Genomic DNA, 113,724 nt, shown 5'->3' with positions numbered 1-113,724 from the left:
AATGTCCCCTATAAACGGGAACAGGGTGCTTACTTTAGACTAGGGTGCAAAGGGCTCTGGTCAAAAGTAGTGCACTATATGTATACAGGGAATAGGGTTCCATTTGCGACGCACCCTAAGTCATTTTGTCCGTAACTCTATCATTGTGTCCTTAATTGTGTATCACAGGGTTTGGTTCAATTCCATTTGAATTCAGTAAAAAGTCAAGAATTTAAAAAGTTTCATTTATTTTTGGTGTGAATTTCACTTCACTTGATGGGAATGGAAATCCACCGTGATGTATAATGAGATTGTGTGTTTGAAAAAGTGAGCAGTAGTTTCTCTGAGTTTTAGATGTTGCTTTTCAGTGTGTGTATGGGCTCTGGTCAGAAGTAGTGCACTATATAGGGAATAGGGTGACATTTGGGATGCACAACATTGAACCCACAGTGCAGATCTGGGGGAGAGTAATAGGCCACGTGCAGTGGTGAACATCTGAGCCCATAGTGGGAGATTGTTTTGAAGGGTCATTGATCCACCCGATACCCAAATATCACCTCAGTGGGACCTCAGCCTCTGTTCCCTAAAATACCTTTCACCTTATCTTAATTCAACTTACTTATTCCATAGCCCACCAGGGAAACAGACAACTGGTGTTAAACACCTGAATAGAACAAGTAGATAGAAACACAAACTAGACTCGAACAACAGAGGATACAAAATACCATTCAACAACACAGCAGACACATCAACAAAGACTGAAAGTTCAAGTCGAGCATCACAGAAACAGTAAGTAAATTGGTTTACTTTTCCATTTCTTTGTTTGAGAGGTTGGTTTATACAGTATACTCATCTGGATGGTGTAACATAGTCTTAGCAAATCATTTAATTCCTTGGGATCAGATTAATCTAAACATTTAGATGGATTGTGTTTAATTGATTAACGTAATATGCGATTGGCAAAGGACATTTTGTATTGAACTGTTTGTTTGGTATGATTTGCTAAAGTGAAAATGTTCAATGTTCCTTCCATTCGATCACTTTACAACAGATGGATAAGTTCGTGACTTACAAAAACATTTCCCCTGAAGCACTGTTAGGTACGCACCAGGGAAGAAAGGCTCATAAGAATGTCTGGACTGGAGCGAATGGAATGGCATCAAACACATGGACACCATGTGTTTTTATTTGATACCATTCCACTTATACAACTCTAGCCACTACCATGAGCCCGTCCTCCCCAATTAAGGTGCCACCAACCTCCTGTGTACCACACTACCCACCTCGGGGGGAAAATGTCCCCATGACATCCTTTTATGTTGTAAACTGGTTTTCTGATTGAGAAGACAATCCGTTTACAACCATCTGATGTCTGTTACAACCAGGTAAATATACATTTTTCATGGCCAGATCAAGGCGTCATGGGAAGGACATGCAGTGCCTTCAGGAAGTATTTATACCCCTTGACTTATTCCACATTTTGTTGTGTTACAGCCTGAATTCACAATGGATTAAATAGATGTTTGTTCTCAACCATCTACACACAATATCCCATAATGACAAAGTGAAAACATGAAATAAATAAATATCTAATTTACATAAGTATTCACATCCTTCTACTATGACAACACAAATTGAGCTCAGGTTCATCCAATTTGCTTTGATCATCCTTGAGATGTCACTACAACTTGGAGTCCACCTGTGGCCAATTCTATTGTTTGGACATGATTTAGAAAGAAACACACCTGTCTATATAGGTCCCACAGTTGACAGTGCATGTATGAGCAGGAACTATATAATTTGTATTGTATTTATTATGGATCCCCATTAGCTGCTAACAAGGCAGCAGCTACTCTACCTGGGGACCAGGCAAAGTTAAGGCAGTTATACCATTTTAGAAACATTACAATACATTCACAACACACTACCCTCAGGCCCCTACTCCACTACCACATATCTACTACACAAAATCCATGTGTACGTGTGTGTATAGTGCGTATGTTATCATATGTGTGTATGCATGTGTCTGTGCCTTTGTGTTGCTTCCCCGCCCTAAATATTCAGATATTACACATTTCAAATTTTGTCAAAAAGTAATTTTTCTTTTTAAATTCAAGCGTACTGTTAGCTAGCTAGCTAACGTTACATGTATGATCTGTGTGGTAATATTATTTGTGTCAGAGCCATTTGCATTGCTAGTTATAGCCTAATGTTAGTTAGCTAACATTGAACCTGGTTGGTTAGCTACCTGCAGATTCATGTAGGGTAACGTTATAAATTGGGATTATGGTTATTTAGCTAGCTAGCGACATATCTAAACAAAAGATTCCACTATGCAAGTAACCATTTCAATTGAATGTTTATGATGTCACTGCGACAACTGTTGACAGACGTAGCTGGTAAATTTGCTCTGGCTATCTACTCCAATTTCGGAGCACACTCGAGCGAGTGTGACAAATTTACGAACGCTCAACACTCGTTGAATATGGCCAGTGTCAGTAAATGTTGGCAAAATAAGCATTATTACATTGTTGCCAGCAGCACAGTTGCAGTCACCAACGCTCTGGATAACATAAAAACAGCCTAACCAGCTCTGCTAGGGTAAGTAAAATGAGCTGTTCTCTCATTTGTGCCTGAAAGTAGCTAGCAAGCTAGCCAACGTTAGCCAGTTAGCTTGTGTGCTTGACGGCTGTTTTTTAGTTCAGAACGCTTTGATCAACCCTACTCCTCGGCCAGAGCGTCCAGTGTGCGCTCCGAATTTACAAATGGACAATCTGGCAACGTTCTGAGTTTTCGAACGCCCAGAGCACACACAGGCACTCCAGATTAAATTGATGAACACACCCGTAGTATAAGCCAGCCTTTAGTCTTGAAATCTTTGGTTGTTTCGTACATAGCCTGACATGTGAATCCTTAAAGACATGGGTGGGGCTAAAGCTTAAGAGGGTGTGAACGATGCTGAATGGGTGTAGACAAAAAAGAGCTCTCCGGGTACCAAAACATTCAAGGGCCATTTTCTCAAAAGTGAGGTTACAAGTTTATCAACTTTCAAAGCAGAATTACTTTCCCATTGTTCCTCAACTGTAGTGCAGGAGTCTCTACTTTTATTCAATGTAAAACATTTTTAAAAAACACAATTTTAAATGTTGCTACATGAAACCGAATCGAGCCGGTAGGTCACAAATAGCATTGTATCTGGTCAAACACAATTTTCTCCAAAAGTTTAAGGGTTGGTAGCAGGCTGATTGGTCGGCTATTTGAGCCAGTGAAGGGGGCTTTACTATTCTTAGGCAGCGGAATTACTTTTGCTTCCCTTCAGGCCTGAGGGCACACACTCTCTAGTAGGTTTATATTGAAGAAATGGCAAATAGGATTATAGGGGACAATATTTCCACTCCTAAGTAATTTTCCGTTCAAGTTGTCAGACCATGAAGTCCAAGGAACTGTCTGTAGATCTACGAGATAGAATTGTGATGACACATACAGTATATCTGGGGAAGGGTATAAAACAATTTCTAGAGTGTTGAAAGTTTCCAAGAGCACAGTTGGCTCCATCATTGGGAAATGGGAAAAATATGGAACTACCTAGACTCTGCCTAGAGCTGGCCGTCCGACCAAACTGAGCAACCAGGCAAGAAGAACCTTGGTCTGGGAGGTGACCAAGAACCCAATGACTACTCTGCCGAGTTCCTTGGTTGAGATGAGAGAACCTGCCAGAAGGACAACAGTCTCTACAGCACTTCACCAATCTGGGCTTTATGAGAGAGTGGCCAGCCACTCCTGAGAAAAAAGCACATGACAGCACGCCTGGAGTTTGCAAAAAGGCACGTGAAAGACTGAGATCATAATGCAAAAGATGAGATAAAAAGTGCACTCTTTGGACTGAATAGGGTATTGTATGTAGGGTGAGAAAAAAATCTATTTAATCTCTTTTTAATTCAGACTGCAACACAACAAAATGTGGAATAAGTCAAAGGGTACAGGCACTGTATGTCAGTAGTTCAGATAAAGTATTTTCCTGGTTGCTAAAACCACGTTAACAAAACATCTTTGTACAACCATCATACAACCTGACCATGATGACATAAAATACATCATATTGACGACAGTGCAACCAGTTTTGCCTACTGGGATATAGCTAACACTACATTGTTTGTAGGTTAATAACTACTACATAACAAAAACATTTTCTTTTTCCTCTCTTCCAAGTAAATCAGGCAGCAGGACAGACCACCATGCTTTGAGCCTTCCAGGTCCTGGGTCTGTCTTTAGGGGTGACTGGCTGGTGTCTGGAGAACAGCTGCACTAGTTCCCATTCCTGGAGGGTACGCAGCCATTCTGGGGCTGTCACAACCAACAACTGGCAGTTCGAGGGCCTGTGGATGACCTGTACAGCCACGTCTCTGGGCTCTGTGCAGTGCCAGAGATACAAGACTGTACTGGGGCTACCAGGTGAGAGACACATGCAGGGCTCAGTGCAATACTCACATGCAGTATTAAAGGGGCAATTTGTAGTTTAAACAAAAACAAAATAGTTTTGGTAAACAGCTGAGGAATGGTGTTGGAGAAATGTAACCACTTTCAAATTCAAAGAGAGCCATGGATGCAAGGACTGACCATCCAAACTATAGTTTTAACCATGTTCGAAAAAATCCTCAGCAATCTATACAGAATACCCCATAATGACAAAGCGAAAACGGTTTTATTTTATTTACATCAGTATTCAGACCCTTTGCTATGAGACTCGAAATTGAGCTCTGCTGCATCCGGTTTCCTACTGATCATCCTTGATTTCTACAACTTGATTGGAGTCCAACTGTGGTAAATTCAATTGATTGGACATGATTTGGAAAGGCACACACCTGTCTATATAAGGTCCAACAGTTGACAGTGCATGTCAGAGTAAAAACCAAGCCATGAGGTCGAAGGAATTGTCCGTAGAGTTCAGAGACAGGATTGTGTCGAGGAACAGATCTGGGGAAGGGTACCAAAACATTTCTGTAGCATTGAAGGTCCCCAAGAACACAGTGGCCTCCATCATTCTTAAATGGAACAAGTTTGGAACCACCAAGACCCTTCTAGAGCTGGCCGCCCAGCCAAACTGAGCAATCGGGGGAGAAAGGCCTTGGTCAGGGAGGTGACCAAGAACCCGATAGTCACTCTAATAGAGCTCTAGAGTTCCTCTGTGGAGATGGGAGAACCTACCGGAAGCACAGCCATCTCTGCAACACTCCACCAATCAGGCCTTTATGGTAGAGTGGCCAGACGGAAGCCACTCCTCAGTAAAAGGAACATGGCAGCATGCATTGAGTTTGCCTAAAGATTCTCTGGTCTGATGAAACCAAGATTGAACTCTTTGGCCTGAATGCCAAGTGTCACCTCTGGAGGAAACCTGGCACCATCCCTACGGTGAAGCATGGTGGTGGCAGAATCATGCTGTGGGGATGTTTTTCAGTGGCAGAGACTGGGAGACTAGTCAGGATCGAGGCAAAGATGAACAGAACAAAGTATATAGAGATCGTTGATGCAAACCTGCTCCAGAGCGTTGATGCAAACCTGCTCCAAACCTGCTCCTGCTCCAGAGCGCTCAGGACCTTAGACTGGGGTGAAGGTTCACCTTCCAACAGAACAACGTCCCTAAGCACACAGCCAAGGCAACGCAGGAGTGACCTGGGACAAATTTCTGAATGTCCTTTAGTGTGACTTGAACCCGATCGAACATGACTGGAGAGACCTGAAAATAGCTGATCAGCAACACTCCCCATTCATCCTGACAGAGCTTGCGAGGATCTGCAGAGAGGAATGGGAGAAACTCCCCAAATACAGTTGTGCCAAGCTTGTAGCGTCATAACCAAGGAGATTGTAGGCTGTAATCGCTGCCAAAGGTGCTTCAATTAAGTATTGAGTAAAGGGTCTGAATAGTTATGTAAATGTATTTTAACGTTTTTTTTAAATATAAATTAGCAAACATTTCCCAAAAACTTTTTTTGCTTTGTCATTATGGGGTATTGTTTGTATATTGATGAGGGGGGGAAACTATTTTATCAACTTTAGAATAAGGCTGTAACCTAACAAAATGTGTAAAATGTCAAGGTGTATGAATACTTTCTGAAGGCACTGTCGTGACTTTACTTTCATTAATATAATGACTGTTATTTATTTAATCAACCAACTATGTTTAATTGTTACCCGATTAAATTAGTCATGTAACAATTAACCCATTAGCATTTGAAGCACCACGGAAGAGGTTGTTTAAAGAGTTATCATCTTGAATTAAACTTTAAATGTCTTTACCTATCACATCAATAAACAGTCATCTTAATAATCATTATCTCTTATCATATCATCATTCTGAACAGTTTTAATCTCATCCATCTGCAAAAACCCTAGCCTTACTCATGATTCAGTACTAATAATAATAATAACAGGATAACATACACACTTAATACATGAGACAAAGGTCCCTAGTGGACGTTTACAATACGATGGCTTTTTACACAACAACATGGAGAGGGAGAGAGAGAGAAAAGGACACTCGTCTGTACTTTTCAGAACTATTCTCACATTTATCATATAGTTTGCACACAAACCGCTGCCCATTTGGAATAAGGAATCATGCGTACTACGGTGATTTGACAAGAGTAGTAGGATGATTTGAAGTGTTTGAGATATTTGACTCAGGACAGCTAATCAGCTGTATCAGTGATTGTCTGAGAGGGGAGTTTGTTTTACCCCTCGTGTTGGTATTCAGGATTCAGACCACGATGGACATGAGCTGCAGCTCGCCGTCTCTCTGGTCTAAAAGAAGGTGAGTTTATTTCTTCACCTCATGTTGAGGTTTAAAGTTCCAACCATTTCAAACATGTAGCTCTCGCCTCACGTTTCCTGGTCTCTGAGATTCAGCGTTTAAACCACTTTAGACTTGGGCTGCAACTCCCCATCTTTCCTGGTCTACTGTTCATTTCTGTGGGCAATCCTTTTATGCACTCTCGTCAAAAGGGGACGGTTCCGTCAGTCTGACATGCCCTCTGACCTCATTCAGGGCGTAGCTACTTACTATGAACAGTATATAGGAGATTCTCTTATCCCTCCTAAAATCACATTCATATCTTAACAAAAATACTTTAATAATTTTCCATATTATATGCACAACATTGGATGGAAACTTGACAGATAAAGGGGATATACTTTCAAGTTACAGTATTTATTTTATACCAGTTTTAATGACATCACAAAATAAAAAACAATATGACATTAGTTTTCTATAGCTCCCCACTGACCATTCCCCACATTCTTATGTTAGAAATATTGATCCAGTATTCAGTTTTGGACGTGTTAGAGTTTCGGTGGGAAAAGCTGTCTGTTAACAAAGACATGCCTTTGGTTGATACTAAAGGCGGAGAAATAGCCCCCCTTCTCCTGTAATTTACAACAGGGTATAAACTGTCAAATATCTTCCTCGGATACCACATAGACATACTTCCTTCCCTGGTAGATGCCTCCAAGTTCCAAAATGAGGAGTGTGTATGCACGGATATTAGTTTGTGGGCAAAAGCACTGTATAAACATTACGATGTTTATACAGTTTATACAGCCTTACGATGAATAAATTCCAGCCAACAGTGTGACCCTAGCAGTTAGATTAAAGTCCTTAGACTCTTGATGTAGTTTTACCTTTGTAAGGTGAATGTGCTGCTTTGACAAGTGTCCATTCAGCACAAATTAATTAAGAAACTGAGCAAAGATCTAAAGAAGTATTTGCGTTACAAAAGTATTGTGTAGTTGCGGCTGACATACTGTATCTGTTAAATAAATTGTAGTATGCCTGTAGTTGGGCTTCTATATTAGGACAGCCTCAGCAGGACTTTTTGAAGCTGTTCTCATAATGGACACTGTAGTACGGTAGTCTTTTTTAATTCCTTTCCAATGTGACTGACACTTTCAACTGGCTACCTCCGGACTGAAGCATGCATGCCATATGGTCTCAGTTTCAGGCCATGAAGGTAATAGGGGATGTAACTCGCACAAGTATGTATCATTGTATCATCGCTCAGTCAATCATTGACAGTCACACTGACCTTGGTTTCCTTTCAGTATGTGTGTGTGTTCCTCTATGACACTGCAACAGACTCCTAGATAACCACATGTTCATAAGAATGAAGAACTGTAGTCAGAACCATAGTCACCTCACCACCAAAGGTCGGAGTACTTTCACTGTTACAGAGAGAGATTAAAAGAGTTTTGTCTAACCTGTAAATATAGTGAGCATATTCTAAGGAGATAACAATGGCAAACTCCAATGGACGGTATCTATTGTGAAAAACCTGATTTAATAGTTGAGAAAGTCACAGTGTCATTGCTTTCGATTAACCAATCTGTCATATTGTTTATCTCCTTAGACTACCCCTAAGCTCAAAACCCTTGTCACCGTCACCTTATAGACTTAAGATCCCTGCGTTTGAAACAAGACAACAGACACCCAGCACATTGGACACCAAGCAGGAACATACGACAACTTACATATCTCGTGAGGCCATTTTCAATCATCCTGTGTGTCTGAGGGTTTCAACCTCAAGACTTTGGAAGCCTTTTCCTACACCTGCGTGTGTGGGCTCTGGGTCATCATGTCGACGGCGGTGGAACTAACTGGGTAAAGGTCAGTCAATTACTTACAACAACCTTAACTAGTCCGCTTTGTTAGATTCCTGATGTTGCCAAATATTTTAAGAATAAGAGGAACACAATCTGTCTTCATATTTTCAGTGGAGTGTCTCTTCAGCAAACATGAATGATCCATGTATTGGTACAGTTCTGTATCTTAGACACATCCTACATCTGATTTAACGCCATTTGTTTGTGTGTTCTGTAGTTGACATACAGGAAGTTGATATAGGCATTTAGCGGTGTCTAACAATGAGAAAAGGCCACCAGTACTTGCTTGATAGCAGCAATTGAAGTCTGTTTATTTTCTTTAGGCAACATCTCCCACTAGCACACCCTGCAAAAGTTTCTGTTATGCCTTCTTTAGTGTGTGTGTGTGTTGTGAGACACGCAAGGGGATAGAGTTGAGCACATTTCCCTCCCCTTACCTTTAGTATTGACTCCAAGGCCCAGTCTGCTCAGGCCCTCTATCGATCCAATGTCTGTTGTTGACTGGAACTCTGTTTCTTCCTGTGTTCAGGTTACATACATGTCGAGGCCTGATGATCATCGCTCTGCTCCTGGGTTTAGCGTCCATCATTGTGTCAGTGCTGGGGCTGAAATGCACAAAGATCGGCAGCACTTCTGAACAGGCAAAATCACTCTGACCGGCGGCAGCTTGTTCATCTTATCAGGTGTGTCCCCAACTGCCAGCATCCTCACCTGAGTACCAATCTCTCTCTCTCGCTTGCTCTCCCGCCCATCTCCCTCACCCCACCGTCTCTCTTTCTTCTGCCGTTTATCAACCATTTCAATTTCCCTCTCCTACAGGTCTTTCCACCTTGACTGCTGTGTCATGGTACACTGCACGGGTGGTGCAGGAGTTCCATGATCCATTTTTTGCAGGAGTAATGTGAATACACATCCCAAAAGCTGAAGGTACTGCCTGGGAATTGGCATTCTAATTAGAGCCAGGACTTTTTTCCGGTCAGGTCACATCACTCAACCAATCAATTAAAACCTTGTTCATAAAAACCTTTTATTTAAGGAATCATTCTGATTTGGGTGCACGCACGCGCACGCCCGCACACACACACACACGTAAAGTTGATTCATTCTCTGTCCTTGTAGGTTTGAGCTGGGTACAGGTCTATACATGGGCTGGGGAGCTGCCTGTCTGGCCATTCTAGGTGGGGTCATGCTCTGCTGTTATGGAAGAGAGGTCCATCAGCACCACCAACAGGGTGAGTAATTGCGCCCACAAAGTTGTCCCAAATTGCACATTAATCCCTATATAGTGCAGTATAGGGCTCTGATCAAAAGTGGTGCACTATATAGCCATTTGGGATGCAGCCAAAGACACTTCCTACTCCAAAAGCTTAACGCGCAAGCTAACCATTATCCTACCAAAACCATGGTCTTGGTTGGGCAAAGAGAGGACAACGCTATCTCAGGTCTCCAGGCAGGCGATGGGCTAGCCAACACTAGTTAGCGAACGATTTCCCATCTGTTACATGAACTAGTCAAAGAAATCATTGTTGTCCAATCTATTGTACCCTGCTTGTCTTACAGGGGATATTCATACAACTACTCCAAAACAAGCCGTGTACAACAGATCTACAGGGCAGCACCTGTGTCAGAGTTCAAAAGCTTATGTTTAAAGCAGTTTCAAATGTTTGTTTTTAAAAAATCTCATTGTTTGTTTGTATGTTTCCATTTGTTACTTCGGTAAAGTGTCATTTTACTGGTTTGCATTTGCTGTTATATTTTTGTTGTTTTGTTTTTGTTGTCTTCTTGAGTTGCGTGAGTCACTGTGAATATTAATGTAATGTTTATAACTTTGAAGTGTATTGAAAATAAAACTATTTCTCTATTGATGATTATTGTTCTATTGATATTGGATATCCAAATTAATAGAAAATACAAGCTACGCCACAACTCCAAATTAATGGACAAGATACCCACTGGCCACAGACTTCTAATTCACATTGGTTCAACGTAATTTCATTGAAATGACGTGGAAACAACATTGATTCAATCAGTGTGTGCCCAGTGGGTAAGTAGTGAATCCTTTGATTCTAAACTGACTATAGCCATATGTTCAAGTAATGTCTTGTGATTGCTCAGCTCCAGGCTTGACATTTAATGCATTTTTGGGGGGATATTCTGATCTTTAACATTTCATCTGATATGTCTACAATGTGACTAATTTAGATACTTTGGTCAGAATCTGTTGTACAAATCTACGGTTGGACTGCTTCAAACAGGGCAAAATACAGTAATTGGTTCATATAACCGGCGTCACTTTGCTAGATTATTTGTTTCACTTTCTCCCTCCACTTGCCACTGACTGGGCTAGAACCACACACGTAGAAAAAAAAAGGTTCTTTAGGTTTCTATATAGAACTTTTGGAGTATTTGGTCAAAAGGTTAACTTTTTTTAGAAAAATGTTCAATCCTCTGAAGCTAGAAAGTCAGCCTGCAGGCTGAATGGTGTTTCCTCCGATACATTGGTGCGGCTGGCTTCCAGGTTAAGCGAGCAGTGTGTCAAGAAGAAGTGCGCCTTGGCAGGGTCGTGTTTCAGAGGACTCATGGCTCTCAACCTTCGCCTCTCTCGAGTCCGTAGCGGAGTTACAGCGATGGGACAAGACTGTAAAACAACCAAATAAAAAAAAAGAATAGATAAGGTTCTTTCAGAATTTGAGTACTAAGCTACTGTTTTTAGCTAGCTAGCCAGGCCTAGGAAAAAGCCACTTAGAGACTTTACAAGCAAGTTAATAAATGTTCATTTTAATTATTGGCTAAATAGGCTGCATTTAGACAGGAAGCCCAATTCTGTCTTTTGACCAATCAGATCAGCTCTGACAATGATCTGATGGGAATTGGGCTGCCTGTCTAAATGTAGCCTTAGAGCTACAGACCCAGCCTGACATTGGCAATTAGCGAATTGTTATTGCAGTGTGGAGTCAGATGGGGGACTATGTTACATGACGGTGTAAGAAGAGGGAACTGAGTGCTGATAATGTTAACAAAATGAAAGAGCTGATCGTGGACTTCAGGAGACAGTAGAGGGAGCACGCCATCCACATCGATGGGGCTGCAGTGGAGAAGGTATAAAGCTTCAAATTCCTCGGTGTACACATCACTGACAATCTGAAATGATCCACCCACACAGACAGTGTAGCGAAGAAGGCGCGATAGCGCCTCTTCAACGTCAGGAAACTGAAGAAATTCAGCTTGACCCCTAAGGCCAAAAGATCATCAAGGACCTCAGCCACCCGACCCCCGGTCTGTTCACCCCATTACCATCCAGAAGGCAAGGTCAGTACAGGTGCATTAAAGCTGGGACCGAGAGACTGAAAAACAGCTTCTATCTCAAGGCCATCAGACTGTTAAATAGTCACCACAAATCGGTCTCCGCCCACTACGTCTCCCTGAACTTTAGTCACTAGCCGGCTACCACCCGGTTACTCAACCCTGCACCTTAGATGCTGCTACCTATGTACATAGACATGGAACACTGTAGTTTTGAACACTGTCACTTAGAGTCAGAAGTTTACATACGCTTAGGTTGGAGTCATTAAAACTCATTTTTCAACCACTCAACACATTTTTTGTTAACACACTATAGCTTTGGCAAGTCGGTTAGGACATCTACTTTGTGTATGACACAAGAAATTTTTCCAACAATTGTTTACAGACAGATTATTTCACTTATAATACACTGCATCACAATTCCAGTGGGTCAGAAGTTTACATACTGTAACGGTCGTCTGTTGAAGGTGACCAAAGCGCAGCGTGGTAAGTGTTCATGATTTATTAATAATACTGAACACTGAATAACAAAACCAACAAAGAGCACGACCGAAACAGTTCTGTCTGGTGCAGGCACAAAAAACAGAAAACAACTACCCACAAAACACAGGTGGGAAAAGGCTACCTAAGTATGGTTCTCAATCAGAGACAACGATAGACAGCTGCCTCTGATTGAGAACCACACCCGGCCAAACACACAGAAATATAAAACATAGAACACAAAACATAGAATGCCCACCCCAACTCACGCCCTGACCAAACCAAAATAGAGACATAAAAAGGATCTCTAAGGTCAGGGCGTGACACATACACTAAGTTGACTGTGCCTTTAAACAGCTTGGAAAAGTCCAGAAAATTATGTCATGGCTTTTGAAGCTTCTGATGGGCTAATTGACATCATTTGAGTCAATTGGAGGTGTACCTGTGGATGTATTTCAAGGCCTACCTTCAAACTCAGTGCCTCTTTGCTTGACATCATGGGAAAATCAAAAGAAATGGACTATGGAGGGTTTTACTTGTGCGCGAGAACATGGGAACTCACTCAAACACTGTCCAAAGTACCCACAGATTACAATAGGTAACCTAGCTAGCGAGCTTGATAAAATTTTAACATACAATATGTACAATATAAATATTTAACAACTTACGCATCCATAACAGCACATTGTGTAACATTACCATGGTTTTATATTGAAAAATAGCGGAGCCAAGGACAACCTACCTCGCTAACTGAGGGTCAGGCAAGCGAGAACAATAGGAGGATATGGTAGCACAGATACCCCATGACGGACCAAACCAAAATATACAAAACTTTTACAATCAAGTGTATTTACAATATAGATATGAAAAAGTGTTTGCACAAAAAATAACATTAGCTATGCAGCTGTAATGAAATAAAAAGCACACTGAATTATTATTATTATTATCAAATTATTAACATCCCCTCTTGATCTGGCCTATTTGAACTGCTTCTTGTGTGCAACTTGGTGCATAATCTAGTGGACAAAATATCACACTACTACATTTGCATGATTAAGGATCGGCGTTCCGTCAACGGGACAGTTGTAAATCATGGAGCTCGTTATTATCAAGATTGCAGATTTTAGAGTAACAACAAATGTCGGTACATAGAAGTGTTTTATATCAGCTGAAAGATACAATTATTGTTAATATAACCACACTGCCCAATTTACAGTAGCTACTACTGCAAAAAAATACCATGCTATTGTTTGAGGAGAGCTCCTAACAACAAAACACTTTTTTCAACGCGATAGGTTTGACAAATTCACCTCTGAAGGTGAAATGTGTACTTACATTCTGAAATATTGCTCTGATTTATCATCCAAAGGGTCCCAGAGATAACATGAAGTGTCGTTTTGTCAGATAAAGTCATTTTTCATATCCTAAAAAGATCCATATAGCACCCGCGATCGATTTTGTATTTCCACTCATTCAATTTGCAAACAAAGGAATCTGAAAATCTCACCCTAAACGTTGTTTGAACGAGTCAAATCACATTCGTATGTATTCCTCAGAGATCCTAGAAGGTAACAAGACTTCACTATTTCATTAGGGGTGTAGTATATTTTATAGGACACCATATTTGGTCAGAGAGCGACTCCTTCATGGCACGCAGATGACGTGGGCAACCATCAGTTGAAGGACTGTATCTTTGTCAAATAAGCACCAATCGGGGTCAAATAAAGCTAGCTAGATAGCTAATGAGCTGGGCTTTACGGGAGTATCCGGAAACCCCGCCTCGGTCGCAAAATGTAGGCGCTAACCTTTTGCGACAGCATGCCTTTTCCTTTTGGACACAACGTCTAAGAATATTCAGAGTTATGAAGTTATGAAAACTGGTTGTTTTGCAAATGTTGAACTTGTAACATGGCTACTAATACTTGGAAAGCTAAATCAAAGTCCAAGTATACAAATTTGACGATATTCTTGCAGAAAAATGTAATATGAATGCGAATGTCTTCTTCACGATTTGCCCAAATGTACCTGGGGACTTGACACTAAAAGTCTTGTTGTTCACTCATTTTTCAAGTTATCCATCAGAAACTTTGCGCATACACTGATGCCATCTTGTGGACACTATCGGAATTACAACCAGAGTGATGGCTATAACTATGACCTTTCTCTTACATTTCAAAGATGGTGGTAGAAAAAGACTGGTTGGTTTTTTTCTTAGTATTTTCTTCTACCAGATCTATTGTGTTATATTCTCCTACATTCAATTCACATTTCCACAAACTTCAAAGTGTTTCCTTTCAAATGGTACCAAGAATATGCATATCGTTGCTTCAGGGCTTGAGTTACAGGCAGTTAGATTTGGGTTTGTCATTTAGGCAAAAATTGAAAAAAAGGGGGCTGTCCCTAAGAAGTTTTTAATGCCTAAGCAAATTCATTTCCATGTGTCCTATCTGTGGCTAGAGTTTGCCAAATTTAACCCAAGCTAGCAGTGTTATTAAAAGTCTTATTGAAACATGTTTTAAGAACATTATTTAATTACCTTCAAATAACCTAGAATTTCCATTCTTAGAATGTTAATAAAACCCTTCAGGAAAACTTTCAGGGAACTATAGTAAAATGTTCTCAGAACCTCCTCGCAACCAAAAAATGTACTTTCCCAGAATAGGCTAAATGTTAACTTCCATTATCAGAACGTTTAAACCCTTTCTTGCCTGGCGCAATGTTACATTTTTTTGTGGACCGTGACCTCGGTGTGCATAAATTAGAGAGATTTGCTGGTGTCAAACCTTATATGAAAACAGTAAATATATTTTAAAATCTGAGAAACATACAATAGCACCACATCAATCAAATTGTAATCAGTCAAGAAAAAACACTTGTGAAAATGTGTATCTTATTCGAAAATCAATGCTTTTCTCCCCAAAAAACTGCCATTTACAAAACGTTCTAATGATGAGAGAGAAAAACTGAGCATTTTGAGTCTTCCTTATTTTGTAAGCATTGATCATCTGAAATCAGACTACCTTTTTTTCTCAACTTCAATGGAATGTTTTGTGGTCACATACTTTATTTGAATTGTATATTAAATACGCACCTCCACTAACATAAATTACAAATAGCATTTAGTCTTACATATGATAAGGAAAGACATAAACAAGTGATATAATATTAATAAAACAATAACTTTATTGTAAGAACAATTTTAGGGGAATACATTGTCTCATTCAAACCTGAAAATGAAGACATTGAAATCGCTATCATAACCATAACATTATGTAACATTCATTTCAGGGTTACTTTCATCAAAATCGAACGGGAATTACAAAACAAATAAGACATATAACAACAATTATTAGCTTTTACAACTTCCATTTCTACATTCAACTAGCATATACAGTATTAGTCAAAAGTTTGGAAACACCTACTCATTCAAGGTTTTTTTATTTTTTTAAATTGTTTTCTACATTGTATAATAATAGTGAAGACATCAGAACTATGAAATAACACATATGGAATCATGTAATAAACAAAAAAAGTGTTTTATATCTTAGATTCTTGATCACAGCTTTGCACACTCTTGGCATCAACTAGCTTCACCTGGAATGCTTTTACAACAGTCTTGCAGGAGTTCCCACATATGCTGAGCACTTGTTGGCTGCTTTTCCTTCACTCTGCGGTCCAACTCATCCCAAACCATCTCAATTAGGTTGAGCTCGGGTTATTATGGAGGCCACGTCATCCGATGCAGCACTCCATCACTCTCCTTCTTGGTCAAATAGACCTTACACAGCCTGGAGGTGTGTTGGGTCATTGTCCTGTTGAAAAACAAGCGCAAACCAGATGGGATGGTATATCGCTGCAGAATGTTGTGGTAGCTATGCTGGTTAAGTGTGCCTTGAATTCTAAATAAATCCCTGTGTCACCAGCCAAGCACCCCCACATCATCACACCTTCACGGTGGGAACCACACATGCAGAGATCATCTGTTCACAAACTCTGCGTCTCACAAAGACACAGCGATTGGAACCAAAAATCTCACATTTGGACTCATCAGACCAAAGGATAGATTTACACTGGCCTAATGTCCATTGCTCATGTTTCTTGGCACAAGCAAGTCTCTTCTTATTATTGGTGTCCTTTAATAGTGGTTTCTTTGCAGCAATTCAACTATGAAGGCCTGATTCATCCATTCTCCTTTGAAGAGTTGATGTTGATGTGTCTGTTACTTGAACTCTGTGAAGCATTTATTTAGACTGCAATTTCTGAGGCTGGTAACTCTAATGAACTTATCCTCTGCAGCAGAGGTAACTATGGGTAATCTTTTCCTGTGGCGGTTCTTATGAGAGCCAGTTTCATCATAGCACTTGAAGAAACTTTCAAAGTTCTTGCCATTTTTTGGATTGACTGACCTTCATGTTTAAAAGTAATGACGGACTGTTGTTTCTCTTTGCTTATTTGAGCTGTTCTTGCCATAATATGGACTTGGTATTTTACCAAATAGGGTTATCTTCTGTATACCACCCCTACCTTGTCACCTCACAACTGATTGGCTCAAACGCATTAAGGACAGAAATTCCTCAAATTAACTTTTAACAAGGCACACCTGTTAATTGAAAAGCATTCCAGGTGACTACCACATGAAGCTGATTGAGAGAAGGCCAAGAGTGTGCAAAGCAGTCATCAATGCAAAGGGTGGATACTTTGAAGAATCTAAAATATGAATCTCAAATATGTTTAACACTTTTTTTTACTACATGATTCCATATGTGTTATTTCATAGTTTTGATGTCTTCAATATTATTCTACAATTTAGAAAATACTCAAAATAAAGAAAACCCTTGAATGAATAGGTGTGTCCAAACTTTTGACTGGTACTGTATATTACACAAAGAGTCAGAACGGGAACAATTCCAAAAGCACAACATTATTTTACAGTCATTACAATTGACAAGTCCTTTACATCCCCAAGGTCATTAGAGTCATCAATGAAACGAAGAGAGGCCGGCATGCAGTCTTGGATAAGAAAGGGAAAACATGCAAGGTAGAGAAGACATGCAGGAGAACGGGTACATGCAGGAAAGGGAAACATGGAGAGAGGCAAAATTAGAATGTATCCCTTTGGACTATAGTGTTGGCAGTTGCACTTGAAGAAGGTTCTTACTGTGGAATGCAAGGTTTGGTTTTCGCCAGGCATAATGGACCCATGTTGTCCAAAATGTTGACTCAAGTTTGCCAAAAAGCACCTAGAAGAATGTTCTATGGACAGATGATTCAAAAGTATAACTTTATTTGACATGTTTTAGTGTTAAGATGTCCCTTCACTGGAACTAAGGGCCCTAGCCTGAACCATGAAAAACAGCCCCAGACCATTATTCCTCCTCCACCAAACTTTACAGCTGGCACTATGCATTGGGGAAGGTAGCATTCTCCTGGCATCCGCCAAATCCAGATTCATCCGTTGGACTGCCAGATGGTGATACATGAGTCATCACTCCAGAGAACACGTTTCCACTGCTCCAGAGTCCAATGGCCGCAAGCTTTACAACACTCCAACTGACGCTTGGCATTGCGCATGGCGATCTTAGGCTTGTGTGCGGCTGCTCGGCCATGGAAACCTATTTCATGAAGCTGGCAACAAACAGTTATTGTGCTGATGTTGCTTCCAGAGGCAGTTTGGTACTCGGTTTCAGCACTTGGCGGTCCTGTTCTTTGAGCTTGTGTGACCTACCACTTCGCGGCTAAGCCATTGTTGCACCGACACATTTCCACTTCGCAATAACAGCACTTACATTTGACCGGGGCAGCTCTAGCAGTGCATAAACTTGACAAACTGACTTGCTGGAAAGGTGGCCTCCTATGATGGTGCCATGTTGGAAGTCTCTGAGCTCTTCAGTAAGGCCATTCTACTGCCAATGTTTGTCTATGGTGATTGTATAGCTGTGTGCTCGACCTACTAAGGAGCATCGGTACATTGTGGGAAAGATGGCGGAAGCGGACATTGAAGTGGATTGTGAATCTAATGACGCTAGAATCAAGGAGAATTGGAGTATTGTCCAAAATAATGGAAAATGGAGCACAGTGCTGAAAATTTCCCTTCGTATCTTGTACGAGTATGGTTTGTTAATGAGGAGCAGCTGATCGAAATACTAATCTTGAAGAATCCATTTGAGCTATCCAAACTGGTGGAGAGTGTAATGGGTGAAGTGAAGGCTGTGAGGATCACGAGAGGCGGGCTGATTTGATTTTTGTACTTCTGCGGAACAGAAGGAACATGTGTTGCGTCTCACCCGATTTGATAAGTTTGACGTATCGTATGTGTCTCTTCGGAACAGGTCACCCCTCAAGGGGTTATTAATATCTGGAGTCTCATGAGAAGTCGATGTTGAAGAAATTTAAAATATTAATTCCGGGAGTGATTGATGCACGTTGGATGAATCGTGTGGTGAATGATGAAAAAGTGAAGAGTTTATCTGTTCTTTAGTTTTTTTAAATGGAGTCTCTCCCTACTCAAGTGCAGTTTGGGTATATCAACTACAGAGTCAGAGCATTTATCCCACGACCAATGTGTAACAGTATAACTTTAGTACGTCCCCTCGCCCCGACACGGGCGCGAACCAGGGACCCTCTGCACACATCAACAACAGTCACCCACAAAGCGTCGTTACCCATCGCTCCACAAAAGCCACGGCCCTTGCAGAGCAAGGTGCAACACTACTTCTAGGTTTCAGAGCAAGTGACGTAACTGATTGAAACGCTAGTAGCGCGTACCCGCTAACTAGCTAGCCATTTCACATCCGTTACACTCACCCCCCTTTCAACCTCCTCCTTTTCCGCAGCAACCAGTGATCCGGGTCAACAGCATCAATGTAACAGTATAACTTTAAACCGTCCCCTCGCCCCGACCCGGGCGCGAACCAGGGACCCTCTGCACACATCAACAACTGACATCCATCGAAGCATCGTTACCCATCGCTCCACAAAGGCCACGGCCCTTGCAGAGCAAGGTGCAACACTACTTCTAGGTTTCAGAGCAAGTGACGTAACTGATTGAAACGCTAGTAGCGCGTACCCGCTAACTAGCTAGCCATTTCACATCCGTTACAAATGCAGTGTGATCATTGTAAAGCTTTTGGTCATGTTGCAAGTGTTTGCAGAAGGGAGAAACTGAGATGTACAAATTGTGGAAAAGATCATATCATGTGTTATAAAAGTGATGAAAATGTAACATGTTGCAATTGTGATGGGAACCATGAAACCACGTCTTTTGAATGCCCGACAAGGGTGAAAGAAAATTATGTAGCCAAAGTTAAGGTTGTCCAGAGCATTTCATATGCAGCAGCTGTTAAAAGGGTTGAGGGTTTGAATGGTGCTCCTGATATGTCCATGGTGGTGGATAGGCCTTCATTGCAGGCTGCAGGCAGTGGTGGATTTAGGTAGAGGCAACATTGGCAGCCGCCCAGGGCGGCAACTTGCCGGGGGCGGCACAGGGCGCCCGCACAAAAAAAATCGTATTGGTGACATTTGCGTGATCGGTTTTCTATCGCTCATTTGTACGTCACGTCAATGATATCATGTCACCATGTGGGACTGTGGGTCAATTAACCTTGTCAGAGTGGGCGCCCTGATTCTAGTTTGTGGGCTAGACAGGCTACTACAGCCTGAGAAGGGAGATATGGAGATTTGAAAGAAGGACGAAGTGGGAGTTTTGTTTTGGTCAATTTACAATTTTTATTTGGGTGGATTAAGTTCGTTTCTCTATCACGTATGGATCAGATTTTTTCCCCCTTTCTTTTTTTAAACCCGTCCAGTTGGTGGCGCCAATACATATATTTGGGATGTAGTCCGCCATAAAACTCACAGAAGAAGAAGTTGTACCTACACCTGGTTTATTGTGACCAAAATGTGCAATCCGAGATGATTTTCTGTTTGTTTTATAAATAGTTTTGGCTCGTCTCGGCTGATGTATATCGACTGTCTTAATTCGCTACCGTTTGCTAGCTGGCTGTTAGGTATCACAAGCTAGCTATGTGGTTTAAATAGGAAAACTTTTTTCAAAACATCAACTAACGCCAATTTAGCACAAGTAAGCAGCTGAAAACGACTAAATGTCATGATCTGAGTGGATGTGGAACTACCTACGCTAGCTAGCGAACGTAAGTTAACATTTTACATTCCTCTTGATGCTATCTATCACGCTAGCTATTGACTGCGTGTTTGAAAACATAGCCACATAGCTTGCAAGCTAGCTAGCGTTAGCAGATAGACTGCTAGCTAGCTTGTCGTGCTATAGACGAAACGTACAACTTTGTAAAATTAAAACTATACATATGCATCGTTAGCTAGCAAACATTAGCTACATAAACTAACGTTATGTATTTTTAACTAGCTGGCTAATAGCTAGTTAATGTAGGAGGCATTTGGCGTAATTTTAGCTAGTAAACGTTAGCTTGCTAACAATATCCTAGTTAGACCAGAGCGGGCTACCATAATCTTCAAAGTTGACAGGTTAATTAGCTGTTTATGATTGTGTATAGTGCTTGTTTGCGCAGTCAATCGGAAGGTTATGCTTTTCACAAACACCACATGACGTTGTTACTGCTCTGGCAAATTATTTAGCAAGCCGAGTTCCCTGCCATCCAGGACCTCTAATTTACCAGGCTGTGTTAGAGGAAGGCCCAACATTTTTTTCAGACTCAAGTCACCCAAGCCATAGACTGTTTTCTGCTACCTCATGGCAATTGGAACCAACAGTACCCTAACAGCTTCTACCCCCAAGCCATGAGACTGCTAAACAAGACTGCTAAATAGCGAATCAAATTGCTACCCTGACTGCCTGCATATACCCTTTTTTTGCACTATTATACATACTCTATGCACACACACTGGACTCTACCAACACGCTCGCACATACTGACACCCCACCACACACACTACATGAGCCTGCACACATGCATATTGATGCCTCACACTTTAACACACGCTGCTGCTACTGTCTTATCTATGCTGTTGCGTAGTCACTTTACCCCTACCTAAACTCAGCAAAAAAAGAAACGCCCTCTCACTGTCAACTTTATTTTCAGCAAACTTAACATGTGTAAATATTTGTATGAAGGTATGATTCAACAACTGAGACATAAACTGAACAAGTTCCATAGACATGTGACTAACAAATGGAATGTGTCCCTGAACAAAGGGGGGGGGGGGGGGGTCAAAATCTAAAGTAAGTCAGTATCTGCATTAAGTACTGCAGTGCATCTCCTCCTGATGGACTGCACCACATTTGCCTGTTCTTGCTGTGAGATGTTACCCCACTCTTCCACCAAGGCACCTGCAAGTTCCTGGACATTCCTGGGGGGAATGGCCCTAGCCCTCACCCTCCGATCTGACAGGTCCCAGACGTGCTCAATGGGATTGAGATCCGGGCTCTTCGCGGGCATAGGAGAACACTGACATTCCGGTCTTGCTGGAAGTCACACACAGAACAAGCAGTATGGCTGGTGGCATTGGAGGGTCATGTCAGGATGAGGCTGCAGGAAGGGTACCACATGAGGGAGGAGGATGTCTTCCCTGTAACGCTCAGCGTTGAGATTGCCTGCAATGACAACAAGCTCAGTCCGATGATGCTGTGACACACCGCCCCAGACCATGACGGACCCTCCACCTCCAAGTCGATCCCGCTCCAGAGTACAGGCCTCGGTGTACCGCTCATTCCTTCTACGATAAACCCAAATCCGACCGTCACCCCTGTTGAGACAAAACCGCGACTCGTCAGTGAAGAGCACTTTTTGCCAGTCCTGTCTGGTCCAGCGACTTTGTACTAATCCTTTGCAGGTGTTGTTACTAGAGGTCGATCGATTTTATAATTTTTCAACGCCAAAACCAATTTATTGGAGGACCAAAAAAAGATAATACCGATTAATCGGCCGATATTTTTTATTTATATATAGGCAATGATGACAATTACAACGATACTGAATGAACAATGAACACTTATTTTAACTTTTAATATAATACATACATAAAAATCAATTTAGTCTCAAATAAATAATGAAACATGTCAAATTTGGTTTAAATAATGCAAAAACAGTGTTGGAGGAGAAAGTAAAAGTGCAATATGTGCCATGTAAAAAAACGAATGTATAAGTTCCTTGTTCAGAACATGAGAACATATGAAAGCTGGTGGTTCCTTTTAACATGAGTCTTCAATATTCCCAGTTAAGAGGTTTTAGGTTGTAGTTATTAGGACTGTTTCTCTCTATACCATTTGTATTTCATATAATTTTGACTATTGGATGCTCTTATAGGCACTTCAGTATTGCCAGCCTAATCTTGGGAGTTGATAGGCTTAGTTATAAACAGCACTGTGCTTCAAGCATTGCTAAGAGCTGCTGGCAAATGCAGTAAAGTGCTGTTTGAATGAATGCTTACGAGCCTGCTGCTGCCTACCACCGCTCAGTCAGTCTGCTCTATCAAATCATATACTTAATTATAATAAACACACAGAAATACGAGCCCTTGGTATAACATTGTAAAATCCGGAAACTATAATTTCGAGAGAAAAAAAGTTTATCCTTTCAGTGAAATACGGAACCGTTCTGTATTTTATCTAACAACTTTGCAACCCTAAGTCTAAATATTTCTGTTTCATTGCACAACCTTCAATGTTTGCCAGAATTTTACATAATTATGGCAAAGGAATTACGGTCTTTGTTAGGAAGAAATGGTCTTCACACAGTTCGCAATGAGCCAGGCTGCCCAAACTGCTGCATGTACCCTGACTCTGCTTGCACTGAACGCAAGCGAAGTGACAATTTTTTCCCCCTTAGTTAATATTGCCTGCTGACATGAATTTCTTAACTACTATGAGCAGGGACTCTGACACTTCTTTTGGGGGGTTTCAGAGTCAGTAGAAAGGCCTCTTTAGTGTCCTTTAAGTTTTCATATCTGTGACCTTAATTGCCTACCGTCTGTAAGCTGTTTGTTTCTTAACGACCTTTCCACAGGTGCATGTTAATTAATTGTTTATGGTTCAATGAAGACCTGTGAAGTTATTTGGATTTTTACGAATTATCTTTGAAAGACAGGGTCCTGAAAAAGGGACGATTATTTTTTTTGTAGTCCCTTGTTGTTCACTGTGTAATTATTCCCCGTGTCACTTTTTTTTTTTTTGTCTATTTTGAACTGTTGGACAAGGACCTGTAAGTTACCATTTCTATGTTAGTCTACACCCGTTGTTTACGAAGCATATGACGACTTATATTTGTGTTTTTTATTGTGCCTTCCAACCAAAGCAGTTTGTGGTTATGAGAGATACAGGCTTTGAATTCAACCTTTGACCGTGGTAATATAGCAAATATGATCTATTATATTGTCAAGATGGTCAAGTGACCGCTCTAACATTAGAAATGCATGTTCTCAAAGATGGGCGGCGAGATCAGGTGGGACCATTCTAGACATTGAGAGGGCAGATACAGTTGAAGTCGGAAGTTTACATACACCTTAGCCAAATAGATTTATACTCAGTTTTTCACAATTCCTGACATTGAATCATAGTAAAAATTCCCTTTCTTAGGTCAGTTAGGATCACCACTTTATTTTAAGTGTGAAATGTCCAAATAATAATAGATTTCTGCTTTAATTTATTTTTATCACATTCCCAGTGGGTTAGAAGTTTACATACACTCAATTAGTATTTGGTAGCATTGCCTTTAAATTGTTTAACATGGGTCAAATGTTTCGGGTAGCTTCCCACAATAAGTTGGGTGAATTTTGGCCCATTCCTCCTGACAGAGCTGCTGTAACTGAGTCGGGGCTTTTTCAGATCTGCCCACACATTTTCTATAGGATTGAGGTCAGGGCTTTGATAGCCACTCCAATACCTTGACTTTGTTGTCCTTAAGCCATTTTGCCACAACTTTGGAAGTATGCTTGGTCATTGTCCATTTGGAAGACCCATTTACAACCAACCTTTAACTTCCTGACTGATGGCTTGATGTTGCTTCAATATATCCGAAGAATTTTCCTGCCTCATGATGCCATCTATTTTGTGAAGTGCACCAGTCCCTCCTGCAGAAAAGCACCCCCACAACATAATGCTGCCACCCCTGTGCTTCACAGTTGGGATGGGGTTCTTTGGCTTGCAAAAATCCCCCTTTTACCTCAACATATCAATGGTCATTATGGCCAAACGGTTCTATTTTTGTTTCATCAGACCAGAGGACATTTCTCCAAAAAGTATAATCTTTGTCCCCATGTGCAGTTGCAAACCGTAGTCTGGCTTTTTTATGGCGGTTTTGGAGCAGTGGCTTCTTCCTTGCTGAGCGGTCTTTCAGGTTATGTTGATATAGGACTCGTTTTACTGTGGATATTAGAGGTCGACCGTTTATGATTTTTCAATGCCGATACCGATTATTGGAGGACCAAAAAAGGCCCATACCGATTAATCGGCAGATTTTGTATTTTTTTATTTGTAATAGTGACAATTACAACAATACTGAATGAACACTTATTTTAACTTAATATAATACATCAATAAAATCAATTTAGCCTCAAATAAATAATGAAACATGTTCAACTTGGTCAATACCCATACCGTATCCGGGATCACTTTCCTAAACAACCGCTGAATTGCAGGAGCGCCAAATTCAAAAATATCCTAAAACTATTTATAATCATGCAATCACAAGTGAAATATAGCAAAACACAGCTTAGCTTGTTGTTAATCCACCTATCGTGTCAGAATTTGAAAATGTATTTTACAGCGAAAGAAATCCAAGCTTTTGTGAGTGTAGCTTTTAATGCTAAATCAGCTAATCCCAAATCAGCATGTCACGAAAGAGTGAAAAGCAATAAAATGTATGGCTTACCTTAGATAATCTTCAGACGTGTCCACTCACGAGACTCCCAGTTACACAACAAATCTTCTTTTTGTCCGATAAATATTACTTTTATCACAAAAAAACGCCATTTGGGTTGTGCGTCATGAAGAAAAAAAGTGTGCCTCATTCAGGTCCTGAACGGAAGAGAGAAATTTCCAAACGTATCAGATTAAAAAATATTCCTTAAACTATTTATAATCATGCAATCACAAGTGAAATCTAGCAAAACACAGCTTAGCTTGTTGTTAATCCACCCATCGTGTCAGATTTTGAAAATATATTTTACAGCGAAAGAAATCCAAGCTTTTGTGAGTGTAGCATTCTATGCTACATTAGCTTAGCCTTATATTAGCTTGCTTGGCTTGGCCACGAAAGTTATAAAAGCAATCAAATTAATCGCTTACCTTTGATAATCTTCGGGTGGTTCCACTCACGAAACTTCCAGTTACACAACAAATGTTCTTTATGTTTGATAAATATTACTTTTATATCCAAATACCTCCCGTTCGTTATGCGCCAAAATCCACCATAAAGAGCATTCGCCAAAACGCATACGAAAATGCCAATTAATATCCATAAATTCCACAGAAACATGTCAAACGTTTTTTATCATGAATCCTAAGGTTGTTTTTCAAATATCTATTCGATAATATATCAACCGAGAGTGTTGCTTATTCATTGCGAATGGGAGGAACAATGGCCGCATTTCTCTGTTACGCAGAGCTCACTCTGAGAGCCCCCACCTATCCACTTACGCAATGTTGCCCCTTCACGCTCATTTTTCAAAATAAAAGCCTGAAACTTTGTCTAATGACTGTTGACACCCTAGGGAAGCCATAGAAAAAGAGATCTGGTTGATATCCCTTTAAATGCTCGTTAGACAGGCCTCAGAACTGAGGTTTCAAAAAAAATACACTTCCGGTTTAGATTTTCGTCCGGTTTTCGCTTGCAATATCAGTTCTGTTTAACTCACGGACAATATTAAGACAGTTTTGGAAACTTTAGAGTTTTCTATCCTAATCTGATAATTATATGCATATTCTAGTTTTGGGGGCTGAGAAATAGGCAGTTTCAAATGGGTACGTTTTTTAGCCAAAAACGAAAATGTCGCCCCCTATTTTCAAGAAGTTAAATATGACAAAAACTAAGTGTTGGAGAAGAAAGTAAGTGCAATATGTGCCATGTAAGAAAGCTAACGTTTAAGTTCCTTGCTCAGAACATGAGAACATATGAAAGCTGGTGGTTCCTTTTAACATGAGACTTCAATATTCCCAGGTAAGAAGTTTTAGGTTGTAGTTATTATAGGAATTATAGGACTATTTCTCCCTCTACGATTTGTATTTCATATACCTTTGACTATTGGATGTTCTTGTAGGCACTTTAGTATTGCCAGTTTAACAGTATAGATTCCATCCCTCTCCTCGCCGCTACCTGGGCTTGAACCAGGAACACATCGACAACAGCCACCCTCGAAGCAGCGTTACCCATGCAGAGCAAGGGGAACAACTGCTCCAAGTCTCAGAGCGAGTGATGTTTGAAACGTTATTAGCGCGCACCCCGCTAACTAGCTAGCCATTTCACATCGGTTACACCAGCCTAATCTCGGGAGTTGATAGGCTTGAATTCATAAACAGCAGAGCTGCTGGCAAAACGCACAAAAGTGCTGTTTGAATGAATGCTTACGAGCCTGCTGGTGCCCACCAACGCTCAGTCAGACTGCTCTATCAAATCATAGACTTAATTATAACATAACACACAGAAATACGAGCCTTAGGTCATTAATATGTTCGAATCCGGAAACTATCATCTCGAAAACAAAATGTTTATTATTTCAGTGAAATACGGAACCGTTCCGTATTTTATCTAACGGGTGGCATCCGTAAGTCTAAATATTCCTGTTACATTGTACAACCTTCAATGTTATGTCATTATTTTGTAAAATTCTGTCAAATTAGTTCGCAACCAGCCAGGCTGCCCAAACTATTGCATATACCCTGACTCTGCGTGCAATGAACGCAAGAGAAGTGACACAATTTCACCTGGTTAATAATATTGCCTGCTAACCTGGATTTCTTTTAGCTAAATATGCAGGTTAAAAATATATACGTCTGTGTATTGATTTTAAGAAAGGCATTGATGTTTATGGTTAGGTACACGATGGAGCAACGACAGTCCTTTTTTCGCGAATGCGCACTGCATCGATTATATGCAACGCAGGACACGCTAGATAAACTAGTAATATCATCAACCATGTGTAGTTATAACTAGTGATTATGATTGATTGTTTTTTGCAAGATAAGTTTAATGCTAGCAAGCAACTTACCTTGGCTTCTTACTGCATTCGCGTAACAGGCGGGCTCCTCGTGAGGCATGTGGTTAGAGCGTTGGACTAGTTAACCGTAAGGTTGCAAGATTGAATCCCTGAGCTGACAAGGTAAAAATCTGTCGTTCTGCCCCTGAACGAGGCAGTTAACCCACCGTTCCTAGGCCGTCATTGAAAATAAGAATGTGTTCTTAACTGACTTGCCTAGTTAAATAAAGGTGTAAAAAACAAAACAAAAAAATTTAATTCGGCAATATCGGCGTCTAAAATTACCGATTTCCGATTGTTATGAAAACTTGCAATTGGCCCTGATTAATCGGTCGACCTCTAGTGGATATAGATACTTTTGTACCGGTTTCTTCCATCTTCACAAGGTCATTTTGCTGTTCTGGGATTGATTTTCACTTTTCACACAAGTGCGTTCATCTCTTGGAAACAAAGCATCTCCTTCCTGAGCGGTATGACGGCTGCGTGGTCCCATGGTGTTTGTACAGATGAACGTGGCACCTTCAGACGTTTGGAAATTGGATGATCCAGACTTGTGGAGGTCTACGTTTTATTTTTCTGAGGTCTTAGCTGATTTCTTTTGATTTTCCCATGATGTCAAGCAAAGAGGTACTGAGTTTGAAGGTAGGCCTTGAAATACATCAACGGGTACACTTCCAATTGACTCAAATTATGTCAATTAGCCTATCAGAAGCTTCTAAAGCCATGACATAATTTTCAGGAATTTTCCAAGCTGTTTAAAGGCACAGTCAACTTAGTGTATGTAAACTTCTGACCCACTGGAATTGTGATACAGTGAAATAATCTGTCTGTAAACAATTGTTGGACTAATTACTTGTCATGCACAAAGTAGATGTCCTAACCGACTTGCCAAAACTATAGTTTGTTAACAAGACATTTGTGTGGTTGAAAAGCGAGTTTTAATGACTCCAACCTAAGTGTATGTAAACTTCCGACTTCAACTGTCCCAGTTTGAACAACAGGCACAACTCTGATAAGTACATTTTATTCCGTTGACGAAATGCCACATGCGTCCACATCAGTGCATTCTTAACAACCTAACCATTTCAAAACTTCTATTTGATCAAATAGCAAATTGGCATTTCCATTTTGTCGACTTAATTTGACTCTCATTGACCGCCATACAAAACTCCTCAGTTCGTGGTCTTATTTTCGTGGACAGATTTTTGGGCTTAGTAAACCCTGTCGCTTCACCTCTTTCTCTCTGGCTCCAGTCTGTTTATTTTTTTGTATTGATATTCCACCTAACATGCTGACCAGACCGGACACGTCACTTGCGCGAGCGTTGAATTAAATGCATGTGTGCATTTATTTTGCAGTCATTGCACCCACGCTACTCGCGGGCATCAGCGGCCCGACGCTAAAATAGAAATCTGTTCTTTTTGTGACGCGCAACGCGCTGCATGTCCGGCCTCTCCCATCTCCTCATTGGTTTTTAGGAGCATATACCCTCGTGGGTCATTTCTGGACCGCCATCCCCCTCTAATGCAAACAACGTTTCTTATAACACCAATGCCCACTTCTAAATTAACCTCTATCCCCTGGGCACTTGAGTAGATCTGAAAGGATTGGAGTGGATAGGTATAAGCAAAAGATGACGGTCCATACTCCGGTAGGTTGTAGTAATGCTTTAGTTTGCCAACCGCCGTATTAAGTCCAAAATAAGAAGCCTGAAGGAGGAGAGATGACGAGAAACGAAATCGGTTTACCGTTTTATCTGTGGATTAATTGTCGGAGTTGAGGACCTTGTGCACCCAATGTTTATATCCCAGGACAAATTAGCTAGCAACAGCAAGCTAGTTAACTACTCTGGGATATGTGGGATGCTAACGTCCCACTTGGCCAAAAGCCAGTAAAAATGCAGAGTGCCAAATTCAAATAAAATACTATAAAAACCCAACTCATGAAATCACACATTAAAGCTACGCTGGTTGTGAATCCAGCCAATATGTCAGAATTCAAATAGGCTTTTCGGCGAAAGCAAACAATGCTATTATCTGAGTTAGCACCATTGTAAACAAAGAGATAAGCATATTTCAACCCTGCAGGCGCAACACAAAACGCAGAAATAAAGATATAATTCATGCCTTTGACGAGCTTCTTCTGTTGGCACTCCAATATGTCCCATAAACATCACAAATGGTCCTTTTGTTTGATTAATTCCGTCTATATATATATATATATATATCCATCCAAAATGTCAATTTATTTGGCGCGTTTGATCCAGAAAAACACTGGTTCCAACTCGTGAAACATGACTACAAAATATTTCAAAAGTTACCTGTGAACTTTGCCAAGAAATTTCAAACTACTTTTGTAATACAACTTTAGGTATTTTTTAACGTAAATAATAGATAAAATTGAAGACGGGATGATCTGTGTTCAATAGAGGATTAAAACAATCTGTAGCATGCTTTCTGGTCACGCGCCTCTATCTAACAGGACACTTCAAGTGACCCTGATTCAAAATGGCGGTACTTCTTCATTACACAAAGGAAAAACCCTCAACTAATTTCTAAAGACTGTTGACATCCAGTGGAAGCGGTAGGAACTACAAGAAGGTCAATTAGAAATCTGTATTCCCAATGAAAATCCATTGAAAAGAGTGACATAAAAAAAAAAATCTGAATGGTTTGTCCTCGGGTTTCGCCTGTTAAATAAGTTCTGTTATACTCACAGACATGATTCAAACCGTTTTAGAAACTTCAGTGTTTTCTATCCAAATCTACTAATAATATGCATATCTTATCTTCTGGGGATGAGTAGCTGGCAGTTTAATTTGGGAATGCGTTTCATCCAAAATTCCGAATGCTGCCCCCTACCCTAGAGAAGTTAACTAAATTGCCATACATCTTTAATGCTTTTTGACCTGTCCCCAAATTAATATAATTCCGTTTGTTTTGATATTTCAACCTGCATGTCCTGATCGTGTGTGGGGTTACGAAATCAAAATGCGTGTGAGCGGTTTGGTCAGCATGTATGGCATTTTGAAAGATTTCAGAATCAAATGGGACATGAATTTATTTATTCAATCAAGGATGAAGCAGCAGTACCCGCCTTGCCCATTTATTCTTATTAGACTTGGCTTTACTTGATATAATATTACTTAATATTGGAAGCCGTGGTGTGCCTAGATGCTTTTGCCTAGATGCTTTCTCTTGAAATGGGTTCACGAGACAGGGTGTGACGGTTGTATTAACTTCTTGGTGGGTGTGTGTGCAGGTGGTGATGGCAGAACGTCGTGTGGAGTGTTCATGGAAGAGGCACGTCGGAGAGCAGCTGAAGCAGAGGGACCGTGTGCAGAGGCAGGCCTTCGAGGAGATCATCCACCAATGTTAGAGCCACATACCATGTCTCAGTGCTCAAGATGCTATTGATTGACTGGTTTTTAGTTCTGCTGCCTGTGCAGTTATCCCAGAAAGTGTGTTTTTAAAGTACCTTTTTGTGTTTGTCTCAGATAACCGTCTCTTGGAGAAGTCCGATCTACAGGCTGTTCTTTCAGAGAGATACCAGTCGGACAAATATGACTTTCAGAACAGACATGACGGCAGGTAGGCATCCCCAGGATTTGACCTTTGAACTTGTTTGTGTGTGTTGCGAAGTCAAGCTACTACCATATTGCTTATACCTATCCACTCCAGTCCTTTTAGATCTACTCGAGTGCCTAGGGGATAGAGGTTAATTTAGAAGTGTTATATGAACCGTTGTTTGCATTAGAGGGGATGGTGTTCCAGAAATCCCTTGCTTGTGAGAAAGTCTAAATGGGATCCTTGGGACATCCAAATCTTAGTCACCACATTGACGTTGAAACGGTTAGGTAAGGGTTATGGTCGGGTTAGGGTAGGGATTTCCCAAGAATCCCAGATCGCACTAACCTTGCTTGTGACCTTGTCTAACCATTTGTGTTTGGTTCCTCAGCCCGGGGGCGGACTCGAGTCGTAGTGACAACCTACAGCAGGAGATGGCCCAGATGCGAATCAGGCACCAGGAGGAGCTGACAGAGCTTCATAAGAAACGGGGCGAGGTTAGCGTGTTTATTGTTCCTGCCCGTCCAACGTCCAGGCCAAATCTTCCTCTGGAGAACTACACTGTAGGCTTTCGCGCCGACCCTAAACTGGCTCAGCTAATTGAGGTTCCGGGGAGCAGCTAAATAGTAGAATTTGGTGTGCTAGATTAGGGTTGGGGTGAAATCTGGAGGGTAGATCTCCAGAATGAGGGTTGGTCACCCCTTGGCTGTGTCTGAAAATGTTACTAGATGCCAAATCCTTGCTTCCTCATTTCCTCTCAAAACGAACTGGCCCCGGTTTGAGGCAAAAATAGAACAGGTTTAAATTAACAAACCACTTCATACACAGAACAAAAATATAAACTCAATCAACAATTTCAAAGATTTTACTGAGTTAAAGTTCATTATAAGGAATTCAGTAAATTTGAATTAAATTCATTAGGCCCTAATCTATGGATTTCACGTGACTGGGAATACAGATGGTTTCAGAAAATAAAAAGTAGGAGCGTGGATCAGAAAACCACTATCTGGAGTGACCACAATTTGCTTCATGCAGCGTGACACATCTTCGCATAGAGTTGATCAGGCTGTTGATTGTGGAATGTTGTCCCACTCCTCTTCAAAGGCTGTGCGAAGTAGCAGGATATTGGCGGGAACTGGAACACGCTAGTGTACACGTCGCTCCAGATCATGCCAAACATGCTCGGTGGGTGACATGTCAGGTGAGTATGCAGGCCATGGAAGAACTGGGACATTTTCAGCTTCCAGGAATTGTGTAGAGATCCTTGCGACATGGGTCTGTGCATGATCTTGCTGAAACATGGTGATGGTGGAGGATGAATGGCACGACAACGGGCCTCAGATCTTGTCACGATATCTCTGCATTCAAATTGCCATCGATAAAATGCAATTTTGTTCGTAGCTAATGCCTGCAAATATCATAACACCACCGCCACCATGGGGTACTCGTTGACGTCAGCAAACCGCTTGCCCACACGATGCCATACATGCTGTCTGCCACCTGCCCGGTACAGTTAAAACCCGGATTCATCTGTGAAGAGCACACTTCGCCAGCGTCGGTGAGCATTTGCCCACTGATGTTGGTTACGACCTGCAGACAGGTCAAGACCCTGGTGATGACGACGATCACTCAGATCTTCCCTGACACGGTTTCTGACAGTTTGTGCAGAAATTCTTTGTTTGTGCCAGATGTGGAGGTCCTGGGCAGGCATGGTTACACGTGATCTGCGGTTGTGAAGCCAGTTTGACATACTGCCAAATTCAAATTATTTTTATACATAAATATTTATTTTTGTTGGACATGAAAATAAATACAAATTAACAGAACATCCTTTTATCCTCATATACACCTCCCTTCCCTTAACAACAAAAGCAACATGCATATAAAATTAAAATATACAATTGGAAATAATATATAAATATACATATGTACATATACAGTACCAGTCAAAAGTTTGGACACCTACTCATTCAAGGGGTTCTTTTTTAAAACTATTTTCTACATTGTAGAATTAAAGTGAAGATGTCAACTATGACATAACACATGTAACCAAAAAGTGTTAAAAAAAATCTAAATATAATTGATTTTCAGAGTAGTCACCCTTTGCCTTTATGACAGCTTTGCACACTCTTGGCAATCTCTCAACCAGCAGTCTTGAAGGAGTTCCCACATGTTATTTTATTTAACCTTCACTTAACTAGGCACCTCCGCTAAGAACAAATTCTTATTTACAATGACTGCCTATGGGACTTGCTGCCTTGTGGGAATCCCAATCACGTCCGGATGTGAAACATCCTGGATATATGCTGAGCACTTGTTGGCTGCTTTTCCTTCACTCTGCAGTCCAACTTATCCCAAACCATATCAATTGGGTTGAGGTCAGGGGATTGTGGAGGCCAGGTCATCTGATGCAGCACTCCATCACTCTCCATCTTGGTCAAATAGCCCTTACACAGCCTGGAAGTGTGTTGGGTCATTGTCCTGTTGAAAAACTAATGATAGTCCCACTAAGCCCAAACCAGATGGGATGGTGTATCGCTGCAGAGTGCTGTGGTAGCCATGCTGGTTAAGTTTGCCTTGAATTCTAAGTAATTCACTGACCGTGTCAGTAGCAAAGCACCCCATCACCATCACACCACCTCCATGCTTCACGGTGGGAACCACACATGCAGAGATCATCTGTTCACCTACTCTGCGTCTCACAAAGACACGGCGGTTGGAACCAAAAATCTCACATTTGGACTCATCAGATCAAAGTACAGATTCCCACCGGTCCAATTTCCTTTGCTCGTGTTTCTTTGAAACATACCAAACCTCTCTCTCGCCACAAAACAAACCTGGTCGAGTTTGGAGGATAAAAATAGGTGTCTGTTACAAATAGGGCTGAAAGTCTAAAATGTTGACAATTGTCTCCAGATCTTCAAAGTAGCGAGCACAATGGGGTTTCCAGTATAATTTGAAGGAAACCAGGACAGTGGGGCACAAGTAAGAGCAGGAAGGGAGGATAATTGGCAGAAGTGTGCTTCTGAGCGCCAGTTGGTACTTGGCGCATTACACCAGACAATTTTGTGTATTGGCTGCCCAAAAGTAAAGCAGTAAATTCTTTGAAGTATTGCTCTACGTATCCTAGGTGATTTGCCTGACCAGATAAAAATGACTGAACCTATCCAACTTGGTGTAAAATTATTCCGGCAGAATGATTGGAAGACATTGAAAAAGGTATAGAAACCTAGGTAAAATGTTGTAGATTGGAGTCTGCCAGCTAAGGAGCGAGGCAGAGTCTGCTTTAACTTGTGTGACTAGACTTGCAAAGTCAGTTTTATGGAGGATAGCCAGAGAATGTGTTGTATTCACACATAAATAGGAAAAACCAGAGGGTGACAGACAAAGGCAGTGTTCCAGGGGGAATTTGCTTGGCAGCGGGGTTGACCGAAAACGTTCAATTTGTAACCTGAGAGTGATCCAAATGTGTTTAAAATATGCTGTATGTTATTGACCGTTCACAGGGTTAGTGATTTATAATAGTAGATAATCTGCATACAGTGACACTTTTTTTTCTTCATTAGCTTGGTTTATTCCAGTGAATGATGAGGATTTTAAGGCCAAGGAAAGCGGTTCTATCGCAAGTGCAAACAGGAGCGGGGACGTAAGGAACCCTTGACGGGTCCCTCTGGAGAGGGAATTATTTTCAATGTTGAGTCAGTGTGTACGCTAGCCGTAGGAGTAGAATAGAGCAGTTGTCGGCCTTTGATGAAACCCGTTTGATCATCAGATATGACATCCTGAAGGCAGGGTTCCAGCCGGCATGCTAGAACCTTAGCTAATAGTTTAACATCCGCAATCAAAAGTGAAATGAGCCGATATCCACCACATTCCACCGGATCTTTATCTTGAGTATTAGTGAGATGGAGGCTTGAATTGGCATCGGGGGGGCCCTGTGCTATTGAGTCGGTGAACATATCTAATAGTAATGGGGCAAGTTGATCGGATAATAAAACGTAAGGGCAAGCCATCAGGGCCTGCGGCCTTGCCACTTTGCGTTAACTTTAGACCCTTATCTCATCTAGATGCCGAGGGTTATCCAGAACTTTACTCATGTCCATAACTTAGCTATCAATGGATGGAATATCTAAAGAGTTGTCCATAGCTGTATTATCTGATGGTGGTTTGGATTTGTGGAGGTTGGAATAAAATTACAAGTTATATTAATATTAGAGGGATCACTTGCAATATTATGGGAAGAGTCATATACCTGAGAAATAAGATGAGATTTTAAGCGTTAGTTGGTGTGCCAAAAGGCGGTTGGCCTTGTCACCATATTCGAAGTACGTCCCCTTTGTTTGTTGCAACAGAAACTCTGCTTTATCAGTGGAAAGTAGGTTAAATTGAGTTTGAAGTTTTAGCGCCTCTGCGTATAATTCAGGGAATAGGGAAGTTGCATATTGGTGGTCTATTGCCAGGATTAAGTCCAGTAGTTCTTGAAGTTTCAGTTCTTTGTTTCACCATAATGAGCATTGTAAGAAATTCTTTCCCCGTAATACACCTTTGGCACTCTCCCAAAGAAGAGAGGGAGAGGTGTCGTCATGAATACATCTGTTGGTTGAAATAGTCACAGAATTCTTTGTTAGACAATATGGTCCTGTTAAATCTCCAATTCTACTATTTTCTTCTGTTCGGAGTAAGAGCTTAGGCATAATGTGGGGGGAATGGTCCGAAATTACTATAGCAGAATATTCTGTAGTCTTAACTGAGGGGAGACAGGTTTTATCTAAAAAGTAGAGGCGGTGGGTGTTAAGATTAGGGAGTGAGGCTAAAATATGTCATAAATCTAGTAAAAGTGATCATCACCAACTAAGGCCAACCAATCATGGTAGTTCAGAATCTCCATTAAAAAAATATATACATCAAGCAGACCCCAAATTTAAAAATGTGCATTCGGAAAGTATTCAGACCCCTTTTTCCAAATTTTGTTACTTTACAGCCTTATTCTAGAATGGATTAAATCGTTTTTTCCCCTCATCAATCTACACACACTACCCAATAATGACAAGGCAAAAACAGGTTTTTAGAACTGAAATATCACATTTACATAAATATTCTGACCGTTTACTCAGTACTTTGTTGAATCACCTTTGGCAGTGATTACACCCTTGAGTCCTGGGTATGGCGCTACAGTCTTGGCACACCTGTATTTTTGGAGTTTCTCCCGCTGTTATCTGCAGATCCTCAAGCTCTGTCAGGTTGGATGTGGAGCGTCACTGCACAGCTATTTTCAGGTCTCTTCAGAGATGTTCGATCGGGTTCATGTCCGGGCTCTGGCTGGGTCACTCAAGGACTTTCAGAGACTTGTCCCGAAGCCACTCCTGCGTTGTCATGGCTGTGTGCTTAGGGTCGTTGTCCTGTTGGAAGGTGAACCTTCGCCCCAGTCTAAAGTCCAGAGCGCTCTGGAGCAGGTTTTCATCAAGGATTTCTCTGTACTTTGCTCCGTTCATCTTTGCCTTGACCCTGACTGGTCTCCCAGTCCCTGTGGCTGAAAAACATCCCCGCAGCATCATGATGCCACCGCCATACTTCACCGTGCCAGGTTTCCTCAAGACGTGACGCTTGGCATTCAGGCCAAAGAGTTCAATCTTGGTTTCATCAGACCAGAGAATCTTGTTTCTCATGGTCTGAGTGTCTAGGTGCTTTTTGCCAAACTTCGAACAGGCTGTCATGTTCCTTTTACTGAGTGGCTTCCGTCTGGCCACTCTACCATAAAGGCCTGATTGGTGGAGTTGTGTATTTATCTTCAAAATATTCTTACAATGTAGAGGACTAAAGGTCAAGAGGACTAAAATTCAAGCGTACTAACGATCAATGGAAATAGTGGTTTGTCTGTAACAGGGGATTAATGATCAATGGGTCAGAGACATGGGAGAAATTTCAGTCCTGGACTCCTAGCTACATGGCAAGTTCTCATTGGTCTGAATTGTTTATACATTGAACCTGAAATAGGATACTTGTTATTTAGCCATTGGCAAGGAATTCAAATTGGTCAATTACAGGCTAGGGCTGGGTTATAAAACTACATCCTGTCCCTTTGTTCTGTGGAGAGAATCACAGGAGCGAAGCACAGGGGAGAATGAACATCTACCTCCCCGCATGATTTGTTCTCTTTGAATAAACCTATTTTCCTCCCCCTGATTTGCTTTGGGGTCTGTGTTATTGAAGAGTAACATCAACTGCTAAGAGTGCTTCGGAGTGACCATCGGGTTCTTGGTCACCTCCCTGACCAAGGCGCTTCTACACCTATTGCTCAGTTTGGCCGGGTGGCCAGCTCTAGGAAGAGTCTTGGTGGTTCCAACTTGTTCCATTTAAGAATGGAGGCCACTGTGTTCTTTGGGACCTTCAATGCTGCAGACATTTTTTTTTTTTTTTTGGTAACCTTCCCCAGATCTGTGCCTCAACACAATCCTGCTTTACGGACAGTTCCTTTGACCTCGTGGCTTGGTTTTTGCTCTGACATGCACTATCAACCCTGGGACCTTATATACACAGGTGTGTGCCTTACCAAATCATGTCCAATCAATTGAATTTACCACAGGTGGACTCCAAGTTGTAGAAACATCTCAAAGATGATCAATGGAAACAGGATGCACAGGATCTAAATTGAGTCTCATAGGAAAGGGTCTGAATACTTAAGGTTTTTCTGTTTATTTCAGCTAATTTAGTAAAAATAGTCTAAATTTGTTTTTGCTTTGCAATTATGGGGTATTGTGTGTAGAATGCTTTTTTAAATTTAATCTGTTTTAGAGTAATGCTGTAACGTAGCAATGTGGAAGAAGTCAAGGCATCTGAATACTTTCCTAAAGGACCATTATCATGCACATGTCTTGAAACTGGGGCAGCGGGGGAAAATGCATGTCTATGCGCTTACAGTGAATGGAGGACGCTTTTCCCGTGGTTCATTTTCATGCCAGCCAGGTAGGCTATACTCCTGTTAAGATTAACAATGTGCTTTAATATTAGGAAAGTTGAGAAATAAATACAGTAGGGCTAGCCTATAGAAAGCTGATGGGATCCTCCTTTTTAGTAGAGGCCATCACTCTTTTATTCTCACGCTATTGCCTATAGAAATGTGGTGCAAAATGAGCTCAGGCTCTCAAGAAGTGTTTGATTTTCGAACACATTTGTATTGACGTCAATGATTGGAGTGAAAATAAAGTGCTGAGTACCAGGCAGTTAGCAAGTTTGGTAGGCTACTAATGACCATCAGCTTGGAGAAGCCTAATTACCGTGATTAAACGTTCACGTGGAATTTGACTGCCTTCATGGCTCGTGACCTCTAGTGTGGTGGTAATATGGTCGCCGCAGCAGCCAGTGTGTGGTATTCCATGAGGCTTTTGAAAAAAAACATGCTGGGCTTGACATTAACCTGTTTATGCACTTGTCCTTCAGACAAGGTGACTGAAAATGTTGTGGTTGTTTGATGCAAGAAACCACTTAACAAAGTAAAATGCATTTTTATTCCCATAACATTATTACAGAGAATCAGACATCTTATGCTACCCTCTGCCTATTGACTACTTAGCTTATTCAAGCCTGTCTCAAAATACATCACTGCATCACTCATCACTCGCTTTTCAAAGATGTTTAGAAATGTACACATTTTGTGCTCTTGTAGGAAGCATTCACTCCCCTATTGTTGACTACAAATTATCTATAACTGGGCTAATAACTTGCAAAGGATATTAACAAAATGTTCACACGTGGCTACATGCAGCTCTCGCTTTGATCTCAAAACAAGCGCATCTGCTCACGACCACTCATGCTGTAAACAGTCCACCATGAAAAAATCTACCAGCCGCTTATTTTTTAACAGCCAAAATATGTTTTGCCCCCGCAATAAAAAAAAACTGATGGCCATGCTTTTGTAATGTTTAAAAAATATATGTATTAGATGTAATGTGGTATATTGCGACCTAACATGCTGACCAGACCGCGTCACTGCTCGAGAATAAATGTATACATGTTATTCAATCATTGCACCCACACTCCTTGCGAGCGTCTGTGTAGCCAGGTGTTAAAATAGAACTTGGTTCTATTTGTGACTCAACGCGCTGCAAGTCCTGCCTCTCCCATCTCCTCATTTGGTTTTTAGGAGCATACACCTACAGAGGTGATTGAAAGAACTCAGGTGCAGAATCCAGTCGGTTGTGATAACGCACCTTAAAGTTGGTTGCCAAACGCCAAATAAAGTCTGAAGAAGCTTGAAGGAAGAAGGAGAGATTGACTAGAAACAAATTCGGATTACCGTTTAATCTGTGTATAAATTGTCAGCGTAGAGGACTTTGCATTTCAGGTAAACTAACAACTAATATTCCAGGACAAATTAGCTAGCAACAGCAAGCTAGCTAGCTAAATTGCCATAAATGTTTAATGCTTTTTGACATTTCCCCTAATTAATATAATGGGTTCAGACTTTTTGATATTTCAACCTGTGTCCTGATCGTGTCTGGTGTGGGTGGGCCAGACTGCGCCATGCATGTAAGTCTTTTAACCAAAATATCAGCTTTACAGGGACTATGGTGGTCTGTAATACAGACTTGGTCAGGGAGAGGTTGAAAATGTCAGTGAAGACACTTGCCAGTTGGTCTGTGCATGCTTTGAGTTCACGTCCCGGTAATCTGTCTGGCACCGAGGCTTTGTGAATGTTGACCTGTTTAAAGGTCTTGCTCACATCGGCTATGGAGAGTGATCACACAGTCGTCCAGAAAGCTGGTGCTCTCATGCATGCTTCAGTGTTGCTTGCCTCGAAGCGAGCACAAGACTTTTCGCTCGTCTGGTAGGCTCGTGTCACTGGGCAGCTCACGGCTGGCTTTCCCTTTTGTAGTCAGTAATATTTTTCAAGGCCTCCCACATCACATGAGCGTCAGAGCTGGTGTAGTAGGAGTCCTATATTGACCCTGCCTGTTTGATGGTTCGTCTGAGGGCATAGCAGGATTTATTTTAAGCGTCCGGATTAGTATTCCGCTCCTTGAAAGCGGCAGCTGTAGCCTTTAGCTCGATGCGAATGTTGCCTGTAATCCATAGCTTCTGGTTGGGTAATGTACGTACAATCACTGTGGGGATGACGTAGTCGATGCACTTATTGATGAAGCCGATGACTGACTGAGGTGGTATACTCAATGTCATTGGATGAATCCTGGTACATATTTCGATCTTTGCTAGCAAAACATTCAAGTAGCATCCGCTCCATCTGACCACTTCCGTATTGAGCATGTCACTGGTACCTCCTGCTTTAGTTGGTGCTTGTAAGCAGGAATCGGGAGGATAGAATTAGGGTCAGAATTGTCAAATGGAGGGTGAATGAGAGCTCTGTGTGTGGGGTAAAGGTGTTCTAGAGTTTTATATGTATTTTTTTCTCTTTTCCTCTAGTTGCACGTGACATGCTGGTAGAAATTAGGTAAAACGGATTTAAGTTTCCCTGCATTAAAGTCCCCGGCGGCTAGGAGCGCTGCTTCTGCATGAGCATTTTCTTGTTTGCTTATGGCCTTGTACAGCTCGCTGAGTGATCTTAGCATCGGTTTGTGGTGTTTAATTGATGGCTACGAATAATATAGATGAGAACTCTCTTGGTAAATTGTTATGAGGTATTCTACCTCAGGCAAGCAGTACCTCAAGACTTCTTCAGTATTAACCTTTCTAGGACAGACATTCCGCTAGCAAATGAAAGATAAACATCTTGTGAATCCAGCCAACATGTCCGATTTTTAAAATGTTTTACAGCGAAAACACTATGTATTTATGTTAGCTCACCACCAATTCCAAAAAACACAGCCATTTTTCCCAGCAAAGATAGCTTTCACAAAACCCAGAAATAGAGATAAAATTAATCACTAACCTTTGAACATCTTCATCAGATGACACTCATATGACATGTTACACAATACATTTATGTTTTGTTCGATAATGTGCATATTTATAGCCACAAATCTTGGTTTACATTGGCTCCATGTTCAGAAATGGCTCAAATATCCGGAGAAATTTTAGAGCCCCGTCATCTAACATAAATACTCATCATAAACTTTGAGATACATGTTTTACATATAATTAAAGATACGCTGGTTCTTAATGCAACCGCTGTCGGATTTAAAAAAAACTTTAGTAAAAAGCACACCATGCATTAATCTGAGACGGCGCTCAAATATAAATAACATTTCTCCGCCATGTTGGAGTAAACAGAAATACAAAATTACATCATAAATATTCCCTTTGAATATCTTCATCAGAATGCAATGCCAGGAATCCTATTTCCACAATAAATCGTTTTTTTTGTTCGACGTTCATTACTTATGTCATATTAGCAACTTTATCTAGCATGTGTAGTACACGTGTCCAAACACCGGCGCATTGAAGGCAAACGTCGGATGAAATCTTCAAAAAGTTATATTACAAGTCGAATAAACTGGTCAAAATTAGTAGAGAATCAATCTTTAGGATGTTATCATATATATCCAATAACATCCCAACCGGAGCATTTCTTCATGTCTATATAACTCATGGCACACATGGACATCACATGGCTAGCGTGCGTGGCCAGGAACTGGAACTCTGCCAGACCAGTCACTCAAATAGCTCCTATCTGGCCCCACATCACACTAGAGGCTTCATTCCACGTTCTACCGACTGTTGACATCTAGTGGAAGGTGTATGAAGTGCATACAGATCCATAAATGACAGATTTGAATAGGCGATGACTTTCACATCGACCCATTCAGATTTTTCACTTCCTGTTTGGAGGTTTGCCTGCCAAATGAGTTCTGTTATACACACACACACACACAGACATAATTCAAACAGTTTTAGAAACTTCAGAGTTTTCTATCCAATAGTAATAATAATATGCATATATTATGATCTGGGACAGAGTAGGAGGCCGTTCAATTTGGGCACCAATTCATCAAAAGTGAAAATGCTGCCCCCTATCCCAAAGCAGTTAAACATCGAGCACCAGCAGTTATTGACAAACAACCCTTCCCGCGATTTACCAGACATAGCTGCTCAGTCCTGATGCACGGAGAAGCCAGCCAGCTCTATATTATTCGTGTCGTCGTTCAGACACGTCTCGGTGAAATGTAAGATATTAGTTTTTAATGTCCCATTGGTAGGATAGTCTTATAATTCTAGATCGTCCAGTTCATCGTTCGCATTTTAGTCTTTAAAGATAAAATCTTCATCCAGTTCGAGGTGAGTAATCGCTGTTCTGATGTCCATAAGCTCTTTTCAGTCATAAGCGGTAGCAGCAACTTTGTGTACAAAATGAGTTACAAATAATGCGACAAAACAAACACAATAGCACAGGTGGTTAGGAGCCCGTAAAACAGCAGCCTTCCTCTCCGGCGCCATTATATATAATTGATGTCTTCACTATTATTCTACAATGTAGAAAATAGTAAAAATATAGAAAAACCCTGGAATAAGTAGGTGTGTCCAAACTTTTGACTGGTAATGTATATAATTGAGGCAGCAACTGAGTCAGAAGTTCCCAGTTATAAGTAGGGGTATGTGCTACACCACTGCTAATAATTATAAGTTAAGATTAACTATAAGAATTCTTAAGATGATAAATTATATCATGCTCAGGGCTCCAGCTATGCATTTGGTTTGCTAACTTGCTAGCTAAGTGGCTAGATGTCAAGATCAAGTTTCTTGGTTACATCAAACATTCAACCCCCTTGGCTCAAGATCCCTGTTGCCTAAATTTGTTTTGGGTCAAAAAATAGAAATGGCGCCCCTTGTGTTTCGGTAATACTGTATACTCCGGTATGACGTGATTATACGCAATGGCAACTGAAAAAGTGGGTATGTGGCCTGTGTACACCCTCCACTAAATCACTGTGGATGGGGCAGGAGTGGGACAGAGGACAAGAATCAAAGGCTCCATTGTTTTTGACTTTGTCATTGGCCTCATTGCCTTAACTCACAAGACGTATGTAGCCCTGTCCCCAAAGATCCGGTGACTGATAGCTGGAAAATAAAGGATTGCTCATGATCATTAGTCATGATCGATCAAAAGGGTGAAATTTGTATAAGTCTGGTGTTAACCACGTGGCTAGTTGTGATTTCAAAGTAAGCTTGTTCCTCAAAGGACTTTTTTTACCAGACAATATCTGAAGCACATACTACTGTTGGTTAGCTACTTAATTTGATTCAAATATGTCTTAATGTCTGCAACTAGGTCATTTGGAGCAAGGTCTGGATTTAAGACCTTGACTTTCTATTTGTTTATAATTGGGTTTGTTTTGTAACCAACTTGCCATCAGTTGTGGATGTTTTGACTGAATGTCTTTCTCTTCTCTCTTGCTCTGCTTTCATTTAGCTGGCCCAGAGTGTGATTGAGCTGAACCACCAGATTCAGCAGAAGGACAAGGAGATTCAGCGCAATGAGGCCAAGTGAGTCAACTCTCTACATGTTATTGGTCTCTGTGCTTGATTGGGCCTTTTTGTACTTTCCAACACTCCAGCTATTTGCTATATTGTTACCTACTGATGTTGTTCCCATGAACCAGATGTGTGGTTTCTTCCTGATAAATCAGGGATTTCTGACCATCCTATTTACACTGAAAAATGTGGTGTTTCATGAGCTGAAATTAAAGATCCCATAAAATGTCCATATGCACAAAAAGCTTATTTCTCTCATTTAGTGCACAAATTTGTTTACATCCCAGTTAGTGAGCATTTCTCCTTTGCCAAGATAATCCATCCACCTGACACGTGGCATATCAAGAAGTTGATTAAACAACATGAGCATTACACTGATGCACCTTGTGCTGGTGACAAAAGGCCACTAAAATGTGCCGTTTTGTAATAATTCCACAGATGTCAGAAGTTAATGGAGCATGCAATTGGCATGCTGACTGCAGGAATGTCCACCAGAGCTGTTGCCAGATAATCGAGTGTTAATTTCTCTACCATAAATCGCTTAAATTTGGCAGTATGTCAAACCGGCCTCACAACAGACATCGTGTGGGCGAGCAGTTTTCTGATGTGAATGGAGTGCCCCATGTTGGGGTTATGGTATAGGCATGAATAAGCTACAGCCAACAAACACAATTGCATTTTATCGATGTCAATTTCAATGCACAGAGATACCGCGATGAGATCCTCAGGCCCATTGTCGTGCCATTCATCCGCCACCATCACGTTTCAGCATGATAATGCACAGCCCCATGTCGCAAGGATCTGTACACTATTCCTGGAAGCTGAAACTGTATCAGGGGTTTTCAGCCTGGGACCCAAACTAGAAATTCTGTTTTCCTGGGACCCAGGAAGACCTGCAACTAACATGTAAATATGGGTACATTACATTGCCCTTACGCCGAAAACAAATGCAATAAAGACGACAACTAAAAACAATTAAATTAAATACTCATAAATAGCTATTCATGTTTGATCCCCATTTAAAAACTCTTACATCTGTTTTAGGTTTGAACTGTTGCTGTTAAAATACAATAAATATTTTTTATTCTGAACAGGAATAAACTGATTTGATCACATCACACAAATGTCTAACAGAACACACAAGCTAAGTTTTTGATAGTGCAACTTTAAGTAACAATACAGATGATAAATGGTCAATGGCCTACTGTACATCTTACTTTAGAAATGCTTGTTGAAAAAAAGTATAGGTTGGAACTGTGACTGTTAAAATACAATTTTATTATGAACTGTAATAATCTGAAAACACAAACACGCAATCCTAATGAGTTGTTTGGCTGGTTGACGTTTTAAACAAGCAGGTCTATTCTGGATGCCGTTTTTGACTGCAACCCTGATGTCATATGCAGCATTGATTCTTTACTTGTTAACTTCTTATGGCTGCAGCCCGAGGCCGCCCACAATATGACAACAGCCACTTCAAGTGCAGGGCGCGAAATTCAAAATATATATTTTTAAAATATTTAACTTTCACACACTAACAAGTCCAATACAGCAAATGAAAGATACACATCTTGTGAATCCAGCCAACATGTCCGATTTTTAAAATGTTTTACAGCGAAAACAGCACGTATATTTATGTTAGCTCACCACCAAATACAAAAAAGGACAGACATTTTTCACAGCACAGGTAGCATGCACAAAGCCAACCTAACTAACCAAGAAACAACTTCATCAGATGACAGTCTTATAACATGTTATACAATAAATCTGTTTTGTTCGAAAAATGTGCATATTTCAGGTATAAATCATAGTTTACATTGCAGCTACAATCAGAAATTGCACCGAAAGCAGACAGAATAATTACAGACACCAACGTCAAATACCTAATTACTCATCATAAAACATTTCTGAAAAATACATAGTGTACAGCAAATGAAAGACAGGCATCTTGTGATTCCAGCCAATATTTCCGATTTCTTAAGTGTTTTACAGCGAAAACAGAATATAGCGTTATATTAGCTTACCACAATAGCCAGAAACACATGCCATTTCCCAGTAGCAAAAGGTTAGCGATCGTAACAAACCAGTAAAAGATATATAATTTTTTACTAACCTTGATATTCTTCATCAGATGACAGTCCTATAACATCAGGTTATACATACACTTATGTGTTGTTCGAAAATGTGCATATTTAGAGCTGAAATCAGTGGTTATACATTCTGCTAACGTAGCTACTATTTCCCACAACGTTCGGATATTTTTCTGACACTTTTTCTGACACACATTCTGACCAAATAGCTATTCATAAACATAACTAAAAAATACATGTTGTATAGGAAATGATAGATCCATTAGTTCTTAATGAAATCGCAGTGTTAGAATTCTAAAAAATAACTTCATTACGACATCCAGCTTCGGTATAGCTAGAGTACCCAAAAGTTGGGCGCCGACGACTAGTTCACATGTACGACAGATATATGAAATAGCATCATAAAATTTTTCTTACTTTTGCTGATCTTTCATCAGAATGTTGGACAAGGGGTCCTTTGTCAAGAACAATCGTTGTTTGGATTTAGAACGGCCACTTTCCCTCTCGATTTAGCAAGCACACTAGCCAAGTGGCACGAATCTCTCCATCGTCAACAAAGTCAGAGAACGGAACACGCAAAACTCCCGAAAAAATTTCAATAATCTGATTAAACTATATTGAAAAAACATACTTTACGAGGATATGGTCACATGTATCAAATGAAATCAAAGCCGGAGATAGTAGTCGCCTATAACGGCAGCTAAACAGAAGGCAAATCCAGGTACCTCCTCGCGCTCTCCAGAAAACAGGAAATGGGGGACACGTCATACAAAGAGCTTGTATTCCACTTCAGACCAAGATAAACACTACATTTCTTCTCTCACCGCCTCTTGACATCCAGGGGAAGGTCTATGAAGTGCATGTATACTAATACGTATCATGCCCATTTATAGGCAGGACCTAGAAGAGAGCATAGTTTTCAGACTTTCCACTTCCTGGTCAGGAAGTTTGTGCCAAATGAGTTCTGTTTTACTCACAGATATAATTCAAACGGTTTTAGAAACTAGAGAGTGTTTTCTATCCAGTAGTAATAATAATATGCATATTGTACGAGCAAGAATTGAGTACGAGGCCGTTTGAAATGGGCACCTTTTATCTGGCTACTCAATACTGCACCTGCAGCCCAAACAGGTTAAGGGTTAAAAGCACTTTATTTCCCTAAATGGGTATCTCCCCTGACGTGGGCATGTTTTCAATAGACTCCTTTATTTGTACTATATTCCATGTAAGGCATCCAGACCTCATGACAGTTGCACAGTATACCCTTAATCTTGTAATTAATCAAAGCTAGTGATACTTAACTTGACATTTCGGGAGGATAACCAACCTTCCAATTAATGGCAATGCGTTACTTAGCTGCTATAAGTGCTTGGTTTAATAGTTTCTTCAGATAAGCAAACAAAACCAAGGAAAATGGAGAATCTGTAGGCGTGTTGAGATAAAATAACATACTCTTTGAAAGAATTCAGCCAACCTTTACAAGACCATAACATATGCAAATGTGTCCCCTTTTGTGTTTTACACCTCAGCAGAGGAATGACATTTCTGAGTCCATGTAATTCAGTTTCACTGGCATATAGTTATTTCTATGGATGGTCTTAAACTATAGTAATTTATGTCTAAGATATGTTTGAATCCCCAGTCATGTTCATATCTTTTAATCCTTCATCATCAATAGCTTCTTCCAGGTCTTCCTCACATTTTTGTTTTACTTGTTTTCTGTCATCAAATAACAAACCTTTATACAGTTTGGAAATCAACTTAAGGAGGTTTGTCAGACCTGCCTTAAAATGGCTTTTGGCGTGTCCAATGTTTTCTTCACAGAGGGAATAAAGTGTTGTATCTGCAACAATTCACCTCAGCTGTCAGACTGGTTTTCCCTGACCCTGCTGAAACGTCACCATCTGATCCTCCTAAGATGAGGCATGACAAATAATTACCGTTGTACATTCTATACATCATATTATCCAAAAATAGAATCAGTTGTTCAACCATTGAGTTTACGATTATTCCCAGATCCCAGACTGTAGCTTTAAGCTTAAACTGCTTTCCTCTAGCTACCCATCAATTCAAGATGGAACTTTGTATCATTCACTGATATTTTTAATATACAGAAAAGGCCGTGGACTGGTCCTTCCCAGGCTGTCTGGTGAGCAGTGTTGTGCACTAGAGGGCTGCATTCCCGCAGGATGCCTGCAGGTCCCGACAGGAATCATTGCGGTGCGGTCTGCATTTTTCATATTGCGGGCAGTCACAGGCGACTTTGGGATGAAAATATTTCTGTTGTCCCGCAGATTATTTAGAAATGGTCCTTTTTCTGCTTTGTATGCATTATCCTACCAGTTGTATTAAAATATATATTTTTTTGCATTATTCACATACTCGATTCGCTGCTTCAACTTCAGTTGCCTACCTCTCCTAGTATGTGTGGTCTCATTGAAATAGAGTAGGCTAAATACATGTGGCAGTAAACTTAAATATGTTTACGACAGTGTCTGTAAATAGGATATTGATAATGGAAAGAAGTGGAGGGCACTCAACCAGCTAGAGGTTGAAGCGCGAAGTAAGCTGCGTCACATACGCCTAAAATAACATTGTGGGACTGCGGGTGGGTGTTGGACAAAGCCACCGGGTGGGGGAGGAGTATGCATGAAAAGCTGCGGGAGCGGGATGAAGAAATGGGTCCCACGCAGGTCTCTACCATGCGCCATGACAGTGAAGCCTGTAGCATTATAGCTGTTTAGAATTGTCAGTGTGAAAAGTAGGTAATTAGCTAGGGGAACAACAGCTCACTTTTTTTAAATATTTTTTGTTCGGTTTAGATTATTCGACATTGCAACTGACCATCCCAAATCGTTTTTCCTCCTTTTCCCCCTGATATGAATACATTTTTCTGCCAATCTCATCTGTCAGGATGCAGGAGTACCAGCGGCAGATTGCCGAGCTGGAGGGAGAGTGCCGGGAGCTGCGTGGTCAGCTGCAGGACCTGGAGCAGGCCAACCAGACGCTGAAGGATGAGTATGACGCCCTGCAGATCACCTTCGGTGCCCTGGAGGAGAAGCTGCGGCGCACCACCGATGATAACCAGGAGTTGGTGTCGCGCTGGATGGCCGAGAAATCCCAAGAGGCCAACAAGCTCAATGCGGAAAACGAGAAAGACTGCAAGTGAGTGGGGATGTCCTGATACCGGGTATCACGATACCAGGAAGTATCATGGCAACGAAACAAAATACGAAGCATATTCTATTTCTTGAGGAAAACAACCTTGTGTTGTCACTGAGTCACATTTTATTTATTCCAAGCTTTAGCACTCCATATTTTACATAAACCGAACCTACAAGTGAGTGAACCAGGGCAACACAGCTTGACTCCGCTCTAATTGTATCATATCTTAGTGTGATGAGGGTGCATGGAGAAACTGGGTGGCTGGCTTGGAGACCCAGTTGTGGCTCAGGGATCGATCTTCTAGGTGCCCCCAAGTGGCCTGCATGCAATTTGTACTTTTTGTATTTTAACCATGTAGCAGACACTTATCCGGAGCAACTAGCATTCAATGGATTCAACTAAAGCAGGCAGGATGACCACGTCACATTAATTTTAAGTAAAACCTTCCAAATAAGTCTTTAGGTTGTTGTGTAATCCAGTAATGGGTGCATTTTATCTAGTTATTTTCATGCTTTTCGTTCCAGGCGCAGACAAGCCAAGCTTCAGAAGGAGCTTGCAGACGCTGCAAAGGAGCCCCTGCCCATGGACCCGTGAGTATTATTTACCATAGAACCACAGAAGACTGCTCTGAGCAGATGGATACAGTAGTTTGTGAGCTAAACTGGTCAATTCTTAACTCAACTCGGGGTGACTCACCTTTTTTAGTCGGTACATTTCTATGGCAACAAGTGCATCACCTTTAACCTTTTCCGTGCCAGGCTAACTCAACTTTTTCCTGAATGAAGTGTTTGAGCTATGAGTTGAGGACCAATCAGTTTTCCTTTATTGTCGCAAAGCCCTTCATACCCTTCATTCTCGGTTCAATATTTGAGGAAGATGACTCATTTAAATATTTTATTAATCAAATGTATACAATTTAAATGCATATCACACTACACAGTTATGGCAAGAGCGGATGCGAGGGATCAAGGAATTACAATTGAGACACCCCTGGGATTGGTGGTTATGACTTTTCTGGTCTACTGTTCTCAGGGACGACGACATCGAGGTTCTAGCTGAGGATTCTGTGAAAGGCACTAGAGAGGCCTCTCCCAACCGGCCGCTCAGCCGCACCCCCAGGTGGGAGTGTGACGCAAACATGTTCTTAGTGAAACCCTGTCCAGAAACGGCCCCTATAGCCAGTCCTACACACTTGATGTAGATCTAAGAATTTGATAGATCTAAACAATATGGAAGTAGCTCCACCCTTACCCTATGAAAGGCTTGGGTGAAATCTTCAATCTGAATATTGTTTATACCATACCTGGGTTCAAATGATTTGTTCTTTAAATACTTATTTTCTGTGTAATATAAGGAATTTCAAATAATTTGGCCCAAATCAACATTTTCAAATTAACTTACTATAAAAAGCCTACTATTCAGATATTTTTTCCCCCCAAGTACCATACGGACCTGGGTTGAAATGCATGGGAGTATTTATTTGTTGTATTAGAAAATACACTGTATTTCCAAATACATTCCAATATTCAACTACTAAATATATAATCCAAATACTTGCAGTACCAGTCAAAAGTTTGGGCACACCTACTCAAGAGTTTTTCTTTAATTTTACTGTTTTCTATATTGTAGAATAATAGTCAAGATATCAACACTATGAAATAGCACATATGGAATCATGTAGTAACCAACAGTGTCAAACAAAAAAATATATATATTTTTGAGATTCTTCAAAGTAGCCACCCTTTGCCTTAATTACAGCTTTGCATAGTCTTGGCATTCTCTCAACCAGCTTCACCTGGAATGCTTTTTCATGTCTTGAAGGAGTTCCCACATATGCTGAGCACTTTGCTGCTTTTCCTTCACTCTGCGGTCCAATTTATCCCAAACCATCTCAATTGGGTTGAGGTCTGGTGATTGTGGAGGCCAGGTCATCTGATGCAGCACTCCATCACTCTCCTTGGTCAAATAGCCCTTACACAGCCTGGAGGTGTGTTGGGTCATTGACCTGTTAAAAACAAATTATAGTCCCACTAAGCACAAACCAGATGGGATGGCGTATCGCTGCAGAATGCTGTGGTAGCCATGCTGGTTGTGTGCCTTGAATTCTATAAAAATCACTGACAGTGTCACCAGCAAAGCATCACACCACTTCCTCCATGCTTCACGGTGGGAACTACACATGCAGAGATCATCCTTTCACTTACTCTGGTCTCACAAAGACACAGCGGTTGGAACCAAAAATCTAAAATTTGGACTCATCAGACCAAAGTTCAGATTGCCACCGGTCTAATTTCTATAGCTCGTGTTACTTGGCCCAAGCAAGTGTCTTCTTGTTCGTGTCTTTCAGTTGTGTTTCTTTGCAGCAATTTGACGAAGAAGGCCTAACTCACTCAGTCTCCTCTGAACAGTTGATGTCTGTTACTTGAACTTTGTAAAGCATTTATTTGGGCTGCAATTTCTGAGGGTGGTAACTCTAATGAACTTAACCTCTGCTGCAAAGATAACTCTGGGTTTTCCTTTCCTGTGGCGATCCTCATGCGAACCAGTTTTATCATAGCGTTGATGGTTTTTGCGACTGCAATTGAAGAAACATTCAAACTTCTTGAAGTGTTCCTGATTGACTGACCTTCATGTCTTAAAGTAATGATGGACTGTCGTTTGTCTTTGCTTATTTGAGCAGTTCTTTCCATAATATGGACTTGGTCTTTAACAAATAGGGTTTGGTCTTTCACCAAATAGGGCTATCTTCTGTATACCACCCCTACCTTGTCACAACACAACTGATTGGCTCAAATGCATTAAGAAGGAAAGAAATTGCACAAATTAGCAAGGCACGCCTGCTAATTGAAATGCATTCCAAGTGACTACCTCATGAAGCTGGTTGAGTGTGCCAAGAGTGTGCAAAGCTGTCATCAAGGAAAAGGGTGGCTACTTTGAAGAATATAAAATATATTTTGATTTATCACTTATTTGGTTACTACATGATTCCATGTGTTAATTCATGGTTTTGATGTTTTAACTATTATTCTACAGTGTAGAAAATAGTGAAAAATAAAGAAAAACCCTTGAATGAGTAGGTGTCTGGACTTTTGACTGGTGCTGTACTTCCAAATGTGTCTTGAAAGTAATTGAAATACCCTAAATATTTTTTCAACCAAAGTCTGATTCATACTCAATATTTCAAATCATTTCAAATCTACACAAGTGCCTAGAAAGTTGGGGCTAGGGATGTTTCTGGACCGGGATGTATATTTTTGGCGGAGACGTTGCGTTGCGTATGAAATAACCCTCCTCTCTGTGTTCGTCTCTCATAGTAAACGTATCTCCGGACAGTCTCCTCAAAGCGGCCTGTTGGACTCAATCTCCAACATATTTGGGTACGAATGCGTTTGCTTGATTCTCTGTGTGGCGAGTCTGAAGTCTTCCGCTCTATGGGTGTCTGTCTGGTCGTCTGTCCTGGGTTGTGTTCATAAGGCACCAAACGGAAGAGTTGCAGAAAGTATTGCAACAGTGTGCGTTAATGAATACACCCCTGGAAAGGGCTTTTTCGTTTTCTTTTGCATTACATTTTCAAACATTATCCCTGATGTTACTGTGGATCCTTTGGGCGGGTGTGTCCATCCTGTTGATGGCTTCTCTCTGTCTGTCCGTCTGCAGCGTATCTGAGTCTGTGCATCCCGGACTCCTTCCTCCAGACTCCAGGTGAAACGTCACTGTGGTGTCTGTAGGGCTCACAGCTGTGTGTACGCCTGTGTGGGGGTGTGCGTTTTGTGTGGGCCTGTGTGTGTGTTAGAGGAGGCATCTTGATGTAGCTACTAAAAAAATCCAGGATGATGGCACTATTAAATTTCTTCTCAGTGAAAACAAATTAACACACTTGGTCAGATTATTAGTTTCCCACGTGGGATTTATCTAGGGCCAAATCTGGCAATGACACAGTGGAACTTATCGGCTGACCATCAAATCTTAAACTGATCGATTGATTTAAAAAGGGGTCTCGGACATAACTTTTGCTTTGTTAGTAATTCAATGGCTTTTTTGATCATATTTATCCAAATTCATAAATTCTGGAACTCTTGCTGAATGTTTCCTTTTTTTTTTTATTGATTGTTTTGAGTAAGACTCATACCATCTGTGAATGGGGTAATTTGTTTGATAATTCCAAAGTGCTCCCTCTAGTAAGTCTACCCTCATTAGGGTGCAAATATCACATACTGACATGCTTTTCAAAGCACCTGCATCTTTATGTGATTTCCCCACCCTTATACCGGTATGTCAACAAGCGTGGAGACTTTGTGGTGTTCCATAAAGCAGGATCATTAAGTTAGCCAGTCAACTTTGGTAAGCAGTAAAATGTATTTATAAAAATGTTTTCTATAAATTAAAAAATGTACTTTTATTATGGGTTGTTAGATATGAAGTCTATTATACCATGGTCATTTCACGTCTTTCTCTTATCAGTTTGAGGCAGCATTACGTTTGTTAACAAAGAGTGGTGCCGTTGTTGGCTTACTGTAAATAAGTAAATTGTTTAGCTCCATGATGGTTAGCTTGCTAGCTAAAGTTGTTTACAGTTGGCAACCGCTCCTACACTTTAACTACTGTGTCACTTGGCTATAGCGTATTGGATATAGTATGTAGCCTAGTTTGTTTGAAGGATTTCCTGTGTGGATTTACTCCGAAACTATCCTGCAAGTGTTGCGTTATCCTTTCCGTTAGCATGAAAACAGACTAAAAGGAAGTGAGACAGTTGTGAGTTGCTTCTGCATGTCTCGTTGGTTACCGTTTCAGCTATGCTACGCTTGCGGTCTAGTTTGGCCGTTAGCGGCAACTGATTTGGGATCCTAGAAATCCCTGGCTTCCATTTGCTTCCTGACAAGAGTTCCCTGACTACTTCCCACTTCCATCGCTCTGCTCTATGACCATGCACTGGCTTCCCTGGGACCATTGCATGTTGTGCTATGAGTTCTGTGAACATATGGTTGTATTTCGACTTCCCTGAATGCGTTTTGATTGTCTGCGTGTTTGAGGTGATTACTAGTTTGACGGCGCTCCTCTCTGTTGGCAGGCGTCGTCCTGGGAACTCGTACGGAACATCACTCGAAAACACGGAGACGACCTCTGGAGTGTGTGCCGATGTCCGCGTTCCCTCCACTGCCCTCCATGTATTTGTAAGTATCTTGGTTTCATTTTCCTACACAGTGTTTTGAGATCAGGCCAGCTCTCTCACACATGCGGACATGCACACATTTTTATGAAAGGCGCGAGTCTTTTTTTAGATCGGGTGCTGAAGGTCGATGATGAGATGTAAAAGGTCTGATTGCCCAAGTCCCTTCCCATTGTCCCTTCTGCTCCCAGCAGCCCCTGCTCTACTCCCAGCATGCTCTAGTTGTGCATCGTTGGCCACAAGGGCTGCTGACAGAGAGGATGACCTCGCATCCTGTGTCTCTTTAAAAGACCAAGGTGTCACGGTGATGGACATCCAACATGACCAATCACCAAGGAGTGTCGGGTTGTGGGATTGGGATAGGTAGATGATCTCAAGTTTTCAAGCTGAGACCTAGACTGCAGAAAATAAAAATAAATGTGATCGGCCGCCTTGATTCGGTCATATGTAGTAAAATTTGAAATTGTTTTTTTTACATTGGATAAAAGCAGAGACACAGAGCTACAAAATGGCATGTCATACACTGCATTTGAAGAACAATGGGAAAGTAATTCTGCTTTGTAAGTTGATAACTTGTAACCCCACTTTTGAGAAAATGGCCCTTGACTGTTTTGCGACACCTACTGGAGAGCTCTTCTTTGTGTACACCCATTCAGGATTGTTCACACCTTTTTAAGCCAGCCCCACCAATCTCTTTAAGGATTCACATGTGAGGACATGTGAGGACATGTGCTAACAGTGAGTAGTGTAGTAAAGATTAAGACTAAGTGTTGAAAGTAGTAGCCTACAATGATGAACAATTCCAGGTGAACAAAGTGTCCATATAAAAATATTTTATAAATAGATGACACTTACCCAGACACACTTGTCTAAATTGATGGGCCATGTGAAAGAAATGCTGTAACCCCCATCCACATCTTGCTAAGTGGCTGGATCTCTACAGAAGGTGTAAATGGTACAGTGAAATGGTTACTTGCATGGTAGCATTATCAAAAATAGTGTCAATGTAAAGGAAAAAGTGTCAATGCCAGTAGAGATTTTTTTTTATATATACAGTATGTACAAGAACAATAACCATATCAGTGATAGATGAGGTAGTTATATGCATACAATCAGGGGTAAAGTGGCTGAGCAGCAGGATTTAAAAAAAATAGTATCAGCAACGAATGATGGTGTGTAAGAGTCATGTGAATAGAGGCATTGCAGATAGTGCTGGTGACTGGGAACTTACCCCCAGTGATGAGCTAGTCTGTCTGAACCACGCATGAACAAGGGAATCTATATTCAGAGAGCCTGTTTCTGTCCTGCCCTTGACTTTGGTCCAGGGCATGTGATGTCCATAGCCTTTTCGTCGCAAAACTCCCTGATCTTCTCAAAGATTCGCTTGTCTAGCTGTGTCCAGTCCAGGTTGTGCTTGTACAGGCGGAACATCTATGGGAGGAAGGATGTCGGCGCTGCGCAGCAGCTGAAACCTGGTCCCGACTGAGTCCGAATGCTCCTTGGCGACAACACCAAGCTCCAGAGCATCGAAGCTTTTAAAACAGGAAATAACAAAAACAATTGAAGACATTACAACCTTGCACAACATGAATTTTATTTAACCTTTAACTAGGCAAGTCAGTTAACCTGTCTAGCCCCGGCGTTCCGCTAGCGGAACTCCTCCCACATTCCACTGAAAAGGCAGAGCGCGAAATTCAAAAAATATTTTTGAGAAATATTTAACTTTCACACATTAACAAGTCCAATACAGCAAATGAAAGATACACATCTTGTGAATCCAGCCAACATGTCCGATTTTTTAAAATGTTTTACAGCGAAAACAGCACGTATATTTGTTAGCTCACCACCAAATACAAAGGACAGACATTTTTCACAGCACAGGTAGCATGCACAAAGCCAACCTAACTAACCAAGAACCAACCAAACTAACCAAGAAACAACTTCATCAGATGACAGTCTTATAACATGTTACACAATAAATCTATGTTTTGTTCGAAAAATGTGCATATTTGAGGTATAAATCAGTTTTACATTGCAGCTACCATCACAGCTACCGTCAAAAATAGCACCGACGCAGCCAGAGTAAATATAGAGACCAACGTGGAATACCTAAATACTCATCATATAACATTTCTGAAAAATGCATAGTGTACAGAAATGAAAGACAAGCATCTTGTGAATCCAGCCAATATTTCAGATTTTTTAAGTGTTTTACAGCGAAAACACAATATAGCATTATATTAGCTTACTACAATAGCCTACACACAACCGCATTCATTCATCAAGGCACGTTAGCGATAGCAATAGGCACGTTAGCGTTAGCGAATAAACCAGCAAAAGATATCAATTTTCACTAACCTTCATAAACCTTCCTCAGATGACAGTCCTATAACATCAGGTTATACATACACTTATGTTTTGTTCGAAAATGTGCATATTTAGAGCTGAAATCAGTGGTTATCCGTTATGCTAATGTAGCTTCTTTTTCCCAGAATGTGCGGATATTTCTATTAGACTCTCACCTATTATGACCAAATAGCAATTCATAAACATTACAAAAAAATACATGTTGTATAGGAAATGATAGTAACACTAGTTCTTAATGCAATCGCAGTGTTAGAATTCTAAACATATCTTCATTACGACATAAGGCTTATGTTATAGCAAGAGAGTGGCCAAAACCGGGGCGCAAAACTACTAGTATACAGTTCGACAGATATATGAAATAGCATCATAAAATGTTTCTTACTTTTGCTGATCTTCCATCAGAATGTTGGACAAGGGGTCCTTTGTCCAGAACAGTCGTTGTTTGGATTCAGAACATCGTTTTTCCCTCTTCAATTAGCCAGCACACTGGCCAAGTGGCTTGAAGCTCTCCTTTCTGAACAAAGGCACACAACGCAACACGCCTAACGTCCCGAATAAATTTCAAAAATCTAATAAAACTATATTGAAAAAACATACTTTACGATGATATGGTCACATGTATCAAATAAAATCAAAGCCGGAGATAGTAATCGGCTATAACGACAGCTATTCCGATGGCAAATCCAGAACCAACTTCGCGCCTTCCTGAAAACATAAAATGGGGGACACGTCATTCCAAGAGGATGTATTCCATCTCAGACCAAGATAATCACTCCATTTCTTCTCTCACTGCATCTTGACACCCTGGGGAAGGTGTATGACGTGCATGTATACTCATACGTGTCATGCCCATTTATAGGCAGGCCCTTGAACAGAGCATAATTTTCAGACTTTCCACTTCCTGGTCAGAAAGTGTGCTGCCAAATGAGTTCTGTTTAACTCACAGACAAAATTCAAACGGTTTTAGAAACTAGAGTGTTTTCTATCCAATAGTAATAATAATATGCATATTGTACGAGCAAGAATAGAGTACGAGGCCGTTTAAATTGGGCACGTTTTTCCCCCATAGTGTAAATAGCGCCCTCTATCCTCATCAGGTTAAGAACAACATTCTTATTTACAATGACGCCAAACCCGAAAGACGCTGGGCCAATTGTGCGCTGCCCTATGAGACTCCCAATCACGGCCGGATGTGATGCAGCCTGGATTCGAACCAGGTACTGCAGTGAAGCCTCTTGCACTGGCTGATGTTTATGGAGTTAGGTGTTGCCAGCCATATATTCCCCTCTCTCCCTCAGTGGTATGAATAAGTATATTTCATATTTTTAAGTTTTTGAAAGTCAGAACCCATCAGTCTATGTGCTTAAGGAAAATGGAAATGTTGCTTGCTTGTTGCGCAAAATCAAAGCTGTGACGCATCCTGACATCTTTGCTTGGTGGGTCAGTAGGGACCCCCAGAGACAACTGCAGGTCTTGACAGGTCTGTCCTGAGCTTGATGTGGGGCAACAATTTTCCCACAGGTTCCTGAAGGAAGACAGCCCAACTACACGTACCTCTGGAAAATACAGAAATAATGTGAGATCAGTAAAAGTAGTGCCAACCATGTTGGAGGTCAATTTAAATAATCAAAACGTATTGTTTATGCTTTACCTACCAAGTGTTTCGATTCCTTGTAGATGCCACACCACCGCTTTTGTCACATGAGATGGCAGCAGCTTTCCACCAAAGTGTTTGTGCCCTGGGTGGCATCCTGGTTATACTATTGCATTATCTTCTATGTAGTTGTTAATGAAGTTCACAACTCACTGCAAGTCCTCGTGCTTCAGGTGTAACCTGTGCTTGCTTGGGGCAGCTCTCTTTTCGATGGGAGGCGTTAGACCAGTCCTGGGAATTATTTTCCAATGGAGGCCAACATAAGAATATGTTTGCCATCGTGGGCCAGAATCTGACTGTTGAGATATATCAACTGTAAATCACATCCAGATATGCTACTTTTTTTAACATGCACAGAAATAAACCACATCCACGTTCGCCTTTTGGTAGGTATTTTCATTATTAAACATGCAATGAACTACACGCAGGGAAAAGTACACTGCATTCAGCATCACGGACAGAATTCTTAACGGTATGCACAAAAACACGAGAGGGGGAGCTCAACATTACAGTTAAACTACTCAATCGGTGTGAGGAGTGAAGTCTCTGATGGGCATTGACTAAAGCAGTGAAGTCAGGTATAGTTTCTGACTTCGCTATGCGCAGGATTGCTGAGAGGTGAGTCAGTAAGATATTTGTGCCTTGACTTGTTATATCTCATCACTGAACATGTCTGTTCACATACATAGGTTGACCCAAACAGTACAAACATCTTCTGAGCGTGACTCCTAATCTTTGGAAAGTTTTGTTCATCGAGAGATGCATAGAACCTTGTCAGTGACATTGTTTTGAATAGTTCTCCAATCGCTGCATCAGACTGAAGATTGATAAGCTCAAGTTGCAGGTCAGTGTGAGCCTTATCCACATTGAAGTTGGAGAGGAAACCAACATGTCATTTGCCAACACTTTGTAAATCCTAAAAACGACAAACTCACTGTAGTGTCAGAAGGTGGGTGAGATTGTTGGCTTCAACTTGGCGGGTCAGGAGTAATTTTCCCTTGTACATCCTTGTCAAAGCCGTCATCTGATGTGCAAAAAGGCCCTTCCCTTGTAGTTTGGAATTCAGTTCGTTCATGAGGGCCGTGATGTCCACGGTGAAGGCAAAATCAGCCAACCATTCTTTATCTTGCAGTTGAGGGAAATCCACATTATCCTTTCATTTGCAAACTCTCAGCAATCTCTGACTTCAGGTCCCACACCCCTTCTTAGCACCTTCCCCAAACTCAGTCATATCACGGTTGTGTGGTAGGGGAGGTCTGCATGACCCGACTCTCTCTTCCATCAGTGAGACAAACTACCTGTGGTTTAAAGATTTTGCTCTTATGAAGTTTACCACTTTTTAGTGACTATCCACAACATGGCTTATTTTCAGAACACATTTACAGAGCACCTCCTGATAGATAATGCAATGCAGGAAAAAAAATTCTGATCTGGGTTCAGCTCAGCTACTTGATCTTGTATCCTTTTCAAAGGGCCAGTTTTTTCCTGTCAAATTTGGGTTCCCATCAGTCGTCACACTGGATAACTTCTCAAAACTCAGTCACAGCTTTTCCCCACACTTATTTACCTTTCCCTGTGGTTGTGCTCTTTATTGACTGCACTGAAGTAAGCTCCTCTAATGTCAAAGTCTGGGGATAGAATATCAACAACTGCACTGCTCTCATCCAGGGCCAAGGAGAAATCTGTGAAATCCTTTACCTTCTCTACGATGTCCTCAACACGCTATGTCACTGTTCGTCTTGACAGGAAAACATTTTGAAATGACTCTTTCTTGTCGGGGCAAAGTATTGCTGCAGAGTAAACGTTCTTTAACGAATTCGCCGTCAGCGAATGGCTTGCAATGTTTAGCAATTTTGTGGATAGCTAGCCCTTGCAGGAAAATAATGCAAATCCTTTGTTTGCTGAATGCAGTTTTGTGAAAAGTCCTTGCTGCTTTAGCAACTGAGAATGCAACTCTTTCGATGCACTTGCCCTCTGCTCAGACGGCATATTCCTATATTTCTCTGCATGCTTCGTCTGGAAGTGTCGGGACAAGTTTTAGTCTTTCAAGTCAGTGATGCGCTCTTTGCACACTAAGCACACAGCTTTCCCTGATACCTCATTGAATAAATATTTCAATGTCCATTCTTGCTGGAACACCCTACATTCATTGTCTACTTTCCTTTTCTTTGAAATATATGAAACTCATTTTTGAGCAATTTCTAGCTAGCTACTATTTGTAACTGACGTGTCAGCCTGTGCAGTTATTTATACGTGGCTTCAAAATAAATGTCGCACAAGTGGGGGGAGTTAAATTGTTACACAGGCGAGTATTCATTGGGCTTTTAATTTGAATAACAAATGTGTTTTTCAAAACTTTGCCATCGCAAATTCTTTGTTCTGAGCATGATTCCGCGGGCCATGTTGAATCAGGTCGGGGGCCGGCCTTTGCCCTGCATTAGACCATTCTCCTTGTATAACTGGTGGAGGAGAGTCAGGCGTGTTTGACTGACACTGAAAGACAAATTCCAGATACAAATATTTTTGCATTATTATACAGTAGATAGCTGTAATCACCATCAGACACACCTGAATAACTTGATGGGTCATGTAAACATCTGGCGAAGTGGAGTCTTTTTGTTTACATGTAGCTAGCTAAACAATGAACCAGAATTTGCAGTTCTCCATGGCTAACGTTACATCTTTCAAAACTGCAGTAGAAAGGATTATCTACACAACGAGTTGCTCATATTATAGACAGAAGCAAGTTACACGGCAGACCAATCTGAAAGTCACCTCTTGGCATGTCCAGCCCATTCATTATGTCAGCCAATCAAGGCTAGCGGGAAGGTTCCTGTCTCTTTCTGTGGCTAAACCAACTCGGCTCGTAATTTAACAACTTTATTCGTATTTACAGGTGGCGTACAAGTTTAAGGCACATGAAAGTTCACATGTTCCAGAAGGCATTTCTGGGGAAAAAAACTAGGCGACATACGGCTAGTTTCCTGAAACTAGTCACAAATGGCTTTTATGGACTTTCAAAGGAACTGTGGACCAATTGACAAAGTGTGTATGACATTTTGTTTGTGGTTTAAAAACAACCTCCGTATCTTCAGTCACCAGCTGTATTTACTGTGAAAATCCGATTTTTAGTTTTTATTAGGCACCAAATGGACAAATTCTGCAAATAAGATGTTTTCTGTCGCAAACCCCTTTTTGAAAAATGTTCAGTTGCGTGTGTGCCTATATCAACATGAATGACGCTGATGACCTCTGGTCACCCACTGTGTGTGGCATTTGTCTGTTCAGGAAGCCCATGATGGGGAAGTGAATGCGGTGCGGTTCAGCCCAGGCTCCCGACTCCTGGCCACCGGAGGGATGGACCGCAGGGTCAAACTGTGGGAGGTGGTCTCAGGTATGTCTCGTCTTTGTATGATTAAAGTGTGTGACTTGTTGATCTGGAGGTCAGTGATGAAATGTAAAAGGTCTGATTGCCCAAGTCCCTTCCCATTGTCCACTGCTCCCAGCAGCCCTTGCTCTATTCCCAGCATGCTCTAGTTGTGCATCGTTGGCCACAAGGGCTGCTGACAGAGAGGATGACCTCGTATCCTGTGTCTCTGAGACCATGGTGTCACAGTGATGATGGACATCCAACATGACCAATCACCAAGGAGTATCAGGGTGTGGGTTCGGGATAGGTAGATCTCAAGTTTTCAAGCTGAGACCTTCATGACAGGAGAATGATTAGAGTGCACCAAATGGGTAATTCATCCATTGTCAATTAGGTATGTGACAATTTTATTCTTAGTCTTTCCATTAAAAAGCAAAGAAAAAAATATTTAAGTAGGAACATCGGTTAAGAACAAATTGTTATTTACAATGACTGCCTACCCCGGCCAAACCTGGACGACGCTGGGCCAATAGTGCAACGCACTATGGTACTCCCAATCACGGCCGGATGTGATACTGCCTGGATTCGAACCAGGGACTGTAGTGACATCTCTTGCGCTGAGATGCACTGCCTTAGACCACTGCGCCACTCAGGATCTCCTTTTCCAGCCAATGACTCAACATTCTAACAGTCCAATGAATACATTTCAATTATGTGATCTGAAGAATAATCATTTGGTTGTTTATGAAGATCACATTAGAATACAAAAATGTATGTAAAGTGTATTAGAATTTTTTTTAAACAATAATGGCATTCTTTTTTTACTTAAAGGCCCTAAACTCTGGACCTCGAAGCCAGTTACACTGCATTTTTTTTTCCATTTTTCCCATATCAGGGACTGATTTAGACCCGGGACACCGTGTATGTGTAATCTATTATCTGGTAAAACAGAAAACCAGCAGGCTCAATCTCATAGGCTAGAAGTAAAAAAAAAAAAAAAATCATTATTTTGTTTTGGCAGGTTTAAAGAAACATTGGAAATAAGAATGTATTAAAAAAAACAACAGAATAGCATATTTTAAGTTACTAGTCTTTGCTTAATAGCCAGAGCCATGCTGCTGCGCGAGTGGTGCTGAATGAATGGACAGTGTGGATATTCTTGGGAAAAGTTATATTTGGAAATAGAGCTGCACCTCTTGAATTTGTTATTTGACAACTGTAAGTGTCAAACTGCAGAATATGCTATTTCTGACACTATATAGAAATCAAAAAATTTTACCTGCATGGAGTCTTTCTGAAGCAGGATTTAATGGTGATGCTCCTTTCCCTGCATCTGTCAATTCCAAGCTGCGCCCATCTCTTCATGTACAATTTGACAACTGATAATATTGTCACTCATCAGACTATTGTCAATTTCATCTTGTCTTTAGGCTAACTTATGTGTGAAATTAGTTTCTGTATACTTTAAATGTAGTTTTGATGGGCTGGCTATCATTTGCTTCCCCTCACGCATCAACTCGGATAGCGTCAAGCATATGTTTTGCAATATTCTAAAGGCCTACTGCAATACGTAACATGTTTTCGTTTCTCTTAAAGTAAATAAAGCGGTACCCTAACTGCTGCTTTTCACAAATTAAAACCATAAGAGTATCTATTTACCCGTAAGGCGTGCGGTCAAATTATTTGCTTTAAACGTGAGCGCCAATGCTGATAAATAAGCATTCAGTTAGGCCTTATTTAAATTCAATTGTGAAGTAATGTGCACGATTATTGTTCATTAATCCATTTGACTCACCACCTGGATTTGGTTTTATGTAGCAAAATTTGAAATTATGATTTTTACATTGGATAAAAGTAGAGAATCAGAGCTACAAAATGGCATGTCTTGCACTGCATTTGAGGAACAATGGGAAAGTAATTCTGCTTTAAAAGTTAAACTTTTAAACTCACTTTTGAGAAAATGGTCTTGGTTTTATCTAGTGAAGAGCTCTTTGTCTTCACCCATTCAGCATTGTTCACACCCTCTTAAGCTTTAGCCCCACCCATCTCGTTTTGCTCACGGAGCGTTCAGAGCGCACACTTGACGCTCTGGCCAATGATTTGTTTACCACTGGATAACATGAAAACTGCCTAACCAGCTCTGCTGGCAATTTCATTACGTTTTTTTGCCGACCTTTACTGACACCGGCCATATTCAACGAGTGTAATAATGTCATACATGTAAAGTTAGCTAGGGAGCCAGCCAGTTAGCTAGCTAACAGTACACTTTAGCTTAAGACATGTAGCTAGCTAAGTAAACAATGAACCTAGCTAGGTAAACGGCGCGTGTAAGGTCACACACGTAACGTTAGCTAACAAGCCAGCCAGCTATTGTTAGCTAGTTAAACAAGAATGAACATAGTGCCAAATCATGTCGTTACTATCCTGAATGAATCTGCTGGGAGCTAACCAACCAAGTTCAATGTTAGAGCCTAATGTTAGCTAGCAAAGCAAATGCTTCTGGGATACCAATGTCATACACGTTAGCTAGGGAGCCAGCTAACAGTGCACTTTAGTTTGAAATGAAACCACTTTTTCTCAATTAGAAATGTGTAATATCTGAAAATGTAGCTAGCTAGACTATCTTACATATCATCATGAATGATGGAAGCGTCTCCCCTTCACGGATGCCATGCCACGGTTGCCCTTAGTTTGAAGATGTGATCAGGAGACAGGTGTTTTCTCGTCTCTTTAGCTATCATACTGTAACTCCACTGATTTCAGAACTTGATCCTCCAGAAAGTGGAGAGCAATACTTATGCAGCTCCACTATACATTTAAAAAAAGCCGCTTTCAACAGGATTACAAACAGACTGACCAGCTCAAATGGACAGAAGCCCTCTATGGCAGACCAATCCGAACTCCCCTCTCGGCATGTCCAGCCCACTCATTATCGCAGCTAACAACTGTTAGTGGGAGGAGTGCTGTCTTTCTGTGGCTTAACCAACAAGGCTCGTAATTTCACAATTGTATTTACAGATGGCATACAGTTTGTTATCAAGGCACATAAGTTCACATGTTCCAGTAGACATTTCTGCCCCAAAAAAAGCATTTTTTTAAATTTAATTTTTAATCAAACTGCTCTCCTGTGAAGTCGTGACTTGCGACATACGCCTTGTTTCCTGAAACGGTTCACATTTGTCATTCAGTGAGGTATTTTGCACCTGGCCGGGTACCAATGTCGTACAGCGCGTTGTCTTTGTGGGTTATGGTTTGAATAGGTACGAAAACATTTATAAAAATTCTCAGTACATTTCTGTTTGATTTAAAAATTATGAAAAATAAGTTTTGCAAAATAAAAACATTTTTGAAAAGCCAGGGAAGGACATTTTTGGGGGGTAGGAATCGTCCACTAGGAATCGACTCCAAAGATTAAATGTTTTTTGAACGGAGGAGACTGATTAGTTGCCGTACTTCTGAGACACACATCTTTCATAGCGAGAGGGGGGAGGGGCAAAGTATAGGAAGGTTGGCCACCAGGCAGACTTGAGTCAGAACCATGCACTAGGCCCATCTATTGGCAATCAAAAGCTGTATTTCGCAATTTATTTCCTTGCAATGTCTCACAAATTCAGTAAAGCAGGGCCTATCATCAATGAATAGGCCAGGATATTCTACACAAATTAGACCGAAGACTGAACACACGCTCACATCATTAACGAAGAGAAGCGCAGGCTAGCCAGCTGCACTGTGATACAAACATTTTGGGGAGGGGAACAGCTTTCTTTCAGAAATTAAGGATCCCAATTTTAGTTTAAACGTTCACACCCCTAATGTCGCCTGTGTTCAGTTGGTGTGTATTTTAATGGGTACTCTTTTGTTCTGTGTTGTAGCAGTCTATCCTGGGTCTTGTTCATTAGTCACCAAAATAAAACGGATTGAAAGGGGGGGGGACTACCTGAACTCGTCCAATACGAAACGCACATTTTATTTTTCCATCGCTTGCTACAATTTAACACGGCCCAGACATCACCCCCTTTCAAATTGACTGCCATTTATTTGTCTCTAAGATTTGAGTAGAATGATCAGGGACTTCCTAAGATACCGATTAGATATGGTTCTGGTGTATATTCCCTAGCAACCCAAAGGAAGCAAATGGATGGAAACGGCGATAAACTAACCTGAATTTGTCCAATAAGAAAAGCTTGTTTTGATTGCTAAACATTTTCTTATGCAACATTTTTTGCTACGGTGTGCACTAATGAATACCCCTGTTTTCTTCCTGTATGCAGGTCGCTGTGAGCCGAAGGGTGCTCTGACTGGTAGCAACGCCGGGATCACCAGTATAGAGTTTGACAGTGCTGTGAGTGTCATCCTGATTAATCTCCTAGCCTGTCTATAATGGCACCCTATATCATGGATCATCAACTAGAAGGGGCCTAGTCCGAACTATGAAAATAGCCCCAGACCATTTATTGCTCCTCTACCAAAATTTAGTTAGCACTATGCATTCGGGCAGGTAGCGTTCTCCTGGCATCCGCCAAAACCAGATTCGTCCGTCGGACTGCCAGATGGTGAAGCGTGATTAATCACTCCAGAGAATGCGTTTACACTGCTCCAGATTTACACCACTCCAGCCGATGCTTGGCATTGTTCATGGTGATCTTAGGCTTGAATGCGGCTGCTTGTCCATGGAAACCCATTTTATGAAGATCCAGATGAACAGTTCTCGTACTGACGCTTCTTCCAGCTTTCGCACTCGGCAGTCACTTTCTGTGAGCTTGTGTGGCTTAAAACTTTGTGGTTGAGCCTTTTGTAGCTCCTAGACGTTTCCACTTCACAATAACAGCACTTACAGTTGACCGGGGCAGCTCTAGCAGGGCAGAAATTTGACGAACTGACGTGTTGGAAAGATGGCATCCTATGACGGTGCCATGTTGGAAGTCACTGAGCGCTCCAGTAAGGCCATTCTACTGCCGATGTTTGTCTATGGAGATTGATTGCATGGCTGTGTGCTTGATTTTATACACCTGTCAGCAACAGGTGTGGCTGAAGTAGCTGAATCCACTAATTTGAAGGGGTGTCCACTCTTGTATATAAAGCGCATTCAGACGTTTTCCACATTTCGTTACGGTACAGCCTTATTCTAAAATGTATTTGAAATATATTTTCCTCATTAATCTACACACAATACATTTTAGAGTACGGCAGTAACATAACAAAATGTGGATAAAGTCAAGGTCTGAGTTCACTGTGCATTTGGAAAGTATATTTCACTATGAAATCACTTGGAGCTGATTTGCTTGTGTTTTTAGTCATGTCCAACAATAAAGAAAATAAAAAGGACCCTGCTCTATAAAGTGAAGCGCACTTTAAAGGAAATAGGCTGCCATTTCAGGCAAGACCTAATTTCCCCTATTCAGGTCACAGGTAACATCTGCCTTCTGTTTTGCTACCTCTGCAGCAGGGTTGGGATAAATTACATTTCAGAAATTGAAGGTCTAAATGGCATTGACCCCAACCCTGCTCTGCAGCATGACCAGTAATAGAAATTGTAGGGGAGACTATGGGTCTGTCCGTTCATACGTACGTTAGTCACACGATATATGGCACCACTATCCCAATTTTGACAAACTTGTGAATGACACGTTTTTCTATAGGGATCCGGCATTTACAAACTTTGAACAAGCATATCTCCTGTCCCTTTTGAACTTAAATTGTTTTCAATAATTGGCCCATGGGCTACATTATGCGTGGGGGACGACATGTTAACTGTTGCCTTGTTTGTTTTTGCTTGTGGATACTTGCACAGCAAGTTTAATGAGTCACGACTGTCCATCTTTGGTCTTCTGTGACCATGGTCTTTTCTGAAAATGTCATTTTTTTTGTCTTTGAACTAGATTTCAAGTTTATTTTTCAGTGGTCCTCAGTTCAGGTTTAGAAAATGTAATTGAATGACCTACGTCTGACTGCAATGATGCTCTTTCACTCCACTGTTTAACTGGGTGATGTGTGTCTCAGGGCTCCTACTTGCTGGCTGCATCCAATGACTTTGCCAGTAGGATCTGGACTGTGGATGACTATAGACTGAGGGTAAGTATGCCTCAGAAGGGCCCATTTGTTTTCCCTTTTTTTCTCCTGGTTAGGTTATCTTCATCTCTGGCTCCCTCTTGAGTCATTTGTGTGTCATAATTATTTAATCAAACAGTGTGCTTAAAGCATCAGACAAGCGCAATACATACAGTGCAATAGGAAAGTATTCAGACCCCTTCACTTTTCCCACATTTCGTTACAGCCTTATTCTAAAATTGTTTAAATTAAATATTTCCTAATCAACAATACCTTATGACTAAGCGAAAACAGGTTTTTAAAAATGTTTGCACATTTATAAAACGTCTAAGATAAACCTTACATAAGTATTCAGACCCTTTGCTATGAGACTCGAAATTGAGCTCAGGTGCATCCTGTTTCCATGGATCATCCTTGAGATGTTGCTACAACTTGATTGGAGTCCACTTGTGGTAAATTCAATTGATTGGACATGATTTGGAAAGGCACACACCTGTCTGTATAAGGTCCCACAGTTGACAGTGCATGTCAGAACAAAAACCAAGCCATGAGGTTGAAGGAATTGTCCGCAGAGCTCCGAGACAGGATTACGTCGAGGCACAGTTCTGTGGAAAGGTACCAAACAATTTCTGCAGCATTGAAGGTCCCCAGGAACACAGTGGCCTCATCATTCGTAAAATTGGAATAAGTTTAGAACCACCGATGTTCTTCCTATAGCTGGCCGCCCGGCCAAACTGAGCAATTTGGGGAGAAGGGCCTTGGTCAGAGGTGATCAAGAACCCGATGGTCAGTCTGACAGAGCGCCAGAGTTCCTCTGTGGAGATGGGAGAACCTTCCAGAAGGACAATCATATCTGCAGCGGTCCACCAATCAGGCCTTTTATGGTAGGGTGGCCAGATGGAAGACACTCCTCAGTAAAAGGCTCATGACAACCCGCTTGGAGTTTGCCAAAAGGCATGTAAAGGACACTCAGACCATGAGAAACAAGATTCTCAGGTCTGATAAAAGCAATATTGGACTCTTTGGCCTGAATACCAAGCATCACTTCTGGAGGAAACCTGGCGTCGCTCATCACCTGGCCATTTCTCGTTTCCATGGCAACTCCACGTGGTATCGACCATCTTTGAAGGTGTTTGTTTCCTCGAACCTCTGTAGAGCCTCGGTTTCCTCTGGGTTCTGTGTTTTCTCGCTTATAATACCCAGAGACTCAAGCTCCCAGAATGCATGCAGTTGTTTGGAGACTAGTGTGTCTTCATCAAGTGGGATGAACATGCAAGTTGCCTCGGCGTCACTTGGCATGAACACGGGTCCCTGCACCGACCATCCAAAGGTGCTCTCTAAAGCAACCAGCGTCTCCGTCAGTCGCTCCACTCTGCCTGATACTATCTGCCAGTAGTAGTCTGCTCCTATCAGGACAGAGAGTTCAGGATCATTGTCATCTCCTGGAAAGTCTGCGAGCTGCAGTCCCTTTATTGAGCTCATGTCGAATCTGTTCACCAGGAACCTTCATCACAGCTGTGCACACTTGTGGGGTTTCAATTGCCTCTATCTCTCTTCTCTGCTGTTTGTCCCAGACATTCTCCAAGATGACTTTCACTGTGTTGCGTTGGGACGTTGCTGGGGCAGATGAGCCAAACGTGTGAAGAGTGAGTGCCTCTTGTCTGATTACTGGTAGCTTCAAGCCCTTCACAATGTTTTCATGTATGAAGCTTCTCTGACTGCCTAGTAAGCAACGAGCTATCTTCCTGCCCGATGGGCCTTCTACCCATGCCTTTGCCGTTTGTAGCAACACAGTGTTCTGTCCATCTGGTTTCATCTTCACTGAATGGGGAATAACTGAGGAAACAACAGCATCTACAGAAACAGTAGGGAGTTGCACCTCACTCCTCTTACCGGTACACACAGCAATGTGATGTCTGCTTCCACATGTTGCACATGACACATCTTTGACTTTACAGAATTTTGCTATGTGTCTCTGTCCTAAACATACAAAGCATCTTCCCATTTTCTTCAGTTTCTCTTTGCGTGTAGAATAGACAGTTTTGTTCCTTCTGGCTGGCTGTATGCAGTGCTGCAGCAGAGGGCATGTTGGGTCTTTTTGTTTTCATTTCATTGGAGAAGCATGACTTGTTCCATGGTTTGCTCTCTTTCTGTTGGTTGCATGATCTTGTCATTTGTAGCGCTCTCTCCCTGCTCTGAACCTCCTTCTGTAGGAAACTGACAATCTCAGACACTTTCCATTCATCATCTACTCCCCTCTGACGACTATAGTCAAGAGCTATGTCCTCTGGAATCATCTGCAGTAAGATTGGGCATAGTAGGCTTCCATAGGTTTCTGACACTACACCCAGTGATTCCAGGCTCCTAATCTGAATTTCACATTCATCATATAGCTGCCTCAATGCATTTAGATCAGAGGATTTCTTCACAGGGGTGAGATTCAGCAGCTTTGACATATGAGCACTAATCACAAGATCTTTCCTTCCAAATCTGCTCTTGAGTAGAGCGATTGCATCATCATAGTTACTGTCTGTTAACATCAGTCCTGCTACTGCCTTTGCAGCTGGTCCAGTGAGATGTTTTCAGATAGGTAAACTTCTCTTTATTACACAGTGAATCATTGTTGTGAATAGCAGTCTCATACTGGCTCCAACTCCTGCCACATACTGACATCTCCATAGAATTTCTCAATAATCAACTTTGGTAGCCTTACTGATTGTCTCTGTGATCTGTTGGAGTTAGCGTCACTCACCCGTGCTGCTAGTGGATTGAGATCCTGGTTTTTCTTTATCACTCGTTGTGCACGGCTCTTCAGCATGATAACGCGCTCTTTGTAATCCTCCGTGCATGCAATCTCTGCCTCCAATCCGTCCAATGGGGTTAACTGTTCAATTCCACGATCAAGTTCAAACAAACTGTCCTCCTTAGCTGACAGCAATTCCAACAATGTACTCAAGTGATCGGTATCCGGATTCGACTGGGATATTTCCACGTCAATCTGATTCAAAATCCGTGTTGTGGCACCTCGAATGGTACCCCGCTTTCGTCTCATTCTTTCGGTTTCATGCCGACGTTCCTTTTCAGCCGCTTCTTCGTCGCAGCTCATATCCCGGGTTTCTGCACCAAAATATAGAATAACTATCTTCAAAGTAATGACTCGGGACGTCGGGTTTGATATGAAAGCTTCTTTTAGTAATAATTATTGATCACGTTACAATACCATCCTTACAGTGAAGCATGGTGGCAGCATCATGTTGTGTGGATGTTTTTCAGCAGCAGGGAGACTGGTCAGAATCGAGGGGAAAGATGAACGGAGCAAAGTACAGAGATGCTTGATGAAAACCTGCTCCAGGGCGACGGTTCACCTTCCAACAGGACAATGACCTTAAGCACACAGCCAAGACAATGCAGGAGTGGCTTTGGGACAACTGTCAATGTCCTTGAGTGGCCCAGCCAGAGCCTGATCTTGAACCCGATCGAACATCTCTGGAGAGACTTGAAAATTGCTGTGCAGCGATGCTCTCCATCCAACCTGGCAGAGCTTGAGAGGATCTGCAGAGGAGAATGGGGAGAAACTCCCCAAATACAGTTGTACCAAGCTTGTAAGAAGACTAGTGTCATACCCAAGAAGACTTGAGGCTGTAATCTCTGCCAAAAGTTCTTCAACAAAGTACTGAGTAAAGGGTCTGATTACTTATGTAAATGTGAGTTCAGTTTTTTTTATACATTTGCGAAAATGTCTAACCTGTTTTTGCTTTGTCATGAGGTATTGTGTTTAGATTTGATCAATTTTAGAATAAGGATGTAATGTAACAAAATATGGAAAGTCAAGGGGTCTGAATACTTCCCGAATGCACTGTACATAAGAACATAAGCCCCGTTTGGAGCCTAAAATAACTTTGTTTTAGGCTGTGTTTGAGAGACGGCTAAAGTCCTATGCTGATGGTCAATGATGTGATGATGTAAAAGGTCTGATGCACAGTTCCACTGCCCGCTATCCATCGGCTCCTAACAGCCCCTGCTCTACTCCCAACCTGCTCTAGTTGTGCATCGTTGGACACAGGGGCTGCTGACATAGAGGATGACGTCACATCCGGTGTCTTTAAGAGACCATGGAGTCACTGTGACGGACGTCCAACAGAACCAATCACTAAGGAGTATCAGGCTGTGGTATGGGGCTGGGCTGCTGATCTCAAATTTCGAACTGAGACCGCACCTGTGTTCTCAAACACAAAGGGCCATGAGTTTTCCTTCACCTTAACGTGACTGGGTGAAAATCTCCAGGCCTAGTTAGTTATAGGCTCCAACTACGGCCCAGAGATTGTGCTGGACAAGGTTGTGTTCACTAGGCACGAAATGGAAGAAAACGCTCAAACAGTGAAACACTATCTGAACTTGGCCAATAAACGCTTGTTTTCATTCGTTCCCCCCAGCACACGCTGACAGGCCACAGCGGGAAGGTCCTGGCGGCTCGCTTTCTCCTGGACAACGCTCGTATAGTCTCTGGGAGCTACGACAGGACTCTAAAACTGTGGGACCTGCGCAGCAAAGTCTGTAAGAGTCAACTTTTTTCTGATCCCCTTTAGTGTTAGCATTTTGTTTTTGTTCCTCCTTGTCTCTGGTTTCCATTTTTTCTTTTTTCTTTTTCAGCCACACAAAATGGCTTAAGATTAACGCAGATTCAATGTATGGCCTACTCATTGCGGATTAGTTTTACTTGTTAGGAACCCCCAGTCTGTTTCTTCCTCAGGCATGAAGACTGTGTTTGCTGGGTCCAGCTGTAATGACATAGTCTGCACAGAGCAGTGTGTCATGAGCGGCCATTTTGATAAGAAGGTGCGGTTCTGGGACATCAGGTGAGTGTGGAGGGATAGTCCCCAATAGATGGGTTGTAGACGTCCAACTAACCTTAAAGGGGCAATCCGCAGGTGAAACAATCAAGCAATTTCCCAGCCCCTGTTTCGGTAAAATACTTCAGGATAGGGCTGGAGAACTAAGACACCATCCATGATATCAAAATTAGTTTTAACCGTATTTTGAGGCTATATAGTGTTTTTGTACATTTACTTTGTTTACAAACATTGTAGGAAAACAAGCTTGTATTTGGGGTTCTGATGAGCCATTTAAGTTAATTTCTAAAAGAATCAATAGGGCCATATTATTAATTTCGAAGTCAGAAAATGGATGGCGCAACTGCAGATTGCCCCTTTAACCTGACCAAAACTGTAAACCTAACCATATCCCTAGTAATGCTTAATGTATGCTTCCCATTTGTTTTTCAAAATCTTCCATGAAATTAGCAGCAGCAGTACAGGAACTTCGCTAGGCAAATGCATTCTTCTCTCATAGATGTAGAATTAAATGGGAATTACACTCAAAACATTTAGTTTTTGCCCAGCCCTCAAAAGGTCATCTGATTTAAGCATTGACATGGACTTGTTTCTCTCTAAATAATTGTAATTTTGAGCAGAAAAATACAAAATAATCAAAAAAAAGGAAACAGAAAACAGAATTCGGGAAGATATGTAAGTTTGGGGAAATGTACATTTTACAGTACCCCCTTAAGGCTATGATACAATAGCAATGTTGCTGGAAATGGAGAGGGGTATGAGACACTGGTGCAATAATGAGCAACATGGACATGAAATAAATTTCATATGAAGCACAATTTAAAACATTTCCCCATTAAAAAATAAATAAAAAAAGACATAAAAATAAAGTTCTCATCACCTATAGCTTGTTATTGCGAGTTGACTGTCACAGCTGTACTGAGATTAATCAGCAAACAAGCAATAGTGTTGCCCCTGCTTAGTCCATCCACTGAACCTGCTGCTAGTCAACGCCATGGAAATGCAGACGAAGATAACTACTATACATTTAGCAAAGTTCTAACTTCAGCTAGTTAAACATACAAAAAAACTATCTAAAATGGAAAAAGAAATATAAATGGCTATAGCTAGCTAATAAGCTATGTGGCTAGCTAATAAGCTACGTGGCTAGCTAGCTAGTTTAGCCCGTTTGTCCCCCTGACTGCTTAAATTCCTAACCCGATTAGCATGCGCCTCACCATGGATATTTTTGTCAAGTTTAACATGACTAACTTAAAAGTAGTACTCATGCTGCTATAGGGGAATATCCAAATAATGGAAGTGGAGAACCCAGCTGGGGAGAATCATACATACCCAGTGCATTTGTGTCGTGGGCAATGGTTGTATGGGCTCTTTGCCTAAAGGGTTGTTTTCTTGTCATGACACTGGCTTTATTTCCTTGGTTGTATTCACTAGGAACCAAGCGGAAGCAAACATGCCTAAACTGAGAGAGACCTACATGAATGTGTCCAATAAGAAACACATTTTGCTACGGTGTGCTCTAATGAATGCCCCCTCTCGTAACACTGTTCAAATTTTTTTGCTTGCTGTGTATTCATTTGATTGTTCTTTTTTTTCTTCTTTTTTTTAGAGCGGAGAGTATAGTCTGTGAGCTGGAGCTCCTGGGCCGAGTCACATCTCTTGACCTGAACCACGACCGCACCGAGCTGCTCACCTGCTCCCGGGACGACCTGGTTAAGATCATCGACCTGCGCAGTAACGCGATCCGCCAGACCTTCAGGTACGGGGACATGTCAGTGCTCTAGTACTGTAGACTACAGATCACTCACTTGACCGCCACACACCAATTGCTGTGTCAAGCCAGTGCTCAGGGTTTTCTTTATAATATATTTGTAGTTATGGAGAGCCTCACCCATGTTGTCAATTAAGCAATCTGAGGTGATTGCGTTGGTAGTCAGAGATTCTCTTTATTCTTATTGGTGAATAGATGCTATATGTGGCAATGGAATTGTCCTAATAGTGCAAACCCTGCATGTCTGGCACTCCAGGCGCAATCAAACACTCAACGTATTTCAAAGGAAACCAAATACTACTTCAACCCAGGTCTGATGCGGATTAGTGGTGTTGGAGGTTTATGTTAAGTGTGTTCTCATCTCCTCCCAGTGCTCAGGGCTTCAAGTGTGGCGCTGACTGGACCCGAGTCACCTTCAGGTGAGTGACACCTTTAACACATAGTGCACTACTTTTGACCAGAGCCCATTGGGCACTGTAGGGAATAGATTTGGACTGTGTCCCAAATGGCAATTATTGGTTTATAGTTTTACTAACATCGGTCGTGGTCAAATTCCCTACCTTTCTCCATGCAAGTGTGCACATGCTCACCTCTCCAACCACAGTCCCATGACTCTCCATTTGAGCCCCTTGTTTTGACCCTACCATTGCCTTGTTTACTCCTCAGTCCTGATGGAAGTTACGTGGCGGGGGGCTCTGCAGACGGCGCCTTGTATGTGTGGAACGTCCTGACGGGCAAGCTGGAGCGCACCCTGGACAAGAACCACTGGTCAGTTTGAACTTCCGGAGTAGGATCAAGTCTCCCTTCGACGCTGCTTTCTAGTCAGTTTTGCACTTTTTTTCAAATGGTTTCAGGTTCAGGATTTGAGAGGGTAAGCCATAGACCTGGATAGACAGCTGTAGTACCACAAAGCCTGTTTTAACTTGGGCAGTGCCATTGAGGACTTTTACCATTTTGAAGTAGTGAACTGGGTTGGACTTTCTATGCAGTGTTTCCCATAGAATTCTAGCAGTAGTGGCAAGGGTTCGGGTAAGGATTAGTGGAGGAGGGTCCCAGGGGCATGAACCACCTGGAGACTTTTTTTTTTTTTATATAAGGACTGAAAGTCAGTTCTGGTGAGTTTTTAATAGGACATTCTACTCAATAATGAATGAAAATAGAATTACGCTGACACCGTCTTAAATATAATTAAATAGGCTGAAACATAGGGTTAACCATATACAGTGGGGCAAAAAAGTATTTAGTCAGCCACCAATTGTGCAAGTTCTCCCACTTAAAAAGATGAGAGAGGCCTGTAATTTTCATCATAGGTACACTTCAACTATGACAGACAAAATGAGAAGAAAAAAAATCCAGAAAATCACATTGTAGGATTTTTTTATGAATTTATTTGCAAATTATGGTGGAAAATAAGTATTTGGTCAATAACAAAAGTTTATCTCAATACTTTGTTATATACCCTTTGTTGGCAATGACAGAGGTCAAACGTTTTCTGTAAGTCTTCACAAGGTTTTCACACACTGTTGCTGGTATTTTGTCCCATTCCTCCATGCAGATCTCCTCTAGAGCAGTGATGTTTTGGGGCTGTTGCTGGGCAACACGGACTTTCAACTCCCTCCAAAGATTTTCTATGGGGTTGAGATCTGGAGACTGGCTAGGCCACTCCAGGACATTGAAATGCTTCTTACGAAGCCACTCCTTCGTTGCCCGGGCGGTGTGTTTGGGATCATTGTCATGCTGAAAGACCCAGCCACGTTTCATCTTCAATGCCCTTGCTGATGGAAGGAGGTTTTCACTCAATCTCACGATACATGGCCCCATTCATTCTTTCCTTTACAAGGATCAGTCGTCCTGGTCCCTTTGCAGAAAAACAGCCCCAAAGCATGATGTTTCCACCCCCATGCTTCACAGTAGGTATGGTGGTGTTTGGTTGCAACTCAGCATTCTTTGTCCTCCAAACACGACGAGTTGAGTTTTTACCAAAAAGTTATATTTTGGTTTCATCTGACCATATGACATTCTCCCAATCTTCTTCTGGATCATCCAAATGCTCTCTAGCAAACTTCAGACGGGCCTGGACATGTACTGGCTTAAGTAGGGGGACACGTCTGGCACTGCAGGATTTGAGTCTCTGGCGGCGTAGTGTGTTACTGATGGTAGGCTTTGTTACTTTGGTCCCAGCTCTCTGCAGGTCATTCACTAGGTCCCCCCGTGTGGTTCTGGGATTTTTGCTCACCGTTCTTGTGATCATTTTGACCCCACGGGGTGAGATCTTGCGTGGAGCACCAGATCGAGGGAGATTATCAGTGGTCTTGTATGTCTTCCATTTCCTAATAATTGCTCCCACAGTTGATTTCTTCAAACCAAGCTGCTTACCTATTGCAGATTCAGTCTTCCCAGCCTGGTGCAGGTCTACAATTTTGTTTCTGGTATCCTTTGGTCTTGGCCATAGTGGAGTTTGGAGTGTGACTGTTTGAGGTTGTGGACAGGTGTCTTTTATACTGATAACAAGTTCAAACAGGTTCCATTAATACAGGTAACGAGTGGAGGACAGAGGAGCCTCTTAAAGAAGAAGTTACAGGTCTGTGAGAGCCAGAAATCTTGCTTGTTTGTAGGTGACCAAATACTTATTTTCCACCATAATTTGCAAATAAATTCATAAAAAATCCTACAATGTGATTTTCTGGATTTTATTTTTTTCATTTTGTCTGTCATAGTTGAAGTGTACCTATGATGAAAATTACAGGCCTCATCTTTTTAAGTGGGAGAACTTGCACAATTGGAGGCTGACTAAATACTTTTTTGCCCCACTGTACATACTCAATTGGGCTAATCATTAGCTAGATCCCAAACTCTAAACATGATCAATGTGTTTAATGTCCCCACAAAAAAAACTTTAAATAAACACAGTGAATGTGTTACATTTATCCCCTGGTCTTAACTATGCACACAGTGAATTGTGGAGGCTAAATGCGCCTAAACCATGCTCATATACAGCACTGATCGCTCCTTTTTAGGAGTTGAGAAAAAAGTAGTAGCCATGGAAAGCTGGGATTCCCCTCTTTTTAACAAAATTGCTTTCAAAAGTCTACTGCAATTGCATTAAGAAATGTGCATTGACTGCTTATCAGAATACATGTTTCTCTCCTTGTGGCACTCGCAACTTGAATGCACCTCAAGGAATATTTATTTCTCGCATAGAACACACAACGACAAGCTGACTAGGTAAATACCTAGGTAAACTATTCTACTATGGGGTTGTTGCTGTTCATTACTCTTGTTGTCAGAGGAAAAGTACATGTTGACAGTTTTAGACTCTTCAAAGTTTATAGTGGCTGATACCACTGCTATAGGTTAAGTAAATATCACAGAATTCCATCCAGGTCGGCAGGAGGTATCAGCCAATATAAACTGGGTGGGTTGGGCCCTGAATGCTGATTTGGCTGAAAGCCATGCTATACCACGGGTGTGACAAAACATCTATTTTTACTGTTCTAATTACGTTGGTAACCAGTTTTATAATAGCAATAAGGCACCTCGGGGGTTTGTGATATATGGCCAATGTACCACGGCTCAGGGCTGTGTCCTAGCACTCCGCGCTGCATCGTGCGTAAGACCAGCCCTTAGCTGTGGTGTTTTGGCCGTATACCACATCTTGCTGGGCCTTATTGCTTAAATATACAGTGCATTTGGAAACTATTCAGACCCCTTGACTTTTTCCACATTTTGTTAGGTTACATATTCTAAAATTTAATAAATTGTTTTTTCCCCCTCATAAATCTACACACAATACCCTACAATCACAAAGCAAAAACAGGTTTCTAGATTTTTGGGGAAATGTATTTAGAAAATACATTTTGCATAAGTATTCAGACCCTTTACTCAGTACTTTGTTGAAGCACATTTGGCAGTGATTAAACCCTTGATTATTCTTTGGTATTGCGCTACAAGCTTGGCACACCTGTATTTGGGAAGTTTCTCCCATTCTTCTCTGCAGATTCTCTCAAGCTCTGTCAGGTTGGATGTGGAGCGTCGCTGCACAGCTATTTTAAGGTGTCTCCAGAGATGTTCTATCGGGTTCAAGTCCGGGCTCTGGCTGGGACTTGTCCCGAAGCCAGTCCTGAATTGTCTTGGCTGTGTGCTTCGGGTCGTTGTCCTGTTGGAAGGTGAACCTTCATCCCAGTCTGAGGTCCTGAGCGCTCTGGTGCAGATTTTCATCAAGGATCTCTCTGTACTTTGCTCCGTTCATCTTTCCCTCCATCCTGACTAGTCTCCCAGTCCCTGCTGCTGAAAAACATTCCCACCGCATGATGCTGCCACCCATGCTTCACCGTAGGGATGGTGCCAGGTTTCCTCCAGACATGAAGCTTGACATTCAGACCAAAGATTTCAAGCTTGGTTTCGTCAGACCTGAGAATCTTGTTTCTCATGGTATGAGTCCTTTAGGTGCCTTTTGGCAACTTCCAAGCGGGCTGTTACGTGCCTTTTACTGAGGAGTGGTTTCTGTCTGGCCATTCTACCATAAAGGCCTGATTTGGTGGAGTGCTGCAGATATGGTTGTCCTTCTGGAAGGTTCTCTGGAGCTCTGTCAGTGACCATCGGGTTTTTGGTCACCTCTCTGACCAAGACCCTTCTCCCCTGATTGCTCAGTTTGTCCGGGCGGCTCTAGGAAGAGTCTTGGTTGTTCCAAACTTCTTCAATTTAAGAATGATGGAGGCTGCTGTGTTCTTGGACCTTAAATGCTGCAGAAATGTTTTGGTACCCTTCCCCAGATCTGTGCCTCGACACAATCATGTCTCGGAGCTCTACGGACAATTCCTTCGACCTCATGGCTTGGTTTTTGCTTTTACGTGCACTGTCAACTGTGGGACGTTATATAGACAGGTGTGTGTGTGTGCCTTTCCAAATCATATCCAATCATTTAAGAAGGAAAGAAATTCCACAAATTAACTTAACAAGGCACACCTGTTAATTGAAATGTATTCCAAGTGACTACCTCATGAAGCTGGTTGAGGGAATGCCACGAGTCCAAAGCTGTCATAAAAGCAAAGGGTGGCTACTTTAATCTGAAATATAAAATATATGTTTCCAGATGTTATTTCATAGGTGTGATGTCTTCACTATTATTCTACAATGCAGAAAATAGTAAAAATAATGACTAGGTGTCCAAACTTGTGTGTAGATTTGGGGCGGCAGGTACCCTAGTGGTTAGAGCGTTGAACTAGCGTTGGATTGAATCCCCGAGCTGACAAGGTAAAAATATGTCGTTCTGCCCCTGAACAAGGCAGTTAACCTGTTCCTAGGCTGTCATTGAAAATAAGAATTTGTTCTTAACTGACTTGCCTAGTTAAATAAAGGTATAAAAATAAAAAGCTATAATATCTAAAAACCTGTTTTCACTTTGGCATTATGGGTTAGTGTGTAGATTGACGAGGAAAAATGTATATAATCAATTTTAGATTAAGGCTGTAACGTAAAAAATGTGGACAAAGTCAAGGGGTCTGAGTACTTTTCGAATGCTCTGTACTCGTCAGCAAACATTCAATAACTGCAGATGGCATTAAATCACCAACCTTGTGTTTTGCCTGTTCAGACAACACACTCCAGGTGACAGTATGACCCCTTTGTTTGTTGACCGACTCATAGTAGAAGAGAATGTACTTTAAAATGAAGTAAGCCCTCAATGGCGCAGCCCATGCTGTCACAGAAGGCATTATGGCGCAGATGCAAGGAAAGGCACTTTTTCTATCTCTTTGAGGTAAGGCTTAACTTCTACCTGACACTCCCATTCTGCCGTCCTGCTCAGTTTTGATGTTCTGTTGTCTCTTCTCTCAGCTCGGCCATCAACTCGGTGTCCTGGTCGCCATCGGGAGCCTACGTGGTCAGTGTGGAGAAGGGCAGCAAGGCCGTCCTCTGGTCTGATATGTGATTGGCTCTGCTCTGCTCTGGCCCTCTGCCATTGGGTGACTGGCTGTCTCTCTGGACTGTTCAATGGAGGCACAGACTGGACGGGGATTCCCTAGCCCCACCCTCTAACGGCCAACCCCCGCATCACTTTGCCTCACTGGCATTGGACCATTCTGTGCTCTGATGCGTTCGGGGGGAGGGGGTTTCTTGCCTAAAGGAAGGAGGTCATCCGGTGGCCCATGGGTGGCAGCAGAGTGTTGGTGTCCAGTTGAATGTGTCAGTGATGAGAGCCATGAAGGCAGAGTTTTCTCTTAAAGTTAAACAAAATTATATATCCATTTGAAATTATATCCAACTGAGGCAAGGCGAGTGAGTTAGACAGTTTAACTAAGAGATGACATTATAAAACAGTTGTTGCCAAATTGCCACTATTAACAGAGCTGGATTGTCTGTTTTTAAGGCTGCAATTGGACACGTCGTTAGTTTCACAAGACCTTGGTGGGCTTTTAAAGTTGAAGTCTTTGTTTGTCTCCTGGGCCCACTTTTTTTCCAAACTTATCTGATCGTATTTCAGCAATTGGGTAGAATTAGTCCGTAGAAATAGAATTAATAGAACACGTGCATCATTGACTTGAATGGGGACGTCTGTTAGAATGAATCTATTTCTATGCATTTAATCTAATCAAATTGCCGAAATCCGATCAGATAACTTTGAAAAACTGGGCCCAGGTTTAATTTTTAAATACAATTCCTTTTTTTTTGGCCTTAAAAAAAATTAAATAATGCATGGCAACAATAACGGAAAGCACTGATTTTGTGCAGTTCCCGGTCCTTCTAATGTGTAGCCGTGTTTCCATTCACTTTGCACCACCTTGGCTGTGTCTGAAATGGCACAAGGTGGGTGGTTGGTTCAAACTGTATGGGAGCATTGAGTTGTCAAGGGTCAAGTTAATACTGTAATGCCCTTCAAGCCTTGTCCTGGCTACCCACAGGGCCTGTTATATAGCTCTGCACCAACACACCGCAAGTTTATAAGTAGTTGTACTGGGCTGGAACAAAAGCCTACACACCTCGTGGGTCCTCGGGACCAGGATTGAAGAACACTGCTGTAAGGAGAGTGAAGACGTGTTGTGAACGAGAGTAAAAACAATTCTCTATAACAAACAAACTCGTGCCAATCACAATGAACATGCCCTCCATGTAACATTTTAAACAGGGAATGCTCTGTTTTGAGATGACAATTCTCTAGACAGTTGGAATGAACCCACACACTTGGCACATCTGCTTAATGCTATTTATTCAGGTGTTCGGTGTTATGTCCTATCAGTCACTGTCAACATCAAAATAATGCAGCGTTCCGGTCTTGGAGGGCCACGGCATGTGCTGGTCTTGAAATTCTGTTCTTGATCGGTCAACTATTAGACCCGATTATTGGTCAGCTCACCTCGATTCCAGGGGTGAAATGCTGGGCCGCGTTCTGGAGGGATGCATAGTTCAGGACGTTGCAAGAAACGTTTCGTTTAGAGCTGACATGATTCCCTACTATAAAAGCATGTACAGTATGTTCTAATCTACATAATGTATTTGTATCGGAACTTTTATGTAGGCTTAAAGCTGACCCCATCTTCCGAAGACGTTAAGCAGATACTGTGGTCCTCCATAGACTGGGGATTAGCTCCACTCCTTAACACTTGCATGTTGTTTTTGTTCCAGTCTTTTCTTTTTCATTTCAATGGACTTGTTGACACACATGACATATGTGTCATGTTTACATGATGCTGTTCTAAATATCAATGACTAGTATCTATCGTTCACCACATGGGCAGGGAACCCCAGTCCCTCAAGGATAACTTGGTCCAATGGGATATGCTGACAAAGGGCCAGGTTCAGTAGTGAAATATTGTCGAACATTGCAGGTAGAAATACCATAAATAGATTCAACATGATTCCTTGGTTCAATATGTCAAAGCCATGTTCTACATATTTCTATCTGAAAGTTCCACAACGTTGAGTCCTGAGGGGTACTACAAAGCAAGATCAATGCTTTAGCCAGTGAACTTGTCTAAATATTCTGGGGGGAAAATGAATTTTTTTAGAAAGACACGTTTGAAAATGCATGGTCTGATTTAAACAAACAACCAAAAGTACATATCTTAGTTTAGCTTTCCTAATGAACCAGAAAATTGGATTATTTCTGTTTATCAAAGTTAGCTGGCTAACACATTGATCTTGCTTTGTAATATACACTTCTTCTGAAAGCACCCAAATATGTACTTGTAATTTTTCCAGAGGGGAAAAGTTTAAGAAAGTTTGAAGATCAATGGTGTCATGTTTTTGGCTTTGTTGGTCATGTTTTCCACTCAGACAATAACTGGTGCAAACACTCTGTAAATCTGGCCCAGAAAAGTGTCTTTCACTCATTAATAATGAAATGGTGTATGAATACATGCCCTGGAGGATACAAGGCACTGATAAGATCGAACAGAGGATTCTCTCTCTCTCTCTCTCAACAGAACACGAGAGAGAGAGAGAGAGAAACAGGCCAGCATATCCTGCCCTCTTCAGGGTCATGTTCAGTAGGCACCAAATAGGAGAAAATGGACTGAAACAGGGGAGGACTATCTGGACTTGTCCAATAAGACAGCTCATTTTCGTTTACCGTTTTATTTATTTTTTTGTTCCTTGCCCTTATGAACATGACCCAGGACTCCTTTCCCCACGGTTAACTCCAAGCTTCAGTCATCGTGTACAGGGAAGGGGAGGTTGGTTTTGAAATGTGCTTGGTAAACTGCTGATCAGCAGTCCTTTACCCCACCCCTCTGCGATCAGCAAAAAGATTGTAAAGCTTAAGTTATATTATGTATGTATATGAAACATTTGTTAATGTATGCACACTGAGAAAGTGTGGGAACACTTGTGTGTTATATAGTTTTTTGGGGTGAGGCAGATGGTAGCTGACTACAGATGACGTGTGTCAATAAAATTACTATCTTACTGTTGGTAATGTGCACTATAACTGAAACTAGAGAATTTAGTCGTATGAGATTCTATTTAGGCACATGGTCTTCTCAATACAGTCAACAGCTTTTCCACATTGTGTAATCGTTGCATGATCTTGGTTAACCCGTAACTAAAATATTCTGTGATTTGTTCAGATGCTCGATTAGGTTCTGTGGATAAGCGTGTTAGAAATCGAGATTTCCTGTTTGCGAAAGTCCTCACCCTCGCAAAGCAGTTTGAGCACCGCCTTCACCCAATCCTGGTAGGTTCAAATAACCTGTGACGAAACCCAAGATCCGGCACTAATGCTGCTTGTTATCACGCATCCCATAGGATGGTGGCAGATTCTACGGTACCAGTTATGTTTACCTAAATGTGTCCACTAGAGATTAATGGGTGCATAATGTCGGAAGTAGTTACATTTAGAAATATTGGATCCTTGAAAGTACAAATGCAATATTTACTGCCATTTCAATTAATGATATACCCATGGATTCTTGGTGAATATAACTTAAGTAAAATGCCTCATGTCTAATGCAGGGCTGCCTAACCCTCCTGGAGATCTACTGTCCTGTAGGTTTTCAGTCCAACCCTAATTTAGCATATCTGATTCAGATATTTAAGGTCTTGTTGAGCAGCTAATTAGTAGAATCAGGTGTGTTAAATTAGGGTTGAACTGAAAACCCCCGACGGTAGATCTCCAGGAAGAGGGTTGGGCAGCCCTGGTCTAACCTTAGCATGGCACAACATAAGGTTGTATATTTAAAATAATACATATTTACAAAATATGCTTAGCTACATGACCAAAAGTATGGGGACACTTGTTCGTCGAACATTTCATTCCAAAGTCATGGGCATTAATAGGGAATTGGTCCCCCCCTTTGCTGCTATAACAGCCTCCACTCTTCTGGGAAGACTTTCCACTAGATGTTAGAACATTGCTCTCGGGACTTGCTTCCATTCAAACACGAGCATTAGTCAGGTCAGGCACTGATGTTGGGAGATTAGGCATGGCTCGCAGTCGCTGTTTCAATTCATCCTAAAGGTGTTCGATGGAGTTGAGGTTAGGGCTCTGCAGGCCAGTCAAGTTCTTCCACAACGATCTCGACAAACCATTTCTGTATGGACCTCGCTTTGTGCACGGGGGCATTGTCATGCTAAAACAGGAAAGGGCCTTCCCCAATCTGTTGCCTCAAAGTTGGAAGCACAGAATCGTCTAGAATGTAATTATATGCTGTAGCGTTAAGATGTCCCTTCACTGGAACTAAAGGGCCTAGCCCAAACCATGGAAAAACATCCCCAAACCATTATTCCTCTTCCACCAAACTTTACAGTTGACACTATGCATTGGGGCAGGTAGCATTCTCCTGGCATCCTCCAAACTCAGATTCATCTGTCGGACTGCCAGATGGCGAAGCGGGATTCATCACTCCAGAGAACATGTTTCCAGAGTCCAATGGCGTTGAGCTTTACACCACTCCAGCCGATGCTTGGCATTGCGCATGGTGATCTAGGGCTTGTTTACGGCTACTCGGCCATAGAAACCCATTTCATGTAGCTCCCGATGAACAGTTCTTGTGCTTCCAGAGGCAGTTTGGAACTCAGTGAGTGTTACAACCGAGGACAGATGATTTTTATGCAGTCCCGTTCTGAGCTTGTGTGGCCTACCACTTTGCAGTTGAGCAATTGTTGCTCCTTGACGTTTCCACTTCACAGTAACAGCACTTAGTTGACCGGGGCAGCTCCAGCAGGGCAGAAATTTGATGAACTGACTTGTTGGAAAGGTGGATTCCTATGATGGTGCCATGTTGTATATCACTGAGCTCTGCAGTAAGGCCATTCTACTGCCAATGTTTGTCTATGGAGAATGTGTGGCTGTGTGCTCGATTTTTATAAACCTGTCAGCAACTGTTGTGGCTGAAATAGCCAAATCCACACATTTGAAGGGGTGTCCATGTACTTTTGTGTATATATAGTGTGTCATGTTGATCTCATGGACTATATAAGGACCTGCATCCATAGAATTGTTGTCCATTTCCTTTCAGATGGCACAAATTTGGGCCTGCATTAGGTCGTTGGAAAGTTTGATAATGTGCTTCAGAAAGGGGTAGTGTCTGTTTTTAGGGCGCCATTTATTCTAAAAGTATGTCTATGGTAATACACTGGCAGAACACAATGGCCATGTTGTAGCAAACATCAAAAGCTTGCTGTGTGAATTACGTATTAAATAAGTAGTAACATGCAGATGGGCTGCACTATTCTGGATGAGTTGAAGAGGTCTGGGGCTGTCTGGGTAAAAGTGCTGATCTAGGAGAAGGTCTGCCCCATGTTCATGTAATCTTAAAAGGAAAAGCTGATCTTAAATCAGAACTCCTACTGGACACATATGGCCACTGATTGCATAAGCTAACAGGGAGTTGCAGTTGAATTGCAGTGGTGACCCGCACCTGTGGGTTCATGCTCTACACACAACAGAATCAGCTAAGACTTTTCCTCAAGGGAAGTGTCTGTCGCAGAGAACGACAGTCTCGTCAAAGGTCTTGGCGTGGGCAGATTTTCCAGGGAGGAAGAGCATCTCCGTCCAGTTATGGTTGAACTTGAGGTGGTGGGCTGATAATTAAGCTGAGATGTGTGGTAGGGATAGATATGTCTCCTGTTTTGGACTGGTCTTCCTGTTCTATTGGAAGTCTCCTAATAAGGTCAACTTACGCATGAAAAGGAACGAGGCAAAAGCCCAAGCTGCTCTTGGGTCACCACCCTGCTACACTCCTGGGGTAGCCTAGCGGTTAGAGAGGCGAGCCAGTGGCCAGGGGTTGCCAGTTCGAATCCCGGGTATGACGGGAAAAATCTGGCGTGCAGTGAGTTGGCAACTGTAGGTTCCTAGATTCCATTGCCTGTCGTTGTGCCCTTGGCCGCAGCAGCAGCTCTCCAAAAAACACTGCATGTGTGTCTTTAAGAGGGTTCGGGTTAAGAGCAGAAGTCAAGTTTCGGTTGAACCTTGTGTGGAATTGACCAATAAAGTAATCTTAAGTGTGACTCTGGGCGGAGGGGCTTGGCTGTCACGTGTATAAGGGCTGTTTCCCAAGGTAAAGTATTCACTTCAAGGAATTGAACTTGCAGACGTGTTGCTGTGCGTTTTGTTGCCAACCTTACTTTGCTAGCTGACAACTTTACGGTTTTTACTTTTTAATTACCGTTTATCTTTTTAGTTTTTCCCTCACAACTTTTTTCCCTCATTCAACTTTTTCACTCCGGACGCTTTATCTGGACATGGTTCGTCAGCACCTTCAACAGCCGAAGCTAAGTAGTAACATTAACATGATGCCTTCTAATTGCAGTCGCTGTACTTATAATATACAGGAGAATGATCGCCTTACGGCGAGGATAGCTGTGCTTCAAGCCCAGCTTCAGACGCAATCGTTAGGCAAGGGTAATTTCAGTGTAGGAAAGGATGAAACAGCGTCTGTGCCACCAGTAAGTACAGATAGTAGTATAAATCCCCCCGCACAGTCCCCGCAGCCGGACAACTTTCTCATGGCTTCTGGAGGGAAATGCTGTAGGAATGCTCAACTGGTGTCGCTCATTCAGCCGACAGAAATTTTCAACCGGTTTTCCCCATTTAAGTAGTGAGTCGGAGTTTGAGACCGAGTCTTCTCTTGTCTCTACTCCCGTTATGGGGTCTGAGACGCCGAAGCTTCCCACCATTAGCTCTGACAAATTGAAAACCCTAGTCATTGGCGACTCCATTACCCGCAGTATTAGACTTAAAACGAATCACCCAGCGATCATACACTGTTTACCAGGGGGCAGGGCTACCGACGTTAAGGCTAATCTGAAGATGGTGCTGGCTAAAGCTAAAACTGGCGAGTATAGAGATATTGTTAACCACGCCGGCACCAACGATGTTAGGATGAAACAGTCAGAGGTCACCAAGCGCAACATAGCTTCAGCGTGTAAATCAGCTAGAAAGATGTCGGCATCGAGTAATTGTCTCTGGCCCCCTCCCAGTTAGGGGGAGTGATGAGCTCTACAGCAGAGTCTCACAACTCAATCGCTGGTTGAAAACTGTTTTCTGCCCCTCCCAAAAGATAGAATTTGTAGATAATTGGCCATCTTTCTGGGACTCACCCACAAACGGGACCAAGCCTGGCCTGCTGAGGAGTGACGGACTCCATCCTAGCTGGAGGGGTGCTCTCATCTTATCTACCAACATAGAGCCCTGTCTAACTCCTCTAGCTCCACAATGAAATAGGGTGCAGGCCAGGCAGCAGGCTGTTAGCCAACCTGCCAGCTTAGTGGAGTCTGCCACTAGCATAGTCAGTGTAGTCAGCTCAGCTATCCCCATTGAGACTGTGTCTGTGCCTCGACCTAGGTTGGGCAAAACTAAACATGGCGGTGTTCGCCTTAGCAATCTCACTAGGATAAAGACCTCCTCCATTCCTGCCATTATTGAAAGAGATCGTGATACCTCACATCTCAAAATAGGGCTACTTAATGTTAGATCCCTCACTTCAAAGGCAGTTATAGTCAATGAACTAATCACTGATCATAATCTTGATGTGATTGGCCTGACTGAAACATGGCTTAAGCCTGATGAATTTACTGTGTTAAATGAGGCCTCACCTCCTGGTTACAGTAGTGACCATATCCCCCGTGCATCCCGCAAAGGCGGAGGTGTTGCTAACATTTACGATAGCAAATTTCAATTTACAAAAAAAAGAATGACGTTTTCGTCTTGAGCTTCTAGTCATGAAATCTATGCAGCCTACTCAATCACTTTTTATAGCTACTGTTTACAGCCCTCCTGGGCCATATACAGCGTTCCTCACTGAGTTCCCTGAATTCCTATCGGACCTTATAGTCATAGCAGATAATATTCTAATTTTTGGTGATTTTAATATTCATATGGAAAAGTCCACAGACCCACTCCAAAAGGCTTTTGGAGCCATCATCGACTCAGTGGGTTTTGTCCAACATGTCTCTGGACCTACTCACTGCCAGTCATACTCTGGACCTAGTTTTGTCCCATGGAATAAATGTTGCGGATCTTAATGTTTTTCCTCATAATTCTGGACTATCGGACCACCATTTTATTACGTTTGCAATCGCAACAAATAATCTGCTCAGACCCCAACCAAGGAGCATCAAAAGTCGTGCTATAAATTCTCAGACAACACAAAGATTTCTTGATGCCCTTCCAGACTCCTTCTGCCTACCCAAGGACGTCAGAGGACAAAAATCAGTTAACCACCTAACTGAGGAACTCAATTTAACCTTGCGCAATACCCTAGATGCAGTTGCACCCCTAAAAACTAAAAACATTTGTCATAAGAAACTAGCTCCCTGGTATACAGAAAATACCCGAGCTCTGAAGCAAGCTTCCAGAAAATTGGAACGGAAATGGCGCCACACCAAACTGGAAGTCTTCCGACTAGCTTGGAAAGACAGTACCGTGCAGTATCGAAGAGCCCTCACTGCTGCTCGATCATCCTACTTTTCCAACTTAATTGAGGAAAATAAGAACAATCCAAAATTTATTTTTGATACTGTTGCAAAGCTAACTAAAAAGCAGCATTCCCCAAGTGAGGATGGCTTTCACTTCAGCAGTAATAAATTCATGAACTTCTTTGAGGAAAAGATCATGATCATTAGAAAGCAAATTACGGACTCCTCTTTAAATCTGTGTATTCCTCCAAAGCGTAGCTTTCCTGAGTCTGCACAACTCTGCCAGGACCTAGGATCAAGAGAGACACTTAAGTGTTTTAGTACTATATCTTTTGACACAATGATGAAAATAATCATGGCCTCTAAACCTTCAAGCTGCATACTGGATCCTATTCCAACTAAACTACTGAAAGAGCTGCTTCATGTGCTTGGCCCTCCTATGTTGAACATAATAAACGGCTCTCTATCCACCTGATGTGTACCAAACTCACTAAAAGTGGCAGTAATAAAGCCTCTCTTGAAAAAGCCAAACCTTGACCCAGAAAATATAAAAAACTATCGGCCTATATCGAATCTTCCATTCCTCTCAAAAAAAATTGAAAAAGCTGTTGCGCAGCAACTCACTGCCTTCCTGAAGACAAACAATGTATACGAAATGCTTCAGTCTGGTTTTAGACCCCATCATAGCACTGAGACTGCACTTGTGAAGGTGGTAAATGACCTTTTAATGGCGTCAGACTGAGGCTCTGCATCTGTCCTCGTGCTACTAGACCTTAGTGCTGCCTTTGATACCATTGATCACCACATTCTTTTGGAGAGACTGGAAACCCAAATTGGTCTACACGGACAAGTTCTGGCCTGGTTTAGATCTTATCTGTCGGAAAGATATCAGTTTGTCTCTGAATGGTTTGTCTTCTGACAAATCAACTTTACATTTCGGTGTTCCTCAAGGTTCCGTTTTAGGACCACTATTGTTTTCACTATATATTTTACCTCTTGGGGATGTCATTCGAAAACATAATGTTAACTTTCACTCCTATGCGGATGACACACAGCTGTACATTTCAATGAAACATGGTGAAGCCCCAAAATTGCCCAACCCTGGAAGTCTGTTTCAGACGTAAGGAAGTGTATGGCTGCAAATGTTCTACTTTTAAACTCGGACAAAACAGAGATGCTTTTGTCACTTCTAGGTTAGACTACTGCAATGCTCTATTTTCTGGCTACCCGGATAAAGCACTAAATAAACTTCAGTTAGTGCTAAATACGGCTGCTAGAATCCTGACTAGAACCAGAAAATTGATCATTACTCCAGTGCTAGCTTCCCTACACTGGCTTCCTGTTAAGGCAAGGGCTGATTTTCAAAGTTTTACTGTTAACCTATAAAGCGTTACATGAGCTTGCTCCTACCTATCTTTCCGAGTTGGTCCTGCCGTACATACCTACACGTACGCTACGGTCACAAGACGCAGGCCTCCTAAATGTCCCTAGAATTTCTAAGCAAACAGCTGGAGGCAGGGCTTTCTCCTATAGATCTCCATTTTTATGGAACGGTCTGCCTACCCATGTGAGAGACTCGGTCTCAACCTTTAAGTCTTTACTGAAGACTTATCTCTTCAGTAGGTCATATGATTGAGTGTAGTCTGGCCCAGGAGTGTGAAGGTGAACGGAAAGGCTCTGGAGCAACGAACCGCCCTTGCTGTCTCTGCCTGGCCGGTTCCCCTCTCTCCACTGGGATTCTCTGCCTCTAACCCGGCGCCCCCCCCCCCCCCCCCCCTGGTTTGTGCTGTGGTGGAGATCTTTGTGGGCTATACTCGGCCTTGTCTCAGGATGGTAAGTTGGTGGTTGAAGATATCCCTCTAGTGGTGTGGGGGCTGTGCTTTGGCAAAGTGGGTGGGGTTATATCCTTCCTGTTTGGCCCTGTCCGGGGGTATCATCGGATGGGGCCACAGTGTCTCCTGACCCCTCCTGTCTCAGCCTCCAGTATTTATGCTGCAGTTTGTGTCGGGGGGCAAGAGTCAGTTGGTTATATCTGGAGTACTTCTCCTGTCTTATCCGGTGTCCTGTGTGAATTTAAGTATGCTCTCTCTAATTCTCTCCTTCTCTCTTTCTTTCTTTCTCTCTCTCGGAGGACCTGAGCCCTAGGACCATGCATCAGGACTACCGGGTGTAACGGATGTGAAATGGCTAGCTAGTTAGCGGGTCCGCGCTACTAGCGTTTCAATCAGTTACGTCACTTGCTCTGAAACCTAGAAGTAGTGTTGCACCTTGCTCTGCAAGGGCCGCGGCTTTTGTGGAGCGATGGGTAACGATGCTTCGTGGGTGACTGTTGTTGATGTGTGCAGAGGGTCCCTGGTTCGCGCCCGGGTCGGGGCGAGGGGACGGTTTAAAGTTATACTGTTACACGGGCATGATGACTCCTTGCTGTCCCCAGTCCACCTGGCCTTGCTGCTGTTCCAGTTTCAACTGTTCTGCCTGCGGCTATGGAACCCTGACCTGTCCACCGGACGTGCTACCTGTCCCAGACCTGCTGTTTTCAACTCTCTAGAGACCGCAGGAGCGGTAGAGATACTCTTAATGATCGGCTATGAAAAGCCAACTGACATTTATTCCTGATTTATTATTTGACCATGCTGGTCATTTATGAACATTTGAACATCTTGGCCATGTTCTGTTATAATCTCCACCCGGCACAGCCAGAAGAGGACTGGCCACCCCTCATAGCCTGGTTCCTCTCTAGGTTTCTTCCTAGGTTTTGGCCTTTCTAGGGAGTTTTTCCCTAGCCGCCGTGCTTCTACACCTGCATTGCTTGCTGTTTGGGGTTTTAGGCTGGGTTTCTGTACAGCACTTAGAGATATTAGCTGATGTACGAAGGGCTATATAAAATAAACTTGATTTGAAGGAGAATAATCAAATTTAAGGAAGATGCCTCAACTCTACAATGCATTGGTGAGTAAAGCGGGTGTACCGTAGCATCTGAGTGACGGGTGAATGTGTTTTAGTGAGATTGTGGAACAGGATTGGTGATTTCAAATTGTGATTTTGCTTGACCCCTTGATTCTTAAATGGCGCTACTTTGCAGGACTGATACCCTGACTACACGCGAGCGTTGCAAAATATATTTAGAAATCTATATTATTCAATTATTGCACCCACACTGCTCGCCTGCACCAACGATCATCTTTTTTGCCAAGGGCAAAAATAGAAGTCAATTCTATTTGTGATGCAGATCGCGCTGCAAGTCCTGCCTCTCCTATCTCCTCATTGGTTTATAGAAGCAGGTACCCACGTGGGTGACTGAAAGACGAACTAGGTCAGTGGCGGTATTGCACCTAATTTATGAAATTGCCAATCTCAATATAAAGTCAAGAGAAGAAAAAGCCTGGAAGGGGAGAGATGACTAGAAACTATTCGGTTTTATGTGTGGATTAATAGTAGAGTAGAGGACCTTGTGCATTTCAGGGAAAATAACAACTCCATGTTTATCCCAGGACAAATTAGCTAGCAACAGCAAGCAAGCTAAATAGGACAACTTGCTAGCTACATTTCCATACATTTGTAATGTTTTTCGACTTGTCCCCAAATTAATATAATTGGTTCAGTTTGTATTGATATTTTAACCTGCGTGTCGTGATCGCGTTTGGTGTGGGGGGACATTTATGCACAATTGAGACGCGCGCACACGGGAACTTCGTGTTCAGGCGAGTGCCCCGTTTATTGTTGTCTGGCAATGAAGCACGCAATAGGTGTTAAAGTTAGAATCAGGCCATTATGAATGTAGATTCCTCCAGCTCCTGTACATGAAAATGTAATAGTTTCAACTTTGTCTTGACCGCTCGTGGTAACGTTAGACATTTCACGCCTTATTAGCTAACAAAGTAAACATTCAGAACGTTAGTTCAGATTGCATCCGATACAAAATACATCAAGATACTGAGATATTCAAATATCTGAGTCTGATCTTCACACAGTTTGATATATATTCATAAGGCACTTTATACAGTTAGACTAGACTTGTGTGAGGATTATGACATGTTATAGCACAAAAAGGAGCGGAGCTCAACTTTCTACGTACCGTCTCTGCCCTAATCATAAATGAAAGGGAACTCAAATGATGGCGGCAACGGTGAATTTGACACAAGACCAATACCAGTTTATACCAGGAGAGGGCGTAAGGACAATGCATAATTGCCTTGAAAAGACATATAACATCTTGGAACGTAGTCCCTTTAGAATATAACATTTTCTCACACATCATACAAATACATGCAGGTGAAAACTGCTATATTCTCCCCTCCTTGAATTTGGCAAAATATCAAAACATATTCAATAGAGTTTTAGTGTGACAGTTAATTTTCCCCTCAGACGTTACACCTATATTGAAATCTACATACGTCAAACCACAAGGCTGTTCCATAAGAATTCACGAGGGAAAGTGCTTATCATTGACCCTTCAGTGATTACATTAAATGTACCTCCTCAAACCTCATATTCAATTCATACTCAAGTCACTTAAAATCTGACCTTTAGGACCCAGAATAAAGAAAACGATCATCTCTGTTCCTTAGGACCTGAATCAATTAGCAGTGCTAATTCTGAATATAGAACTGGCTCATGTTCTATACTTATTTGTCTGCTCGTGCAAAAGCTTCTGATTTGCTCATCTTGTAAATAAGCTTATTCACAGGTTTTAATGATATGCCCTGCTCTGGACCCAACAATGTTTGTCATGAAAGTGACAGGATTCCACTACATGTGAGGCTCTGGATTCAGTATTACCTGCCCTCCAGGACACCTACATCACCCGATGTCACAGGAAGGCCAATAAGATCATCAAGGACAACAACCACCCAAGCCACTGCCTGTTCACCCTGCTACCGTCCAGAAGGTGAGGTCAGTACAGGTGCATCAACAGCTTCTATCTCAAGGCCATCAGACTGTTAAACAGCCATCACTAACACAGAGAGGCTGCTGCCTACGTAGACTTGAAATCATTGGCGCCACTAACAAATAGATCACTAGTCACTTTAATAATGTTTACATATCTTAATTTTTCATCCCATATGTGTACAGTTGAAGTCGGAAGTTTACATGCACTTAGGTTGGAGTCATTAACTCGTTTTTCAACCACTTCACATTTTTTGTTTACAAACTATAGTTTTGGCAAGTTGGTAAGGACATCTACTGTGTGCATGACAAGTACATTTTCCAACAATTGTTTACAGATATATTATTTCACTTATAATTCACTGTATTACAATTCGTGGGTCAGAAGTTTACATACACTAAGTTGACTGTGCCTTTAAACAGTCACAACTTTAGAAGCTTCTGATAGGCTAATTGACATAATTTGAGTAAATTGGAGGTGCACCTGTGGATGTATTTCAAGGCCTCCCTTCAAACTCAGTGCCTCTTTGCTTGACATCATGGGAAAATAAAAATAAATCAGCCAAGACCTCAGAAATAATATTGTAGACCGCCACAAGTCTGGTTCATCCTTGGGAGCATTTTCCAAATGCCTGAAGGGACCACGTTCAACTGTACAAACAATAGTACGCAAGTATAAACACCATGGGACCACACAGCCGTCATTACCGCTCAGGAAGGAGACGTGTTCTGTCTCCTAGAGATGAACGTACTTTGGTGCGAAAAGTGCAAATCAATCCCAGAACAACATCAAAGGACCTTGTGAAGATGCTGGAGGAAACGGGTACAAAACTAACTCTGTCCACAGTAAAACAAATCCTATGTTGACAACCTGAAAAGCCGCTCAGCAAGGAAGAAGCCACTGCTCCAAAACCGCCATAAAAAGGCCAGACTACGGTTTGCAACTGCACATGGGGGGGGGGGGATTGTACTTTTTGGAGAAATGTCCTCTGGTCTGATGAAACAAAAATAGAACTGTTTGGCCATAATGACCATTGTTATGTTTGGAAGAAAAAGGGGGAGGCTTGCAAGCCAAAGAACACCATCCCAACCGTGAAGCACAGGGGTGGCAGCATCATGTTGTGGGGATGCTTTGCTGCAGGAGGGACTTCACAAAATAGATGGCATCATGAGGCAGAAATTCTTTGCATATATTTTAGCAACATCTCAAGACATCAGTCAGGAAGTTAAAGCTTGGTCGCAAATGGGTCTTCCAAATGGATAATGACCCCAAGCATACTTCCAAAGTTGTGGCAAAATGGCTGTAAGACAACAAAGTCAAGGTATTGGAGTGGCCATCACAAAGCCCTGACCTCAATCCTGTAGAACATTTGTGGGCAGACGTGAAAAAATGTTTTCGATACCTACAAACCTGACTGGGCCAAAATTCACCCAACTTATTCGGCTACCCGAAACATTTGACCCAAGTTAAACAATTTTAAAGGAAATGCTACCAAATACTAATTGAGTGTATGTAAACTTCTGACCCTCTGGCAATGTGATGAAAGAAATAAAAGCTGAAATTAATCATTCTCTATTTTTATGACATTTCACATTCTTGAAATAGTGGTCCTATCCTAACTGACCTAAAACAGGGACTTTTTTTCTAGGATTAAATGTCAGGAATTGTGAAACTGAGTTAAAATGTATTTGGCTAAGGTGTATTTAAACTTCTGACTTCAACTGTACATATTCTTATTCCATCCCTTTACTTAAATTTGGGTGTATTTGGTAGTTCTTGTGGAATTGTTAGATTCCTTGTTGATATTTCTGCATTGTCGGAACTAGAAGCACAAGCATTTCGCTACACTCACAAAAGCATCTGCCAACCATGTGTATGTGACCAATAAAATGTGATTTGATCTAGGCTTTGTGTGTTGCCCATACTATGTTCAGAATCCCTTCCACTATAAGCCACACTAGTGGACTTCTGTAGGACAAGCCGTGCCCTATTCAGGATTGTCATCCTCTTCAGTCACGCCACTTCAACCCTGTTCTTGGATCAGGATTTCTACCGTCGAACTGGGTGGGTGGGTTCCGGCTGCTGACACGACTTCGCTCCGTAACTCAAACCTGAGAAACGCAATGCTGTGTTTGGGTGGTTCTGTTCACTACTCTCTGAGGTCTAGGCTGCTCACTGGAGACTATCTCCATCCAAACTGGCTGCACTGGAGTCTATCAAGGCACTCATCTTCACTTCCAGGCAAGACTAGATAGTTCACAAACAGCAGCAGGTTGTGATGGACTACTTTGGACTGGCCCGTGACAGGGTCGCTGATCTGTAAGGTGTGCGTCTTGGGATTTCTTTCCACCACCGTGTAGATGAACATCCTCCCATCTGTCTACCAACTTCCTCCATCCTCTTGTTTGCTAGAATAACTCTTTCACCTGGCTTGATGAGTGCACCTTTTACTCTCTCCTATTGTAAATATTTGCTTGGCGCTTCTGCTCACCACTGGTGTGTTTATCAGCAAAGACCATTGCCTCCTGGAGATCTTTCTTTAGGCCCTTCAAATACTTCGGGTATGAGACATCGCAATCTCCTCACACAGCGTACTTGAACAATACGTCAACAGGCAGACTGGGGACTCTACCAAACATCCGGTAGAACGGGGGGAAACCAGTGGTCTCATGGGCAGTGCTGTTATACAGTACCCGTCTAAAGTTTGGACACCTATTCATTCCTGGGTTTTTGTTTATTTTTACTCTATTCTACATTGTAGAATAATTGTGAAGACATCAACACTAATGAAATAACACACATGTAGTAACCAAAAAAGTGTTAAACAAATCAAAATATATTTTATACTTGAGATTCTTCAAAGTAGCCACCATTTGCCTTGATGACAGCTTTGCACACTCTTGGCATTCTCTCAAACAGCTTCATGAGGTAGTCACCTGGAATGCATTTCAATTAACAGGTGTGCCTTGTTAATTTGTGAAATTTCTAAGGTAGGGATGGTATACAGAAGATAGCCCTATTTGGTAAAAGACCAAGTCCATATTATGGCAAGAACCGCTCAAATAAGGAAAGACAAACGACAGTCCATTACTTTAAGACATGGTCAGTCAACCCGGAAAATATCAAGAACTTTAAACATTTCTTCAATAATTTAATGTATTTATGAAGCCCATTTTACATTAGCCAATGTTTACAAAGTGCTAAACGGAAACCCAGCGATGTAGAAGCACGGTGGCTAGGAAAAACTCCCTAGGAAGAAACCTAGAGAAGAACCAGGCTCAGAGGTGGCCAGTCCTCTTCTGGCTGTGCTGGGTGGAGATTATAATATAGATGGCCAAGATGTTCAAACGTTCATAGATGACCAGCAGGGTCAAATAATAATAATCATTGGTTGTAGAGAGTGCAACAGGTCAGCACCTCAGGAGTAAATGTCAGTTGGCTTTTCATAGCCGAGCATTCAGTTGGAGAGAGAGAGTAGAAAACAACAGCAGGTCCGGGACAAGGTAGCACGTCCGGTTAAAGTTCAAGTGCAGTCGCAAAAACCATCAAGCTCTATGATGGAACTGGCTCTCATGAGGACCGCTACAGGAAAGGAAGACACAGAGTTTCCTCTGCTGCAGAGGATAAGTTCATTAGTTACCAGCCTCAGAAATTGCCACCCCTAATAAATGCTTCAGAGTTCAAGTAACGGACACATCAACTGTTCAGAGGAGACAGGCCTTCATGGTCGAATTGCTGCCAAGAAACCACTACTAACGGCCACAAATAAGAAGAGACTTGCTTGGGCCAAGAAACACGAGCAATGGACATTATGTCAATCTGATGAGTCTAAATTTGAGATTTGTGAGACGCAGTGTAGGTGAACGCTTGTGTAGTTCCCACCGTGAAGCATGGAGGTGGTGTGGGGGTGCTTTGCTTGTGACACTGTCTGATTTATTTAGAATTCAAGGCATACTTAACCAGCATGGCTACTACAACAGTCTGCAGCCATACAGCATCCCATCTGTTTTGTGCTTAGTCCCACTATCTTTTGTTTTTCAACAGGACATTGACCCAACACACCTCCAGCCTGTGTAAGGGCTATTTGACCAAGATGGAGAGTGATGGAGTGCTGCATCAGATCTGGCCTCCACAATCACCTGACCTCAACCCAATTGAGATGGTTTGGGATGAGTTGGACCGCAGAGTGAAGGAAAAGCAGTGCTAAGAATATGTGGGAACTCATTCAAGACTGTTGGAAAGCGTTTTAGGTGAAGCTGGTTCAGAGAATGCAAAGAGTGTGCAAAGCAGTAAAGGCAAAGTGTGGCTACTTTGAAGAAACTAGAATCTAAAATATGTTTAGCTTTGTTTAACACTTTTTTTTGGTTACTACATGATACCATATGTTATTTCATAGTTTTATGTCTTTACTATTATTTTACAATGTAGAAAATAGTAAAAATAAAAACCCTTGAATGATTAGGTGTCCAAACCTATGACTGGTACTGTACATGAATGTCAAGGTGTGCAGAATCTGAGGCCATGCCTGCTTCGCTCCCTTCATACTCCCTTCATAGAACAGCGCAAATTGTCTCTAACCAGAATAGAAAGAGGGGGAGACCCCGGTGCACAACTGAGCAAGAGGTCAAGTACATTGGTGTGCACCGAGGCCTCCCACTCCTCTTTCAATTCTGGTTAGAGACAGTTTGCTCTGTTCTGTGAAGGAAGTAGTACACAGCGTTGTACGAGATCTTCAGTTTCTTGGCAATTTCTCGCATGGAACAGCCTTCCTTTCTCAGAACAAGAATAGACTGACGAGTTTCAGAAGAAAGTCTGTTTCTGGACATTTTGAGGCTGTAATCAAACCCACAAATGCTGATGCTCCAGATACTCAACTAGTCTAGAAGGCCAGTTTTATTGCTTCTTTAATCAGAACAACAGTAGTTTGCAGCTGTGCTAACATAATTGCAAGAAGTTTTCAAATGCTCAATTAGCCTTTTAAAATGATAAACTTGGATTAGCTAACACAAAGTGCCATTGGAACACAGGAGTGATGGTTGCTGATAATGGCCCTCTGTATGCCTACGTAGATATTCCATTAAAAATCAGCCGTTTCCAGCTACAATAGTCATTTAGTCCCATGTGTAACTCTGTTGTTTTTGTCGCACTGCTTTGCTTTACCTTGGCCAGGTTGCAGTTGTAAATGAGAACTTGTTCTCAACTGGCCTACCTGGTTAAATAAAGATGAAAATATGTTTTTTTACAACATTAACAATGTCTACAGTGTATTTCTGATCAATTTGATGTCATTTTAATAGCCAAAACATTTGCTTTTCTTTCAAAAACAAGGACATTTCTAAGTGACCCTAATCTTTTGAATGGTAGTATGTGTGTGTGTGTATATATTTACCCCAAAACTAGGGTAGCCTAGTGGTTAGAGCGTTGGACTAGTAACCAAAAGGTTGCAAGTTTGAATCCCCGAGCTGACAAGGTAAAAATCTGTCGTTCTGCCCCTGAACAGGCAGTTAACCCACTGTTCCTAGGCCGTCATTGAAAATAAGAATTTGTTCTTTAACTGACTTGCCTAGTTAAATAAAGGTAAAAAAAATAGAAGCAACAATCTATCTGCAATATTAAAGTGGATCCACCCCTTAAAAACAAATAAATAAAATATATTCCAATTAACCACACAACAGTTATACTGAACAAAAAAATATAATCTTAACATGCAACAATTTCAAAGATTTTGCAGAGTTACAGTTCCTATAAGGAAATTTGTCAAATAAATTCATTAGGATTTCACGACTGGGCAGTGGCACAGCCAATCAGAATGAGGTTTTCCCCACAAAAGGGCTTTATTACAGACAGAAATACTCCTCAGCCCCCTACCCTCAGACAATCCCGCAGGTGAAGAAGCCAGATATGGATGTCCTGGGCTGGCGTGGTTACACGTGGTCTGCAGTTGAGGCCGGTTGGACGTACTGCCAAATTCTCTAAAACAACATTGTAGAGAAATTAACACTGAATTCTCTGGCAACAGCTCTGGTGGACATAACTGCAGTCATCATGACAATAGCATGCTCCCTCAACTTGAGACATCTGTGGTGTTGTGTGACACATCTGCATCTTTTTCTCCCCAGCACAAGGTGCACTTGTGTAATGATCATGCTGTTTAATCAGCTTCTTGATATGTCACACCTTGACAAAGGTTAAAATGCTCACTAACAGGGATGTGAACAAATTTGTGCACAACATTTTAGAGAAATTACATTGTTGTGCATATGGAACATTTCTGGAATATTTTTTTTCAGCTCATGAAACATGAGACCAACACTTTCCATGTTTAAAAAAAATATTTTTGGGGTCTAGCCAGGGCTTGTTGAGTTTGCTACCTGGCAAGAAGACAGAGCGGTTGGTTGATGAATTTGACAAAGAATGAACTAGGAAAATAAGTTTCTCTACCAGAGGTGACTGATTTCATGTTCAGGATTATTGATAGTTAATGAAATAGTAATCAAGTATAATTTCAAAACATGAGCAAGAAAATAATACTATTAATAAACATGAATCATCATTATATTAATTCAAAGTCCTCTATTAAAATACTTTTTCAGTCCTTCCTCTTGCGTTAGCAGTGGGAGTTTTCCTATGAGGTTGAATCCAGAGAACTAAATCTTTTGAAATTTCATTTGTGGCTTATGCTGCCATGTATTGTAAATATTTTGCTGGACCTTAAACAATGTGTTGATCAGACCATCAAAAAGTTTCTATATCCAAGATCACTGAATAAGTCATCAAAAAGAAAGGAGGACCAAGGCACTCTTCATATAATTAATTAAAATGCCTATTAGTATGGCATGTTCAATAGAAACAAAGTTGTTTAAAAACCGACGCGTTTCGGCTGCATGGCCTTCGTCAGGGAGTACAGAAAAAGGAGAATACAATGTCCTCTTTTGAAAGGCTTTTCCAATTAGCCCTAATTAGAAGAGGGAGTGGTTACCAAATTGGACACACACCTAGTAAGCAATAATATACACATGAAAAGGTGAAATACTGTAGCTATGTTATCATGAGCATACAACTCCAAGCTAGAAGCATCAGAACACCCAGAGAGGCAGTTCCAACCCTAACCATGACTGGGAGAAGTGTCCAGAACAAGAAAGCAATATATTCCACAGTACACCAGACCACAGCAAAACATGAACAACAGTCCAAACATAGCTGAGGGCAATTGAGCAACATGTCCACTAGATGACAGCAAATGGACCCATCACGACCCTACAGGAAGGGTGAGAAATCCATATCTTCATTTAAACCAGGGTACTTAGTGGCCTGTAGTTTGTAAATCCAAAAACTTTCCCTTTGGTTTAACTGTTTAAGACGGTCCCCTTTTCTAATAGAGGCCGGAACATGATCAATACCCATAGCTTGTAGGGAGGCAGGGTTGCCATGGTGTAAGGACTTGTAGTGCCTTGCCATGGGGTAGTCTTCATTGCCTACCCGTATGGCGTACTTGTGTTCCGCCAAGCGATCTTGAAGGCGTCTCTTTGTCCGTCCAATGTAGAACACCTTGCACTGTGGACATTCTAATCTATAGATGACATGAGTGGTTTTGCAGTTAATAAAATGCTTGAGGTAATACTCCATTTTAGAAGCTGTGTCAACAAAATACTTTTTCTGTGCAATATTACTGCAATGGTTGCACTGGTTACATTTAAAAGAGCCCTTGGGTTTGTGGTCAAGCCAAGTTTTTTGAGAGTCACCCGGAAGATAACTGTGGACTAATTTGTCATTTAGGGTAGGACATCTCTTAAAGCTTATGACTGGTGGTTCAGGAAAGACTTGGCGTAGTAGCGTATCACTTTGGATGATTCCCCAATTATTTTTAATGATTCTTTTAATGTTCTCTGCTTCAGTGCTGTATTTTGTAACAAAATACACTCTCTCTGATGTATCACGAGGCACTCCTTTTCGTAACAAGTTCTCTCTGTCAAGTAATCCAGCCCTTATACCTGCATCTTTCAGGACCTGAACGCTGTAGCCCCGATCCAAAAAGTGATTCTCCAATTCAGCAGATTTGACACTGTAGTCTGTTTCCTGATCGCAAATTCTGCGGACTCTTTGGAATTGGCCATATGGAATATTCTCTTTTAGCCTTTTGGGGTGAAAGCTGTCTGCCCTCAGAATGGTATTCCCATCTGTAGGCTTCCTAAAGATTGATGTGTGCAAACAACCTTTGTCATTTTTACTAATGTCGAGGTCCAAAAAATGAATGTTATCCTTGCTGTACTCCATAGTTAGTTTGATGTTAGGGTTAATGCTGTTAAGGTATTGGTGGAAGGAAATAAGTTCATCTTCTGAGCCGGACCAAAACAGGCAAACATCATCAATATAGCGTCCCCACCATATAATCCGGTCAAAGAAATGGTTATTAGAAGGATCCAAAATGAAGTAATTTTCCCATTTACCCAAGTACAAACCAGCGTAGGAAGGGCTGTAGCAAGCTCCCATGGCACATCCTTTGACCTGTTTAAAAATACGGTCCTGGAAGATAAAGATGTTATGATTTAAGAGTCCATTCAGTCAGTGATACAATGAATTCTGTAGGAGGCATCTCAGTTTCAGGCCGGGTACTCAAGAAATGGTGCATCGCTGCCAAACCTTGTTGATGCTCAATGGTGGTGTATAGAGACTCCACATCCATGGTGACTAAAAAGGAAGCTGTACCTATATTCTTCAATTCCTTTATTTTTGTTCAACATCTGTGGTATCTTGAAGATAGGCTGGAAGTGACATCAGAAAAGGCTTAATAAAGTAATCAATGTACTTAGAGATGGGTTCTGTCAGACTTTCATTACCACTAATGACTGGTCTGCCTGGGGGGTTTTCAAGATTTTTGTGGATTTTTGGAAGAAGGTAAAAAGAAGCCATACGCGGACTGCCATTGAAAAGAAATTTGAACTCATTGTCTGAAATGTAACCATTTTCCTTAGCTTCTGTGAGGATCCCTTTCAATTCAGTTTTTAGGTCCTCTGTAGGGTTGAAGGTAAGAGATTGGTAGAATTCGTCATTGTCTAATTGACGGTAGGCTTCTGTCACATATTTGTCTTTACACCACACTACTGTAGCACCGCCTTTGTCTGCTTTTTTAATTACAATCCGTTCATTTTTGGACAATGATTCAACTGCATCCCTCTCTGTCTTAGAAAGATTACGTCGTGTTTTGTTGGAATCAATTTTACCCTTAAACAGATTCTCCACATCAAAATTAACTTTCTTGGCAAATGTATTTAGTGTGGCATTCTGGACTATGGGACAAAAAGTGGACTTGGGCTTAAAAGGTGTTTTTGAGGGAACAGAAACTGCCTGACCTGAGACACTGGCGTCTGTAGTTGGAGAGATGTTTTGCTTGTACCAGGCCTTCAGATGTAGATTCCTGTAGAAACGAAATAGGTCAATCTTTGTATTAAATTCATTAGTTGAATATGTGGGGGCAAAGGACAGTCCTTTAGACAAGACCCTTATGCAATCATCAGAAAGGGGTTCTCCAGAAATGTTGATCACAGCCTTGTTCTGGTCCTGCTCCGTGTGGTTGGATAGTCTTGAATTCTTCCTCCCCCTCCGTGTTGGCCTCTTCCGCGTCCTCTCCCTCTCTTGTTGAGGAACCTGCGTGACTCCTCTTCCTGATCTAAAAAATCTTGGGAGGAGCTGGCCTCTGAGCGTCTGGGGTGATCCTCATCGTCACTGCTTGTAAAGTTGAAAGAAACAGATCTAGGCTTCCTTCTCTGCAGATGTGATTCTGAATGCTTGCGTGTTGGTCTTCTCCAGGCAAAGACCTTGCCATCTCTATAATCTACTTCATCTCTTCTAAATTTTCTTAGCTTGTCTAGCTTCAATGTCAGAGTGAATGTGTCTACTTTCTCTTTCAAGATCTCATCACATTGTGCTTTGTTAGAAATGTAACTTCTGAAATTTTCCTTTTTACTTCTTCAATTTCTGTTTGGACTACTTGTCTGTCCTTTTTAGATTCTTCTATTAGAAGTAGCATTAGGTCAAAAGAACACTTGTTGAGAATAGCCTCCCATTTATCTTTAAATTCAGTTTTACCTTGTGCTCCATTAGCTGGAAACTTCATAATACGGAGTCCTCTGGGGATTAGGCCTTTCCTCCAATAATCAGACAAGGTGATAGAATTGAGGTCAAGTTTAGTATCTTTCTCCATAAGGTGTTGCAAGTCTCTGTAAGCCTTGTTTAAGTCCATTCCAGTATTCTCTGTGGCAGTCAACTCATCTAGCAATGAGGTAGTGGTAATTATCCTTTGGCCCTCTTCATGGGAATAGGAAAATCTTGTAGATTCTTGGGTAAAATCCATAGTTTGAGTTGTGAAATGTCCTCAAAAAACACTGAAAGAAATAACTGTGGAGCTGCTTCCTCTAAGCACCACCCAAGTGCTGTTTAACTAGTAGAAAGAGGAGGAAGGGAAGCGCTACTAAGGTACACTATAGTATATTTTGGTAGATAGAAGGTGCTCTTTGGTAAAAGGTGTAAATTGGTCATCAAAAAGAAAGGAGGACCAAGGCACTCTTCATATAATTAATTAAAATGCCTTTATTAGTATGGCATGTTCAATAGAAACAAAGTTGTTTAAAAACCGACGCGTTGCGGCTGCATGGCCTTCGTCAGGGAGTACAGAAAAAGGAGAATACAATGTCCTCTTTTGAAAGGCTTTTCCAATTAGCCCTAATTAGAAGAGGGAGTGGTTACCAAATTGGACACACCTAGTAAGCAATAATATACACATGAAAAGGTGAAATACTGTAGCTATGTTATCATGAGCATACAACTCCAAGCTAGAAGCATCAGAACACCCAGAGAGGCAGTTCCAACCCTAACCATGACTGGGAGAAGTGTCCAGAACAAGAAAGCAATATATTCCACAGTACACCAGACCACAGCAAAACATGAACAACAGTCCAAACATAGCTGAGGGCAATTGAGCAAAATGTCCACTAGATGACAGCAAATGGACCCATCACGACCCTACAGGAAGGGTGAGAAATCCATATCTTCATTTAAACCAGGGTACTTAGTGGCCTGTAGTTTGTAAATCCAAAAACTTTCCCTTTGGTTTAACTGTTTAAGACGGTCCCCTTTTCTAATAGAGGCCGGAACATGATCAATACCCATAGCTTGTAGGGAGGCAGGGTTGCCATGGTGTAAGGACTTGTAGTGCCTTGCCATGGGGTAGTCTTCAGTCTCGGGCTGTAGCCTATATAGCAAATGTTCTATATCTGCGGGCAGGGTTGCACATTTTGGGGAATATTCAGAGGTGGAAACTTTCCGTGGGAATTAACAGGAAAATATGGGAATTAACTGAAATATATGCAAATTAATACAATTTAAATGTAGATGTTTTTGCATTGGATACATTTACCATATAATATGGAGACAGAAACATAAACCTTTTACCTCATAAGTAGACAATTGCAAATGATTAAATCCTTCCAATAGAAAAAGAATAACATTGTTACGAATTGAGCTTTAATTAAATGAGTTGACTCTTCACATGGGAGGATTTCACTGAACAACAAAAGAAAGGGAATATTGAATGATCCCCAATGATCCATCGCATCTCCCAAAAACGTTTTCAACATGCATCTGTAAAATTATAGTCTAGAAACTAAAGCTTTGGTTGTCTTCCTCTCAGGCGTCCATGTCTTCTCCCTGGACCTCTTCAATGTCCACCTCTTGAACACCAGACTCTGAGGCCTCATCTTCACTGTCACTTTCCAACCTTGTTGAGGATGGCTCGTTGTCAGGCTCAGAAAGCCTCAAATTTGCCTGGATGGCCTCCGATTTTTCAACCCTTGTATTGGTCAGCCTATTGCATGCTTTGGTGTGTGTGTTCCCAAACATGGACCAGTTGTGCTCTGAGGCGGTTGATGTTGGTGGAATTTGGAGGATGATGGAGGCAACAGGGAAAGAGCCTAAGATCCACAAAGTCCCTTCCACCAGGTGGCTGTTGAGATATGTTGGCACGATTGCCATATTGCATCTCTATCCCAAAGCCCTTGCTTGGAAGTGTACTTCGCCAGACTGCCAAGAACTTTGCCCAGATCCAGGCCAAGGTGGCGAGATTTGATTTGATTTGATTTGGATCTCGTTTAGTCCCCATTTGGACTAATCTTCCAAGAGTCCTTAAACATTAAAATACAATTTATAATACGAACACATTTCCACATATACCACACTATTACAAACATACATAATATACTAACATAATGACCCAATAAATACTCAATCTAAAAAAATATATTGATTCTTCATCTACTATAGTCCCACAACATTTCTATGTATTATATTTAAATTGTTTTAAAATGTTTAAATTTAAATATTGAAAGGTTTCTGGTTTGCTCAGTTAATTTATTCCATTTCTTTATTGCTCTAAATCGAAATGTTATTTTGCCTATTTCTCTTTTCTGTCTGGACAACGCATAGATAGTGGACAATCTATTCCTAGTATTTACGGAATGTCTGTCTCTTACCAACTGAATACCGTTGTGAATAGAACTTGGCCGTTTTAAATTATGTATATTATAAAATAAGCATGTTCCTTTCAATTATCTTACAGATTGATGACCAACCAAGAACATTGCGCATGTCTGCAACAGAAGAACCATATCTCCACCTTAAAACAATCCTTGCTGCTTTGTTCTGTGCATTCTGCAGCCTCCTAACTTCACTTGATGATGCATTTCCCCAGACCACAGAACAGTAGTTCACCTGACTCTCAATTAATGCTTGTGTTATTTGCTGAATCATTTTTCCTGGTAAATATTTAGCTATCCTTCTGATTATGCATGCTGTTTTAATATATATATATATATATATTTTTACATAGATTAGTTATTTGAGACGACCATGATAAGCAGTTGTCTGACAGCTGCACTCCCAATAATTTGGTTTCTGCCACTTCTTCAATTTGTACTCCTCCCATACTTAATTGTATCCCATGCTGTTTTGGCCTTTTCCTAGTGGAACAGACCAACATAACTTTGGTTTTCTTGGTGTTTAAAACAAGTTTGTTTTGGCAAACCCACTCCCTAATATTCTCCAAATCTCCTTGTAAAGCTTGCTGTACCTGTTGAACCGATTGTCTTGCTGCATAAATTGTAGTATCATCTACAAATATAGTAGCTTGAGTTTCAGCTAAGGCATAGGGAAGGTCGTTGGTATATATTAAATAGAGAAGTGGCCCAAGGCAGCTGCCCTGCAGTATTCCACAGTTTAACACATGAGGGGAAGAAAATGAACCATTGATATAGGTGGACTGATTCCTGTCAGTTAGATATTTATTTATTTATTTATTTACCGTTATTTTGACTGAGAACACGTTCTCATTTGCAGCAACGACCTGGGGAATAGTTACAGGGGAGAGGAGGGGGATGAATGAGCCAATTGTAAACTGGGGATTATTAGGTGACCATGATGGTTTGAGGGCCAGATTGGGAATTTAGCCAGGACACCGGGGTTAACACCCCTACTCTTACGATAAGTGCCATGGGATCTTTAATGACCTCAGAGAGTCAGGACACCCGTTTAACGTCCCATCCGAAAGACGGCACCCTACACAGGGCAGTGTCCCCAATCACTGCCCTGGGGCATTGGGATATTTTTTAGACCAGAGGAAAGAGTGCCTCCTACTGGCCCTCCAACACCACTGCCAGCAGCATCTGGTCTCCCCTCCAGGGACTGACCAGGACCAACCCTGCTTAGCTTCAGAAGCAAGCAAGTAGTGGTATGCAGGGTGGTATGCTGCTGGCACATGACTGTACCTGCTGGCATATGACTGTACCTACCGCGAGACACGGTAGTGATGACACCGTAAGCCTTGTTGATCTCTGCCACAGACAGGATGCTCTTGCCAGTATACTTGGGGTCCAACGTACGCTGCGGAGTGTATGGGCTTCAGGCAGAAGTGTTCACGCTTTTTGATGTATTTCAGAACTACAGTTTCCTCTGCTTGGAGCAACAGTGAAGTGGGCAGGGCAGTACGGATTTCTTTTCTTACATCTGCAAGCAGAGTCTGAACATCAGACAGGATGGCATTGTCTCCCTCAATCTGTGCAATGGGTACAGGTTTCAGGAGTTTCAGGCTGCTTACCACGCTCTCCCAAAATACAGCATCCAGGAGGATCCTCTTGATGTGGCTGTCCATATCGGCAGACTGTGATATGGCCATTTCTTGGAGACTCCTTCCCTTCCAGTAGACGGTCAAACATGGTGACAACACCACCCCAATGGGTGTTGCTGTTCAGCTTCAATGTGGTGCTCTTTATTCTTCTCACTTTGCTTGGTGAGGTAGATTGCTGCTATAACATGATGACCCTTCACATACCTAACCAATTCCTTGGCTCTTGTGGAGTGTATCCATTGTTTTCAGTGCCATGGTGTCCTTGGGGAGCAGATTCAATGCATGAGCAGCACAGCCAATGGGTGTGATGTGAAGTTAGGAGGACTCCACTTTAGACCAAGCAGCCTTCATGTTTGCGGCATTGTCTGTCACCAGTGCAAATACCTTCTGTGGTCCAAGGTCATTGATAACTGCATTCAACTCATCTGCAATGTAGAGACCGGTGTGTCTGTGCTCTTGTAGAATACTGGTTGAGGGGTGATGTAGTTAATTATTCCTTGCCCACGAACATTCGACCACCAATCAGAGATGATTGCAATACAGTCGGCTTTCTCTATGATTTGCTTGACCTTCACTTGAACTCTGTATACTAGCAAATGAGTAGATAAAGCATGTCTGGTTGGAGGGGTGTATGCTGGGCGAAGAACATTCAGAAATCTCTTCCAATAGACATTGCCTGTGAGCATCTGAGGTGAACCAGTTGCATACACAGCTCGAGCAAGACATTCATCAGCATTTCTTTGACTTACGTTCCTCCCTTGAGTCAAAAAAATGTCTGGAAAACTTCAGATTCCCGGAGGATCATGAGCGGTTGCTAGCGATAAGGTGTCTGATTCATCATTTTCACCTCGAATAGAAGTAAAGGGACTTTTGTCAGAGGTTGCTTGTTGTGAGCGTTGAGGGATCTTTATGCACTTGGCCAGATGATTCTGCATCTTTGTTGCATTCTTCACATATGATTTGGCACAGTATTTGCAAATGTACACAGCTTTTCCTTCTACATTAGCTGCAGTGAAACGTCTCCACACATCAGATAGTGCCCGTGGCATTTTTCTGTAAAGATTAGAAGAAAAAAAAGGGGGAAAAAAAACAAATACAATTCCATGTACAGATAAATAGTTAAGCAGTTAGATTAAACAACTCCTTTGTAAGATAAATGTTTTAAAATGAAACATGTATGGAAACCGGTGAATTAACACTCCTCAGTTAGCAGGCTCATGCAAGCTAAAGTCCACATGGTAGCAAAAACTAGCTAGCAGAAATTGTTAACAAGTTAGAAATGATTTAAACACACTTTGCTGTAGGCTAATATTTACTAGTTAACAAAAAATTGTCATAAAGTATATTCCCCCCACCCAGTATTGTAATCAAAACTTGCCAGAAATCATGTAGTCCTTGGCTCAGACAGTGTAGTAGTGTGGGCTCAATAGCATATCATTAGTGTGCAAGATCTTGAGAATCAGCTGTACATATGATGGAAGAGTGCACTGTACATGTGATGGAAGAATGCACTGTGCATGCAGAGGGTTGCAATTCCATTGAATTGGGGATAGTTTAACCAAAATATGCTACACGTCCTAGAATTGCCTTATGTGTATCCTACAAAATAGGTTCACTGTTATAAGAACTTTTTTTCATGAATTTAAGCAAAATTCCAGGGCTTAACTTACCATGGAAAAATTCCGGAAATTTACCAACCCTATTTGCGGGTTAGAGTTAGGTGCAGGCCTCAGAATTTCACTTTATAATATATAGTCGGGCGGTTGCGGATGGGTTATTAGCAATTGTGCGCATGTGCGGGTGAACAACCTGCTGAGACGCTTACCACTACGTGACAACCAGCTTCCTAACTAATCAGTGACCTTAATTCATCAATCAAGTACAAGAGATGAGTGAAAACCCACAGATACTCGGCCCTCCATGGAATGAGTTTGACACTTGTCATAAATGAAACAGAACTCAAATTTTGCGGCACTGGTGAACTTAACACCAGACCAATACCAGTTTATATCAGGAGAGGGAGTAAGAACAATGCATAAGAGCCTTCAATAGAGACATAACATATTGACTTGGAATTTACTCCCTTAGGAATGAGAATATAATATTTTGATGAACTTCATACAAATATAGTGCATTCGGAACCTATTCTGGTCCCTGGACTACTTCCACATTTTGGTAGGTTACAGCCTTATTCTAAAATGTCTTTAAATCGTTTTCCCCCCTCATCAATCTACACACAATACCCCATGCTGACAAAACAAAAACAGGATTTTAGAAATGTTGGCTAATTTAAATATATTTTTTAAACTATCACATTTACATAAGTATTCAGACACTACGCAGTACTTTGTTGAAGCACCTTTGTCAGCCATTACAGCCTCAAGTCTGCTTGGGTATGACGCTACAAGCTTGGCACGCCTGTTTGGGGAGATTCTCCCATTCTTCTCTGCAGATCCTCAAGCTCTCAGTTTGGATGGGGAGCGTTGCTACAGTACACAGCTATTTTCAGGTCTCTCCAGAGATGTTCGATCGGGTTCAAGTCCGGGCTCTGGCTGGGCCACTCAAGGACATTCAGAGACATGCACAAAGCCACTCCTGCGTTATCTTAGCTGTGTGCTTAGGGTTGTTGTCCCGTTGGAACATGAACCTTCACTCCAGTCTGAAGTCCTGACTTCTCTGGAGTAGGTTTTCATCAAGGATCTCTCTGTACTTTGCTCCATTCATCTTTCTCTCGATCCTGACCAGTCTCCTAGTCCCTGCCTCTGAAAAACATCCCCACAGCATGATGCTGCCACCACAATGCTTCACTGAAGGGATGGTGCCAGGTTTCCTCCAGACGTGACGCTTGGCTTTCAGCCAACGAGTTCAATCTTGGTTTCATCAGACCATAGAATCTTGTTTCTCATGGTATGAGTCTTTAGGTGCCTTTTGGCGAACTCCAAGCGTGCTGTCGTGCCTTTTACTGAGGAGTGGCTTCCGTCTGGCCGCTCTACCATAAAGGCCTGATTGGTGGAGTTCTGCAGAGATGGTTGTCTTTCTGCAAGGTTCTCCCATCTCCACAGAGGCACTCTGGAGCTCTGTCAGTGACCATCGGGTTCTTGGTCACCTCCCTGAATCCTGTCTCAGCTCTACGGACAATTCCTTCGACCTCATGGCTTGGTTTTTGCTCTGACATGCACTGTCAACTGTGGGACCTTTATATAGACAGGTGTGTGCCTTTCCAAATCATGTCCAATCAATTGAATTTACAACCGTTGGACTCCAATCCTGTTGTAGAAACATCTCAAGGATGATCAATAGAAACAGGATGCACCTGAGCTCATTTTCGAGACTCATAATAAAAGGTCTGAATACATACACCTTAGCCAAATACATTTAAACTCCGTTTTTCACAATTCCTGACATTTAATCCCGGTAAAAATTCCCTGTCTTGGGTCCGTTAGGATCACCACTTTATTTTAAGAATTTCAAATGTCAGAATAATAGTAGAGCGAATGATTTATTTCAGCATTTGTTTCTTTCATCACATTCTGTGGGTCAGAAGTTTACATACACTCAATTAGTATTTGGTAGCATTGCCTTTAAATTGTGTAACTTGGGTCAAACGTTTCGGGTAGCCTTCCACGACCTTCCCACAATAAGTTGGGTGAATTTTGGCCCATTCCTCCTTGACAGAGCTGGTGTAACTGAGTCAGGTTTGTAGGCCTGCTTGCTCGCACACGCTTTTTCAATTATTTTTCAGTTCAGTTCCCACAAATGTTCTATGGGATTGAGGTCAGGGCTTTGTAATGGCCACTCCAATACCTTGACTTTGTTGTCCTTAAGCCATTTTGCCACAACTTTGGAAGTATGCTTGGGGTCATTGTCCATTTGGAAGACCCATTTGCGACCAAGCTTTAACTTCCTGACTGATGTCTTGAGATGTTGCTGTATCCACATAATTTTCCACCGTCATGATGCCATCTATTTTGTGAAGTGCACCAGTCCCTCCTGCAGCAATGCACCCCCACAACATGATACTGCCACCCCCGTGCTTCACGGTTGGGATGGTGTTCTTTGGCTTGCAAGCCTCCCCTTTTTCCTCCAAACATAACGATGGTCATTATGGCCAAACAGTGATATTTTTGTTTCATCAAACCAGAGGACATTTCTCCAAAAAGTACGATCTTTGTCCCCATGTGCAGTTGCAAACCGTAGTCTGGCTTTGTGGCAGTTTTGGAGCAGTGGCTTCTTCCTTGCTGAGCGGCCTTTCAGGTTATGTCGATTATAGGACTCGTTTTAATGTGGTTATAGATACTTTTGTACCCGTTTCCTCCAGCATCTTCACAAGGTCCTTTGCTGTTGTTCTGGGATGGATTTGCACTTTTCGCACCAAAGTACGTTCATCTCTAGGAGACAGAACGCGTCTCCTTGAGTGGTATGACGGCTGCGTGGTCCCATGGTGTTTGTACTTGCGTACTATTGTTTGTACACATGAACGTGGTACCTTCAGGCGTTTGGAAATTGCTCCCAAGGATGAACCAGACTTGTGGTCTACAATTTTTTTCCCTTTTCTTGGCTGATTTCTTTTTATTTTCCCATGATGTCAAGCAAAGAGGCACTGAGTTTGAAGGTAGGCCTTGAAATACATCCACAGGTACACCTCCAATTGACTCAAATAATGTCAATTAGCCTGTCAGAAGCTTCTAAAGCCATGACATAATTTTTAGGAATTTTCCAAGCTGTTTAAAGGCACAGTCAACTTAGTGTATGTAAACTTCTGACCCACTGAAATTGTGATACAGTGAATTATAAGTGAAATAATCTGCAAACAATTGTTGGAAAAATGACTTGTGTCATGCACAAAGTAGATGTCCTAACCAACTTGCCAAAACTATAGTTTGTTGACAAGAAATTTGTGGAGTTGTTGAAAAACGAGTTTTAATGACTCCAACGTAAGTGTTTTAAACTTCCGACTTGAACTGAATAAACTTTAGGAGACGGTCCTGGCGCTTGCTGGACTTTCTTGGGCGCCCTGAAGCCTTCTTCACAACAATTGAACCGCTCTCCTTGAAGTTCTTGATGATCTGATTAATGGTTGATTTAGGTGCAATCTTACTGGCAGCAATATCCTTGCCTGTGAAGCCCTTTTTGTGCAAAGCAATGATGACGGCACGTGTTTCCTTCCAGGTAACCATGGTTGACAGAGGAAGAACAATGATTCCAAGCACCACCCTCCTTTTGAAGCTTCCTGTCTGTTATGCGAACTCAATCAGCATGACAGAGTGATCTCCAGGCTTGTCCTCGTCAACACTCACACCTTTGTTAGCCTCTCTGGGATTTGTGGGACGCTAGCGTCCCACCTCGACAACAGCCAGTGAAATTGCAGGGCGCCAAATTCAAAACAACAGAAATCCCATAATTAAAATTCCTCAATCATACAAGTATTATACACCATTTTAACCTCTCTAGGGTACATGGGACGGTAGCGTCCCACCTCGTCAACAGCCAGTGAAACTGTAGGGCGCCAAATTCAAAACAACAGAAATCCCATGATTAAAATTCCTCAAACATACAAGTATTTTACACCATTTTAAAGATACAGCTGTTGTAAATCCAGCCACAGTGTCCGATTTCAAAAAGGCTTTACGACGAAAGCAAACCAAACGATTACGTTAGGTCAGAGCCAAGTCACAGAAAAACACAGCCTTTTTTCCAGCCAAAGAGAGTAGTCGCAGAAATATAGATACAATTAATCACTAACCTTTGATGATCTTCATCAGATGACACTCATAGGACTTCATGTTACACAACACATGTATGTTTTGTTCGGTAAAGTTCATATTTATATCCAAAAATCTGAGTTTACATTGCCGCATTATGGTCAGTAGTTCCAAAACATCCGGTTATTTTTGCAGAGAGCCACATCAATTTCCAGAAATAGTCATCAGAAATGTTGATGAAAATACAAGTGTTATACATGGAATTTTAGATCCACTTCCCCTTAATGCAACCCCTGTGTCAGATTTCAAGAAAACTTTACGGAAAAAGCAAACCATGCAATAATCTGAGTACGGCGCTCAGAGAACAACACAACCCAAGAAGATATCCGCCATGTTGAAGTCAGAAATAGCATTATAAATATTCACTTTGATCTTCATCAGAATGCACTCCCAGGAATCCCAGTTTCACAATAAATGTTTGTTTGTTCGATAATGTTCAAATTCCTCCTTGTTGTTCGCGCGTTCAGTACACAATCTA

The 113,724-nt window shown here is 41.7% G+C and overlaps 1 protein-coding gene, 1 long non-coding RNA gene and 3 other non-coding genes across 6 annotated transcripts; all 5 read left to right on the top strand.

Moving 5' to 3' along the window:
• Positions 1 to 472: 472 nt before the first annotated feature.
• Positions 473 to 10,499, top strand: LOC120018473. The gene is made up of 7 exons (XR_005472233.1): positions 473 to 768; positions 4,189 to 4,431; positions 8,379 to 8,635; positions 9,161 to 9,314; positions 9,451 to 9,558; positions 9,751 to 9,863; positions 10,192 to 10,499. It is a non-coding gene; the product is annotated as an uncharacterized LOC120018473 (long non-coding RNA).
• Positions 10,500 to 20,275: 9,776 nt separating this feature from the next.
• Positions 20,276 to 82,977, top strand: atg16l1 (ATG16 autophagy related 16-like 1 (S. cerevisiae)). 2 transcript variants are annotated; one of them, XM_038961696.1, is made up of 19 exons: positions 20,276 to 20,564; positions 30,862 to 30,973; positions 31,097 to 31,190; positions 31,558 to 31,663; positions 43,528 to 43,601; positions 48,593 to 48,844; positions 49,369 to 49,434; positions 49,877 to 49,963; positions 52,159 to 52,221; positions 53,913 to 54,015; positions 61,321 to 61,426; positions 65,674 to 65,744; positions 67,403 to 67,474; positions 71,884 to 72,004; positions 72,201 to 72,306; positions 73,910 to 74,059; positions 74,443 to 74,490; positions 74,738 to 74,839; positions 79,907 to 82,977. In XM_038961696.1, exons 2-19 carry the CDS (start codon positions 30,868 to 30,870, stop codon positions 79,998 to 80,000), a joined length of 1,821 nt encoding a protein of 606 aa, XP_038817624.1. In that variant the 5' UTR covers positions 20,276 to 20,564; positions 30,862 to 30,867; the 3' UTR covers positions 80,001 to 82,977. The 2 variants fall into 2 exon arrangements, with proteins under 2 accessions (XP_038817624.1, XP_038817625.1); XM_038961697.1 differs by lacking the exons at positions 49,877 to 49,963; positions 52,159 to 52,221.
• Positions 54,137 to 54,405, top strand: LOC120018986. Its single transcript, XR_005472283.1, has one exon.
• LOC120018987 lies at positions 61,475 to 61,737 on the top strand. Its single transcript, XR_005472284.1, has one exon.
• Positions 71,395 to 71,662, top strand: LOC120018988. The gene has a single exon (XR_005472285.1).
• Positions 82,978 to 113,724: the final 30,747 nt, after the last annotated feature.

This window comes from Salvelinus namaycush, chromosome 23, assembly GCF_016432855.1.
Source record: "Salvelinus namaycush isolate Seneca chromosome 23, SaNama_1.0, whole genome shotgun sequence".
Lineage (NCBI taxonomy): Eukaryota > Metazoa > Chordata > Actinopteri > Salmoniformes > Salmonidae > Salvelinus > Salvelinus namaycush.
The sequence above is the reverse complement of the archived record's forward strand: the minus strand, read 5'-3'. Positions and strand labels throughout refer to the sequence as shown.

Coding starts and splice junctions, on each gene's coding strand:
- atg16l1 (XM_038961696.1), top strand. CDS start 30,868: ATGGCAGAACGTCGTGTGGAGTGTTCATGGAAGAGGCACGTCGGAGAG. Junction 30,974..31,096: donor CGAGGAGATCATCCACCAAT/GTTAGAGCCACA, acceptor TGTTTGTCTCAG/ATAACCGTCTCTTGGAGAAG. Junction 54,016..61,320: donor CCACTGCCCTCCATGTATTT/GTAAGTATCTTG, acceptor TTGTCTGTTCAG/GAAGCCCATGATGGGGAAGT.